Source organism: Hyperoodon ampullatus, assembly GCF_949752795.1.
Source record: "Hyperoodon ampullatus genome assembly, chromosome: 10".
Classification (NCBI taxonomy): Eukaryota; Metazoa; Chordata; class Mammalia; order Artiodactyla; family Ziphiidae; genus Hyperoodon; species Hyperoodon ampullatus.
The window spans coordinates 95,372,300-95,516,478 of record NC_136923.1 but is presented as its reverse complement, the minus strand read 5'-3'; the positions used below and the strand labels follow the sequence as shown (position 1 = coordinate 95,516,478).

Genomic DNA, 144,179 nt, shown 5'->3' with positions numbered 1-144,179 from the left:
GATGTGTATAAATTCAAGGGGGGTTATCTGAGGATATTTATCCCAAGCCCTATTCACAGTTGGCCCTGAAATGAATACCAGAACATTAGAATTCAGGGGTCATCGCTCCTGTCTGCAACATCCGGCCCCCATTTCCTTCCCTCCCAGCAGACCCGTGTGTCACACGTGTTGGTGTATGTGCAAAAGAATGAACGTGCACCCTTAGCCGCCCAATTTGCAGAACTTGATGGCCCTAGGACAAAAATTGCTGGTAGGTTTTTTCCTTCATTTGATTAATGTTTTGCATAAGAAGTATAAAAACTTTATTTTAAAAGCCACTAACGGCTGACTCAAGGATAGAGACCAGGGTTTTGGAGAATTCAAAAATTAAATTCCATTCAGGCATTCATTAAGTCAAGCAAGATGAATCAGGCTTTTGGTTATATAAAAGCTTGACTCCTTATGGAAAATCTGTCTTTGCAGTTCTCTGCTTGCTGGAGAAAAGAATGCAAGAAGCATAAGAAGAGGGGCCCTGCAGACAGCTTTATAAACACCGGAAAAGCCCCATTTAGGCTCAGCTGTGGCCTAGCATGGCCTAGACAACAAAATGGGGAGAGTGAGGCATGGGGGCCGGGAGGAAGGTGATGGCCTCGATGACTAGGACATCGTGCTTTTGGTCCAGTAAAGTCACTGACTTTACTGTCAAATTTAATGTTTGTAATTTCTGTCTGAACTTTAGTGACTTACTCTATTTCTCTTTGGAAAGTATTCTAAACTAAACTGTTTATTTAGTCGAAGTATAGTAGATTTACAATATCGTGTTAGTTTTAGGTGAACAGCAAAGTGATTCAGCTATAAATGTATATATATGTACGTATATACATATATATTAGATTATTTTCTTTATATGTCATTACAAGATATTGAATATAGTTCCCTGTGCAACAAGTTCCTTGTTGCTTATCTATTTTCTGTACAGTAGTTTGTATCTGTTAATCCCATACTCCCAATTTATCCCACCCCCGTCCCTTTCCCCTTTGGTAACCAGAAGTTTGTTTTCTATGTCTGTGAGTCTGTTTCTGTTTTGTATATAGATTCATTTGTATTACTTTTTAGATTCCACATATAAGTGACATTGTATAGTATTTGTCTTAGTCTGACTTACTTCACTTAGTGTAATATTCTCTAGGTCCATCCATGTTGCTGCAAATGGCAATATTTCATTCTTTTTTATGGTTGAGTAATAAGCATTCTGTTAAACTAAATTTTTGTTTTAAAACTTGGTCTTTTCATCCATTATAAAAGTAATAGAAATAGCCAAGGGAAAAACTCAGAATATACAAAAAAAGTAGAGAAAATAATAATTGAACCATATTTGACCCATAGTTGAATACTCACAGAGACAACCCCTGCCATTGACCTATTTCTTTCCAAGGTTCACTCTAAGCTTAGTTTTTGGCTTAAAATCTCGTGATGATGACTCTTTAAATACAAGGCTATATCTCATGTTCGAAAAGTAGAAACTATCGTTTATTGAGCATTTACTACTTGCTAGACACTCTGCTAAGCACTTTATGTATGTAATTCCACTTAATGGTTAAAACAACCTGATAAAGAAGATACTGTTGTTACTTCCCCATTTTACAGATGAGAAACTGAGTCTCTTACTAGCCACAGAGTTAGTAAGTAGCAGAACTAGGCACATCCTACTTTTTTTTTTCTTTTCGGTACGCGGGCCTCTCACTGTTGTGGCCTCTCCCGTTGTGGAGCACAGGCTCTGGATGCACAGGCTCAGCGGCCATGGCTCACGGGCCCAGCCGCTCCGCGGCATGTGGGATCCTCCCGGACCGGGGCACGAACCCACGTCCCCTGCATCGGCAGGCGGACTCTCAACCACTGTGCCACCAGGGAAGCCCGGCATATCCTACTTTTTTCACTTAACGTTGACTGTGACCTTTTCCATGTTATAACTCAACTTTAAAATTTTTTAATTGCTGTCCAGTATTATGAGTTGTTACATCATAATTTAGGAAACATTCACCTACCATTGGACATTTGGGTTACGTCCAGTCTCTTGTGGTTGTAGGTGATGTTAAACATTTTTATTCTTGACTATCGATGATGCAATGAATATTTTTGAGCAAAGCTATTTTTGGATTTAAATATTTTTAGGGATAGAGTTCCAGAAACAAAAACGGAATTACTAAAAATGTTTTTAAAGGAGTTTTACCTATAAAACAATCACATTGATATACAGATAGGCTCCTTTTTCAGTGTCTTCATCAGCAATGGAAATTATTATTGAAAAAAAAATTAGGTGATTTTTTAAGGAAAGAATTTATAGTATATTGTTTAAATTGAAGTTTGCTTTATAAGTAGTCAGGCCAAAATTTTGTTTCATTCATTTGTTGGCCAGATATAAATTTTTTATGAGTTTTCTTTTTTTTTATCCAGTTATCTATTGGGATTTTAATGTTCTCTAACCAACTGCAATGAACAATTAGATAGCAAATATTTTGTCAATGGTCATAGTTTCAGTATTGTCCTCAGGTTGCTATCTTCCTTTAAGGCTTGCATGCTTTTCTTTACAACATTTGAAAATGTATATTTAAACCTCTGGGTGTTTTCCATTGTAATGTCCTTCATGTAGAATTCAGATACTCACTTCTCTTTTCTCCAAGTAACCTGTTTTTAACACTTCTGAGAAGTTTCTCGGTAATATTTATTAAAATGAAGGTTCAAAATAACACAGAGAAAAACGACATCATCCTGTCTCAACCCCAGCCCTATGTGGACAATTGATTGCTGTAAACTACACATCTCAAACCAGCCAGAACTGATTTGTGCAAGCCTGCCCCAGGCACGCTTTGGGCTCCTGCATCCGCCTGGCAAGCCAGCCCTGTATTTAAAAGGCTCTCATTATGTGAAGTCGAAAATTCTCCATTACAGCTACTTTGAAGCTCTTCTTATGCCACACAGATCCGTTTCCTTTGTTCCATCCTCAGCAGAGACAGAACAGCGGGGCATTGTTCCCCAGGAAAGTATTCCTCGTGGGTAGTCCTGGCCCAGTGCACAGTGGGCTCAATAAATATGTCTTGATTAAAGTCGATATTTAACATCTCTAATCAGAACTATTCTCAGGCTTCCTTTCTCCAAGTTAAATGAGCTAACTACTTTTTTTTTTTTTTTTTTTTGTGGTACGTGGGCCTCTCACTGTTGTGGCCTCTCCCGTTGCGGAGCACAGGCTCCGGACGCGCAGGCTCAGCGGCCATGGCTCACGGGCCCAGCCGCTCCGCGGCATGTGGGATCTTCCCGGACCGGGGCTCGAACCCACGTCCTCTGCATCGGCAGGCGGACTCTCAACCACTGCGCCACCAGGGAAGCCCAACTACTTTTTTTTTTTTAACCCCTTGGATCATCTCTATGTGTCTCTCTAACTTACTTCCGGGAGTTCCTGGCCCTCTTGAAGCATAGTCTCCAAGCTGAGACAGAAAAGTCTGTGTCCTCTGGTCACTCCTGCCCCAGAGCTCTCAGGGGTGGGCTGAGAGCCACTAGCACCCTCACCGGCAGTTTGGCTCACCCGGAGATGTGGTGTAGACGGTCCTTAAGCATCTCTTTCTCCCTGTTATTGATGCAGGCTGAGTCAAAGATGTAAGGCCAGAAGGGACAGGGCTGGCTGGGGACAGAACTGAGTCCTCAGGTGCAGGAATGCTAGGCATGAGCAGTAACTAACTGTGGCTCACAAGCTGACATTGGATTGAATTTTAGCCAGTTTCAACAATAACAGATTGTCATTAGCAGTGAAAATACTTACCGTGGATGCAAGATGATAAAGTCAACAGAGTCCTAGTGACTATATGTAACTCTCAAAATGATTAAGGTATTTTCTGAGAATGGGATGCATTCCCCATATCTTCCTTAAAATATCCTTAGGAAAAGAAATCAGACTAATAAAAATAATAGTGCCACAAGCCTTGTTTCTGTGTCATTTTGTATCTGGGTAATCAGATGGTAGAGGTCATCACTGCTACCTTGGAATGAGAGCTACAGACTGGAAAAGGGAGGGGCCTTGAGTGCTATCTGTTGTTTACTTCAAAACTGATTGTGCGTGGTTCGAATCTTAAATGGTCCGAAGTTTCTCTTTCCAACGTTGAAAACTTTAGTTGGATTGAGAACGAGCAATGGAAGAGCCTAGAAGCTGTGCAAAAACCTTGCTCACAGGTGAAAACCATTCCCAACATAAGCCAAAAAGAGATTGGCGCCTTAACCCTGGGGTTACGGCTGCTACGGACAGAGCAGGAAGATCCTAGTTTTTAAAAAGGTGAAAAAGTAGAATCAGGGAAAAGATATGTAGTATTTCCACCAGAAGATGGTCACAGGAAAATAGGAGAAAGCATGTAATAAGAATTAATTAAACTTCTAACCTTTATTTTTAAAGTCTTAAAATCCTAAAACATCAATTAGTTACATATTTCTAAACTTACAAATGATTCCTGCCAAACTATACTCATATTTTGTGAGTTATGGGCTCTGAAGCTAGGCCAAAATTGATACTAGTAATAACTTTGTAACTACTACTATTACTATTACCACCAGCTTTCTGTGTACCAAGCACTCTGACAAGTGCTTTACGTGTCATTTAATTTTATGAAACAGGTATTATTATTCCCATTTTACAGATTAAAAAAAAACCAAGGCTCAGAGAAATTAAGTAACTTCGCCAAGACGACATAGCCAATAAGCAGGGGGGCATGATTTAAACTCAAACCTGTCTGATTCCAAAGCTTAGACTCTTAACCTTTGGTCAGAGCTGTTTGAAGCCTGGTTGGACCACTAGCTACATGGCCTCAAAAAATGGACTTCTGTAGTGCCACCTGTTGCTTTCGCCTGCCCAGCATCTGTTTCTCCTTTGTCTTCTAATAGCATCTTAATTTTCTCTTGGGTGATCATCCTATTCTGTTCTTATTTAGCACATGTGGCTCAGATGGAGCTGACCCATCTCTCTAGTCCATAGGAGGGCGTGTGACCCAAGTCTGGCCAATCACCATCTTCCAGCCTCCTGGCCCCAGTGATTCACTCATCAGGCTCCGTTTCCACCTGCTCTGGCTCAAATAATCATATACTTGCCTTCTCTAGAAATACTGCTTCATGCTGCCTTGCAAATAAACAACTCACAGCGAAGAGCTGAGAAGATACGTAGGTGCCGAGAAAACAGGATGCAAGAGTGAACAAAGAAGTTGGTTTAGGCAGAAGCTTTTTCTACTGAGACTGAAGAATGAATCCTTTTTCTTAGATTCTCTCATTAAATCACTATTGCTTAATTATAGGGATCTCTGGAAAGCCAAGGAAACTGAGTTTGAATTCCCTTCTAGAGCTTTTCTTCAGCCTCTCTGAGGAACGTAAGAAGGGGAATTGGAAGACAGGCAATCTTCTGATGCTGAAGCCCAGAGGTAGCAACTATTGATTTTGCATGGCAATGCCCGAGGATTCCTCTCAGGGCTTTTAACCTTCCCTTGCTGGAGAGTCCTACAAAAAAAGTATCATATTTTTTGCCAAATGTATTTTAACTTGACCCTACTATTAAGAAAAGAATAATAGAATATTAGCTACTGAGCGTGTTTAAGAAATGACTACTGCATTAAGCTAAAATTCTTTCTTTTATTATCAATTTTAGTGACTCGGGGTCTAAATCACCTCTTCCATTCATTCCTCAGAAGGTCATTTTTAGAACATGAGTGTGAATATGTAAAAACACAGGGAGAGACATCTCAAGTGACAGTTTTAGTTTCGGTGATCAAGACGCTGAACTGGATTGATTTAGAAGTCCTATCACAGCAAAGTAATTGACCCTTCCTTGGCTGGTACTCCCTAAGCAAGCTTTGAAACACGCCAGCTCAGCACTTAATTCATCTTTCCTTTGACTTTTAAAGTGGCCTGGGTCAAGAGTAGCCTTCTTCCGATGAATGACATAGTGTTGGATTCTTTCTCTATAAAATCATGCAATATCAGGTTTGACAGTGCCTCACTCCCTGACCTTGGGCCAGGCACTTAACCTCTACCTCCAGGTGGCTGCACTTCAAACAGAAGATGTTAACATTGACCAGAAGATTCAGGGATGAATAATTTATTAATGATTTGAGAGCACTTAGGACCTATAAAGCACTATAAAAATCCTTCCTGCAATAATATACGGATAGCATAAGTAAAGCATGATAGCCAGTTCCAGAGTGGAAATGAACCACTTAGGTGCCATTTGGTGTTCTGTGAAATTTAAGCAAAGGAGGATAGCCCTTTTCCACAGCAGAGGTTTTGCCAAAGGGCAAATACATCAAAGTAAGTGGACGCTTGTAAACTTGACTTCTACTTATTTCCCTGTGGCTGTTCTGTAATGATTTGATGTGACCCAAGTTGTCTTTGTGTGTCAAACAGTCTGGGGTCTCCTCATTGCCTTTGGTTTTTTTTTTGACCAAGAAAGTAGAATACAAAGCTTGTGTTATTGAACATGTTGGAGCAGACACTGCTAAGAGGTTTGGAGCGCGTAAGGGTCTGTCTAGAAACTGTGGTGGAGCATGTGGAAGGAGAGATGGACAGACAAGTGGATACTTTGTCAACCGTCTTAGTGTTTTGGAAAATGTGTAGTAAACATTTGTGTAGTAAATTTGGAGAATTTACTGTACTGGAATATGAAGCATTTCTAAACCAAAAGTGGCCAGTTTAAGTCAATGCTTGAAAGAGATGGTGCTTTTACTGTCACAGTGGGCGTGTCCTTCTTGTTTGACTGGTCAGCATCTGTAACCCATTCCCATGGTTGGGGAATCCTCCCACCTTAGGAGTTTTGGTGAGAGGCAGACTCCGCCTTTCACTGTAGAAGGTGAAAATGCAAGATACTCACTTTCCCAAGGCACAGCCAGAGGACGGAGGCCTGGCAGGCAGAGGTACCCACCCCGGACTCTGAAAACAGAACAGGTGACACAAAGAAAGAATCAGAGGTAACTCTGTCTGACATCGGCAAAGGAGGCAGAAGCCCAAGTTCTTGGGTAGCAGAGAGAGTGGTGCTGTGGCAGCATCCATATCCGCAATGATCAGAGTCCATGGTCCAAGTTCAGATGTGGTTCTCAATGGTGGTGGCTGCAGATGTTCTTTCTACAGCAGATCTGCAGTGCGATTTTGACCTCCTGCCTGGAGGTGCCTGTCCCAGTGATACTGTGAGATACCCAGTACCCCTTTGTTGTTATTACCTTTTTAATATGAATATTTCCAAACATATACAAATCCTCCATCTGCCCACCGTCTACTCCTCCTGGTATAATTTACTTACTAGCGTATTCAAACATCGTAGTTGAATAACTCAATGTGTGTTAGTAAATGTATAGAGCTATATAATCATCACCCCCATCTCATGACATTTTCGTTTTGTTTTAGTATACAGTTCTAGGAATTCTGACCCATGTATAGATTTGTTCAGCCACGACCACACTCAGGATACAGAATAGTTTTCATCGCCCCAAAGTACTCCCCTCTGCTATCTATGGTTATACCCTCCCTGCTTCTGACCCCTGAGACCACTGCTCTGTTCTCCATCGCTACAGTTTTGTCTTTTCTAGAATGTCATGTAAATGGAATTATATGGTAGGCAGTCTTTTATGTCTTTGCACAATGCCTCTGAGAGTCATCCAAGCTGCTGCATGTGTTAATAGTCTACTCCTTTCTATTGAGAAGTATTTTGTTGTATGGATATACCACAGCTGGTTTATCCATTCACCTCTTGATGGTCATTTGCATTGTTTCTATTTTGTTTGGTTTTGTTTGTGGGGTGTTGGCATGGGGTGGTGACAATTATGAATAGAGCTGCTACTCAATATCCTTTTTTATGTTCTAAAAAATATTTTTCATTTTGAGACAAACTTACAGAAAAGTTGGGAGTACTATACAAGTAACTTTTTTTTCTAAACCATTTGAGAGTAATTGCTAATCTGATGTCCCATGATCTCCCAATACTCTGTATTTTCTACAAACGAGAACATTCTACTATATAACCACAGCACAACAATCAAAATCAGAAAATTAACCTTAATACGGCACTACCACCTAATCCTCAGACCCATTCAAGTTTATTCAGTTGACACAATAATGAATTTTATAGTGAAAATATCCAGGTCACACTCACATGGAGCATTTAGCTGTCATGTTTCTTTAGTCCCCTTCTGTGTGGAACAGTGCCGCAGTCTTTCAGTGGCTTTCATGACCTTGACACTTTAAAAATCAACAGTCCAGTCCTTTTGTAGAATATCCTTCAGTTGGGTTTGTCTGATGTTTCCTCTTGATTAAATTAAGCTTTATCATTTTTGGAAGTGATTGTATCCTATCATTTTTTTTGTCCCATTACTGGTGAGGTTCACTTTGATCCCTTGATTTAGGTGGTATATACCAGGCTTAAAAAGTATTTTGTGGGGTGGTACTTGGAAACTATCTGGATATCCTGTTCTGCCTCAAAGTTTAGATCTAGGTCTAGATCTTGATCTAGATGTCCCACAGTATCCGTGGAAGATTGGCTCCAGGACCCCCATGGATAACAAAATCTACAGATGCTCGAGTCCCTTATAGAAAATGGTGTAGTATTTGCATATAACCAATATATAACCAATGCACATCTCCCTGTATACTTTAAGTCACCTTCAGATTACTTTGAATACCGAATACAATGTAAAGGCTATGTAAATAGTTGCCCACAAGTGGCATGAATTTGTTTTGTTTTTTGAAATGTTCTGGAATTTGGGGGGGCAGGTTTAGAATATTTTCCATCTGCTGTTGGTTGAATCTGAGAATACAGAACCTGTGGATATGGAGAGCCGACTGTTTATCTTTTCAGGTCTCTACATTCCCATGGTTTTCTGTTTTACTTAATAGTTTATAACCCTTTATTCTCACTGCATATTTTGATGCTCAAATTGTCCCAGATTTGGCCAGTTGGGAGCCCCTTCACACTGGCTCCTGTGTCTTTGGATGTCCCCATCATTCTTGGAGCATGTTCTTGCTTTCTACCCCTACAAGATGTTCCAGTATCATCTTGTTCTTTCCTTGGGCCAGGCATGTTAATTGATATCAGGATACTGCAGCTGTCAGTCTTTCAGTGGAAAATATATACGTATATACACATACACATCATTACATCTATCTCTTTTCTTCCTCCCTCCCTCCCTCCCTCCCTCCCTTCATTCCTTCCTTCCTTCCTTTCTCCCTCTCTCTCTCTCTTCCTTCCTTCCTGTGTCATCTATCATCATCTATCTATCTAATGAAAATTATTAGTTTATACCAATACCTCCAATTCCAAACCAACACTACAGAGTTTATTTTAGTTTTTTCCCCTTTCTTGTGACTCCCTTGCCTGACAGTGAGAAATATGACTTACATCATTGCTGGATCAATTGCTGGATCATAGGTCTATTTTTAATTTTTTGAGAAACCTCCATACTCTTTTCCACAGTGGCTGCACCAAATTACATTCCCACCAACAGTGCACAAGGGTCTCCTTTTTTCCACACTGGCAACAGCACTTGTTATTTCTTGTGTGTTTTTCTAAAATAATAGCCATTCTAACAGGTGTGAGGTGATATCTCATTGTGGCTTGGCTTTGCATTTCCCTGATGATTAGTGATGTTGAGCACCTTTTCATGTATCAGTTGGACATTTGTGTATCTTCTTTGGAAAAATGTCTATTCAGTTCCTCTGCCCATTTTTAAATCAGATTTTCTCTTGCTAGTGAGTTGTATGAGTTCTTTTTGTATTTTAGATATTAATCCCTTATCACAAATATGATTTATAAATATTTTCTCTCATTCCATAGATTACTTTTCATTTTGTTAATGGTTTCCTTTGTTGTACAGAAGCTGTTTAGTTTGATGTAGCCCCATTTGTTTTTGTTTTTGTTGCCTTTGATTTAGGTGTAAGCCTCAAAAATCATCACCAAGACCTATGTCAAGGAGCTTATCACCTGTGTTTTCTTCAAGGAGATTTATGGTTCCAGGTCTTCCATTCAAGTCTTTAATCTGTTTTGAGTTGATTTTCATGTACAGTGTAAGATAGGGGTCCAGTTTCATTCTTTTGTATGTGGCTGTCCAGTTTTCCGAGTGCCATTTATTGAAGAGATTATCCTTTCCCAACTGTATATTCTTGACTCCTTTGTTGTATATAATGGACCACACATGTGTGGGTTTATTTCTGGGCTCTTTATTTTGTTCCATTGATGTATGTATCTGTTTTCATGCCAATACTATAATATTTTGATTACTATAGCTTTGTAATGTAGTTTTAAATTAGAAAGTGTGATGCCCCTAGCTTTGTTCTTTCTCAAGATTGCTTTAGCTATTCGGGGTCTTTTGTGGTCCATACAAATTTTAGGATTGCTTGTTGTAGTTCTGTGAAAAATGCCATTGGAATTTGGATAGGGATTACACTCTTTCTATAGGTTGCTTTGGGTACTATGGACATTTTAACAATATTCTTCCAGCCCCTGAGCATGGAGTATCTTTCCATTTATTTGTGTCTTCCTCAATTTCTTTCATCAATGTACAGGTCTTTCACCTCCTTGGTTAAATTTATTCCTACATATTTTATTCTTTATGATGCTTTTCTGAATGTGATTTTTTAATTTCATTTTCAGATATTTTGTTTTCAGTGTATGCAGAAGCAACTGATTTCTATTTGTTGCTATAAGCATAGATACTCCAGCTTTCTTTTGGTTTCCACTTGAATGCAATATCTTTTTCCTTCCCTTCACTTTCAGTTTGTGTGTGTCCTTAAAGCTGAAGCAAGTCACTTATAGGCTGCATATAGTTAGGTTTGTTTTTTTATCCATTCAGCCATTCTATTTTTTTATTGGAGAATTTAGTCCATTTATATTTAAAGTAATTATTGAGAGGTATAGATTTATTACAATTTTGTTAAGGATTTTCTGCCTGTTCTGTCATTCCTTTTTTCCTTTCTTCCTCTCTTGCTCTCTTCCTTTGTGATGACTTTCTGTAGTGGTTTGCTTAGATTCCTTTCTCTTTATCTTTTATGTATCTACTATAGGTTTTTGCTTTGTGGTTACCATGAGGCTTACATAAAACAAATTATATTTATAACAGTCTATTTTAAATTAATAGCAACTTGTTCAAATGCATTCTAAAGCTCTACATTTTTACGCTTCCCCACTCCACATTTTATGATTTTTTTTCACAGTTGATGTACAATATTATATCAGTTTTGGGTGTACAACATAGTGATTCAAATTTTTTATAGATTATACTCCTTTTAAAGTTATTGTAAAATATTGGCTATATTCTCTGTGCTGTACAATATATCCTTGTAGTTTATTTTATACACAGTAATTTGTACCTCTTACACATTTTATGTTTTTGATGTCACAATTTATATCAAACTATCCATTAACAAATTATTGTAGTAACAGTTATTTATACAATATCTTTTTTTTTTTTTTTTTTTTTTTTTTTTTTTTTGCGGTATGCGGGCCTCTCGCTGTTGTGGCCTCTCCCGTTGCGGAGCACAGGCTCCGGACGCGCAGGCTCAGCGGCCATGGCTCACAGGCCCAGCCGCTCCGCGGCATGTGGGATCCTCCCAGACCGGGGCACGAACCCGTGTCCCCTGCATCGGCAGGCAGACTCTCAACCACTGCGCCACCAGGGAAGCCCTACAATATCTTTTTAATAAGATAAATTTTCCTATTAAACAAGCCAGAATTGGTGTCTGTTGCTTGCAATTAAGAACCAAACTACTATTCTTCTATACCTGGAATGTCCCCAGACCTCACCAGCTGAGGGTACAAAAAAGCTGAGGTCAGTTTACTAGTTAGACACTTATTTTGTTAGTCAAACAGCTAGTGTAACTACAGTATCCCAACATTGTTGTATCCCAGCCCCAATCCAGCCTTCAGATGACAGCAGTTCAGCTGACATGTTAGCTGCAACTTCATGAAAGATCCCGAGCCAGAACTACACAGCTAAGCTGTTCCCAAATTCCTGACCTACAGAAACTGTGAGATAATAAATGTTGTTTAGAGCTGCTAAGTTCTGTCATAATTTGTTACACAGCAATAGATAACTAATATAAAACTGTGTCCTCATTCTTTGCTTATAAAGTACTGAGAGCTCTTATTTTTTAAAGTCAGTTTTATTGAGTTATAATTTGTATACACTAAAACTCATCCTTCTTTCATGTACAGTCTTATGAGTTTCAACAAATATATGTAGTCATATAATCCTCACTACAGTGAAGATACAGACTACTTCTCTCCCCTAAATTTTCTCATGACCATTTGTAGTCAATCCTTTGCTCCACCCCATCACCTGGCAACTGATCTGATTTTTGTGTCTACAGATCTGCTTTTTCCAGAATGTGATATAAATAGAATCCTACAGTATGTTGCCTTTTGAGTTTGGCTGTTTTCGCTTAACATAAGGCTTTTGACATTCATCCACATTGTTGCATATGTTATTCATTTGTCCTTTTTTATTGCTGAGTAGTATCTCATTGTAAGGTTGTACCACAATATGATTATCCATTCACAGTTGATGAACATTTGGGTTGTTTCTAGGTTTTGACAATTAAGAATACAGCATCATAAGTCCCTCACCCACCCTTGGGTGTATAAAAGGAAAAATATTCTTTGGGTATAGTTGTTAAAATGTAGGTGTCTTTCCTGTACCTTCATGGGGGAACAGAGGGGAGCTTTTGCTCTCACTTCACGCCAAGGGAGGAGGGCTTCAGTAAACCCCCCCAGAGAACTTGACCTGTGTCCCCCTGGACCTGGAGGGACTCAGGGATTGATATCCAGCATGTACCTGAAAAAGCCCAAAGGTGGGATGATGCAGCTAGAGGGACCTAAGGGGCAAAGCAAAGAGAGTTAAGGTTGTGTGGGGAATGGCTTCATTTCCAGGGTTCGGCAGGGAAAGTTTTTCATGCACGTTTGTTGTAAGCTGAATGTGGCCCCGTGGAAGGGGAGTTGGCTGGTAGTTTTCATAGAAACGATCCTGTCCCGCAGGCTTTCTGCCAGGGTAGAGGTGGCCTCAGCCAGAAAAGGTTCAAACACACCAAGATGCAGAGGCTGAGGAGGCTTGGACAATGTCAAGGGAACTATGGATAAATGAACCCTCCCAAACTACAGAGGCTGCCCACAACAGGATGAATCAGAATTTGGAAGCTCCTGGGACTTTGATCCTTATCTCTGAAGTGCCCTGGAGACCAAGTAGCAAGGTGGAGAGGTCTCAGAAGAGAGATGTCCTCGAGCATGGACCTTCCCCACTTAACCCTCTCCTCCCCCTACTTAATAAGTGTGAACAGCCTTCCATTTGGTGGCAAACACTCGTTAAGTGTGGAGAACGCAGTCATCTTATTGGAGATGGATGGGGGCATGAAAGGAGAGCTATGTCTTCAGATAAAGGTGGAACGGAAGAGACCCAGTGGGGAAATTCTCTTTGGGAGGGGGTGTGGTCATTCTTCCTATATCTTTAAAAAGATAAAGGTATTGCATCCACCAAAAAAACCAACAACAAACTGGATGTTTTAAACGTGAAAAGAAAGGATAGGGCTCTCAGACATTAAGAATACAGGTATGGGCTCCTCCACACCTCACCATCCAACCCTGAAAGACTGTTTCCTTCTCATTGCTCCAGACTGTCTGATGTAGCCTTGTCCTCACAACCTTACACTCCTCATTGCAGATCCTGCAAACGCCTGCAACCCCATTTCCTGTCCACCACCACTCAGTTCACCTATTCGTGTCAATGTTACTTCTTCAGCTTGGGCTGTGTGCATAGTTGCTATAATATATGTAGCCATATCCTATGCACATGCACTGACCAGCTGCAGGGGGTAAGAGCCACAAGCCTTGGGTGCTGTGTATGTGGATCCCTCTTAGGGCAGGGTCACGCTTGGTGTTAGCCACCCCTCAGGACTCACACTGGAGCCTAAAGAACCTGAGGGGCTATGCTGAGAGGGCCTTGCTCTCTTGCCTTCCTCCATGAAAGACCCAACACACACGGGGGTGGGAGTGGCCTCATGATGTTGATGTTACTTTGGCACGATCTCATGGAAGCAGGTTGGAGCTGGGAAATATAGAATTGAGTGGGGCTGGGATTTTGCACAATTTCTGGATTGTGTTTATCTCTTGCAATTTTGTGATCTTGATGTTTATTTTCTTGTTGTTCTCCCTTAGAAAGTTTTAGCCTTCTCCTAGTGTGTCAAAATCAATCAGTGAAAGACACCAAGCCTAGGGGTTTATGTCCAAGTTTATACTTGTACCAGAGGCTGAAAGAGGACAGTCCACGCCTGAGGGGCAGCATGGTAATCAGCAAAGTGAATGGCCCCAAGAGGATGTAAAAGTCAGGGTGGGGGAAGATTGTCTTTCCAGAGGTAAAGCTTGGCATATCTGAATTTCACTAAAGGAAGGAGGCAGAACCAACTCCCAGTATATGTGCTCCTAAACTCTTACATCACCTACCTGGGTATCCCAGAAAAACCTCTGTAGGTAGGGTGAGTTATCAATAAACTGTTTTTTGCTTATTTATTTTCTAATTGTTTTGTGCTGCTAGGGACCCACAAGCAACATGGAAGAAAAAGTAATTTGCTTCATCTTCAATTGAGTAAAGATAGCCAAGCGATTATCCTCTGAGTTCTGGGCTGCTTTTCCTGCGAGGTTGTTCATTCATTCATTTAATACATATTAAATGAATTCATAAATTGAGCATCTCCTATCAGGCACTGTGAGGGACTGGAAATATCACGGTGAGAAAACGGAGACAAAAGGGTCATCTTCAGGGAAACTTACAGCCTGGTGGGGAGAGAAAATTTCATCAAATGAACAGAAATCTATTTGAAGTCTTCATTGGGCTAACTGCTATGGTGCTGTAAGAGCCTGCATCTCACCTAGTAGAGGCAGGGGGAGCTGGGGTCAGAGAAGCCTCCTTGAGGAAGTGACAACTGAGCTAGGCTGGAAGGATGAGAGGAGTTACTATGGAAGGAATGAAAAATGAACATTCCAGGAAGAGGAACCAGCCTTTGTTTTGGAAGAACAAGGCCATCAAGAAATTAAGCTGGAGTTGCTCTAAGGATGGCAAAGATGGTGGTTGATGCTTCAAGAAGAGGAAGTAGCCTGACACTGGTGGAAGAGTCAGCTTTTGTAAGCCTGGAAGAAGGGATGTGGTTGAGGGATGTGTGGTGGGTAGCTGTGGGTGGTGACCCCTGGGGCTTGATGGGATGCGATGCCTCAGAGGGGGCCTAACCTGTGGGGGGTGGCAGAGGGCTACATATTGGGCCTTTGAGCCACGGAAGGTTGCAGTGAGGGGCACTGGGCCTTCCCCACAGCCTGCCTTCCCTCCTCCCCCAATGTCTGAATGAAGGAAAGGATTAACACTTGATGGCTAACATCATAAGCACGAAAAGCAATGAAACAACAACACTTTAATGAGTAGCAGTATATGTGGTGGCACGGACCCTTGTGTCTGGAGCCAAAGCACTTACAAATCCCCGTTCTACTATTCAACAGCCTTTCCATCTTGGGCAGTTACTTGACCTCCTTGGGTCTCAGTTTCCCCACTGAGGGGAAAGTGGGGATAATCCTATATATTTTATCGAGTGGTGGGGAAGATTTCAATTGGTTAATACATGTGAAGTTCTTAGAGGCGTCTGGTGCCAAGTGCCATATACATGTTAGGAAAATACAGCAGCCAGAGGTGAGGACTTTCTCCAATTTTCTTGGACTCCATAGGGCCCTGAAGGCTGGTACAGCTTGCAGGAGCAAGAGAGGCTCCAAAGTGGGCTGGATTTCCAGCCAAACTGAGGGAAGTGGTTGAGGTCTGAGATGGGAAAACAAATGTTACCATAACATTCTATGCAACCAAGTTCTCAGACCGCTTGCCTTTAGGATTACTGGCGCACCCAGAAGCAATTCTATTCTGAGAAAATTAGTGCTGGTGGTAACCCTGAATCAAAGACAAAGAAAGAGGAGTGATTTTACGGGCAATCAGACACGTGGAGCCACGTGGGTCACAGAGTCCTCGAGGACCCGAAACTGTTCCCTTCAGACAAGGGGTCAGGATCTCAGCACCGGCACTCAGCTTTGGTGGGCTGGCCTGGGAACCCCGCTAACCATCATTGGAAACAGCGTCTCAGAGAAAGCCGACCTATAATTCCAAGTGTTCTGCCGCAAAGTTGTGCGATCAGCTGCAGGCTCAGGGAGGAAAGCAGTTCGTCATTCACAACACATCTGGAAAGCTCACAAAGACAAAGTAAGGTCCTGTCCCCTCCCCCCGGCCGGCCCCCAAAGAAAGAAATGCAAAAGAACAATCTCGTTCGACGATGAACAGGCGCAGGGAAGGGCCCCCAAGGCTCGGGAACCCGGCCAGATGTGCGTCTCCGGCAGGGCCGCGGAAGGCCGGGCACGTGGGTCAAGCCGCTCCGCCCCCGGCCTCGTCGTCCCGCCCCCCCGGCCTCGTCGTCCAGTCCCCGCGCCAGAGCCGCAGCCGCCGCCGCCGCCGCTGCCGCTCGGGCCTGCTGCAGGTGCGTCTGCGCTGGGGCCAGGCTGGCGTCTGCGCGGCCTTCCTGGGCTCCGGCCTGGGGTCCGGCAGAGCACGCGTTCCTGCGGGGCCGAGCTCAGCGGCTGGGTGTGGACCGGGGGCTCACCGGGCCGGACGCGGAGGCGGGGCCAGGCGGCCAGCGGCGCGCCTGCGCGGCTCAAACGCACCCGCCGATTCCGGGGTCCAGGAAGGTGGCGGAGGAGGAGCGCGAGGGAGAGGGGAGCGCGAGGGGGAGGGGAGTGCGCCCAACTTCTGCGGGTGGACCCGGGAGGCAGCCCCGGCCGCAGCCGCACGTGCGGAGGCCCGAGGCCCGGTGTCCTCCCGGCACAGCGCGGAGGCAGCTGCGGCCTGAGAGACGAGGGAGGGGAGGAAACGAGGTCGGAAAGGCATGTGGCCGGGGCAGGTGGGCCTGGTAGGCCGCTGTGAAGGGGGAGCCCTTGGGGGTCCCGGGCAGGACGTCCCCTTGGAGTAGAGTCACTCTGGGCACTGCAGCAGCCCAGGTGGCAGATGTGGGGTGGCCTAGGCCGGCCGGTGGGCGTGAGAAGAACGGCCAGATCCGCACGTAGTGTGAAGCCGCAGCCTTCGGGATTTGCTGAGGTGTGGGGCTGTGCGTGCGAGATGCTGAAGGAAAGGAGAAGTGGGCATCAAGGAGGATGGTGCCCTAAGGCTTTGTAGGAAGAAGTTTGGGGGAAAGTTCCGGAGTTCGGGCTTGGCTGTGTGAGGTGGGAGCGCCATCTTGAAACCCTGGGAGGTTGGGAGATCCAGCGAGGTAGGAGACAAACCAGGAGAGGATGGCGCCTGGAAGCTGGGAGGAGGAAGTGGTTTCCGGAGAGGTGTTCAAATGGGTCAGAGGCTGGCCGTGATCAAATAGGAGCCTTGGGTTTAACAAGGCTGGTGACCTTGACAAGAGCAGGTGGTAGTAGGGGAGAGGGAGTGAGTCTGCCAGTGTCGATACCTGGGGGCTAGAGCATTGCATTTATTTAGCTCATAGGTGTTCAAAACGTATTTAGGGGCCTCCCTGGTGGCGCAGTGGTTGAGAGTCCGCCTGCCGATGCAGGGGATACGGGTTCGTGCCCCGGTCTGGGAGGATCCCATATGCCGCGGAGCGGCTGGGCCCGTGAGCCATGGCTGCTGAGCCTGCGCATCCGGAGCCTGTGCTCCGCAACGGGAGAGGCCACAACAGTGAGAGGCCCGCGTACCACAAAAAAAAAAAAAAAAAAAAAAAAAACGTATTTAGTGAACAGCTGTGTAAGTTTTTGCAGTTCCTTTGCAATGTACTTATTGTGTATTTTATTTTTTAATAAATTTATTTATTTTTGGCTGCGACGGGTCTTCACTGCTTCCACGTGGGCTTTCTCTAGTTGCGGTGTACGGACTTCTCACCGCGGTGGCTTCTCTTGTTGCAGAGCACGGGCTGTAGGCGCACGGGCTTCAGTAGTTGTGTCTCGAGGGCTCTAGAGCACAGGTTCAGTAGTTGTGGTGCACGGGCTCAGTTGCTCCGCGGCATGTGGGATCTTCCCGGACCAGGGCTCGAACCCGTGTCCCCTGCATTGGCAGGCGGATTCTTATCCACTGCACCACCAGGGAAGCCCATTATCGTGTATTTTAAATGAATGTTTTGTAAATCTTTTTTTCTCTCGAATTCCTAATATAACCTTACATTTATTGTATTTTTCAGAATTGGTGGGGTGCCCCCTTTCTCAACAGGGAACCTGAAACATTTTTCTTTTTTTCTAATTGGGTAGGTGAGTTTCCAGTTTCACAAGAAAGCCTGGTTTAGTGGGTACTGCCATTCACCCAGAGTAATATCAGTGTTTGGGGACCTGTCCTGCACCCAGAAAGCTCCCAGTGACTGTGATGAATGAGTTTTTCTCTCCTGAGGTCTTTCTTCCCACCTGAAGGTAAAATCAAGGCAGGGTAATTGGTGGCTTCACCCAGGGCATTTTTCACCCCTGAGGGCTTTTGGACCAGATAACCTGAGTTCTTCCTCCTCTGACTCAGCACAGTGGGGACCTTCTACCCTACCACCGCACCACCCAGGTATTTGCTTTTGCACTTGAATCGGGTTGTGAGCTTGTGGAAGCTAGCACCACTGCCCACCCTGGTCCCTCAGAAACGCAGATAAATGTTGGCACAGAGGTTGCTTCCGATGAATACTTTGAGGTAGCGTCTTGAAAATAGACTTATGTTCTGAGCATTTACAATCATGGAGAAAAACTTCAGGTGGCACTGTTCTGAAACGTGCAAAAGTTTTGTTCTTAGTCTCTCCTTTGTTTTCACATTTACTGAGAGACTTGGAGAACATCTTGTAAGTTAATGGAAAATTTAGCAAAACATTTCCTACATTCATTGAAAAAAAACGTGATGACGAATAAAACAGGCAGTAGACCTGTTTAGTTTTTGTAACCCATTAAGACCAAAATTATCTCACTGATGTGTTACTTCAGGTAGACATGAAAAACTTAGACTCCACTAATAAATTAGTATGATAAAAGATTTGAAATAAAAAGAATATACATATTTAAAAGGAGTATTTTAATTGTATACAACTCATGAGTATGTTTATATGCATATATATGTTTATATATATATATATATATATATATATATAAGACATATGTGTATGTCAGTAGACATTATAATTCACATAAGAGGGGAACTAAAGCTGTCTTCCCCCGAAGTACTTGCTGATTGCATTTCCTAGACAAACAATCTAGATACTAGTGGTTTTTGGAAATATTGAAACATGAGCAAGGGAAACGTTTTTCCATTTTATTATTTTGAGTTCAGTATTATGGTGAAAGTAATTATTATTACTCAATAATGAGAACATTTGAATAGAAAAACTTAGATGAAAAATTAATAACATTTTACCCAGATAATACAAGTCTTAATTTTGTCAATTCTAATTTAAAAATTCCTTCTTAATATTCTCAAATTTTTGACAACTCTTTATAATTAGCAACAAATTCAGTATTTAAGTTCAGAGTAGAATGAAGATTTGGCTTCATTTCACAGCTATCCAGCAGAAGACCCACCATTTAGACGCTCATGCAGAAGAGCTGTACATATAGCAGTATAGTCAATTGCTGTATGCTGACGCCTTTGTTGATTGGCTTTTAAATCCTTTTAAATTCTTAATGACTTTAAAAATCCTACCTTCATGTCTAAGAAAAAATATGACAGTTTACTCAGGAGTTGGTCTAGAATTCTTTGAAAATAAGTGGGAATGTTTTCTAATATTTAAAAACTTACAGAGGAAGAAAATAATTTTCTGGATCAAATTGATGTCTCCAGATTTAAATATTAGAAAGCAACAGTGCAATCAAACATCTTTGAGAGAAATAACTGAACCTATTAAGCACAAAATAGCATAAGTAGGGCTTCCCTGGTGGCGCAGTGGTTGAGAGTCTGCTTGCCGATGCAGGGGACGTGGGTTCGTGCCCCGGTTAGGGAGGATCCCACGGGCCGCGTAGCGGCTGGGTCTGTGAATCATGGCCGCTGAGCCTGCGCATCCGGAGCCTGTGCTCCACAACGGGAGAGGCCACAGTGGTGAGAGGCCCGCGTACCGACAAAAAAATATAAAATAAAATAAAATAACATAAGTAACTTCATGCAACATATAAGGAGCTTTTAGTAAAGTGAAGCAGTTTTGGGAACATTAATCTTTACAGTGTTCATCAAGATGTGCAAGTTTAACCTTTATCATCTATGACCATATCTTAAAGCCTCAGCTGGATCTGAGAAAAACCCCTTTTCTTGATAATTATTGAACCTGAGTGATGGGAACATACATACGAGTTAGTAATACTATTCTATTTTTGTATATGTTTAAATTTTTCCATAGTTAAAAAATAAAGCATAAACTGTAGATAGTTACACTGTTATTGAGGTGTTCAAGTAGTTAGTTTTTCCAAATCAATTGAAGTTTGTCAGAAGCTTACGCCCATGCTGGTGGAAAATCCTGCCAAGTTGTTTTCCTCATGCTTCCTTTAAATAAAACACTGGGGGCTTTTCAGGATAGTCGGGCATCCCCACTGTTGTAGTCTGCAGGCTGCCCACCAGAGTGGCCCTCCTTGGCCACTGGGCATCTGAGCCTGCCCACCTTCTCCCCCGGCAGCCTGTCAGCCAGGGGCCTTTTTTGGCACTATCTTTGCCTCTGACCTCATGACTGCAGAGGGTTGTCCCCTGAGGTTGTTCTGGAAACCAACACTACACTATTTTTCTCTAACCTGCTCTCTTTTTCAGAATTCCAAGCTACTTGTCCAGTCTTTTTTATTAAAGCAGAGACAGGTTACAGTGAAAATATGTTGACATTTTGTTTGCTTGAAAGTTTGTTTGCTTCTTTTTTTTTTTTTTTTTTTTTTTTTTTGCGGTACGCGGGCCTCTCACCGCTGTGGCCTCTCCCGTTGCGGAGCACAGGCTCCGGACGCGCAGGCTCAGCGGCCATGGCTCACGGGCCCAGCCGCTCCGCGGTATATGGGATCTTCCTGGACCGGGGCACGAACCCGCGTCCCCTGCATCGGCAGGCGGACTCCCAACCACTGTGCCGCCAGGGAAGCCCCTGCTTCTTGTTGTTTTTAAGTGAGGTTTATTGAAATGCAACTTACATACTGTAAAATTCACCCTTTTGTTATACAGTCTATGAGTTTTGTAAAAACACCAAAAAATAAAGACATAGAATTTTCCCTGGTCCTACCTGCCTTCCCCTTCCCTCAGTCCCTGGGTACTATGGAGGTGATTTCTGTACCTATAATTTTGCCCTTTCAGAATATCATATAAATGGTCTCAAACAGTAGGCAGCCTTTTGGGTCTGGCTTCCTTCACTAAGCATAATGCTTTCCTTTTTTCAAAAGAAAGCAACTTTATTTTTGAAATAATTTTAGGTTAATAGAAATGTTGCAAACATAGTATACCGAGTTCCCATACACCATTTACCCTGTTTCCCCTAAGGTTAACAGCTTACCTTACTCAGTTTAGTACAATGATCTAAACTAGGACGTTTACATTGATATAGTACTGTTAACTAATTGGCTGACTTCATTCAGATGTTGCCACTAATGTCCCTTTCCATGTCTTGAATCCAGTCCAGGATCCCACAGTGCATTTAGTTGTCATGCCTCCTTAGTCTACAAACTGGGACATGTCCCCAGTCTTTATCCTCATAACCTTGGTAGCTTTGTTGAAGAGTACTGGCCACTTTTGCTATAGAATGCTTGCTCAATTGGCGTTTGTCTGATGTTCTCTTACAATTAAATTGAGCTAATGCATTTTGGGGAAAAATACCACCCAAGTGATGTTTTGCTCTTCTCATGGCATCATATGATAGGTGGAGATGAAGTAGTATGAAGGAGGTAGATGAAGTCAGTATGTCTTAGAACTGGTGGTGTTAACTTTGGTTACTTGGTTAAGGTAGTATCTGCCAGGCATCTCCACTGTCGTACTACTATTGTGTAATACTTTGAAAATGCATCCATGTTGCACGTATTACCAGTTTTTTCTTTTCATTGCTGAATAAGATTTCATTGTATGGATGAATCACAATTTGTTTACCCTTTTAAAAGTTGATAGACATTTGGTTTGCTTCCAGATTTAGACCTGGCACTATCTGATAGACCTGTTGAACATAAATAATTTCACAGAACACCAACATCAGACAAGGCTACCCTGTGATCACGATGAATCCGGACAAAAATAAGACAACTCCATAATTAGGTCTTAACCCAGACAGAAATAAGAACTTTGTCTAAACCACAAAAATGGCAAAACACCCTCCTATCTTGGCTAATAGGAGGGCTGCTGCCTCTTGACCAATCCCAGCTCAAGCCTCACTTCACTCCTTCCTCCTAGATCACACTCACTGAATTATCCAATTAAAGTACACTTTTTCCTGACAGCATCCAATCCAGATCAAAGCCTCCTTCCTGACCCTCCCCAGCTTTACCCAACACAAGCCCAAATCCTGTAATAAATCCTTCCCAACACATCCCCAGGACGCCTGCAGTTCCTCACCGTGAGCTGCTCCATCCCTGCACTTGCTCAGCTGCAGGTGTGTTCTAGAGTTTTGCTGGAGAGCACTGACAATGCAAACAATGTATAAACACACCTGTTGAAAATCCTCACTTCCACTCTTGTCGCCATACATCCTACTTCTCACCCCAATTCTTGTTACTAATTTCTTGGGAATTCTTCCATTTTTTTTTAAAACACAAATGCAAGTAAGTACTATGGTATAACTTGTATCCCACTTCCTTCCTCTTACAAGGCACTATTTGCACCTGACTTTTGTCCCCCATTCTGGAGATCTCTATCAGATTAGAGGGAACAACGCATTCTGTTTTTTATTTTTAACATGTGAACTCTGAACATTGGAAAGATTTATGGAATTAAATAATCTGATTTGGCACTAACAGAGTTTTGAGGCTCATCTTCCAGACATTTATATTTAACCTCTCTGAATAACCTCTGCTCTACTGATATCAACACTCACTGCTGAAGCCAGCGAGCTGTCTGCTTATAAATACTGAGTCAACCAGCAAATCACATTTAATTAGACTTTGAATTAGACTTTGTTCATTTGGGTCGTTGTTGTTGTTTAATTGTAGTAAAATGCGTATAATGTAAAATTTACCATCTTAACTGTTATTTAGGGTGCGATTCAGTTGTGTTAAGTACATTCATGTTGTTGTGCATCCTCTCTCCAGAACTCTTTTTATCTTGCAAAACTGAAACCCATTATTTTTATTTTTAAACTATTTTATAGTTTACATGCAGTAAAATTAACCCTTTTTTAGTGCAGAGTCCTATGGGTTGTGACAACACAATCATGGAACCACCACCACAATCAAGATGTAGGACAATTCTGTCACTCCCCCATCTCCCCTGTGCCCTTTTGTGTATTCACTCCTCCCTGGTCCGGCAGCCACTAATATGTCTTCTGTCCCCATAGTTTTATCTAGTCCAGAATATCGTATACGTTGAGTCATACGTGCATTCTTCTTTTATAGCAGCCATGTTGCATACTGTGAATGTGTTATTGTTTATTGGACTCATCCCCTGCAGATGGACATGTAGGTTGTTTCTAGTCTCTTGCTGTTAATCACAGTAGTCTAAAGACCAGCCCTGTAAATATGTCATTTTGGATGTGTGCAATTCTCACTGTTGTAAAGACACCCAGACTTGGGATTGCTAAGTCAAAGGGAAAATGCATTTGTTTTTGATAGGTTGTCCTCCAAAGGGATTGGGAAGTTTGGGGAAATGTGTTATTTTTCTATTTTTCCTGTATATACAGACCTTTAATCCTGAGTTCTGCCAACAGTGTGACCCACTAGATAGAAGTCAGCTATGTCAGTTACCCTTTTGATGTCATGGATCTGAATATTGCCTTTCTCTGTGTCTGTTTTTCTTTTATATAACTCCTCAGGGATAGGTAAAGATTTACTAAATGTGCTTTAAGACTCGCAAGTTTCTTTGAGACGATGTCATCTTAACCCTATTTGTTGTCATAGTGCATATCTTCCCTGCCTAGTTCAGTTCTCAGAATTTACATTCTCATAGAAGCTATATCTTGATGCAAAGTTGAGAAGCCAGTGGTTTTCATACCTTTTTGAAAGCATCAGAAGCTGTATTTCAAATGAGTTCTCCCATCTGACCCCTTCCCAAGCCTCTAAGGCTGTGCTTCTGAAACTTGAGCACTCATCAGAATCACCCGGAGACAGAGATGGACCCCACTGCCAAAGTTCCTGATTCAGTGGATCTGGGGTGGAGCCCATGACTTTGCATTTCTAACAAGATCTCAGGGGATGCTGCTGATGCTGGTCTGGGGACCATACTATTCTGGGCACCTAGGAGCGCTTGAGAACACACAATGAAAACAGCTGGTTTAGAAGATGAACACTATGAAAATTGCTACGGAAGATTTTTGTTAAGGGCATTCTTTTGCATATATGTGTATGTGTGTATGTATATATTTGCAGAAATACCAGTATTTTCTGATTGTTTCTCTTTGTTTTGTGATTTTTCTAAAGCCCATCTCAATAATTAGTGCGACACAGAGAACCTGATGCCACCTCTCCGGATTGCCCCAAGCCGTTTACTTTCCCAGCTGTATTGTGGATTGAAGCCTCCAGCCGCTATACAAACCAAGATTTGCCTAACAATGGCTCGTCCAAGTTCAAGTAGGTCTTCGCAGCCTGCCATCTCATCTCCAGTGGAATTTGGAATACCTGAAAGTTCCTGCCCTGTGAGGGGGCATGTCTGTATTGAAGGGTACGGGGCAGGATGCTGGAGAAAGTCACTCTGTCCTGTTGTCCTTAGGGGAGGCCTTTCTAGGACAGGGTCAGAATTATCTCTCAGTAGCCAAGTTAAGTCCATTTAAGACATTCTGTTGCTTCTTCAGAATGTTTGCATTTAAGCTTTTCACACATGATTTGTATTTTAAACCCCTCACCTCTCAGCAGGGCAAGAAAGCTAGTGATCGTCCTATGGGGTACTATGGGGTTAAATTTTCTACTAGACAGAAATGATTTGTATCTCTACCTGACAAAAACCTGCAAGTCAACTCTGACATAGGAATCTATTCATCAGTAGGATGACAGTTTACATTTGAGGTAGAAAAGACCTTTAGGGGAAAGTTCTATGGGTGAACTTTAGGTCCTTAAGGATGTTTGTAGGTTTTGAATCCAGGAGTCATGTAAATAGTTCCTAGAAAAGTACTGATGTATTTTCTTATTAAGCATCTTGTTCTTTCAGGAGATTAGATCAGATCACAACCTCTAACCCACTGGGACTGGGTTTCTTTTTCCAAATTCTTCCTGGTTGGACAGCTTTAGTGGGTCCTGTTTTTCACACTGGTGTGTCTCTGAAAGGGGTGTGAATTCAGGCAGAGCGCTAGTGTGGTTGGCAGGCCGCCGGGCTGGTTACACCCAGGGGCACAGTGTGCCTAGACCGTCTTCATCCCTTTGAGCTTGTGCTGCTGAAAGCATGGTCCCAGAGCTCCAGGACGAGCGGGATGGGGGGCTGGAGCCGCTGCATCTTCTGTTTCTGAGGCTCTGCTTTTATTCTTTGTTTATTCTTGCCATTTGTCAGAGAGGAAGGGAAGGGGAGGAGAGATTTTGAGCCTCTTTTGAGATTCTCTGTCCTGGGCTAGCCATAGAGGCAGCTCTGAGCTTACAAGGGGGAGGAGGTCCCCGCCCTGCCTGGAGGAGCCCTCAAGTATGAGAAACTGGTAAGATCCACGTGACCAGCTTGGGGTGCACAGTGATGCCACCTTCCCTTTAACGTTCACTTGGTTGTCTTTGAGCCCCCATCCCACTGTCTTCCTTCCCTTCCTCCATCGCCTGTTCCATGTCTCAGGGGCGCTCGATCAGTCCGAGGGTTGATTAGCCTCGGTTGCCATTCCTCCCGGGGGAGACCAGAGAGCCTGCTCCATCAGCCAAGGAACCTGCTTCCACTGCAGGTTGAGCACAGGTTGCCACTCCTGGAAGATCCCTGTGCCCGGCAGACCCTGCCCCGGTGGCCCAGGCCAGCCGCAGGCCATGCTGGTCCACACTCGCTTCTCCGGGTAGGGGCACTGGAGGAAGTCTCTTCCCCCACAGCTTGTGCTCGGCTCTGATGCACTGCTTAGGCCTGGCCATGGCGTTTCCTCACCCCAGGCACGAGGGCTGCAGAGCCGCGGCGCCTGGGAGACAGGGTGTTGCTCTCGGCCTCATCTCTGCCGCCAGGACCAACAACGGCAGTTCCGAGCCTGGCTCCTCATCCTTTGATCCTGGGATGATGACGTTCGTGTCAGGACCACAGTCCACCTTGTGCAGCGCCTGGGCACAGTGAGCCCTCACGGGAGGAGGGCTGCTGCCCCTGTTGGTCTGAGATCAGGCGGGAGGATGCCCGGAGGTGCAGGATTAAGCCTTGGATCCTGGAGCGCAAGCCATAGGCTGTGACCACGACTCCCTGCTGTCGTCTTACTCTCTGCGTTCAGTTCCCTTCCGTTACCCCGAGTCTCTGGGGACGTCTTGTAAAGACCAACTCTGACTCGAGCTGTAAAGGAGGAGGTCATGGGTCCAGATTGCGGCAGAGCATGTATTCACAGAGGAGGGCCCTCATCCTCACCCGGGTAGTGATGCCGAGCGAAGCTGGGATTAGCAGGATCCTCAAAGGGAGGTGAATTTGGAAAGGAAGGGAATGCTTTGGGGTCCAGCGGGCCTGAGGTCAGCCCTCACACGCACACTAGCTTGGTTTTACTTTTAAGAAGGAAGGTGCATCCCTGTCCATTAGCGTTTTTTAATCTTCATAGTAGCCCCCCTTTATGGAAGGCACTATTGTGCACGTCAAACAGCCAGGGAAACCCAGGATAGCAGAGGGTTAGTCATTCACATAAGATCTCGCTTGCGGGAGGTGGGGTGGGATGCAGGGCCAGTGCTGTGCACCCCAAGCCCCTATCTCTTTCTTAAGGCGTTGTACACTCACACATCAGGTGCATGGGGGCGTCTTCATGGTACGAAAATGATTTTTTTTTTTTTTTTGCGGTACGCGGGCCTCTCACTGTTGTGGCCTCTCCCGTTGCGGAGCACAGGCTCTGGACGCGCAGGCTCAGCGGCCATGGCTCACGGGCCCAGCCACTCCGCGGTATGTGGGATCCTCCCGGACCGGGGCATGAACCCGTATCCCCTGCATCGGCAGGCGGACTCTCAACCACTGCGCCACCAGGGAAGCCCCCGAAAATGATTTTCGTTTGCTTATCTTAAAGTATAGTTTCACGCAAGGTCAAGTTTCAAAATACAGGCAATTGATTTGGGATGTAAATGTCCAAATGGTACACTGAATTGACCAAGATTTTATTCTCTTTAGGTATGGCTGACTTCCGGAAGGTTTTTGCAAAAGCCAAGCACATAGTCATCATTTCAGGGGCTGGCGTCAGTGCTGAGAGTGGGGTACCGACTTTCAGAGGAGCAGGAGGTTATTGGAGAAAATGGAAAGCTCAGGTTAGTCATGTCTCCAGAGCACCGAGAGGCTCTTCTGCATGAAGCCATAGTAGTGTTTGACTTGGAACCTATACCTACTCCTGAAACCCAGAGAGGAAAGTTTTGAAATTTACCATGACCCTTTTGTCCTGTTTGTTTTGGCATTGACACACAGTCCGTGTGATTAAGATCTCAGATTTAAGCAAAGCAGCCTCTTTCCTTTCTTTCTAGGCATGCATTGATTGCACTTATTCACATAACAATTAGGTTTCTCCCAGTAACTAAAGTGGAACCAGAAAACTTTGGTTAGCATAATTCATTACTTTTCTATAGATGTTGAAATTTAGAATTACACATTTTTAAAAAGTTTCTCTGAACTTTTCATGTGAAAAACAGTGTTGAATTGTTAAAGGCTTAGGCCTTGATGCTCAGTACTTTATATGAAGGTCATTAGTGAATTGTTAAAGGCTTAGGCCTTGATGCTCAAAACTTTATATGAAGGTCATTAGGATGTAAGTTCTCTGGGGGCATGCGGTTTTTTTAATTCAGTTTTTATTGAGGTATACTATATTGGGAAAAACCCAAACAAACTTTTTGGCCAACCCAATACATGCAAGAAGATTCGCCAATATAAGTGTACAATTCAGTGAGTTTTAATAAATGTATACAGTGGTGCAGCCACCACCAGGATCACGGTGTGGAACATTTCTGTGCCCCAGAATATTCCCTCAAGGCCCCTGTAGGCAGTCTCCTCCCCTCCCCCTGGCCCAGGAAATCCCTAGTTTTGGAGGGAAGGGAAATGTGCCTGTTTTCTTCATCGCTCTATCCCCAGCTCCCAGAACTCTGGCACATGTAGATGCCTAATAGATTTCTGTTGGTCGAAAGAAGGCACTCATGAGTAATTACTTCAGTGCATGACTTCCAGATTTCATAGGTAATTTCTTATCGAGTGAAGGGTGAATGAACCTGCCCTTCCCCTGTTAAATGTCTCAGGCTGGCAGATGTTGAGGATGTCTTGTCACCTCTCTGCTGCCCTCCGGGCGAGTCTGGGGATCATCACCTTAAAGGTGAGGGAGGGGAGAAAGGAGAGCAGAGGGCCCTTAGGGTCCCACAAGAAGCAGCAGCTGCGGAGGGCAGTCCCTGGATCTGAGAAGCAGGGCGGGGTGGGGGCGGACGGGGGTGCTCAGCGGGCGTCAGGAGGGGCTTCCAGAGGGGTGCTCGGTGGTGTCAAAGCAGCTCAGGGTCTGTGGGGACCCGAAGAAGTCAGTCGACTGTTTGACTCCACCTGTGTGCCAGGGCTGCAGCTTCATGCGCTGCCTGTGACCGCTTCGGGCCACCGGAGGTCTGAGTGGGGACAGGAAGGAAGGAAGTACAGGGTTGATGTGGATGATCCACGGCACAGGTGATCCGCTCCCCCGATGCAGGCGGACTTTACCACCAGGTTGAAGGGTGACCTTTATAGTGAAACAAAATGCATCATCCCAACCCCGCCTCAATCCATTTATGGAACGTTTCAGTCATTGCCAGCGGTTCCCCTCCCCCGAGCTTCCAGCCCCAGACAGCTACCGACCGCACTGCTCTTCCACCGGCGATGAGACTTGCCTCTCCTGGAAGAGGAATCGTACTTTAAAAAAATATGTATTTTATATATATCCTGTTACTATAATGTATATACTATTTTTTATATGTGTAGTGTTGTGTGTGTGTGTGTGTGTGTGTGTGTGTGTGTGTGTGTGTACCTATCATTATAGTTATAAAAACCGAGTTTTTCAACTATGGCCATTATACCTCAGTTGGGCATTTTGCATTTTACTTTTCTTCCTGGATAAATGAGCTTGGCATCCTGTAATGTGGAGCTCCATGAAAAACTGGATTCCAGACTAAATTACCTTCCCACCTGTTACTCGACTTCACGTTCGTAACTTACTCGAGTGGAAGATGAGACAGGTTGCGGTCTCCCTGCCTCATCACTGGGGAAGTTCAACCGATTTCTCCAAGGTCCCTCGTGAGCCCCAGGCCCCGCCCTGTGGCTGCCACGCCACATGTACCGACACGGACGTGTCCCTGTGGGCACCTCCCAAAGCTGCCTCTCTGCTTAGAGCAAAGGGGGCCTGGGAGTGTCCCGCCGGCTGCAGCAGCCCTGCCGCCCAGCTTCTGGAGCATCAGAGCTTCTTTCCCTCCCTGACCCCTGCCTCCTTTCTGCCTCCCCAGGACCTGGCCACCCCTCAGGCCTTTGCCCGAAACCCGTCCCAGGTGTGGGAGTTCTACCACTACCGACGGGAGGTGCTGCAGAGCAAGAAGCCCAACGCCGGGCATCTGGCCATCGCTGAGTGCGAGGCCCGGCTGGGCAGGCAGGGCCGACGGGTCGCGGTCATCACGCAGAACATCGATGAGCTGCACCGCAAGGCCGGCACCAAGAACCTTCTGGAAATCCATGGTGAGGGACCCTCGGTCTTCCGTGGGAGGGGGGAACCAGACCTGAAAACACAGGTGCTGCCATGTACCAGCTGGGCCCACTGCATCTTAACAAGACCCCAGGTGTCTGGAATGTCGACCGCCCTGCCTGGAGAAGCCCAGTCTGCTCTGCTATGTGCTCTCCCCTCCCTGGGTGTCCTGTTGAGGGGCCTTATGTTCCCAGACAGCACCCCCCAAGCTGGGCTGAGGGAAGCGGGAGGTTTGGGCCATTGAACAGCTGTGGCTTTAGCAGGATTCAGCTCCGGAAAGGCCTGGCATCCCTGGGGAAACCATTTACTCTCCCTGTGTCCCCGATCGGCACTGTCCGCTGAGGCTGTGCTTCTGCTCAGCCCTCGAACCTTTAGGGAGCTGCCAGCTCAGTGACCTTCGCTGCAGTGAGCCCACCAGGTCTGGGACACCGCGGAGCTTGTCCTGGGTCCCTCTGGCTTCCCTTCTTTGCGCTTAATGACGCCCTCCTCTTCCCTCTTCTTAATCCTCTCCCCTTTTCGCTCTCACCGAAAATCTAATCAGTTCATTCATACAAGAGCATAAATGGGTATGCAGGAATTTCTTCCCAAGGGCATTTAATAGTCTGCAAAAGTTCAATCCCAAGACACGCATTTCAAATTGTGGAATTTCCAGAAGCAGTGACCCGGTGGGGCTCCAGGCTCCCTCTAGTTTGGCTGTCTCCTCAGAAAATAAGTCTCTGGATGGCCTTGCTTGGATCACATACCTCCCTTTTGACCGAACACTACTGCTAGAAGGATAGGCTGCTACGATTGGACCAGTGTGGAACTTGTGCCCGAGCTTGTATCTGGGGATGTGACTGACAGCTCCGTCAGCTTGGCGTGGGATAGAGGAGAAGTGGCTCCCCAAAGAAGGAATCCTGGACAGAATGGAACAGTGTGTGTCCACCGCAGTGTGACGTGCTCAACACTGGGCTTGGGGTGATCGTTTAGTGAATTGAGATCACCTTTTATTGGTTAAGCTCAATAAGTCATTGCTAGTTTTAACGGTTATTTTCTTCATTTGTTAGTTGATTATTTATTGAGCTGCTTTTGTAGAAAAGATTGAAGTCTTATTAAGTCAAAATTAAGATTCTGTAAAACACATCCCAAGCTATTGAGCCTTTATCAGTCATATACTGAGTAAATCCTGCCCTTAGGTTTAGATTGGCTTCTTCTACCCAACTGACCACTTCAGTTCCACCCGAACATCAGGGTGCTCAGAGAGCTCCTTAGTCACGCAGCAAGTTATTTCATCCGCCTCTCTCTCCTACAGATCATGCAGTCCAGGAGGGCAGATGTTCTGGCTTGTTCAGTAGTACTGCATGCCTTTATGTTCCCTGTGATACCTGGGGTAGGCCCATTCGTTAAAACGATGTATAAAAACTAAATTATTTCGTACCCTTTCAGACATGGAGACAGTTGCTCCTGAGTATACTAAATTCCAGTCTTGTTTAACTTTTGTTTTTCAGGTAGCTTATTTAAAACTCGATGCACCTCTTGTGGAGTTGTGGCTGAGAATTACAAGAGTCCGATTTGTCCAGCTTTATCAGGAAAAGGGTAATTATACTGCACTACAGAATAGACGTATGTCATTTTGTCTAAGTTGAATATAAATGCGAAGAAATTGAACATTCATCTAAGATGCCCATGGATATTTATGAGAAATAAAACTGGGTACAGTACAGCTATATGATAAAAGAAGTATTTTGCTCACAATTTACAATGTTAAGTGAAAGCAATGGAATCTAACTCTGTACAGTATGATCCCAACTTTGTATTTAAAGGCACACACACACACACACACGCACACACACACACACAAACACAAACACAAACACACCATGTTGATGTATCTTTATATAGATAAAAGTCCAGAAGAAAATACAACAAAATATTAACAGGAGTGGTAGGATTATGGGCAATTTTGATTTCTTCTTTATATCTTCCTGAATTTTCCAACATTTCTATGATGAACATTTACTATTATTATAATTAGGGCAAAAAATTAAATGTAGACTCAGAGTATTGAGAAAAATTCTACTTGGCCATTTTAAATCAGTATAAATTATCCATGTAACTTATTAACATAATGTCATTGCAGATGCTTCCAACTAGGATGACATATACCATGCAAATCATGAAACTCTCCTTAGCACAACAGGTACTCCGCCTGCTTCCCACATACAAGTTCCCTCTCCTGAGGTAGAACCAGTGGTAATTGTTTGGTGTCCATCCTCCTAGTACCCTTCTAAGTCAGTGTGTATTCATTAGGAGTTTTGTACCGTATACTGCCTGGCAAAGAGACAGTCTTACTGGGTTATCTTATTTCATTGTTCTTCGATTACACCAGTGACGTTCTTTCTTTTCTGATATTATTTACTTCAGGGCTCCAGAACCTGAAACTCAAGATGCCAGAATCCCAGTGGAGAAACTTCCCCGGTGGGTAAAAATCTTTGATCTGTATTTGGTGTTCCAGATTGCAAAAAAAAAGAAAATTAGGAGTCAAAATCCAAGTTCATTTGGTGAGATGCCTCTTAAATGTGCAAATGCCGAAACCAGCCCTGATCTATGAGGCCAAGGGCGAAAGGACAAAAGGTGAACCAAGCCAGGCTTAAGAGAAGTGCTTCTGCCCTGTCCCTTTCTCCTCTGTGTTATGGCGGGATCCTTTCAGGTCTGAAAGTTTCAGCAGCTGTTATGTCGTAGACACTTAGCAGTGTATGTGAAGCATAGAGGCTGGCATCCCGGAACTAACTGGTCCATAAGCCTCAGCTGCTATCCTCTCCATCCTCCTCTCCATCATCAGAGTTATTAATCCAGGGTTATGGAGGCAGAAGGAGGTCTTGCAAAGGTGAAGTTGTGGGACCAAATAGAATTTTTTAGAGTAACAACAACAAAAAACTTTTATGTCAGTTTTTCAAAACTAGACATTAAAATAGCGCTTCCAGAAGTGTTTCTTAGCGCACTAGATCCATGTGAAGTTATAGACATTACTTGAAAAAAAGATGTCATGTGCTCAAATACATATGGAAGCACTAGATTGAACGAAGTTAAAGTATGTTTCCTTTACCGCAGGACTAATCAGAGCACTGAATATGTGAAAGTACATTGTTACTCTCTAAAAAGCGATTATGTTAGTACTTCCTTGGCTGACTTAACCTTTTTTATTTTTCTTAATAAGGGTTTCCATTACTAAATTCAAAGTTTTGCTCTAAAAGAATGTTTTCATTACTAAATTCTGAAGTTTTGATCTAAAAGAATCTTGAGTAGGAGATTAATATGATGAAAATGGTGTTTGGGGGAGATTATTTTAGAAGGTAATTATAAGATGACCTGGGGTAGTAGCGAGTGAAAGATGAGAGATTTTTGGGAATTGACGCTGGAGAACTTGGCTAGAGACAGGGCAAGAGAGAGGTGAATCTGAGAGAAGAAAGGAACAGGTCACTGATGAAATTAACAAGCAGTTGACGTGTTAGAGGCAAACCTCAGCCCAGTACATTCCTCCTGGGCCTGGCTGACCGTGAGCACGCCCGTGCCCATGACCGTGGGGAAGCAGCTGGGGAAGAGACAGCTGTTTAGAAGGAGAACAGCGAGGCTGGCTGAAACGCCTCCACAAGCACGTCAGCCCAGTGCGTCCAGACAAAATAGAAACTTCATAAGGGCAGGTAAAACTACACCTTCAGGACAAGCTCACATGCGCTGGAGGGAAGGGATGGGGGATAGGAAGGCTCAGAGTGACCTACCTGGACAGACTGGGCCTGGTGCAGCTCCTGGCTGTCCCCGATCCACTTGGGCAGACCTTCCTGAGAGCAGGTCTTGGGGTTGGCGTAAGGATGGCGCTCTTCCAGGTGTGAAGAGGCAGCGTGCGGGGGCCTGCTGCGACCTCACGTGGTGTGGTTTGGAGAAAACCTGGACCCTGCCATCCTGGAGGAGGTTGACAGGGAGCTGGCCCTCTGTGACTTGTGTCTAGTGGTAGGTCATGCCCGTCCCTGATGCTCGGGATGCTCTGAAACACCAGGCGGGGGGGGTGGGGCTGGGGGTTGCTTCCTCCCTCCCTCCCCCTGTTTTCCTTCCTCCCTCCCTTCCTTCCTTTTCTTAAGGATGTGTTGAGAGTCTGGGGGTGCCCTACAGAAAAACTAAGAAACGGTGAATAAGATATGATCTCAAAATATGAAACTATGGAAGACCATGTCTGGGGCTTCTCAAAGCCTTTCCCCCGTGGAAGAGAAATAATGAAAAGACCATGTTATTGGTTCCGATTTTGAAAGTAACACATGCTCGTTATTAAATTTGAGAAAATACAAAAAAGTATAAAATTACAAAGAAGAAATTAGAGATCTCCAATAATTCCACCATCCACAAATAGTCACTGTTAGCATTTTGGTGTGATCTCTTCTAGACCAGAGGGGAGCAAACTATGATAATGTACATTGTCTTGTGAACAAAGTTGTATTGGAGCATAGCCATACCCTTCTATGTATTGCCTATGGCTGCTGTCACACTATAATAGCAGAGTTGAGTATTTGTGACAGACTGCATGGCCTGCAAAGCCTAAAAAATTTACGATCTGGCCCTTTACACAAAGTTTACCCACCCTGGTCTAGACCTTTTCTTACGCAGATGTAGACATATTCAAATTCAAAAGTGGATTCATACTGTATGTTCTGCTTGGAAGCTGCTTTATTCACATAGCAGTTCACTTAGCCTATTTCCTGTCCGTACGTCCAAATCCACATCATCTTTTCACTGGCTGCGTGGTGTTCCATTGTATGGATATAAAAGGACATAGTTAACCAGTCCTCCACTGTTGGACACTTAGGCTGTTTCAGATTTTGATATTTTAAACAGTGCTATGATGAACGTCCTTAGATGTAACTCTTAGCACGCTCTTCAAGTTATTTCCTGAGGGCAGATTTCCTGGAAGTGGAATTAATGGGCCAAAGGGTGTGCACGTTTCAAATTCTCCTAACACATCTCTAAGAGCAGAATTGGCCTTTCGTGGGTGCGTGTTCATTCAGCTGGTATTTCTTGAGTGCGTCCCACTGTTGAATCTAGCATCAATGTGCTTGATAGACGGTTAAGCAAGGAAAGCTGGCTTGTAAAACTTGGTGTGGTCTCCCTGCTCTTGTAAAGAATGTTTATAAATATATATTCATAGAGAAAAACCCGAAAGAATATACATCAAAATGTGAACAGTGATAATCTTGGTAGAAGTAGGATTATGAATGACACGTATGTGTTTTCTCTTTGTATTTTCTAACTTAAAAGGAACATGGATTATTTGCATCTCTTCAAAGAGCAGAAGCAAAACTAAAACGAACCCCCTTTGGGTGACGATCGAGTCATTTCTTTGCCATTCTCTCCGTGTGTGCAGCTCTTCTCTTCGTATCGCATGTCCTTCCCGAATTCTAGGGATCAGCCTGAGGGGTGCCTCCTGGTCCCTGTTTGTCCCTCAGACACTCTCCATTTATCCCATCCAGCTTAGCTGTCCTCACACCCACCACCACAAACTGGCCCAGGTTTCTGATAGGTTTTCTGAAAAGCTGTTTCTTCTCCATGGTGTGGTCATTTGTCCGTTTCCGTTTGTTTGCTCTGTAGGTGGGAACTTCCTCCGTGGTCTACCCCGCCGCCATGTTTGCCCCCCAGGTGTCTGCCCGGGGGGTACCGGTGGCCGAATTTAACATGGAAGCCACCCCTGCAACGAACACATTCAGGTACCGGGGTCACCAAAGTGGGAATGCACGCTATTGAGCAGGTTTGGACGAGGTCATCCAAGCAGATTTTACCTACTGTTCTAATTTAAAAACACGGAGTTTGTGTTTTCTTATTTCGCCTATAGTTGCTTTGATGGAAGAAAACAAAGTATTAAACCTAGATGAAGGTAGCTGTGTCTTTTTACGGGACGTTTGCCATAGGGTTTTTGTTTTTCACATTTTGAAAGTTCTTCCTTGATTCTTCAGACTTTACTTTTTTTTTTTTTTTTTTTTTTCTTTTTTCCCTGGTACGCGGGCCTCTCACTGTTGTGGCCTCTCCCGTTGCGGAGCACAGGCTCCAGGCACACAGGCTTCAGCAGCTGTGGCACGCAGGCTCAGCAGTTGTGGCTCACGGGCTCCAGAGCGCAGGCTCAGCAGCTGTGGCACATGGTCTAGCCGCTCTGCGGCATGTGGGATCCTCCCGGACCGGGGCTCGAACCCGTGTCCCCTACACTGGCAGGCGGACTCCCAACCACTGCACCACCAGGGAAGCCCCAGGAAGGCACCTTTTAAAACATTGCCTTCTATGTGAAACTTATACTCTGAAAATGACAGAATGCTGCTGGAAGAAATACAGAAGACCTAAGTATATGGAAGGACACAGCTGAAGAGAGTCCAGAAAATAAACCTCATGTTTATAGTCAACTGATTTTTGAAAAGGGTATAAAAACAAATCAGAAAGGGAAAGAATAATCTTTTTAACAAATGGTGCTGGAACAGCTGGATAGCCACCTGCAAAAGAATGAAATTGGACCCCTTAATTACACCATAAACAAAAGGGGATCACAGACCTAAATGTAAGAGCTAAAACTATAAATTTCTTAAAAGAAAATATAGGAGTAAATCTTTGTGACCTTAAGTTAGTCATAGCCTCCTCGATATGACATCAAAAGCACAAGTAGCATAAGAAAAATGGATAAATTGAACTTCATCAAAGTTAAAGCTTCTGTGCTTCAATGGGCACCACCACTAAAATGAAAAAGACAATCCACAGAATGGGAGAAAATATTGGCAAGTCTAATATTTTAAAGGAACTGGTATCCAGAATATATAAAGAGCTCTCACAACTCAATAATGAAAAGACAAATAACCCAATTAAAAAGTGGGCCAAAGATTTGAATAGACACTTCTCCAAATATATATATACATGGTCAGTAGGCACATTGAAAAGATGCTGAGCATCATTAATCATTAGGGAAATGCAAATTAAAACCACAACCAGATACCACTTAACCACTAGCATGGCTGTAATTTTAAAAATGGAGAATCACAAGTGTTGGTGAAGAAACTGGACTCCTCGTACATCACTGGTGGGAATGTAAAATGATTCAGCTGCTTTGGAAAACAGTATGGTGGTTCCTCAAAAGATTACATACACAGTTGACATATAACCCAGCAATTCTACTCCTAGGTATGGAGTCAAGAGAAATGAAAATATATGTCTACACAAAAATGTGTACATGAATGTTTATAGTAGCATTGATCATAATAAAAAATGGAAACAACCCACATGTCCTTTAACTGATGAATGGATAAACAAAACTTGTTATCTATACAATGGAACGTTATTCAGCCATTAAAAGAATGAAGTGCTGATACATGCTACAATATGGATGATGCTTGAAAACATTATATTTAGTGAAAGAAGCCAGGCACACAAGATCAAATATTGTATGATTCTGTTTTGTACGAAATATCCGGAATAAGCAAATCAACAGAGATGGAAGGTAGATCAGTGGTTGTCTAGGGTTGGGGTGGGGAGGAATGGGGAATAACTAACTGCTAATGGTATGGGTTCACTTTGGGATGATGAAGACGTTCTAAAGTTGCTTGTGGTGATGGTTGTACAGTTCTGTGAATATACTCAAAAACCTGTTAACTTATACCTTTTAAATGAGTGGATCGTATGTGAATTATATCTCAATAAAGTTGTTCTATTAAAAAAGCTATTGTCTTCTAACTTATCCACTAAAATATTGGTACATTGTGGCACTTAGTGTAGCACCTGGGCTACTTAGCATCATCAAAAGTAACATCGCAGCCAGGTAACCCAAGCCTCTTGTCTGCTTGAAGGAGCATCAGAACGCTCCCAGGTGGAGACAGGGTAAATTTTCTGAAGCAGGAAATGCGGTTCATCCCCAAATTCTATTTTTCTTCTAATGTGGCTTATTTTCAGTCAGTTGATCTCCAGCTCATCTCTAATAAGTGTACAGAAAAGTACACATCATTGTAGAAAAGTAAAATGCAGATAGGGAAAAAGAAGAAAATAAAACTCGAGTGTTTCCACAACCCAAGATAAGAGTTGGCCTCTGCCTTTCATGCTCAGGACTGACCAGCAAGGACTGGGCATCCGTCGTGTTAGTCTTCACGTGAAAGGAAATGGAACTTGGTGGTTTTCCATGCACGTTAAGAAGAGATTCTAGGCATGTACTAATGATATCACTTCATAAGTAGGACCTCCTAAAGCCGCAGACCTGCTTCAGCTGCTACTCTTCAACCAGAATTCTTGAGCTTCACGTCCTGAAAACCTGCCGTGTCTCTGTTTAGACAAACAGGCTACTTGCTAGCCAGAGACTTTGATCGGATTTGGACAGCACCAACCGCAAGAACCACGAGAACAGATGCCTGTGGGCTTCTTTGGGAGCCGAGACTCTCTGTACCACTGAGTCTGGGAATTTTCCCAGATGAGTGTAACTGACCAGTGAAGCCAGCAATGCTTTTATGTAGGCGTCATCAAAGCTGACATTTAGAGGAGACGTGGGTGATCATCTTCTCATCCTATTCAGTTTTTCAAATGGGGAACCAAGCCCGGAGTGATTAAGAGGCTTGTTTAAACACGCAGCTCAACAAAAGCAGAAATTTCTCACATTTTATGTGTAACAGATGTTGGCTGAACTTTAGTTAGGTCAAGGGGTCAGCAAACTGCTGCCTGTAGTCCAGATGCACCCACCATGTTTTTTGTAAATAAAGTTTTATTGGAACCTAGCCACCGCCACATGTTCCCGTATTGTCTGTGGCTGCTATTGTCCTTAAACAGCAGAAGTGAGGAGTTGCAGCAGAGACTGTCTGGCCTGCAAAGATGAAAATATTTACTCTCTGGCTCTTTACAGAAAGCAAATTGCCAACCCCTGCTCTAGGTTATAATAAGAAAAATGAAAATTGGAATGATATCTCCTTTTAACCTGATTTTCTTCATTACCTAAATAGGTAGTGGGAATGGCTGCCTCTGTTTTAAACTTGGATCTCACAAGACTCCTTCGACCTTGTACAAGTTGTTTGGATTCTTTGCCCCAATTCTAATTTAGAGACTAAGTCCTGTAGAATTTACCTCCCACTGAAATGTATTAATATTTTCAAGGTGTTAATTTAATTAGTTCCGTTTTTTTTTTTTTTTTCCCTGTCCCAGATGGTTGTCTTAGATGATTTCTGAAAAACCATTACACGAGGCTTTTTCAGATTTTAGGCTTCAAGGTTTTGGCTGTTACTCATTCCCAGAGGTCCTTGGCAAGTAAGGGTCTGCGTGCATTTGTTGAGGCAGAAATGGGATTTGTGCTCCCGAGACACTGGTGTGCAGGGCTTTCCGAGCACCCTGGGCCCTCCACGCCCTGCGATCACCTGTTGTTCATCTTTGCATTTCTCTAAACTTTGGAATTTAGTCAAAACCCATCATTGTTTATTTAGTACCTACTATGTACCAGGCACCGCTCTGTATGCTTAGGATAGGATATATTAGTAAACAATACACAAACCCTACCATGGGAAGGTGGCATTCTAGCGGTGGAGGCAAATAGTACACAATAAGGATAATAAATGTGCACATTCTGTGGCCTATGAGAAGTGGGGATTAGGCCGTGGGAAAAGCAAAGTTCGAGCTGGGGGGGGGCAGGTGGGTCGCAGGGTTCAGTGGGTAGGTGGGGGGCCTCACTGAGAAGAGGCCTGAGCAGACTTGCAGGAGGGGAAGGAGTTGGCTAAAGAGGTATCTGGGCTAAGAGCTTTCCAGATGCCGGGACCAGCTGGAGCAAAGGCCCCAAGGGGAAAGCAAGCCTGGGCGGTTTGAGGGCAGCAGGGAGGCCAGCATGGTTGGAGAGGAAGGAGCGGGGAGGCGCTCCAGGAGAGGTAGAGGGGTCAGTACGGTGACGAAGTGCCCTGTGTGCTGGGCAAGTGCCCCCAGAGGAAACTCACTGCAGGTGGGGTTGAGAAGTCTCAGGAATTCTTAGCTAGAGGATGGTTTTATCGCTTGTCTTATTTATGTATTTACTCCTCAAGAGTGTAAAGAGGTTAGTTCTTTTAATTTACAGTTGATCACATTTAATAGGGAAGGCCAGTGCTCCCCCAGGCTGCATTATCAGGGTAGGGGGTAGGTGCTCTGTTAGTCCATGCAGAGGGGCCCTGTGGTCTGTTAACCAAAAAAAGTCATTTAAAGCAAGAATATAATAAAAAAGGACACATAAGTATTTCATTTTCATTTAAAGCATAAATGTGCATTCATTTGCCTTTTTTTTTTTTTTCTGATAGAGCCAAAGGCCTTTTCTTTGAGTAGGAATCTACTGATTGGAGCTCACCTTTCTTGCATAAATCATAAATCCTCCTGCACTTAGTGTAGCACCTGGGCTACACTACACCTGGGCTCTTGCATAAATCCTCCTGGTGTTCCTCAAATTTCCCTGAAGAGAAAAATCACCTGAGCCTTTATTTTATAAAACAAAACAGATAACCAAGAAAATCAGATCCCAAGGCCCCAGTCTGGACTTCCTGAGTCAGAATATCCAGGGCAAGAGGGCTGTTTATTTGTATATTTAACAAGTGACCTAGGTGATTCTTATCATCAGGAAATCTTGGAAAACACTGGAATACAACTCCTGGTTTAGATATTTTTCTGTTTGTTTGTGTTTTTGGGGGGCCATGCTGCGAGGCTTGCAGGAACTTAGTTCCCCACCCAGGGGTTGAACCCACGCCCTCGGGAGTGAAAGCACAGAGTCCTAACCACTGGATCACCAGGGAATTCCCTGTTTTTTCTTTTTCTAAGTAGAGAAAGAACATACAAAAAAAGACTTGTGAAGCAATCCCCCTCATCTTCTCCACCTACATCTAATTTGACAGAATTATTTTTAATAACTTGTTATGTCTTTCCAAAACATTCAGCTAATTTTCCTAGAAATAACCCTCTTTTAATAGCTATATTTTTGCATTAATTAAATTTTTAATTAAATGGGATCATTACATTAACCAGTAAAAGTGGCGTGAACATATTCTGGGCAAAACACGGTGGTCTTGGTAATGCTACAGTGGGCGGGGTGAGGGGACAGGCACTGGGCTGCTGGAACAGGCATCTTCAGACACCTTTGTTCTTGTTCCCCGTTTACTTTTTTTGTTTGTTTTTTTTTTTGCCGTACGCGGGCCTCTCACCGCTGTGGCCTCTCCCGTTGCGGAGCACAGGCTCCGGACGCGCAGGCTCAGCGGCCATGGCTCACGGGCCCAGCCACTCCATGGCATGTGGGATCTTCCCGGACCGGGGCATGAACCCGTGTCCCCTGCATCGACAGGCGGACTCTGAACCACTGCCCCACCAGGGAAGCCCCCCGTTTACATGTTTAAACTTGACATCTAAAATTTATCAAAATCATTGAAAAAGATGTGATTCCGAATTACTGGAAATAAAATACCAACATTTAAAAATAAAACTGCCATTATCCTAAACTGCCATTTAAATGTATCCAGTCAAATCTAAATGTCACAACTACTTGATACCCACGTCATCCATTTACAGAATAAATATACAAGCCCTTTTTAACAATGAGAACCTTCACATTTTTTCTTTTTCTCTTTGAACTTGTATTCCCATCCTACTTCTACCGTAGAAATTTATATTAATGTATTTTTATGCTTGAAAATCTTTTGTTGACTATCCTGTTATATTCTGCTGTAAAATATATGAGTTACTTAACTATTTTCAAGTTCTTTAAAACTTAAACATTGTTCCATTGAAAAATTCTTGTAGATGGAATTACCACTGCAGTAATTTATAGTACTAAGTTGTTGAAAACAACAAATGATACATTTTGATGAATAATTCCATAAAAGTGAAACTATGGGAAATGCATCTCTTAATAGATGCATGGGGCATGAGTTTTTTGAATTAGTTCGGGTATCCATGGCCGAGTATTATGTATTATTAGAAGGAGACAGAGTTCATGTTGTTGTAGCCCATTCGGCCTGTGGTCACAGGAAACAAACCTGTATTCTGAGATCAGGTTTCCTGACCCACTGCAGTGAGCGAGACCCCAGAGGAGCCATGCGGCATGTCCCCAAACAAAGGAAAAGATGGAGTTATTATAGGATTTGGAAGGAGGGTTGAGTTTAGGTGAAGTTTAAATGAAGCAGTTTTTGATAGACTCAGCAACTAGCAGGGCTGTGGGTGTGGAGAGGGGTCAGATCTGCTCTGGCTGCAAAGTGGCCACAAGGTCCTGTTTCCTTGAAGGTAGATGTGGAACCCTGGTCCCAGACCCCTTACCTGGAGCTCTGCACCTGGGTTGGAAGTAAGGCTGCTTCTCGGAGGCAAAGTGGCTTAGGTCCTCCAGACACAGAGGATATTTCATTCTTTACTGCCGTCATACTGGTAGTGTATGATTTTAGAGGACAATTCCCACTCAGTGAGTGACAAAGCAGCAGTCGCTCAGAGAAGGGAGTTGTTAGGATATTGTGCAGCTTGTCTTGGGGGGAAAAATTGGGTTTCTTACTAGCTTTGCAGCTGGCTGTATCTGTGTCTCTAATTCCGGTCTGAGGGATGGCAGGGCAGATTTTTACTGGCCGAGCTAAACTTTACCTTTTCAGTGTCCAATGTCAATTGTAATTCTTTGTTTTTGCTTTTTTAAAAAAATATTTATTTATTTGGTTGCACTGGGCCTTAGTTGCAGCAGGCGGGCTCCTTAGTTGTGGCACATGGGCTCCTTAGTTGTGGCAGGCGGGCTCCTTAGTTGCAGCTTGTGGGCTCCTTAGTTGCAGCATGCATGTGGGATTTAGTTCCCTGATGAGGGATCGAACCCAGGCCCCATGAATTGGGAGTGCAGAGTCTTATCCACTGCGCCACCAGGGAAGTCCCAGTTTTTGCTTTTTATAGATGAAAGTACTGAGAAACCTGGGCCACATAAACCCTGGGTGTGAAAGGAATTTCATTATGGCATCGCCACTCAGATTTTGGACCTCCTTCCAAGTTATATGCTGAAATACCCATGGTAATCTTGAATCACATTTAGTGATCTGTTTATTGACAATTTTATAAGACCCTCTTTCAATTTTACTGACAGCAAGGATGAAACGGCCCTGCTTGCATGTGTTACCCGGTCTTTAGAAACCGTTTGTTTTCTCAGATCCACACCGATATTTCAGACATCCCTTTCTTTTCACGTTCTGGGATAAGGCGCCATTGTAAGCTTTGGGATGAGTGAGGTGAGGTGCAGCTTGCTTTGGTAAATAGGGAGGAGGTTGAATGTGGAAAGGGACACAAGGGAGAACATGTGGAAGTTGAGGCTCTCGGTGTCCGGCTGTGCATCTCGGAAAGTCCTCAAGGGACTTTGCTGGGGCGGAGCTTTCCGGTGGCCAGTGTTCCACACGCTGCCAGTGGTAAAGGATCAGAGAGGCCATTTGGTCAGGGATGTCTGTTCGTGGCACAGAGAACAGAGTATTCAAGGACTAAGGCAGTCATGATTTCTGTTGTATCAAGAATAAGGAATATGACCAAATGCTTTTTTCATTTTTAACTGTGCTCAGTTGATTTTCTTATTAACAATACACTAGAGTTAGTTGGGTACTTTTTCCCCCCTGTCCTAAATGTTTTCCCTTGAAAAGGAAGCAGAAGTCGTTGGTTTTTCTTCTGTTCTCTCCCTCCTCTTTCCTTGATCTTTCTCATTTTCCTGCTTTCTGACTGCGAGTCAGGGCTAGTTGCGAATTCCAGTGGCCGGCTTGAGAGGCCTGTGGACTCAGGTGAAGTCCTTACAGTCCACGTGGTGCAGGAGGTTCTTTTTTTCTTGTCCTTATTACCTGTGAGTAAGATTTTGTAAAACTTACACTATGTCAGTTATGAGCTTGGCAAAGCAATCACAAACTACAGCCATGTCTCCCCTTCTTCCGTAAAAGAAAATCCTTTATAGCACCTAAAGTCTAGGCAATTGCTTTCCCAAATTCCCTTGGTGACGGGGGCCCACCCATAGTGAAGTGTCTGCATTTGGAGTTTTCAGAAACCGCATTTGTGAGAATGTGAATTTTACTCTGGTTGTAACTAAGAAAGTTGACTTGCTGAAGCAGAATGTTCATCTTGCTCATAACTCTGCTGTGTTCATCCTTCTATTTCAGGTTTCATTTCCAGGGGCCATGTGGGACGATGCTTCCTGAAGCCCTTGCACCTCATGAAACTGAAACTGTTTCTTAATTGCCCTGAGGAAGGAAGAAATCACAGCGTATCTACCAGGCCACCAACAGGAGAAACAGTCTTGTGGATGGTGAGCTGAATACTGAAAGGTCTGAATATATCTTCTGGAATCCAAACTGCTGATAAGTGATGGGACTTAGAAGAAATAGTAGTAAACGTGTTTAGAAGGAGAAGTCACAGAACTTCTCAAGTCAATTCATGTTACTTGGTTTGAACCTAAACATAAGATACCTCTGATGTGTTTGGTTGGTTACCAGGAGGGAAACAACTTTGTAATTAGATTGTCTAAAAAAAGTAATTTTTTTTTTTGCTATTTGGGTAGAGGGGTAAAACCCTGGTATTTCTGATTTTTGTGCAAGGTTTGGTGGAAAATAAAATCCCTTTCTACAGCAGGTAATTGCCTGTATGAAGATGTTACCCCAAGAGAGATCTTTGTTGGGGACTTTTTCTTGTCAATGTTTATCTTGTTTGGCTGCCTAACCTCAGTTCCAGGGGGATAGCTTACAACAAGAATTCAGGCAAGGAAGGAAGAGAAAATTAGCAATAAGGTAGAAAATCAGGGTGAGAAAAAAGAATAATGCAAATATATGGACTCCAAGGATAAACACAGCTGCCTAAAATTTAGCACTGGCCTTCCGAGCAGCCATGGAGGAAAGGGAGAGGTGATGGTTGGTTGTTCCTCAGTATTATAAACACAGAAGGACATTTCTCACTATCATCAACACACGCTTCCCCCGACGCTGAATTTTGAAGGGAGTTTTTCCCGTGGGACTTGAACGTTTTATGCTCATACTACCTCTGCGTAAAGTAGGAAGAATACAGCCCTCTCCTCAAGTCCACCATCTAATGCAGCACCCAGGGATGCCTGCTGCCGGCAAGGCGAGCATCAGAGGCCTGACGGAGGAGCGGCCTTCAGTAAACAGCGCATGAAGCTCGTGCATAACTAGCTCCCTTGGATCAGTTGGGCTCCCTGGGTGATTATGCAGCTGGGCCACATCATCCCCACCCCTTACAAAATTGCATTTAATATTACACCCTTGGCGTTTGTAGAAGTAGATGACAAAACACTGTGACATAAAACTTTGTACTGCATTTGCAAGTCATGCCTTTTAATAAATCCCAGGTATTCTTTGCATGGGTAAGAGGGGTGCCCATAACCCACGGGGGGTCTGAAAGATCAGCCAGGCACCCTGAGGGCTCCTGTCATACACTTCTACATGGGTGGGTCAAAGCATGCACACTGAGGGGACTTGTAATACTTACAGTGCAGTTTTTGTACATAAAATACCATCAGTCACTTCTAGTAGGTTTGTTGTAGGGCCTCTCAAAAGTGCACTCTATACAATTCCCTAGTGTCAGCAGTGATGGAAGTCAGAACACTGTTTCAGGGAGTCAGACCATACTTTTAATTTGTAATTTCTATCTGACCAAGATCCAGATATTTCAGAACTGTTCTTTGCAGCTCCCTTCCTACTAGGTTGTTGGTACCAGTAGCTGTTTTTGTTTCTGCTTTGTCATTTTTGTTCATGTTTTGGTCTTGTTTTTAACCTAGGAATTGCTTCCAGATCAGAGCAGAGGAAAAGCGAATTGAAAATACTCCAAAATTTATGTGAGGTAGGATTATTCAATTCAATTTAATATTTACTGAACATCTGCCATATGATAGACATTAGAAATACAGTGCTTAGAGAGAGATGGACCGTCCCTCTGGAGTTCACAAAGACTGGGTTGGGACAATTGTCACATAAACTGGTCAACAGCGTGGAAAGCTATAGTTACAGAAATCTGTTCAAGATTCAGAGAATGCAATTAGAGATGAGCAGAGTGGGGATGGGGTCGATCTTAAGGTGCTTGAAAGTCTTTAAGAGGAAGTCAGCCTGGGTGGGAGTTTTTGAAGTATAAATAGGAGTTCCAAGGGCAGAGTGTGTATCCCTAGAGCATGTCCAAATACAAGGCAAATATGAAATAGCTTGGTTTGTTCAGAGAAAGATGGATCATTTGCTATCGTATAATGGGTGAGAGAAGATAAACACAAAGGTCATGAAGGGCCACGTAATGCTAGATGAAATAAGTATACTTGGGGCGGGGGCAGGGGCATAAATACACACAGTACGGGGGTTGCGTCACCAAGTGACGGTAGGATGGGCAGACACCGTGCAAGGTCCTGGGGTTACAGCAGGGAACCGGGGAGGGGGGTCCCCGCTCTCAGTGAGCTCCCGTTCTACCGGGAGAGTCAGACAACAAGCTGTTAGGGCGAGGAGTCAGTGATGGACACAGAACAGGCAGTGGCCGAGGGCTGGAGGTCAGGGATGCCCGTGAGAGGGCGGCCGAGGTCGCCACGCACACGTTTGGTGCTGAGCATCGATTTAAATCGGAGTCTGTCGACCTTGTTTCTCGTCGGCGACAACAGGGCTGAAAGGCATGGGGTCCTGCCGCTATAGCGCACTTCTTCCTTTTGAAACTGCACTTCCGTGGGGAGTGCGGAAAGCCGAATGTGTTGTACAAATACTGATGAACGGGATCGACCAAGCGGATCTCGGAGCTAAAAAGGCGGCGATAGGGCGACTGGGGCTTGTGGTCACCGGATGGCGGGACCTGCGAGCCCGCCTCAAGGAGCGCGAGGACCCAGCCAACCCTGCTCTCGGCATCCCCGCCAAGGAGGCAGCAGGATGTATCTTTCCTGCCTAGAAACAAGCACCACGGCCACCTGCTCTCGCAGCCGTGAGCGAGGAGGGAGCCGCGAGGCCTCCTGCGCGCAGCCTCGGAGCCGGGCGGAAGGGAGGGCCCCCCAACCCCGGCTTTCCTCAGGCCACGCCCTTCCCCGCTCTGCGCATGCGCCTCTGCATAGCTCAGTGGGGCCTCGGAACCTGCGGAGGGCGACAGAACCGGCGGCGCGTGCCTTTTACGTCACGCTCCGCCTGCGTGCTGATTCCGGGTCAGAGGTCGGGCGCAGCTTGGGTCATGGTGCAGCTCAGGCCGCGCGCGTCTCGCGCTCCGGTGTCGGCGTCGGCGATGGTGGACGAGGGCCAGCCCGCTTCGGAGGAGGAGGCGGAGCACGGCCTGTTGCTCGGGCAGCCGAGCAGCGGCGCGGCTGCCGAGCCGCTGGAGGAAGACGAGGAAGGGGACGACGAGCTTGACGACGAGGCCCCGGAGGAGCTGACTTTCGCCAGCGCTCAGGCGGAAGCGAAAGAAGAGGAGCGGCGAGTTCGCGAGACCGTGCGCAGGTTCGGAGCCCGCGGCCGGGCGGGGAGAAGCGCCCCTTCCCATCCCGCTCGTCCCTGCCCGCACTGACTTGTCGCCTTTTCTCCCAGGGATAAAACGCTTCTGAAGGAGAAGAGGAAGCGACGCGAGGAGTTGTTCATCGAACAGAAGGTTAGAGGGGAGGGCGGCGTTTCACAGCGCGGCTCGGGGTAGAATTCAAAGTTGCTAGGATGTGGGGCAGAGGAAAGTCGCTAATACTTTCTCCTGACTACAGTGACGAGGTGCTCGTGCTCTTTGCTGTCCACCGACTGAAAGTGGGAGTGGGAAGAGGTGTGAACCTGAAATCGTAGGGTCAGTCCCACCTCTGACGCTCGGCGGAGGTAGTTTATTTGGAACTGGGTCGCCGTGAGAATTAAGTGCTTTGTAAACTAAGGGCCGTTCCAACATAGAGGATGATTGATGTGCTCTCTGCTGTTTAGCGGATTGGCCACAGAACTGACTCCATATGGACGCGATATTAACTGCTTCCAGTGTATGATAGTGACCTGAGGGTTCCAGTCTTCACATCTTCCAAAGAATGTGGAATAGTTTCTGAGATGCTTGGTCCCAGTCTTCCCACAGCTTAGAGATAGTGGAGGGCAGTGTTCAGCGCAATTCATTTATTTGCCTAGAGGTAGGGCTGTCCTTAAAATGGTAACTTTTAAAAGCAGTGCAGGACATACTGTCATGTACCTCGCTTTTAATTGATTTTTTAAATGTCTTTAAGAAAAGGAAACTTCTTCCAGATACTATTCTAGAGAAGTTAACTACAGCTTCACAAACTAGGTAAGTAATGGATCTCGTTTTATTACTTGCCTTACATACAGTCTTTGAATTACATATTGGTACATGTATTTGAACTCAAAATAACTGAAGAAATTGTAAAGTCTAAATTAAAAAGCTACACAGTATTTGCATTTGGGGGGACAGGTGGAGGGAAATACTCCACGTCTTTTCAGTCTTCTGTTTTTTATTATGTTTCTTGTTGTCCCCATAGGTAACTCTAGTTTCTGAGTTGCTGATCCCAGTGTGTTCATTCAATAAGTGGTGGGCCACTGTCATCGTACTAGGGGCAGGATAGATGGTGTGAATAAAACAGTGTTTTGAAATTTATCCTTTAGTGGAGCAGCAGGCAATTAGCCACACAGGCTCCTAGAACTCAGGCTTGTCCCACACTTGCCCTGTCTGCCACCAACCTGTCCTCCCTCCTCGTTCCCCATTTCACTTGGCAGCTTTGCCATCCACCGGAGGTGTAAAGCTCCTTTTCCTCATCTATGCCAGGGAATCGATCAAACCGTACTTAATTTAGATTTCTGAATATTTGCGCTTTTTTTTCCTCCCTATTCCCCCTTGTCTCCTCTTACTGCTTTCAGTTCAGAAGTTTAGCCCCGCATCTTTTTTTTTTTTTTTTTTTTTTTTTTTTTGCGGTACGCGGGCCTCTCACTGCTGTGGCCTCTCCCGTTGCGGAGCACAGGCTCCAGACGCGCAGGCTCAGCGGCCATGGCTCACGGGCCCAGCCGCTCCAGGCATGTGGGATCTTCCCGGACCGGGGCACGAACCCGTGTCCCCTGCATCGGCAGGCGGACTCTCAACCACTGCGCCACCAGGGAAGCCCCCAGCCCTGCATCTTTGACTTAGGACAGTGGTTCTCAAATTTTCAGTAGAAGAACTTTTTCCAGAGAGTTAACTCGGTTTCTGAATCCATCACGGTGACATAGTCCTTTTCAAAACCTCTCAAAACCAAGTCCAAATGTCACCTGTCTTCTCTCACTCCCTCCACCCCATCGCTCGCCCCACCGTCGAGCTTTTCCAGTGTGCAAGTGCTTCTGTATAGATACATCATCGTATTTTGCCATTTACCTTTCTCTCCGTTAGACCGCACTTCTTGAGGCTAAATTCTTGTCTCTATCCTCGCTTGTGTCTAAATTGTTCAATTAATCCTTCGAGATCTCTCCAAATAAAGTAAAATAAAAGGCAGGCCTACCACCTTTCACTTTGTATTGCAAATACTGTATTATATAATTCTTCAATCTTTCACTTTAACTCTGTTAACCACAACAGTCTGCTTCTTTGGAAGCCTGCTAATATATTTTCAGATTTTAAATTCTGAGAAGATACTCCCAACCTAGTATAGTTCGTTGATTGGGAGTTGTCAGCAGTTCACTGAGGAGTGACTTTCTTTCTAAAGATCCTGAGTAAAAACTGAGAATGGTGGTAGTAAAAGGGGGGGAGGGGTATCTTATTTCTAAAACTAGATGAAATTTTGTAACAAGTTGAGTCATCTTTGCTCTCTGCCATCCCAATTAGTGTTCTTCTTGTTCTTCCTCAGTGTGAAGAAATCACCGGCAAAGTTGAAAGAAGGTATGAACTACTCTAATTTAAATAACTTCTCATTAAGTGTCAACTGCATTTGCAGATATTTGCAGTCAAATGTTACTGACCCTTAGAAAGAGCATGGGAACAGGCCTGGCCAGTTTTAGCTTATTTCTTACAAATAAAAACCACACACTGGTGTGTAGTGGGTATTTAAAGTGAACTCCAGTATGTGTTCCTGATTTATTTTTACACCAATGCTAATTAGAAATATAACTCAATTTTTTAGTTAATTTGCAAAAGAAAAATGAAGATTGTGAGAAAGGAGGTGACTCAAAGAAAGCTAAAGAAAAAGTGCAAAAAGTACAGACTGTTGGGTAAGAAGAGTCTTCTTTTTTTGTGTGTAGGATGTAAAGGTGACCTTTGGAGGAGAGTATTGGCTTAATTAGTAGCAGTTTCAGATTGGATCCTCTGTGGAAAGTTTTTGGTATTTATATTAAAAAAATACTTATTCGCTCTACTAAGATGTAAACATTACTTGTAAAATAGTCCTGTAATTTAGTTTTATTATCTTACCCGTGCATATACAAAATTAGGACTTGGGATATTTTTTTCCACTATTTGAGTCAACTAACAAAAATACTTTATTTTGAAAATAAGCACTGCCTCATTTTGACCTTTTGTATTGATTACCAGCCAGAATAAAAGCTACTTGGCTGTAAGGCTAAAAGACCAAGACTTGAGAGATTCAAGGCAAGAAGCAGCCAAAGCCTTCATACAAAATTGTTTATATGGTCCTGGAACCAACAGAACTACTGGTAATTTCTTTATGGACTATTTTTCTCCCTTTTAACTGCAAGTTAAACAAAGCAATGATAAATAATTCTCTTTCCTAGTAAACAAGTTCCTGTCTCTTGACAACAAGAGGTTACCAGTGAAAAAGGCCGCAGCCCAGTTTTTGAATAATGCTTGGGGTAAGATTCAGCTTTATTCCCTGAATCTGATAGTGTTATATATTGAATAATGTTCTTTTAAAAAAAAATTTATTTGACTGTGCTGGGTCTTAGTTGCGTGTGGCATGTGGGATCTTCACCGCCACATGTGGATCTTCAGTTGCACATGCGGGATCTAGTTCCCTGACCAGGGATCGAACCCGGGCCCCCTGCGTTGGGAGCACAGAGTCTTAACCACTGGACCACCAGGGACGTCCCTGAAAGATGTTCTTTTTTAAGGAGATAGTAAATACTCATGAAGTATCGATTTTTTTCTTACAATGGCTTCTATTACTATTTTAAAGTTGCTTCTGAAGAATAGGTCAGTGTAGTATGTATGCACATATACCTAATTTTAATATTTACACTCATGTGTTATCTAGAAAATTTGGAATTGTTTCTTGGGAATTTTCTCTCTTTATTCTTAACTGCACAAAACCTTCTATTCTAGGATCCCAGAAAAAACAAAATGCCAAGAGGTTTAAAAGACGTTGGATGGTCAGAAAGATGAAAACGTCTAAGAAGTAAATCAAAGCTAAATGAAGAATGAGTACTTTGTATGTATACAACTTACATAAATATTTAGTTTAGAGCATTTAATTTTTCTGAAAAAATTAATAAAAGACTGACAAGTATCATTTTAAAGGGTCATTATAAAAATTGTAAGTCTATTTGGGGTAGTACCCAGTCACATTTCATCCATGGAGTGTGTGATTAATTGTGCCTTATAGTCTTTGAGCATCCTGGAAGAAAAAGCAGTTTAAAAGACTTGTTTTCCTTTCTTTTTATAATTGTTTAACCATTTTGTTGAACAAAAGCAGTGCCCACACCAGTAGGGCTCCTCTGCTACCCCTCCCCCCTACCCTGCAGGGTGTGTGGCAGGAAAAGTCTTCCACTACAGCTCTCAGATGCTTTAGTCTCTTGGATATTTTTGTGCTATTGATGAGAATTTCACAGAATACGAGGAAGAGTGCAGTATCTAAGTGTAGATAGATAATCTGTTCTTTTTTAAAAGAAGGTTTAAGCCTTGGTGTACAAAATACAGCCAACAATCACCATTGCCAAACCAAAGGATATGGTGGTTTGTTATCCTGTTGAAGAGCTTGTTTTATGTTTTACTTTTAACCAGTTTGGGGGTTTGCTTTAAAGGTGGCAAGTCACATGCCATATTATGATTATGAAAACAAGAAGATTCATTTCCTGCTTGCTTTCTGTATCACCCGTAGTATCAGGTTTGACCCTAATCCACGGAGGCCAGTAAACTCAAGGCAGTCTGAGGTTGCAGAACTCAGATGTATAGTAGCAACCATTCATTTTAGTTGTTCTAACTTTATATTAATCATGAGAAATTTGTAAGTACCTAATACATAAATTCAATTGACACTCTAGTATCTGTAGAAGTAAATTTTTAATGGCTGGTTAATTATATCACTACATTTTTATTGCAATATAGTACTCATTTAAGCACTTAAAAATGGAAGGTATACAAAGATTAAATTAAGACACGGTAAATTGACTAAATATTTGGTTTTTATATAAATAAAGGTCATGACCACACTGTTGACATGTAATACTGTTATAATACAACAGTTAAACTTGTGAGTCTACAACAGAAGTCATCTGTAGTTAAACAGGAAACAAAGTTGAAAAAGACCATGTTAAAACAAAACTACTGGGACTTACAGGTCGGGATTGTAAGTAGCAACAAACATATTCACTCAGCTCCTGAGTATTTCAAGTTTTACAGTACACATTAAAAATGATCTCTTCCATCAACACTATAAATTCAAACTGTCAGATGTTTATGCATTTTGCAAGTTACACTGATTGAATTGCTTACATGGGAGCGGGGGTCAGAGCACCTCCCAATTTGGAGTTTACATCACCCACGTGCTAACACAAACACGACTTGTTCCGTGCCCTTCACCCCTCTCTCCCCCCAACAAAGAAGGCAGGATTGTTTGGTTTCTTTTAGGTAATTGTTTTAAAGGATTTGTGATGATCAATTTGAACGTCTGAAATTCAGTAATATTCAACTCTTAGACAACTAAGAGGTTAAAGATGGAAAATAATTTCTCCTAACACTAAGTTAGAAAATCATTTGCATCATGCTGTAAACTAGGAAGCAATGTAAAGCAACAAAAACCTGTCCCCAGTACATAATTTAAAAAATCTAAATTTCAAATCAGCAGAACTGGTCTACTTCCATGATGACTATATGCCACAATATAAGTGTGAGCTCCGTGAATGCATAGCTAATGTAGGTAGTCTTCCACTGTGGCAAAAGCACAGGATCCAATTCCTGATCGAGCCATCAGTCCTAGACACTGTGTGGCCTGTCCCATGGCTAGGGCAAGTGGAGGTTGCTTTGGCAGATTGTGGGTTTCTGAGGAAAAATGATTAAAAATGGAAACAGCAATTAGCAATACATTTTAAACAACGTCTCTCAATCAGGAGAATACCGCCTTACTTAAAAATTACCAATGTCTATACTGCTCTTAACTACCTAACTAGCAAAGGTGGTTTTTAAGCAAACAGCGAATGCCTTGGACATCTACTCTGACAAGGTAATATGGTTACTGGGTATTCAAGTAATAAGAAAAAATTCTTGCAAAATTAGACTTTCAAGGTGTTAGACACTCCAAAACTTCCACATTTACTATGATGGAAACGATGTAATGATCTAACGTTTGCAGTGGGGAGTAAGGAATATTTAGTATTTCCCTTCTATTTTTCCAAGGTCAATTGACATTACCAAAGAAAACGGCACCAGGTTTTCGGTACAAGTTTCACTGATGGATTCTTCCCCTTCTGGGAACAGGACCCAACAGAGGCTGCCGGATCCTTTTTCCACGGCATGTTGGTGAATGTCATTTGGGCTGGTAAGGGAGCAGGTGGTGATGGTGACCACGAGAGACAACTGAGCCAAACGACCCTATAATCTGAGGAGTTAATTTACAATCGATAGGATAAACATCTGTAAAAATCACCATTAAATCAAAGTTTTCAGGGTCCTACCTACCAGACATTTGTCAGACAGCTGTAGTACAAATGTAACCATCAGCAAAATTCATTCTTTGCCAGAAATGAAAAACTGAACTAATGATAAAAGTGACCAAAGCCATAGAAGCTGATAACTTCTCCTTGTGTGGAGGTGTCCAAATTTTAATTTTAGGCAGATTCCCAGTTAGTAAAATTACTAATCAGTCCTTGTAGGCACAGCTGACAGCAGGGCAAGAACAGTGATCCAGGGCTGGTTAAGGCTCCATGTGGTTGGTTCTGAGGCTGCACATGGCGGTGGGAGAAAGAGAAGTTCCGGAAGGGATGAGGCAGAAATAAAGGGAGCAGGTTCCGGACTTAAAGGTGTAAGGAGTAACACAGGGTGAAGAATATTAGAATCCAGATACGCAAGAAAAGATGCACACGCTGGTGAAAAGTGGTCTGTGGGTTAAGATTATTCAAGTACTAGCTGTTCTCTGGCAAGACGCTCTTCAGCTAAATTCTGATGGTGATACATTTTTTGGTCAACTCTAAGCAGGAATGACTTTATAAACTAACTCTGCCTCAACTAGAATCAGGAACAATTTAATTTTTACACAAAATCAACATAACAGAATAAACAATGAAAAGGAAACCATCCTTTCAAAGATATCTCTTGAAGGTTCACAGGGAAGTAACCTTGCTCAGAGGTAAGCAGTTCATTAACAGTTTTATTTTGGCCAAGGGAGGCACATCTGTAAGCATCTTTAAATTTTTTTAGCATATGAAACTCACAGGAATTACATACGATATAACTTTAAGCACTATTTAGAGATGAAGCTATATAATATAGCACAGTATTTATAAATATGCACACATACACCCACAGCAATTTGTCTCATTACTTTTGCAGGAATTATATACATTTAATGTAAGTTTAAGCACTATTTACAGCTGAACTACATAATACATGGCACAATATGTAAGAATACACATATCCTGGATAATGGTCCTAAGCAATTTACTACTGAAAATTTTAATTCCCCTGGAGAACCCAAGATTTTTAACTGTCATAAGAAAACTGTTCACTTTTCAAAAATTCTTTCCAAGTCTGAGTGTTTACCTAGATAGAAAGCAATTAGGGCTTCACGATTACCTGTAACGTAGTCATTTCAAAAAGACAATTACAGTAAACCATCATTTGCCCTACAATCCCAGCACTGCTACTAAGTACACTTATTTTTACCAATAAAGCTAAATGAATTTTGTGTAACCAAAGAAAATACACATTACCCAAATAAAATTCACATTGAATTTGTATAAGAAAAGTAAAACAAAAAACACTACTACTATTCCAGAACTTCAGTGTTAGACCACAACACCATGAATTAATAATGAATTTCAGGACAAAGAAGCAGATTAAGGCCCAAACGTGCATACTTTTAAATTGCTTCCTTTACATTCCAGCCACATGAGCCCTGGCCTTCACTACAAGTCTCTCTGTGTGACACTGATCCCATCTATCTAAGATAGCTTCAGACATAACAGGGCCAAACAGCACAGAACAGACTTCTAAACTGGTAGTCCCCATTTTTCTTGAGGAATTACATTCTAAAAAGGTGAAAAATCGCTCTCATCTGAACTACCTCTGAGAAAAATTGCCCAGATATGAAAAGTTTTATGTAAACAATAAACCCTATAGTTTAAATATAAATGCACAAAATGTGCAGTTACCGAATTCATATAAAAAGTATTTGTTCAGGGGACTTCCCTGGTGGCTCAGTGGTTAAGAATCCACCTGCCAATGCAGGGGACACGGGTTCGATCCCTGGTCCGGGAAGATCCCACATGCCACGGAGCAACTAAGCCCGTGCGCCACAACTACTGAGCCTGCGCTGTAGAGCCCAAGAGCCACAACTACTGAAGTCTGCGCGCCTAGAGCCCGTGCTCCGCAACAAAAGAAGCCACCGCAATGAGAAGCCCGCGCACCGCAACAAAGAGTAGCCCCTGCTCGCCGCAACTAGAGAAAGCCCGCATGCAGAAACGAAGACCCAACGCAGCCAAGAATAAAGAAAGATTAAAAAAAAATTGTCCTCTGTTTAAAAAGAAAAAGTATTTGTTCAGTACATAAATACCACACTCCTGCTCTGCAGTGAGTTGCTCACAGGAATGGCAGCCCACCAGAGGACAGCAAATCCCAGCTTCCCACTTCGTGCTCCCCCTGCCTAAGCCTGCTGTTGTCCCCTTCCCTCCCTTTCTTACTCGGTAAGGGCACGTAGTTAAACATGCTGAACTTCAATGAGAATGTCATGTGTCTCCAAGGGTTGATGCTGACAGCACTCGAGCCCCGTGGGAGCTGCGACACGGGTGGCTCAGGCCAGAAATGCTTATGTACACGTTCACACACAAACTTCTGTCTTCCAGAATCACAAGATGCACCCCAATATACTGTTTTTACTCCATTTGAATCTATTTAATCTGGGATTGAGATACCAGAGGAAGTTTTCTATACTTTAAGGTAATTTTAATTTAGATGTAGAAAACATTTCCCTTATGATTTTACCAAAATATAAATGCCAGCACGAATACCATCTCAAATACCCCAGAGACTAGCTGAAGTGCTTTCTGGCTTCACTTACCTAATATTGCACTGTTAAGAGCTGAGCACACAGGTTCTCTCTGAATTGGGTCAAGTTGATTTCCAACTGGGCTGTTCCAAGGATCTGAATAGGCTAGTAAACTGAATGCATCCTGTTGAAAACATAGCAATTTGGTTTTTAATTCAAACAGTTCAGCGACTGTGCTCACCATGGTTACACGTTGAGAGAAAGGTAAAATATGGCTTTAAGGCACTAGACTAACACAAGCCCATTTACCCCTATGACTAGGAGGCTATATATTTTTTAACAACTAGATTATGCAGCAAAGCCTAATTTGTTTTCATTTTTCTTGTAAACAGCCATTTTCATCATCTACCCCTTATCCCTACAACACATGCAGAACAGAAATAAAAAATGGAAAAAACTTAATTCCTGTGGAAGGGGCTATATTACTGGTTAAAGTAAAGAGAAAGAGAAAACATTCGGATGCTTTACAATTTATGACCACTGATACGAATTTGACATTAAAAGGTTAGGACCAGCCCATGTATTTTTTTAAACACGTGGGAACCGGGCACATCTCCCTGGACGTCATCTTCTCAAGCTCAGTAATCAACAAAATCCAACTGGCTCCGCTTCAGGAACATTCAGTAGTTCCAGCCATCCTCAAGCCGCCCCTCCTGAAGTAACTGACACACAGTCTTCTTTTCAGACGGTGGCTCTGTCCTCCTGTCATCTTTCTGTGGGCAGCACATAACTACAGTGGTTTCAGACGTTGGCTTCAAGTTAGGCTGCATCACCAGAGTGGCCTTTGGCAAGAACAACCTTCCTAAGTATCCGTATCATCATCTGTATAATGGGGGTTATAAGAGGTCCTATTTCACAGAGTTTATGAGGAAGGACTAACTGAGCTAAACAAAATTAGAAATGCCAGCTCACTCTAATCTTTCAGTAAAGGATAAATTATTGTTTTGCCAAAAGTCAATGCCCTAATCCAGAGTAACATTATGATACAGATATAGATACAGTTAGACACAAGACACCTTCCCAGTTCAGATGGCATACGTGGAGAGGTGCTGAGGAAACCAAATCAGTGAATTCAGTAGCGTAACACTCAAACTGTTGGTCACTGAAACGTGGAAGACTGAAATTCCTAAACAGTACCATCTCCCACGTGAAGCTGCTCCGGCAGCCCTCTAGTAATCTTATTAGTGGGGGTAAGGCTTCCTGGTCAAGCCTGGTCTTGCCCTTTCTCATCTGAATTGGCCTCTACGTTGTGACGATTGGAGAAGAACTGCCCATAAAGCAGAGCTGGGCGGCCTGAGGCTACAGACAGGGATACCTGTGGCACCTCCACTGTCCTACACTGCTGAGTATCTCATTCACATTAGACTTCTTGCCAGTTATTAATGAAAGTTCTTTGAAGAACTTATACTATTTTGAATCCCCTGCAGCTACTCACAGGTGCTAGTAGATACAAGGAGGGAAAAAAAAAAGCTTCATATACCTGCTGATTGCAAGATCTGCTTCTTAACAGTATTTTAAGGTATTTTATGCATCTCACAAAGCTACTAGATTCTATTTCTGGTTCCCCCCCAGTCCAGATTTATTGATGGAGAAAGATTAATATCTGATATCCTGTGAAGCTAACTCTAATCAATCACATTATTTCTAAAGACTGAGCTTTGCTCAAGACTTAATTCACCCCACAACCATCTAATGAGGTACCATCCCTGTAGTGCAGATAAATTTTAAAAGACAGACTAAAGAACCTGTCCAAGGAATAACTGCTACATCTTATTTTAAGCACAGAACTATCCTCTTGCGTCTACATCCTGACATGCTACCAAAAAGGTGAAATGTTGCAGTCCCAAAAGTCAAATCAAGACCATTCTGTCAAATACACCTTCTAGCATTTAAAACAAAATTCACAGAAAAAGATAATGATGGTAGTAATTTACTGTGCACTAATATTGTGTGAGGCAATGTTTCAAGCACTAATGTGTATCATCTCATTTAATCCTCACAACAACCTTAGGAGGTGGTTACTACTATGCCCATCTTAGACGCAAACTGAGGCAGTGAGAGATTACCACCACACAGCTGGTACTGTACTTCTTTTAGTAAGATACAGTTTCTTTTTTTAATTACCAATCTAAATATTAAGAGGAAAAAAGTCTAAAATTTTGCCCCCATATTTTCAGTATAGCTGAACAAATATTTATTGGACACAGACGGGGACCACCAGCACCTCACCACTGTTTTGAGGACTCACACAGGCCTATGGGGAGGGCAGACATGTAAACGACGTACCGTGTATTGCTTCTTAACAGAGTGTATTGTGTCACAAGAAGCAATCACAGAAATAGGCTCAAGCTACAAGGAAACTCAGGCTGGAAAGGAGAAAAGGCATGGTTGGGACCATGGGTAAGGGCGCTTAGATCCTAAAACACCCTAAAAATCGCACTAAAAAGCTTCCATTTTTTCCAATAAGGCAAGAGTTTTACATAACGGAGTGATATGGATTAGACTTGATTTTAGATGGATCACACAACACCACTATGAAGCACAGCTTGCAAGTAGAGTGAAGCTTTAAGCAAGAAAAGTAAAAAAAAACCGGTTTACACCATCAAAGTTCCCAGGAGTAAATATCTAGAACTTTATCTTTCTTTACAAGGGGAATGAAATCAGCAAAGCAACCTTAATGTTTTAAATTCTGCTGTAAGACTAATTGGTGAGAGTACCCAAAGAAATGCAAATAAGCAATTTTGAGATACATGTTAAACCCACTAAAGTAGAATTAAGGTACTAGTGCCACAGGCACTAGTATCCCTTTATTACTGCTGATAAATTGGTAGACGTTTCTGGAAAGCAACACAGCAACACGTAGCAAGAGCCACAATAATTGTATCCTTTGACTCAATAATTCTATTTCTGGGACTTTATTCCAGTGGAATAATTTTAAGGAAGAAACAAAGATACATGTATAAAGGTGTTCACTAAAGCATTTTTTAAAAGGCAAATAGAAAATCTAAAAATAGAGCAATGCTTAGATAAACTGATATAGCAACACACTAGAATATCATGTAGCCATTTAAAAATAATTGTCAATAACTCATAGAAACTGGAAATACGTTTTTTACGATAATAAGAACAATACAAATAGGATAACTACAATTACCAACCAGATAAAATACATGCCCATGCAATTTAAGGCACAAAACTGAAAATACCTGTTAAATATCGTGGCATTATGGGTTACTTTTTATTTTAGAAAAAACATTACCTCAGTGGGAAAATTTCTGAGGAAGTGTGACATTTAGGTAGGATTCTCAAACTGTACTTACACTTGGCTTAAGCTCCGTAGCAGTTTCTAAAGAGGGTGCGTCTAAAGTTACTAGATTGAGAGCTACCTGCAGTTGGGGCTGCTCGTTCTAACCTGACCCTCCCGGCCCTCCAGCAGGTGCCCTGCTGCTCTGCGCAAGCGCAGTAAACAGCTGTTGAACAATTCAGGTGGCTCCTCAGAGAGCCACTGGCAGACTCAGGCAGGTAAGCAACAAAAACAAAGACAACAGGAAAACAGGAAAGGAAGACCGAGAAAGTCAGAAAAGGTCAAGAGCACCACCATGGCTGCAGCGGGCCGCCCAGCCCGTGTTTAGCACAGGCTAAACCGCAAGGTCCGCGGTGTGCCTGCTACTCCGCGACTGGGGGGAAGCAAAAACCGCGTGTACCTTACGGCAACTTCGGTAAGTCTCAAGCCACCCTTAACCAAACCCTGTCTCTCTACACATGCAGGCATGCTTCAGAAGTCTATGCAAATTCAAACAAAACTAAAGATTAAAAAACCCATCTCAACCACCCATGACCTGAAGTGAAGAATAAAAGAAAACAGTAATTTCTAAACCTTCTCAACCAGGGCCAAAAAAAAAAGTTCTCTTTGTGTTACCCTCAAATCCTCCAGCATTGTTCTTTAGGTACTTAGAAGCTGGATCAGCCACCCATCTTATCTCTTACCTGGATCAAGATAAGTTTGGGGAATGGGAGAGAAGCAGCTCAGAATGTTAAGACAATCTCTTGAAGTAGTTGGCATTTGCTTAGAAGTCAGAGGTACAAAATCAAAGCCATCCACATTCTTTAGATGATGAATTACATATTCACTTAATTCAATATATAATCAAGGAATATCTTTGAGGATAGGCCATGTAATGCCATTTCCGGTGCTTCATGAAAATTAGAATCAAAGAATAAGCAATGGAGTGAAATGTTAAATTTTCAAAGGGACTACATAAAATCATACTCCATTAGCATAAAGTATTAACAAAAAAACAGAGTCAGATGACCTAGTGTAAAAAAGTCTATGATTTCTTTTTTAAAAACATTTCACATCCCCAAATATCTCCTAAAACATCAGTTCTCAAAGCATGATCCAGGGACAACTGGGTTGAAGATGCTTTCAGGGTCTCTTGTGAGGGCAAAACTATTTTCATAGTAATACTAAGATATTACTTGCTCTTTTCTCACTCTCATTCTTCCAAAACTATACAGTGGGGTTTTCCAGAGACTACATGTGTGTTATATCACAACAGACTGAATACAGAAGTAGGTATGAGAATCCAGCTTATCATTTATTAAACCTAGCATTAAAGAGATTTACAAAAATGTAAAGCAGGGCCACTCCTCATTATTTTTGTTTGTTTATTTTAGGAAGATAAGATAACACTTATGAAAAATAACAATGACTTACTATTTTTAAATGAATTAATAATTTTAGTATTAATTTCTAGTAGAGTAAAATCAATAAATGTAACTTACACAAACAAGAGCCCTTTGGGAATCTTTAATAGTTTTTAAAGTGTTCAGATACCAAAAAGGTTGAGAACCACTGCCCTAAAACAACCCCAGGACCTAGCAAAGAAGTTTCCCAAATGGATAGCTTTGGATACGTGAAATAATAATAAAGCCTGAGAAGCTTCTTAGCACTGTTGATATCAGAAAAGATTCTCAAAAGTTGTATAATGATGAAAATTCCCAGTCTGGAAAGATCAAGTTATGCATGCCTTTTTATTTGGAGGTGTATATAGGTGGCTTCTTAACCCATCCTAGACTAGACAGGTGCTCTACTGAGGCTACAGTGCATGTAGCTGGGATGGGTTTTTTTTTTTTTTTTTTTTGGACTGATTTTATGCCATATTTAGCACTACTACGTGTTGCTCGCTGGCGCCCTCTCAGTTTAGGTCAGGAAGGGATGGCAGGAGTCTTGAGTCTCGCCCTCTCCTATATACCCAAGCATCAGTGTCAAGGCCACTACGGCATCTCCCCTTTGTTTTTTGGGCTTATTTCAAAACATTCAGGAAAAAATATTTGTAACAAACCAACTTTGAGCCCAACCTCATGCAGGACAAACAAAACAGAACAAAAAACTACAATGGCTAGGTTCATGTTTCACAGGTGTACAGGGCTGGTGGGACGTCTATGAACATGAAAAAAACCTCATCTCTACCAATAACTGCAATGCTGACTTAAGGTAGGCAAAACTCCATCTTTAACTGCTACACAGAACTGTGGCTAACTTAATGAACTGTTTCCATTTTCTCCATCTCACTATATCCAGTGCAGGCATCAATCCAGAAGAGACTTGAAGACGTGTTTTATCTCTTCTGTGAAGGATGACCCAACCCTTCACCAATCTCAAAATAAAAGCCACACATTATACATTCAATTTGCTGCAACCCTGAACAATCTCTACTAAAGTAAAAATATCTCAAATTTATAGTTTTATCAGCACACTCACATTTCTCCTAATAACTCTGCCAATTTTATAGCCAAGAAAACTAAGAAAGCAAGTTGACAAGGGGCACACGACACTGGTAAGTGGCAGAACTGAGATTTAATCTGCACGTTGTACAGAAGTCCAGCGCTCTTTCCAGTAGGGCAGGGCTGCCGAACCCTGCCACGTGTTTTCACTCTCAACCGGGCAGGAAGCCCAGGAGGAGTGCATGTCCAAGTTTCCCAACAAGAATTCCAGTGTTGCTCAATGTTTTACAAAACTACATTTTAGTTCCTTTGACACATTTATAAGTTTTCAAGGGAAAACAAATTTACCTTCAACATTTTTTTATTTGCTGTGTTCTTGCCACACTCTCTCCTCAGCTGCTCACTCATTGCTTGTAGCTCTCTTCCGAAGTGGATCATTCTTTCTATGGCGGCTTGACTTCCTCCACACAGCTGGCGTCTTAACTGGCTTGAATCAACTTCTGTGAGCAAAACAAACAGGTATTTTACTACCTTACATCTGGAGTACAATGGAGAAATGAACATAAACTGCTTATAACATTTTGGACGTTTCATTTAGTAATTACTTCCTAATATTTTACCTAAATATGCAGATTTTTAATTTAATATGGAACTTTGTAGCTAAAAGGTATACTTTATCTAGGCCTCAAGAGTCTAGGATCCCACACCCAGCTTGCAGTTGAAAGTCAGGTGACAATCTTTCAGTGTTAGGATGTACATATGTCTCAGGGAAAATTTTATGAAAGGTTAATAAGCACGATTTTCTAAAACTACAGCAACATGAAAAAAGAAAGAAAGAAAAAAGTAATGCTTCTCAGGCTACTTTAACTGACAAAGAACAGAGATAGAAGGTAAGAAAGACTAAATGACTCCAATAAAAACACAGAAGACACCACATACTAATCAAAAGGGTTAATCATACAACTTTTAGAAAAATACTACTTTTAGGAAAAAATTTTAGTGTATATCTTGACTGACAATAATCACTGATCAATAACAAACAGTATAAGTCACTAATAACAACATTCTAAATCACTAATGATGATGATAATAGTTAATGTTTACGAAGCACTTACTTTGTGCTATTAGCTTTTTACAGATCAGCTATGAGGCAGTTATTATTATACCCATTTTACAGATGAATAAACTGAGGCAAAGAGCTCCTAAGTAATTTGTCCAAGGTTACACAGCTAGAAAGTGGCAGTTGCAGAATTCAAATCCAGGTGATCCGGCTCTAGAACTCCTGCTCTTAATCACTACGCTCAAATTACTCTTGGGATGTTGAGGTTGCTTGCTGATATCTGATAGAGTGAAGCTAGGCTGCCTTTTCAATCATACTCCTTGCTTGAAAGAGTGAATTATGCATTGGAACACACAATCCTCAACAAAAAGGTGGTTGTGTAATATAAGTTTGCATTTATAAAGTAGTTTCTAACAATTTGAATAAATACCTTTTAATCTCAAAGTAATAAGAAATCTAATGTTCTGACAAATAAGAATTTATAAGCTTCAATAATTTTAACTCTCCAATTGATGGGAAAGTTTGCTGATGGTTTAACTTTTCGGTACAATTTACTACACAAGTTGTCAACAAAGTAAACTTATGCATGCTAATGTATGTGTCAGCCACATGTTCTGAGTGGGCAGGAGCCCAGGGGGTGTCAAATGTGGCGCCTACTACCTGCCAGGCGCTGAGCTGCGCACAGTCACATACATTCACATTGAATGAATTTAAGAAAGTTCGATTAGAACTTATAAAATCATCTCTACCCATTTGGCCTTTATTGGCTCTACTGAAATAGGTATAAAAACTTTTCATATCTCCAACCTTAGCTGTCCTAAAGGATATTTAACACTAATAATAAGTTAGTACGCCTACATTAATGAAAGCACTACAGTTGCGCAGAAACGGTTCAGCAAAGAAGATACTAAAAAATTAAACTCTACTCTCTCTAGCAACCCACTCTCACAAGAAATTTTGAGAAGTAATACGCATCACTATAAAATCCAATGGCACATAATCTTTAAATTTGATTTATGCTCATCAGCTGTGAATCAGTACAAGTAAAAACATAACCTTGTAGTCATCATTTTTATTAAAAATGTAAGAAATATCACTGCAGACCCATTTCGGTGTCACAATCTTCCATTTCGTGGTCATGTTTAGAGCTACCATTTAGGAAACCATTGGATGAAGTTTCTCCAACTCCATTGGAGTAGTGATCTGTTTCCATGTCTACATCATTACTGAAAATGAAAAAACAAACCTAATTTTAGAAATAGCATACTTGCAGCTTAGTTTAAAATAAATTACTACTCAACTAGAGCCTACTTATAAACTGACTTCATAAGGCAATAGCGATCTGGAAAAAAGGTATTTAGTTACATCTTGAATGTATTCAAAGCCAAATCTGTAGCTGACCTTTAACAAATCTGTACTCCTGGAGATAAGGGAGGAAAAAAAGTACATGTACTAAAATGTAGTGGTTTTATGACTTCCGATCAACATGGAGAAATCATTTCTCAGCACATATTTCCCACTGTTTTTCAAACTCAGATCTGCTCTCCATTCTCTGTGAATCAACTCCTGCCCCAGCACCCCTGACCCTCACCCCGGCATTCACTTGCAGCGTGTAAGGGAAACGCTCCCTCTCAAACTACTCCTGGAACCCACCTCTCTTCACCTCTTTCCCCACCCTCATACTCGACTCGCTTCTAGACTATTTTTTTCACTAACAGCCTTGATGTTTTGGCATTTGTCCTCACTACTCAAAAATATACTCTTTCTCAATGGCAAATAATAACCTGAAAAACTACTCAGTCTCTTCCCTTCATACCTTCCCAGCGCCCAACACTATTTTTCTCTCACAGGCTTTCTTATTGGCTGAAGATTCTAAAATATTGCTGAATCTTAATTTTTAAAATGCTGTTCTGGAGATACTTAGGGCATTGCCAATTCTCACCTACGTCACGTTGACTGAACGAATAGCATGTGCCGACAGTTCTACGGGGCCATGCTGAACTCGTCAATATTTGCCCTTCAGATCCTTCCACACCCCAAACAACAATATCTAACCATCCAAATTTCTCCTATGAAGATCTAGGTTATGATTATACAGCTCAGAAGGAAACACTTGATGAAAATTAAGAGAATATTTAAATAAAAATCTTTTCTCATTAAAAAGGCAATGTTTGTAGGAAAAAAAAAAAAAACATCGAATGCAGATAAGCAAAAAGCACCTTATGCATAATGCCAGCAAAGGTAACCAATGGTTAACAGCTTGGGTGCGTGGGCACGCGTGGGTGCATACATACTTCTATCCGTAAGACCTATCAGGGTAAAAAGGCACATAGAGATCTAGGAAGAAGAGGGAAATGGCCCCGGGACATTTTTGTCAGTGAGAAAAGCTTGTTTAGTATCTTGATGAAATTTGAGAATTGATAAGAAAAATCAAACTTTGAAAATAATGTTTAAGGGAAATCCTTAAGATCGTAGCTTTTAGTGATCTTATTAATATATAAAGTGCATTTTTCATAATCCAATATAATATTTGAGAGGGATACTTTCATTCAACACACATTTAAGAGCCTCTGGGCCATGCTCTGTGTTAGGTGCTAAGGATATAATGAAACAGCCCCTGCCCTCCAGGAGTCAACAGCCTAGAAAAAGCTAATGAAGTGATTACAGTACAGAGACTCAGTACTGTGATGAAAGCTCATCCCAAGGAGTGACACAACATTTGGCGGGGATATAAATCAAGGAAAACATCCTGGAAGAGGTGACGTCTGAAGCTGAGTTTTACAGCTGGAACAGAAGTCAGGATGGAGGGGAAGAGGAGGGCAGGGAGAAGAGCATTTCTGATGGAGGATAACGGAGAAGGCACAGGCCCAGAAGTCAGACATCCCGGAAGTAGTCACAGCTCTGCAACGTACTAGTCACTAATTACTGACCTTAAAAACAAAGTCATTCACGTCTCTGGGACTCGGCTCTACATCTGTAAAATGGTTTTCACAGCTAATACCGTCTTTGCCTATTCACCATACCGTTGGTAAGGAAAGCCATTAGCAACCAGAAAATAACTGTTGCTGCTTAACAGTTTACGGGGGTTTAAACGCTTACTTTCTTCTACACTGCACACAAAAGAGGGTGCTGTGTCGTCAACCCCTTCCGTTAAGCTTGCTTCCCTCAGCTCGGGTAATAACAGGTCTCTTTAGCAACTTCCTGCCGTGAGGATAGTATTTAAGAGAAAAACTCACGAAGAAACTGCAATCCTACCCTCAAACTATGGTAGAACCCTCTAACACTGATAAAGTACTAATACACTATAAAGTACAATGATGTACTAAAGGCTTCATCTTTTAAATTTCCATACAAAGTTTTCACTACAATATTCTAATCTTGTATTTTCTAGTTATGTCATCTCTACTGACTACCCTGACCTCCTCAGCAAGACAGTCCGTTTTCCTACTGTTCTTCTCATACCACTTTTGTGGACTTCATTATCACCTGTACCACACAATACCATTACTTCAGTACATTTTTGTCATTTGTGACAGATAACCTGGAACTTCTGATTAATCTCCAAATTTGTGAAAACAGATTTTTATACATACTTCTTTCTCCAGAGTCATATTTCCATTAAGAGTCATGGTAAACATTAGGTTCTCTCTCCTTCAATGGGAGAATTTTGCACTGATAAACATTCCCCCAAAACGCAGTGTGACCCATCAATTCATGTTCTAAGACCAAACCAACATCAAATTGATAAAATCCGTAAGAACTTGCTGTCACACACTAGCATTCAATTCAAATGAAACCTTCAGGTTTCATGAATAGTAAAACTGAGTATGTCATAGTATGCTGAGAGAGACATCTCTTCTCTCAAAGCTCTTCGAGTGGAGACCATGCCTAGCAGTGTCTGACATCCAGCAGGTTCTCAATACTCTCCTCGCACTGTATGTTTTTACTAAATGACTTAACCATCTGTTATACAAGCTACTTAAAGATAGGTTCTCATCAACAAATATTTTTTGTAAAGTTAGTTATTTGGAACTCAGGAAACACTTCACACACACCAAAAAACCCACACGCAGAGAAAAAAAATAGCTGTAACTGTATCATATGTTAACTTCAGAGGTTAAATATACTATTGCGACTTCACTTGGAAACATAACAAGTGGCATGTACATAACCACCTGGACGGGTCTGTGGTGGCAGGAAGATGAAATGCAGAAGAACCCTGGATGTGTCCCTGTCACCCGACTAGAGGGAAGAGTGACGTAGAGGAAGGGGAAGGAACCGAAGGACAAGCCTCCATGAACACTAGGAGAACAGAAAGCTTTGGGGAACTTACTCCCCACCCTTTTAACCTCTGGGAGCTTGGGAACTCTCAGACCCCCACTATGGACCATCTAACTCAATTTCTCCAAATTATTAAACATGATGACACCTATAATTAAGGTTGCTTATAGTAACACAAAAGCTAGGGATATCATTACCTGGTGAAGTTATTAACTTGCTGTGACCTTGACATGTTTATACTGTTCAGTTCTGGTACATTCAAACTGGACGACTGGTGTTTACTATGGCAATATGACTGATGTGCTTTATTTGATATTACACCATTACTACAACTTTCAAAACCTGGGAAAAAAGAAAAAGAAACTTTATAAAAATAGAAACAAACACATAAGGTTGTAACAGATGTACCATATTCTGTTCATGTATTTCAGACTTTTATAATGCAGGAAAGTCAATGGACTACTTAAATAGAAAACTAATGGATAACTTCTTTGAAAGAACATAAGCATACTTAATTGTGAGCTGTCATCTCCTCCTGTATTTACTGAAGGCTTTATTATGGGTCTCATTTAATCCTCACAACCCCCCAGCCCCTGCCCATGAAGCCCAGAGTTATCATAAACCCATTTTACATATGAATACACCGAGGCTAAGAATCTGTCCAAGCCTGACGTGACACATGGTGTCAGAGGGGTGGTGACTAAGGACACAAACATGAGAATCACGCACACTGTGCAGGATGGTCATGTAAACAGGCTGAGAGGCAGCAACGTAGAAAGGTATATGCTGAGTGAGAAAAAGCAAAGGTGTCGCTCTACTCTTTGAAAGGACAGGAAACAGTATTTGACTTCTGCTTTAGAACATTAAACGTACAGAGGAAAGATAATACCTTGGGAAAAACAGAATTAAAGAGACAAGCAAAGAAAAAAGACTGAGAAGGATCAGAAATAAACCTGCAGAAGTGATGTCATAAAAGCCAAGAAAGGAGAGAATTTTAATTAAGAGAACACCAAAGGCCTTGGCGAGTCCAGAAAAGGATAGGAGGAAATGAACAGGCAGAGCTGACTCTTGCCGGCGGCTTGGCTGGGAAAGAGTGAGCGGGAGGCAGCCCGGCTAGGCAGCTGGGTATGGTGATTGGTGGCTTCAGACACCACAGCCATGTCACCGCCTTTACAGTTATCCTTTCCTAAAACACACAATTACCTTCTCATTACCAAACATCTCCGATATAATTTCTAGAGACAACTTGAATGTTGCCCTTCATTTATGGAGATCTGTTAATAACCTGTTTTTAGAAACAGCTCATCTTTAAGTCACTTCCTGGTACTAAAAACACGTGAATCCGACCCACCCACAATTTTTCCTCCAGAACATCTTGAGAGCAAGTGTACAAATGTGGAGATCTTCGTTTATGGAGATCTGTTAATAGCCTGTTCTTAGAAACAGCTCATCTTTAAGTCACTTCCTGGTACTAAAACCACATGAATCTGACCCACCCACAATCTTTCCTCCAGAACATCTTGAGATCAAGTATACAAATGTGCCAAATGCCTAGCAGAAACGTCTAGATTTTTAAAAAAATTTTATTTTGGTGCAAAACCACGAAGAAGGGTAAAAATTTTAAGATAATGTCGTAAGACTGAACCTCACCAGAAAAATGTGCAGCACTTCCTTTGCCTGATGCTAAACTGTGGACACTCATTCCGTGGCTGGGGCTCATACTTGGACTACTAAAAGGTCGAGGACTCACAGGGTAACTGTCTTGAGATTTTGGACTTCGGCCTCCCAAACATCGTACTTCACTATCTGTACCATTCACCATTTCTATAAACTGACGCACTCTAAAAAGAGAAAAGAAAAATTTACTTACATGATCTTCAAATTACTGTTTGTTTATTTAATAGCAACAGATTTCTGAAAGGAAATGTTTTAAGAACTTGTATTTATCAGTAAATGTGGCCTTTAGATAGTACGCTAAAAATACTAAACATGGTTCCATATACTGTACTGCTTAGAATCAATTTAAAATTTTCCAGAAAAATGAGAGCATAATGCCGAAGACATTGTCAAGATTTACTAAGAAAATGAAAATCTATCTGTAGCTATAATAAACAAACCAAAATGGACCTCATTTTTTTTAGCTAAAATAATCAAAATAATATTTGCACTTGGAAGCAAACCAAATAGTACATAAGAACATCATGTACTTTTTTTTTAAACATCTTTATTGGAGTATAATTGCTTTACAAACATGTACTTTTATATACATACCTACCTACATACAAAATAAGAGCCTAAGTCCCCAAGTTTCCTCATCCCTCTTAACCAAAGCAGGCCACATTTTAACTCTGATTCTAAAGCAAGACAATTTTGACACTGGGCTTAGAATTTCTGGTGCTTGAAGAGTTTAAATCTTAAACTTAATAACATCTGAATTTTAAAATAACGAAGATTCATACGACCAATTAAAAAATGCCAAGTTAAGATGGCTATTATTTATGAAAAAAACAAAAACAAAAGAAACAGAAAATAACAAGTGTTGGTGAGGATGTGGAGAAACTGTAACTCTTGTACACTGTTGGTGGGAATGTAAAATAGTGCAGGGCTATGGAACTGTGAGGACTAATTTTCAAAAAATTAAACACAAAATTATCACATGGTCAACAATTCCCCTTCTGAGTGTATACGCAAAAGAACTGAAAGCAGGGACTCTAACATATATTTGTACACCCGTTATGCTAAGTGAGACAAAGCAGTTACCAAGGACAAATATTTTATGATTCCATTTATATGAGGTATTTAGAGCAGTCAAATTCAAATTTAGAGAGACAGAAAGTAGAACGATGGTTGCCAGGAGCTGGGGGGAGAGAGAGAAATGGGGAGTCAGTGTTTAATGGGTACCAAGTTTCAGTCTCGGATAATGAAAAAAGTTCTAGAAAGGGATGGTTGGTTATGGTTGAAAAACAATGTGAATGTACCAGAAACAATGTGAATACCAGAAAACTGTACATGCAAAAATGGCAAATTTTATGTATATTTTTACCACAGTTTTTAAAAATGCCCCAAACTTACTATAAGGCACTTTACGGGAGGAAAAATAGACACCCATCTTCTAAGTCAGACTTTCACATTCTCAGACACAGGGACAGAATGACAGAGCGCAAACACAAAGCAACAGCTGCCTTCTGCCCACAGTCCTCGACACAGAAGCACATTCTATAACCTGTCACTTACAGGGACTACATTACAAAATTATATCCAAATATCTGAAACAAGGTAAAACAAAAATTAAAACTATTAAAGTATGAAAATAATTTTGATTATATAATACACACATGTATAATTAATATAACATTTTATTAAACTCACTTTAATGTGAAAAGGAGATTGGGATTTCTTTCAAGTAAACTTGGGTATAACTGTTGTGTTGTTTCAATGGCTTCTCCCATTCTTCCTGCTAACACCAATTTCTGAATTCCTATTTAGAAAAAGAAAACAAAAGATAAATTTTTTAAAAAAAGAATAGAAACAGAAACTTAGTGGACCCTCAAAAAAATTTAGTAAAAAATGTTTAAATAAATTATGATTACTTTGCACCTCTTTTTATAACTCAGTTTCTACTTCAACGAAAATTTTCAGACAAATTAAAAAATTAGAAAAACAAGTACTTTAATAAACTACTAAAAAACCCCACAAACTCACATACAAGTAGCATAGGAAAAACACCTGTTAAGCAATACTGATGTACTTAACACTAAAATGAAAAAGATGGGTACGTTATGGCATACACTGTGGTGATGATTTCATGGATATATACTTATCTCCAATCTCAGCGAGGTGTATATGCTAAGTATGTACAGTTTTTAACATGTCAACCATACCTCAATAAAAGTGGGTTTTTTTTTAAAAAAGACAATAGGAAACATTAAAGAAATAATATTCCAAGTGTCTTATCAAATACTATAACCTTTTGAACCCAGTACTAAACAAATGCTAGCCTTTGAGTAAGACCTGAATCCAATAGCTACTCAGTGAGCAGTCCCTGTGGGTTAGATGATGGGGATGCGAAGAGTAAGCGGTCACCTCCTGCTCGCCAGAGCTTGCAACGCCGTGAGAAAGACAGGCAAGCATACGATTAGCTACAACGCAGTGTCATCAGTGCTATCACAGCAGTCTGACCTATAAAAAATTTGTTTTCATCCATCATGATCTCACCCGTAATGTCTTGTTTTTATCCCTATACTTTCATCAAGCCATGCCCTCCCTGATGGCCTAACAGCACCAATCTTAGGATGGCTACTGTGGACCAGCTGTTATGCTGACCTGCCCTGGTCAGAACAGACTCCACGGCTCTGGCCACAAGCACCAGGACCTAAGCAATAAATACTTAAGATCAATACTATCTTAAATTTAGACAGCAATTTAAATGCAAAGATACTTAAATTTATTTTACATGTTATCTCCACTAACATCTAATCATGGACTACTTTACCAATTTAAAAAAACACTGTTTAGTATATGTTTACTTCCTGAAAGCTCAAGAAAACATATTTTATTTTAAGAAAAAATGGCAAACATTTTTACAAAAATTTCTCCAAAACTGTATCTTTCTACATCCAGAATGCTAATAAGTGAATTTTTTAATGTAATCTACAAAAATGTCAATAAAAATAAATTTCAGAGGCATAATTTCAAGTTAATATATTTGAAAAAATTTTAATTAAAAAAATAAAATTTCTAAAAATCAATGTAACCAAACCTATAATCTGAAAACAAGTGTTAGCCATGCACCACAGGGTCCTTACTTTGTCTATTCTTAATGGAAGCTAATTCTTCTAGAACGGTCTGGTCTGTAGATCTGGCAAAGGCCTCTGCTGTGGCACAGTACCCATGGTGGACTAAATAAGATGAAACCATTCTTAAAATAAAAAGAAGAAACACACATCTTTTAGTCAAGAGAATACATGCTTCATACTACAATTTATATAAACAAGGTCTACTCTGATATTATAAGACCAACCTATGCCCTTGGAACAATTAAGGCTTTAAGTACCTCAACTTTAAAATAAGTTAAAAAAAATCATTTTGTCTTATTCATGTAGTATTTCCAAAAAGATAACTGCAAATGCTGAGGTGAGACTACTCTCCCTAGAAATAAGTACTACCAGAGAATCAAGGACATTAAATGACTTTGATTCTTGGTACTCCATTATCCCCAGGTCCTTTCCTATTATTTCCCATCCTTATTCAATCGTACTAACCATAATTTCTATTTTATCTTTATCATATGACTTATCCTAGTAAAGTGTTGGCATTCTGTAAAATAAAACAATTTAAAAACAACAGATTAACTCTTTGTGTTCTGTAGTTGAACCATTTTCTTTATCCATCAGTTACATAAGATGGGATCACAAGGTGTGAACACAAAAAATACTAAGGTGAACCCAGGGAGAGAATCTTCCAGAACAAAATCTATGAGGGTGATAATATTAATCAATGAGGAGTCAGCCTTCTAATCTAAATCAGTTAGTATGGTCGTGCACAGGACATTAATGATTTACATGTGACACTGCCAAAGAGAAAGTTTCTTTTTTAAAAAAGCTACCAAGGGCTTCCCTGGTGGCGCAGTGGTTGAGAGTCCGCCTGCCAATGCAGGGAACATGGGTTCGTGCCCCGGTCCGGGAAGATCCCACATGCCGCGGAGCAGCTGGGTCCGTGAGCCATGGCCGCTGGGCCTGCGCTCCGCAAAGGGAGAGGCCACAACAGTGAGAGGCCCGCGTACCGCAAAAAAAAAAAAAAAAAAAAAAAAAAAAGCTACCAAGTGGTGTTGGCATTTACATCTAACCACAAAACGTTAGAAAAACTATCGCCGACTACACGATATTAAATCGAATACCCAATATCTCTCTAAACATCCAGCTTTTAAACCTGTCTCCATCCAGCACAACTAAGGGGTCCATGAGAAAACGGTGCAAAGCAGTGGTTCAGGAAAAGGGGACTGAGGTGGCAGAGGGGAGGATCTCTAAGAACCAGATTTTTTTCATTTTATTTTATCTAATTATTCAAATTAATTTAAGAGGGTAGGGGAGAACCTCTTAAAATGGATTTCCCAGGAGGTCACGGTGAGTATCAATCTTGTGAAGCATGGGGTAGGGGAGGGTGCCCTCACTGAACCCTGGCTATAGGATTAAGATAAACAATGCCTCCTCTACAACTATCCTGCCATGATGCTCAGTGGTAACCATTTTCAAAGCATTAAGAGATGTGACCCCCAGAGAGCAGTCTATCCTAGCTCCAACTCTAACTCATGGCAACTATGGGATTCTGAGTCAGTTTCACTATTCTTTCAACTGTGCAAGACAAAATACTAGTGTTGAGGCTCTGATAACAGCTCTAGGGAAAAAGCTTGTTTTCAGAATCATCATCATGTCCAAAATTATCTCCTCCAAAAAACATGCATAGCTTTATTAGATTTGTAAATTTAAGACTGTTCAAAGCAATTATACAGACATTTAAGATGAACTGTGTCAAGCTGATGGTATCTTTAATGTTCTCAGGTTAGATTACAGTAGGGAGAATGACAATTTCAACTTACTGGTATTTATTTTAAAGTCTACACTATTTCAAGTTCTAAGAGCTACTATTCAGTACTACTGACATTCATGTGTCATGGCCAGCCTTTCAAGCAAAGGCATAGTCTAAAAAGTTGACTGTCACAGGAGTTACATTTTCCTGCTGACTTCCATATTGGAATTCTACCTTTTCATAAAAAGCTGCCTAAAAAAACAAGTGGAAAATTTTGGGTAAAAAATGAGCTGAGATAAGCAGCACTTTGACTGACACCCACTGTTCGCTCCGCTGCTGCCCACCCTCCGCCGTTACTACTGACTCCTAAGTACCTAACCCGCACTGAGGCATCTTAACTCCATACTCACTGTCCGTTGGTCTTTATTCCCTTTAGCTCCTCTTAAATGGCTAATTATAGAATACACAATAAGTAAATGGAGTTTTAAAAATTCCTTAAGCTGGAGGCTTTTAGTCAGAAAAAAAAAAAAGGGATCCTAGTAAACAAAAATAGCTGATATCATTCTTACACAGCAACCCATTCACTGGAAAAATTTAGCCAAATCCTGAAACGTGAAATGTACACATCAAGTCTGTATTCCAGTATGTAAATTACACCATAATTTTGATGCTTATTCTTACTGAGCAATAATTTTTTCTTCATAAATATTTACATTACTGCTGAACAACATAGCCAAGTTCATGTCTAAATACCACAATGCTGAATTATACAATCTAAATTATCTTTCTGAATTTATCTTTTGCATTGGCACTATTAATAGTTGAATCATGTAACCTATGGAAACCGTTAAATCCTGTTACTAAGGATAGCAAATGAATTAACCTAAGAGATCTAGTGTCACTTTATTTCTTCCAGCAAATTAATAAATCAGACTAAAATACAATTTGGTATGTGTGTCACCAAATCAAACATTATTAATACATTAAAATCATTAGAATATATATTAAGAGATTAAAAAGCTTCAATAAATAGTCTTTCATACCAAAAGGATGAGATGTTTTATAAAAAATGTACTTTTGAATATGTCAATTCACATTTCTTCACTTACTTTTGTATCATGGTCTGCCACTCTCCTTCTCGATCTCCAACTGGAAACCGGTCTATCTGTGCCTGTATTTTGGTTCTCCACTCTCGCATGTAATCTTCTATATCAAACACGAAAGGATGTTGCCCAAAATTAGCATCGACGACTTCTCCTGGTGTCTGGAGCCCCACAGTAGGATATAAATTGGGCTGTAAGACAAACACATTTTGCTAAACATCTATCCCTTTTACGTTAAAAACATATTCATTCTTTCAAATGCTACAGAACTACAAATTTACTTCATGAATATTTTAAAATCTCAATCAAAAACTAGTAGAGGAAGACTAAAGCAAATCATCTAAAATACATTATATGCTGGATGAGAACTATCACTTCCTGTGATCTAATCATCAAAAAAATTATGCAGCAACCTAAGCTACTTATTTATTCAGAGACCATGTGGCATTATACTTCTAATAAATGAAGACACCATTCTTGCTCTTAAGAATATGTCATATAATAGTTGTAGAGATTCAAGTATAACGCAGGTTTATCCTTCTATGTATGATATAAGTGATGCATTTCTAGAAACTGCACGTGAAAGCTAGTTACTATGAACGTACATCCTAACTGGGCACGTACTATTTTATAATTTCACTTATCTGTACATCTGGGATGCCTTTATTAAGGGATCGTGATAAGAACTTAATTATAAGCAAAACAGTGTCATTAAGAATAGAGATTCTTTACATAAAAATAAAACGCGCACATTTCAAGAAAAGGAAAGGATGGATTTAAATATTCAGATTCATGAAGAAATGCATTTACTCCAAGATATACTCCAAGATTTCGAGGTAAAACAATCAAGTTTAATAGCTTCAAAAATTTTGTACAAAAAATACAGGAGTCCTTCTTTTGGCTCTATCCCTAGTTGTTACATCTAAAGGGAGAATAAGTTACTGAATGTCTACTAAACGGCCAGGTTTAATCATTATAATTATCCTGTTAAATCATTATTATTATTATTTGCATTACAAAGATACAGAAACTGAGGATTAGGGGTAAATTAACTTGCTCACAGTTGCTCTACACTATGGCAGAGGTGCGATTAGAACACAGGTTTATTTAACACCAAATCTAAGTTCAATTTTTCTTTCTGTAACTCCAAACCCTACTTCATCGTCAGTCTCTGTATTTATGCCTTATCTCTTTGCTTTAATGGTTATCACAAGTATTTTCAGTACAAAATTAGGTAAAGATTGAGTATAATTCGTGTGTACATATAAGGTGCTTAGACAGATTTCACTGCAAAAAGCTAAGAGGGTGTTTTTAAAATCAGCTGACCAACCAAGCAACCAAAATCAGAAACAGAAGGTGTACTGTGTCAAAATATTGAGAAATATACTCACACCGGATTAGGGAAATAAATGGTAACGCAATGCACACAAAGGAACTGAACAAATGTACTGATTCTTAACAATCAACAAAACCTGCAAGTTAATAGAATTTTAAGCCGAAGACAAGTGAGATACTTATTACAACCTTCTCATTTCACCAATGAGAAAACTGAGACCTAAAGAGCTTAAGGGGTGTCTCCAAAAGCACACAGCTTGTTAATGGCACACATAAAGGAAAAAACTCATGGCTCTCTACTCGTAGCACAGTATTCTTTTCATGAAACCCCATTACAAAATTGTGACATACTTTGAAACAAAAATATATAAAGCCAAAGACTCTTATGTCAAGAAAACTAGACTTTATAGAAAACAATCTGCCACACATATAAGCATCAATGTTCCAAAAAATATTCTCACAATACAGGAGGACAAAGATTACTAGTTCAAAAAAATTTAATTGGCAATAGATAGGCAATTTGAAGAAATATAAGATGATAAAAATATGAAGAGACATAGTGAACTTTTTAAAATGCAAATTAAAATAAACAGGTATTTTTGCACGGCAGATTAAGATTTTAAAGACTGAGAATACCCAGTGCTGATGAACGTTGGGAAAATAAGCCCTCTCATCCACTGTACGCACCAATGTGAACCCATAGAACCTTTTAAAAAAAGAAATTCAGCAAAATCTATTAAAACTGACAAGGCAATTTCACTTGTAAGAAATTAATCCCACAGAAAAACAAACATGTGCAAAGATATATGTCCCACAGCATGATCTGTAATAGCAAATAAAAAATTAAAAAGAATGTCTAGGGCTTCCCTGGTGGCGCAGTGGTTGAGAGTCCGCCTGCCGATGCAGGGGATATGGGTTTGTGCCCCGGTCCGGGAAGATCCCATATGCCGTGGAGCGGCTGGGCCCGTGAGCCATGGCCGCTGAGCCTGCGCGTCCGGAGCCTGTGCTCCGCAATGGGAGAAGCCACAACAGTGAGAGGCGCACATATCGCAAAAAAAAAAAAAAAAAAAAAAGAATGTCTATTCACAGGTGGTATTATATACCACAATCATTGAAGCTCAGACCCCAGTAACTATAAGATTTACCATTATTTTATGTCTAAGCAAAAACACTGCCCATTAAACTGACAGGCCATGGATTCTAAGATGCACCCCATATCATAAATGTTAATATATGCAAAAATGTACATCTTCAAATTGTGGTAGTACATCATACAATAAGTTATTATAAAAACAAGCAAAAAGAAGAGTTAAAAATGTGTATACTGACACAGAAAGAGGCCCAAGATACATTACTAAATGAAGAAAGCAAGCTATAGAACAGTGCTTCAACTATGACCCCGTCTTCTTCCATCCTACATTTAATTATGGAGATACTGGCTAACGTAAGTTTAAAACAGATCTAGAAGGGTATACACTCAACACAATCATTGAATCTACAGAAGCTGGGATTATAAGGAACTTCTCTTTTATACATTCCTGTATTTATAAATATTTACCATTTGACTATTTAACACTCTATATTACCTTCTGTAATCAGAAAGTGATAAAAAACTAAAACTGACCAAGTCAGTTTAAGCTCAATGAAAAGTAACTAACTGTACCTTTTATACCACTTACTCAACCTTAAAACTTGAGGGAGAGATTAAGGACACAGCCCTTAACGGACTAAACTACAAATTTAAAAAAATATAATAGACTTTTAAATTGCTAAATTATAGATTTCTAAAAGCAGAATACAACAATGCAATGGGTCTTAGTATAGTCACAGAGTTGTGCAGCCATCACCATCTAATTTTACAACATTTGCGTCACTCCGGAAAAACCTCCATACCGATTAGCAGTCACTCTCTGTAACCTCCCAGTTCCTAGCCGCTGACAACCACTAATCTACTTTCTGACTTCAAAGATTTGCCTATTCTGGATATTTCATATCAACATAATTATACAATAGGTGGTCTTTTCTGTCTGGCTTCTTTCACTTCGCATAATGTTTTCAAGGTGTATCCATGCTGTAGCATCTATCTAGATTATGGATATATGTAAAACAATGTTTTCAGGGAAACTGATTTTAAATTAAAAAAAAAAGCACTCCTGCCTATGTAGAATTAGAAGTGAGAATAATTTAAGTCTCTATGAAGAGAATAGAAAAATACATAGGTCTCATTTCTATTAACCCATGAGAGATGAAGACAGCTACTAAAAATGCTATTCAAAAGCTAAGTATACACAATAAAATCATATCCTCAATATCATAGTTTTGTTCTTTCATATATAAAAGATTTTTTTCTAAAGAAAATTGAAGCATATAATGCTTTCTATAAAAGGTAGATTTCAAATCAGGCCCAGGAACTGGAAAGCAGCATCATTTTAAACGTGAATAGCTTCTATAACAAAAGAATTTATCTAATCCCAACTGAATTAGTCAGCTTATACATGGACATTTCTCAAACTGGTGAGGTGGGCTGGGGAAGAAAGATCATTTTGAAAAACATCTAAGGTTTTCCGAGATGTAAAGCACCCTATTTTCCATAATAGGTACACTTTTTTTCTGTGAACATACTCTCCATTGGGATTGAATGCTACAACTGGCTAGAAAAGGATCACAGGTACACAACATAGAAACACTTGTTTGGTGGTGCCTTTAAGAGAAAGACTAACTTCTTTCCTTTTTAAGTAGAAGAATGATATGTTACATGTGGAAGTCCCAGATCTCACAGTCATTAAAAAAAAAAAAAAAAAGAGCTCTCAGAGCCACTGTATGTTAAAAGAAAACTTACAACTACCACCATAACCACCACTTTACCCACTGCTACAGAGCTGAGTATCACCCTTGGTTAATCACAGACGAGGCAAAAAATAGAACTGGTGATTCTAAAGCAGGACAAAAAATAATCAGAAGGCAACACAAAAATAGTCAACATGTCGGGCTTCCCTGGTGGCGCAGTGGTTGAGAGTCCGCCTGCCGATGCAGGGGACACGGGTTCGTGCCCCGGTCTGGGAAGATCCCACATGCCGCCGAGCGGCTGGGCCGGTGAGCCGTGGTCGCTGAGCCTGCGCTTCCGGAGCCTGTGCTCCGCAACGGGAGAGGCCACAATAGTGAGAGGCCCGCGTACCACACACACACACAAAAAATAGTCAACATGTCTACAACTAGCTAAGCCTTTTTCAAATGATCCCCACTAGCTATCAGTGAGGAACAAAATCTGCTGACAAGTTGGTTTTACTTGCTCAGTGCCACAAGAAGAGGGGGAAGAAAGGAAAAGCAAACCAGCTACGTAGGCCCTTTAAGGCAGCGGTCCCCAACCTTTCTGGCACCAGGGACTGGTTTTGTGGAAGACAATTTTTTCACAGACTGAGTGGGGGGGAATCAGGCGGTAATGCAAGCGATGGGGAGAGGTGGGGAGCGACATGTGGAAGTCCCAGATCTCACAATCATTAAAAAAAAGGGAAGCGACAGGGAGTGGTGGGGAGTGACGGCGAGTGACAGGGAGCGGTGGGGAGCGACAGGGAGTGAGGGGGAGAGGTGGGGAGTGGTGGGGAGAGATGGGGAGCAACGGGGAGCAGTGGGGAGTGAGGGGGAGCGGTGGGGAGAGATGGGGAGCAACGGGGAACAGTGGGGAGAGATGCGGAGCGACCGGGAGCGGTGCGGAGTGAGGGGGAGCGGTGGGGAGCGACGGGGAGCAGCAGATGGAAGCTTCATCGACCGCCTGCCGCTCACCTCCTGCTGTGCGGCCCGGTTCCCAACAGGCCACGGCCCGCCACCAGTCCGCAGCCCAGGGTTTGGGGACCCCTGCTTTAACCAACTCCAACCGAAACGGAGCCTTAGCAAAACCCCTGCAACAATACTGAGCCACGTGAACCTGCCTACCTGCGCCCGCACCTACACCCCACCCCACCCCCACCCCAGCCGCTCTTCTCTAAAGCCTCCCCTTTCCACTGAACACACTGGACCACTTCCCTCGACACCCAGTCGAGGGTATGATCATTGCTACTTTTCCTCTCTGTATACAACATCAACTGTGTTTCTTGCTACTGAATCGTTTTCATCAGCAAACACCCTGCTGAATCTAACAAAAAACCTCCTACTGTTCCCCATTCTACCACCAGCTACCACATCCCACTTCTTTACTCCTCACTGTGGTCAAAATCCTCCAAAGCTGTCCATACTCTATAATAGCTTCTCTCTTCCGATTCTCTCTTAAACCCGTCCCAGTCAGGATTTCTCCGTCACTCTGCTGAAACTCTCTCGACAAGGTCACCAGTGACCTCCACTCTGCTAAACCCACTGATCGACAGCCATGTCTTATGTGGTATGTTGCAGTGGCATGTGGCACAGTTAATTTCCCCTTCCTTCTGGATATATTTTCTTCAGTCGGCTGTGAGGACACCCAGCTCTTAGTCTTCCTCCTACCTCTCTGATCGCTGCTCCTCACTTTCCTGTTGCGGGTTCCTTCTCTTCTCCCCAGTACGGCACGCCCCAGAACTCAGCCCTTGCTCCATTTCTCTGCCTGCACATACTCCCTTGTTGACTTCCAACAGTCTCATGACTTGAAATTTAAACAGTGAAATGCCAGTGACTCCCAAATTTTCATCTCCAGCCCAGATCACTCTCTTGAATTCCAGGCTTGTACAGCCAACTGCATGCTTGACCAGTCCACTTAACTTATCCAAAATGAACTCCAGATTCCCCCCCTCAAAAAAGTGCTCCACCTAAAATACAGCCTTCTCCATATCAGTAAGTGGCATCTCCGTTATTTCAATTCTTCAGGCCAAAAATCTTGAAGTCAAATCCTCTTTCTTACATTTTCACATCCAATCCATCAGAAAATTCTCTTGGCTCTCAGATTTCTAAAAAATCTTATTTATCAATCATTTAACTCTTTAATCCATTTGGAACCTACTGTAGTATACAGACAAAATCCTAACACTATATATTTTTTCAAAAAGATAAACACTTCTTCCATTACTGCTTATCAAATAACACCTCTTGATGAGCAATTCTGATCTGTAAGACTCCAAATTTTCCCTGGCTTGTTTTCTATTATAACTTGGATTTCTTCTGGTTTTTCTAGGATTTTTCTTCAGAAAGATTAATAACCTATAGATAGGGTGTCTATTCTCTGCCTTTGAGTCTCCTGTCATCTCTCTCAAAACATTTCTAGAGCTGGAGTGTATCTTATAATCACGGGCACCTTACGTCTGTTCGGGCAGCTGTCATGAGGCAGCACTGGTCACCACCTACATAGGTGTGAATTTGCTGAAGGATGAGCTCACCAAAAACTCTTGAGTCTTGATTGTTTTTCCTGGTCAAACAGCTGGATAAATGCAATTCCTAAGACATTTTAGTCAACAAGCCACTATGGACCAACTGAGAAAGGAATGTCAGAGTCCTTGTTGTGTCAGAAAACCTTTAGTTAATACCTTCTGGTCATATGAAGAAAGTGAGCATATGAAACCCTGCACAATGCAGTCAGGAGCTTGGAAGAAAGTGCCAGAGACATAATGGAGGACTCTTAAGAAATGTTCTTAATGGCAGAGAAGACAATATCACGTAGAAAAGCACAGACATTAACTCTGAACAAGTGTTTTAAAAGGTTGGACTCTGAACATGAAGAAGTTTGGGGAAAACCTTAATCAATTTATATTGTTTACTGTAACATTTTTAGGTATGTAATGTGATACTGATTAAAAATTTAAATACCTGAAGAGATCATTCAGTGAATATAAAATATAAATTCTAAATGATAAGAAAGCACTTCATCGTAGTTTATTAGTTTGTTCGTTTCCACCACCCCCGCTGCCCTTAGGGCTACATATGATGCATATTACAATTGATAGAGCCTTAGATTTGGGGAATAAGGTATGTAGAATCAAACTACTTCTTATATCTCTAGTGATGCTGAGTCACCATCATCTCCTGCCTGAACTTCTGCAATAGCCCTTCACATGTCGGCTTGCTTCTACCCTTACTCCCCCTGCAGTCTATTTTTCATCCCAGTACATCATAATAACTAACACTCTGCAGTGTCTTTGTATTTCATCCAGAGTAAATGCCCAAGTCCTTACAATGTCCCTCAAGGTCTAGATGATCTCCTCATCCTCCCTGTCATCATATCTGACTCACCTCCTACTGCTTTCATGTCTCTCTACCTCCCTTCATGCTATTCTTCAAACACGCCAGATATGCTACTGCCTTAGTACCATTCCCCTAACTAACTATTCCCTCTTCCTGGAACATTCTTGTTCTCTGTATCCATTTAGTTAACTCCCTCACTTCCTCAAAAGTCTCTGCTCAAGAATTACCTTGAGCAAAGGTGAGCAAATTATATCACGTGTGTTCTGTCTTTGGTACTCCCAAGCTCTACTGTTTCTCTTTCTTTAAAAAGTATTTAAATCCTTTGAAAATATTTTTAACGCATTATTTATTCTCTAAGTTCCTCAGCTTGAATACTCCAAGAGGACAGAGCCCTTTATCTGTTTTGTTGAATAATGTATCCCAGGCACAGAACCTGCAGCACAGTGGCACTCAATATACACTGAATTAGTAAATGACTAGAATTGTTGTACAGCCACTTACCACAAAGTCCAACAATACCAAAGAGACATATTTCGAATGAATCCACAGTGATACTAAAAAGTGTATTTTAAATAATCATTTCCCATTTCGTTTTTAGCTACAGCTAAGTTCCCTTGGGCAATGGTGTCCAGTGCAACTTGGAGGTTAATTTCTGATGGTCCAGACCAATGGTAGCTTGAGAAAGGAGCTCTAGCCTATGCATGGCATGGCATATAAACTTAATTACCAATAAGACTGCATTTTAAACGTGATTAGTACTAGTCCTTATATACTTTTAATTAAAAATACAAAACTACTTTTACAAGAAATTATGTCTTACCGGTAAGTCAGTGAAAGCAATACCTAAAAAGGAAAAAAAAAAGTGGCATTAGAAGCTGTTTTTCAAAGGCAGAGTATGGTGACAAGCTGAATTTCTAACTAAAAAGCAGGGAAAAAATAGCAAAGGAAGAAAAAAATTAAAAAGCTAAATATAAAATAATAAGACTAATTTTTTTCTCACTAACACCTAAGCTGCTTTATCCAACCTTACTATTTAATCTTCCTTACCTATATTTATCTTTTAAATAACGTTGAGGGGAAAGGAAAGATTTTCTGTTAAAAATGGGGGGTGGGTGAATAGAAAATATAGTACTTTTGTTTCCTTTTTAAAAAATCTTATAAAAGTACATTCTCAGAGCTTTGACTACTCTGGACAGAAAATTTTAATTCCTCCTTCAAAGGACAAAGATTTATACAGTTCAGAATTTCTCTTAAATGTCCACTGACAGTAATTTCAACAGTCATGTACCAAATACACTTGAACAATGGCAATATCACTGGAATACATCTACTGACACCCCAAAGTGATGGTGTAACCTCCCTCCAAATATTCAAATATATTACTTAGCTGAAAATAAGGTAATAAGCAAACCAAATATTTCTGTAGGACCTCATTCATACGTTTACAAAGACTGAGCTCTAGAAGAACGGGAGGGGCGGTGTTGGTGAGCCAGTTAAGCAAAGCTCTTCCAGTATAAACACACATTGACACAAAATACAGCCACGCCAGCACCACTGCCGCTGCGGTGCCGATCGCCTTCTAAAAAAGGAGGGCCCTCCTGTTATATTATCTTTAAGGTCTCTCTCTTCCCACTTGAGAGTCTATGGCTCTATAATTGTGCTGTATCACCAGAAAACACAACTATCTGACTCTATTTATTAAAGTAATAAAGTTAAAAGGCAAAGTGACTATAAATCTCTATTGTACATGTTTTTAAATAAATGGTAAAAACAGTGCTTTGTAATTAAAGTACTGTTTTTATGACTTTTAAAAACCAGTGAACTCATGCTAGCTTGTCAAAAGGAAAAGTGAAGCTGGAGATCCCCCCACCCTCCGTAAAACATTCGATTACCTTCAGCTTCATTAATAAATAGAAAGCAAACTGACTGTGGGCCAAACGAATATGAGAATTTATTCTAAAAATTTCGGAAAACTAAAAAGAACACGGAAAGCAGCAAGAATAAATATGACCATACATATTTCTACCATTTTTCATAAAACAGCAGTCTAATCAATTATCTTCCTCAAAAATGTCTATTGATAAAGATTGTCTAAATTCATATTGTTTTAGCAAAAATTCCCTTCGGTCAGTAATTACTGAAATCCTTACTTTACCAACACCTCTAATGAAAAACCCAACTTAATTCTATAGATTAATACTTTTGAACATTGCCAAATACAGCATCCACAACCTACACATATTCAGACCACAAAGATGGCACTTTAACAAGCTGTGTAATTATTTAAATTTTACACAGAAAATAATTTTTCCCCTATTTCCTAATCTGATTATCAAGAGGCTTTTTGAAAAGTTATCTTCAGTTGATGAATGATAATCAATAAAACAAAATTTTTAAATTTCAAATAAATTAACTTGCATACTGAAATGTTTCTCCTTTAATTATTTTCTCAAAAACCTTTCCATTTCTCTTTATATGGTAAGTAAATATATATTTTGAAAACCTTCATGAGACAGAAACTAAAGATGTATCAGCCTTGGGGCAGAAATTATCCACTTTGGGAAATACAAGGGAAGCATAACTGAATAATTTCTTATCTTCTAGATGCTAGAATCTGGACCAGAGATAAGCACACTACTCTATAAAGGGCCAGCAAGTAAATATTTTCTGCTCTCTAGGCCATGTGGTCTCTGTTTCAACTACTCAATTCTGCTACAGTAGCAGGAAAGCAGCCATATACAGTACATAAGTGAATGGGTGTAGCTGTGTTCCAATGAAACTTTACTTAGGAAACAGACAGGAGACCGATTTGGCCCATGGGCCACCACAGCTTGCTGGCCTCTGTTCCAGTGGAACACTTTCTGCTCACCAATGTTTTACCACTGCACCCCCAGCACCTGGCCAACAATAATAAATAACCTTTAGTGAATACTCACTATGTGTCGGACAATCACTTGAGAACTTCACATGCATCACTTTGGTTTGCTCTAATAATAAGGTAGGTAGTGATCTGATAGTGATCTGATTTTATGATCTGAGGCACAGAAATGTTAAGTAACTTGCATAAGGTCACACAGCCAAGCCAGGAGATAAACCCAGGCAACTAAAGAACCCATATTGACCACTGTTATACTGCCTCTGTATGTGCTTAATAAATATTTACTAAATTTATGAATGAATAATGCCAAATGTTTCAAAGTGACTTAATTCTAGAATGTGATCCTATCATTAGGTACCCTTTTCTTAAACAGCATCTCACATTTTAAAAACAGCTTCCTTACTCAGAAGAAAATTTCAGTGTAAATACTTGTGAAAATCTAATAGAAAAAAATAATATCACATCACCTATGGTCTTCTCAACTCCTAAAATAAAATTTCTTCTCTGGAATAAAGTTTGAAAACTGTAAAAAGATTAATTTTGGTTTTAAAGATGTCGTCTTGGGCTTCCCTGGTGGCGCAGTGGTTGAGAGTCCGCCTGCCGATGCAGGGGACACGGGTTCGTGCCCCGGTCCGGGAAGATCCCACATGCTGCGGAGTGGCTGGGCCCGTGAGCCATGGCCGATGGGCCTGCGCGTCCAGAGCCTGTGCTCCGCAATGGGAGAGGCCACAACAGTGAGAGGCCCACGTACCACAAAAAAATAAATTAATAAATAAAAATGTCGTCTTTTGCATTTTTGAACCAAAGGTCATACCTAAAAGCAGATTTCTCCTGGTTTACTTTAAGATCGCAAATATCTTAAGCAGCCAAGCCAACGAAGACTATGCCAGTGAACTGCTTTGGTAAGTCAGAGCTGAGCACTAACAACAAATACACTAAAATGCCTGTATCCTGCTGGAAACCAGTTTGCCACAGCAATCAAATCACAAATACATATAATCTGCATGGCGACCTTTATCAACATTCTTGTACCGAAAAGAATGTAAGAATCTTTGTGGACTTGTGACAGTCTTTAAGTTAGACAGCACAGGACTTCAGAATCAATATTAATAATCAGAAGGAAAAGTTTTAAGCCGAATGTAAATATGAAGAAGACAGTAACTTTATATAAGGAGTATGCTGAGACACTAAAAAAAAAAAGACTATTACCAATGTAGCCCAAAATTTAGAATTTTCTACTATGAAATTACAGAATAGTTTTTGTATTATATTAAAGAACATTTACTATATGTCTAAGCATACCATCTGCAGCTTAATTTTTAAATACTATTAATAAGCAAACGGAATTTTCTGCCTTCTGGAGTTACTTAGTTTTTGCCTTTTTTCACTTTACCTCATCAGAAATAATTTGCCATGAATCAAGGATGTTTCAAACAGTAAAATAATGTGAAACTTTTTTACTTTTAAAGCATCAGTTTTGCTATCCTTTATACTTTCTTTAATACAAAACAAAAACGAACAACTTGTAAGAAAAGGGAGCGTAACAATTATACACAATTTAAAATCTGAAGTATTATGCATATTCAACTAAAACCCCTGATTTCCTATTAGCTTTACAATGGATAGATTTCCTCATGTTTTCATTAATCTATTTATTTGCCACCTGTCTTTTAATAGTTTTGCTGTTATTTGCTCACTTTAATTCTGCTCCCTTTTGCAGAACTAACTTGTAGTCACCATCCTTTATCAACCTTTGTTAGCAGGCCTGATTTTTCAGTATGTCAACGCCCTTCATTTGGTTGGGGGCATCAAGCTTCTTCTCGCTTTGTCATTACCCCCATACTATACTAAAAACTGACAGCTCTTTTTTCTAAGCACCTGTTACCTAGAGAACTGGATCATACTGTGACAGGCCTTACTCAAAGCAAAGCAGAAAACACTTAGCATTTCTACTACTAGAATAAATATCTGAGTACGAGGTTATTTCTAGTTAGTCCTATATATGTGATACAATGTGGCCTTCACTGTAAAAAATTAGGGGTTTTAGTTGAATATGTGTCCATTATACTTCAGATTTAAATTGTCACCATTTCCTCAGCTTCCACCTAGAAGGAACAAAGAAATAATTTCCAGAGGCATCTACTCATAAAGGAGAATTACACAAAAATATTACTACCATGATGTAAGTACAATAATCATAACATCTGGTTATTTAACATGCAATTCATTATCTTAGTACCTAAACTATGTCCATTCTTGGTGTAGAAGCAGGTATTGTTGATAAGGTTAACACAACAGCCAATGACATCACCAGTCGTAAAAGTTGGTCCATAAGGTTGTCCCGTTCCAGAAGAACAAAATGAATGTCCATCATCACCATGATAACCATATGAATGTTTATCCCAGCCTAAAGAGAAAGTTCCAGTATATTTACAGTGAAAAGTAAGGTTCCTCTATACTAGAGCTATTCACTAAGATTATAACAAGCTAAGCAAGAATAGTACAACAGATAGTACAAAGATAAAATTCCCAAAAGTACATTTAAATTCTCAACAATTACAGTACATAATTTCTATATAAAACACTGCTTACCACATTAAGGAAAATAAATCCACCACACAGAATGCTAAAATATATCTTAAACAGAGAGGACTCCTACCAGAAAATGCAAACAAACATACCAAGACACATTTTCCATGCATATTTCCTTTGCTAATAGACCAAAGGAATTTTGCTTTGATTTGGTTTAAGCACACACACACACAGATACACAGACACAGACACACACACACACACACACACACACACACTTTAATATAACAAAAGACGTTTCTTTCAATTATCAAAAAATTTCCTCCAAGGTTAATTTTTAACATTAGTAAATAGAATACCAGAAAATATAATTGAAGAATCACTTCCATATGATTAATGGTTTTAGGAAACAGTTCTCCTATCTCAATTCACACCTTTCTTAGTTTACTTTTACTATCAGCCTACATTCCCAGAATATTAAAACAACTAAAAATGGTTTAAAAGCTAGGAATGTGTTGGGTAGGAAACAGAACCAACCACATTAAAACATTTAAAGTAGTTGATATGACTACGTACTGGAAGTTAAAAATACCAACAAACAAAACAAAAACAAGCAAAACAAAACAAAACAAAACAATGCATGGTATACTTGTTATGTTTTGCTAAATAGCATAAAATTTATTAAAACCATTCAGCTCGACTTTGAACTCATAAGTGATTAAAAATATAGAAGATTAATGTACTTAACTATCTCCAAATTATTACTTGACATTTTTAGCCAGAGTTAGCCATAAGACTGTACTGTAATTCAATTACAAGTGTACCTGGTAGTCTATTCATGTTCACACCTTGAGCAGAAAGACCAATTCCCATGTAACTGTTTAAAAAAAAAAAAAGGAAGGAAGAAAAACTGGTTATTATAGTCATATATGTATAAATTACCAAACACTCTCAAACATTATCGAACCAAGCCCAAGATGAAACTCACAGGGTAGCTACAAAAAAGTTACTAGAATTCATGAAATAGCAAAAAGGGCAATATTAAGCAACAACAAAACCCAGATTCACAGTAAATTCCTATAGAAATCATTCATAAATGTACCCAAAGTATTATTAATGCTTAAATACTCTAAAAACTATAAAAATCCTTCCAACGTATCTACACAAATATTTAGAATTAAGACTTCTAACAAAAAGTATAGAGGGACTTGTGGAAGAAAAATGAAATACTAAATAAGAAACAAATATGTTTTCAAAAGGATACAGTAAAAATCTAGTTCCACACACATACACACACAAAGACATGGAGACATATTGAAAAAATATCCAATTCATATAAAAACATCTGAAATACTTAACAGAATTATACTAAAAAGTATGTGCTATGGGATATCTATATATTCGTTTCCAAAAGTGTTTTGGCAAACTGACAATACAGACTTAAATATGAGACTCAATTATTAATTTATGAAACACTAGAACAAATTTATCTCCACAAAAGAAATACAAGAGGAAAAGGTAATTATTAAGGTATGCAATTTATTTTAAAAGCTTATAAGATATTAATAAAAACTGACAAAGACAGTTCAAAAGGGGGAAAGCATAAAGAAATATATTTATAAGTATCGATGCAAAAAAAGAAAAACTAAATAAAAAAGCAAACTGAATCCAATTTGTTAAAAGGCTAATTGTCGGTGATTGTATCATGATTTAAAATGGTATTTGACAAATTTCAGCTACCACTCCTAATAAAATCTCAAATAAAAATAAAAGGAAACTACCTAAATATGACACACTTTTTTCCAAATCTAATACAGCAAGCAAGGCATTCAACAGTGAAACACTGAAGTCATTACCATTAAAATCAGGAACATAGAGATGCCTACAACTGTTAAACATTGTTTTGAAGGTTTTAGTTTAATAAAATAAGAAAATAGGAAGCTTAATAAGAGAACTAGATAACCAGTATAAATATTACAAGACATAAAATTATCTTAATTGTAGTTGCTCTGATTATATACATAGGAGACTATGGAACATACTAAAAGCTTTTAGAATTAACTAGTTATTTTGGAAAAAATGGCTGAATTTAAGAAAAACATTTTAACTTCTTTTCTAGTAATAACCAGCTAGAGAAAGGAAGTGGAATATATAGACATATCAGTCATAATAACTACAGAAATTATAAAACAAGAGTAAAGAGCTCAAGTAAAGCTCCAGAATGATATCTTAAAAGTGGTAAATAAATGAGTATTTTAGGTATCTGGATAACTTGACAGCATAAAAATAGCAATCTTTCTAAAATTAATATATACATGTAATGAGGTTCACAATATACTCCAAATGAATATTTAAAACTAGAAAAAGTGATTTTAAAGTTCATATGTAAAAACAGAATTTTGATCAAGACAAAATTAAAAAAAAATAACTCAGTGTTTGTCCTACTAGATATTAAAACTCAGACAATGGAATTCACAAGTGCAATATTACTAATAAGAGTAAGAGTCAAGTGACACAAGAATAACAAAACATTAAGAAACAGCATTTTGGATGTCTAGTCAAGACTCATGTAAGTTGGTATTCTGACTCAGCCCCTTTGTTCCAAATACAGTATACAATGTAATTACTTATTTTTTAAAAAAGTAGTAAGTCACAAGATAATCTTTGAGAAGAGACACAAAACTGAGCAGGGGTACAGCTCTGGCCCTGCAAAGCTCTGGGTCCTTGAGCACCCATTAATGGGTAGGAGTTTCTCCTGAGGAAACAAAGACTAGAAAGGCTCCACAAGGGGATCATTAGCTATGCTCACTGCTTAAAGCCAACAACTGGAATGGGCTTCCCCTCCTGAAGGGGAAGAAAACACTGATACCACCTGCGGCCTTGGCTAAAATTCATTTGCCATTGTTGCCTAGTTGAAGGGAAGGGGGAAGGAATAGCCTCTTAACTAAGATCTGAACAAAGTTACTGAATGGATTTGTTATTGAATCTGCAATACTCCCAATACCACTTTGAACAAAGAACCTGGAAACTCTAATGTAGACCTGGTTTTAGATTGGGGACCCAGGAGTTAGGAAGCAACTATAAAGTATAATAAAGGGAAAATAAGTATAGAACTAGATAGATAAACAAAATGGAGGAAAATGTTAAACTTTCTAATTAAAATGAGGCCACAAAAACAAAATTCTAAAATATACCAAATATATATATAAGACCAACGAAATACACAACTGGAACATGAATTCATTCTAGATGACATCAATCAATGGAGAGTATGACAAAAAAAAATTTTTAATACATTTAGGATTATGTGAAAGAAAAAAAGGAGTCACCATCACTAAACAATACAGTAGAGCACCAATATTTACTCCGATAATTTAGCCAGTGATTTTGCACAACTCAACTGAAAAATACGTTGGTAAGCTGAAAGTGCACACCACAAACAGAGGAAGATAAAAACACATCACAGACTATCAATGCAAACAAAATCCTAAACGCTTCCAAAAAGAAAGGCAGATTACCTCAGAAGGTATGACGATTAAAATGACAGCTGACTCCTCCCCAGCAACAGGTGATGACTGTAAACAATGGCACGAAGTATTGAAAGTAAAGAACTATCAACCTAGAACTTAATTCCCAGGTAAACCATCATCCAAGAATGAGGGCAAAATAAGATATTTTATGGCATAATAAAGCTAACACTTTACTATCCACAAGTGTTCACAAAAGAACTATTTGAGAATAGACTTTAGGAGGAAGACAAGTGAAAACAGAAGGAATGCATGGGACAAAGAAATAACAACTAGAAAAGAAAATGATGAAATGTAATTAAAATTAATTACTGAAAAAAATGCTATTAAAGAATTTTAAAAATCTATAATCCAGTTATAATGTGCTAGAATACAATTCAAAATTACTTGACATATAAAGACATAGTAAAACATGACCCATATTCAAGAGAAAAGACAAACAAGAGAATGACCCGGAGAGCCTCAAGTCATTGGAATTAAAGCTAAAGTATTCAAGGCAGCTGCTGTTACTATGCTGAAGGATGTAAAGGGAAATATGCTTGTAAAGAATGAAATAGGAAATTTCAACAAAGAAAAAGAAGCAATAAAAAAATGAAATTCTGGGGCTTCCCTGGTGGCGCAGCGGTTGAGAGTCCGCCTGCCGATGCAGGGGACACAGGTTCGTGCCCCGGTCCGGGAAGATCCCACATGCCGCGGAGCAGGTGGGCCCGTGAGCCATGGCCGCTGAGCCTGCGCATCTGGAGCCTGTGCTCTGCAACGGGAGAGGCCACAACAGCGAGAGGCCCGCGTATCACAAAAAAAAAAAAAAAAAGAAAGAAATTCTGGAGCTGAAATATATTTGAAATAAATATTTACTAATGTACCTAATGGCACGCTGAAAATGGCAAAATGAGTAAGTAAACAATGACAGAACTGATATGAAGAACAGAGAAAAAATACTGATGGAATAAAGAGAGAGTCCCTTGGGCAGTAGCAAAAGGTCTAACATAAATGTAACCGAAGTCCCACAAGGAGAAAGAGAATGGAACAAAAAAATTGAGAAAAATTCCCCAAATTGGGTAAAAGAAAAAAATTTACACATTTAAAAAGCACAGAAACCTCAGCAGGTTAAGTACAAAGAAAAGCACACATAGGCACAAATCACAGTCAAACAGCTAAAAACTAAGAATGAAGAGAAAATACTGAAAGCAGCCAGAAAAAAATGATGTATTACTTTCAACAGGAACACTAAGCTGAATATCTACTGACTTCTCAGAAGAAAATATGAAGGCCAAAAGATGGCTGAACAAAATATTTACAAGAGCAGAAAAGGGGAAGAGGAACCCATGCCAACACAGGGTGTTATATTAAGGAAATATCCTTCAAGAATGAAAGTGAAATAAAAATATTTCTCAGATAAGAGAAAAAGAATGTGTTGCCAGCAGACCTGCACTAAGAAAAATAATAAAGAAAATCTGCCAAACTGAAAGGAATCAGACAGATATATCATATGTGTGTGTGTATATACATATATATATATATATATATATATATATATATATATAAAAATAAAGGTATACCAGATATAACATATACAGGTACATTTTCAGGAAGGAAAGAAGAGCATTGCAAATGGCACACACATGGGTACATAATAAAAGACTGTTTTCACTCTTAATTTCCTTAAAACCATGTATGACTCCTTAAAGCAAAAATAACATGTATTGCCCAGTTCATAAGATAAGTAGATGTAATACATATGGGTAACTACAGCAAAAAGTACAGGAAGAGGCAGTAAATGGACCTATATGGTTGCAAGTTTCTGTATTTTATGTGAAATAGTTAAACATTAATTCTTAGTAAGTTATGAAAACAGGGATATATACTAAAATCTTTAGAGTAGCCACTAAAAAACTACAGAGATATTAGTTAAAAAGTCAACAGGTAGGGCTTCCCTGGTGGCGCAGTGGTTAAGAGTCCGCCTGCCAATGCAGAGGACGCGGGTTCGTGCCCCGGTCCGGGAAGATCCCACATGCCGTGGAGCGGCTAGGCCCGTGCGCCATGGCCGCTGAGCCTGCGCGTCCGGAGCCTGTGCTCCGCAACGGGAGAGGCCACAACGGTGAGAGGCCCGCATACCGCAAAAAAAAAAAAAAAAAAAAAAAGAAAAGCCAACAGGTAAATTAAGACAGAATTCTAGCAATATATCAAAATGATAATATATCAAGACCAGGTGGTGTTAATCCAGGAACACAACACTGGTTTAACATTCAAAACACCAATCAATATATTTTATCAGATTAGGAGAAAACTCTTATGATCATTTAAATAGTTGTAGAAAAACATTTGACAAAATTCAACACCTATTCACAATAAAAACTCTCAGCAAACCAGAAATACGAGGGAACTTCACCAACCTATATTTACAAAAAACCTACAGCTAGCATTCGTAATAGTGAAATATTGAAAGCTATCCCCGTGAGATCAAGAACAAGCTAAGAATGCCAGCTCTCACCATTTCTATTCAACACTGTACTGAAAACCCTAAGCATTTCAATAAGGCAATAAAGAGAAATAAAAGGCATAAATAAAAAAGGAAGAAATAACTTGCCCAATGTCACACAGCTAATAAGTGGCAGAACGTATTGGGCAAGTTACTCATCTGAACAATGTGCTGATACCAACGAAAACTACCTCACTGGTTTGTTGTGCGGGCTAAGTATATTTGCAAATGCAAGGAACTTAGAGGTGTGCCAAATTTATAACAAGAACTGTGTTACTGTGACTGTTAGCATTTTATTCTCTGTACCCAGTGGAGGCCTGGCACATAGAAGATGCTCAATGCACAGTTTTGAAGGAATGAATAAATGAATGAATGATTAGTTTGATTAAAAAAAATCTCATAAAGTAATGGTATGACATATTTTTAGTTTAACATAGCTTGCTTATTTATTTATTTATTGGGCTGCGTTGGGTCTTCGTTGCTGCGCGCGGGCTTTCTCTAACCACGGCAAGTGGGGGCTACTCTTCCTTGCGGTGCGCAGGCTTCTCATTGCGGTGACTTCTCTTATTGCATAGCACGGGCCCTAGAGCACGTGGGTGTCAGTAGTTGCAGTGTGCGGGCTCAGTAGTTGTGGCTCACAAGCTCTAGAGCGCAGGCTCAGTTGTTGTGGCGCACGGGCTTAGTTGCTCCAAGGCACGTGGGATCTTCCTGGGCCAGGGATCAAACCCGTGTCCCCTGAATTGGCAGGCGGATTCTCAACCACCATGCCACCAGAGAAGTCCCAACATAGCTTATTGTTAAAATTGAATACAGACATATAAATATATTCATCTAATAAAAACATCCTATTTGGGGAAGAAAAGAAATCAATCTGACTTTACTTGTAGATAACCTAATTTAACAAGAGATAACCTTTTTTTTTTTTTTTTTTTTTTCCCCCGGTACGCGGGCCTCTCACTGTTGTGGCCTCGACCGCTGCGGAGCACAGGCTCCGGACACACAGGCTCAGCGGCCATGGCTCACGGGCCCAGCCGCTCCGCGGCATGTGGGATCTTCCCGGACCGGGGCACAAACCCGTGTCCCTTGCATCGGCAGGCGGACTCTCAACCACTGTGCCACCAGGGAAGCCCAACAAGAGATAATCTTAAAAAACATAAAATAATCAGAATAAGTGAATTTAACATGGCTGCAGGATACAAAGTTATTGTATAAAAAAATCTATTGTATTTGTATATACTGGCGGTAAACACTAAGAAGATAAAATTTAAAAAACAATTACGTCTACAATAGCACTAGAAAGCATAAAACATTTAAGAACTGAACAAAAGGCGTGTAGAATTTCTCTGCTGAAAATTACCAAACATTGTCGGTGGGAATTAAAGAAGATGTAAATAAATGGAGAGATTTATCACATTTATGGACTAGAAGACTCAATACTATTAAGGCTGCAATTCTCTCCAAATTGATCTCTAGAGTCAATGCAATCCATATTATACTCACACGAGGAGGTTTTTGTAAAAACTGACAGGCTGATTCTAACGTTTATACAGAAATAAACAGGATCTAAAATATCCAAAGAAAGTTTGAAAAAGAATACAGATGTAGGACTTACTCCATCTGACCTCAAGATTTACCATAAACCTGATTAAGCAAGACAGTATGGTACCAGAATTAAGGATCAACAAATAAATCAATGGAATGGATTCAGAAAGAGCTCAGAAAGAGATCCACACTTATACAATCCTTTAATATTTTACAAGGGTGCCAAAACAATCCAAAAGAGTAAGGAAAGTTTTTCTAACAAACAGTGATAGAACTGATACCCATTTGGAGAAGTAAACATTAATCTCTACCTCACATGATATATAAAACTCAACTGAAGACGGATCATACTCCTAAATATGAAAGTTAAAACTATAAAGCTTCTAAAAGAAAACATGTAAAAATATCTTAATGACTTTGGAATAAAGCAAATACCTATCAGGACACAGAAAGCAAGAACCATAAAATAACAAACTCATAAACCAGACATCAGCAAAATTAAAATCTTCTGCTCAAAAGACATAAGACTATTCAATTTTTATAAATGGACAAAAGATCTGAATAGACACTTCACAAAATAATACTGCAAATAACCAAGAAGCACGTGAAACTGCTACACAGCATTAGTCAGTCACTAGAGAAACACAAATTAGAACCACACTGAGATACCACCATGCACCCAGCAGAACGGTTAAAATATAAGACTGGCCACACCAGTACTGCCACAGATTTGGCACAGTGAGAGCTTTCATACACTGTTGGTGGGAACGTAAAACGGGACAACTCCTTTGGAACCATGGCTGGCAGTGTCTCAAAAGACTGAACATGTACTTACCCCAAGACCCAGCAATTCCACTCAAAAGATAAATGAAGGCACTATGTGCACCTAGAGACTTGTACAAATACGTTCATAAGAGCTCTTCACAATGGAGGAAAAACTGAAACAGCCTGGGTATCTATCAACAAATGAATGTATACACAAACTGTGGTATGTTCTACTCAGAAATAAAATGGAAAATGAATTACCGATATACACAACATGGATGATCTAAAAAATGTTACCGTGAGTCAAAGAAACCTTACTAAGATTTCTTATGATTCTTTTTACAGACATACCTCATTTTATTGAGCTTCCCAGATGCTGTGTTTGTTTACAAAGTGAAGGTCTGTGGCAGCCCTGCATCCAGCAAGTCTATCGGCACCAATTTTCCAACAGCACTTGCTCACTGCGTGCCTCTGTCACATTTTAGTAATTCTTACAATATTTCAAACTTTTTCATCATTAGCAGTTTTTAGCAGTAAAGTATATAATGTAAATACTTTTTCTGACATAATGCTATTGCACAATTAACAGACCACAGTATAATGTAAACATAATTTATATGCACCGGGAAACCAAAAAATTCATGTGACTCGCTTTCTTGTTGTATTTGCTTTATTGTGGCAGTCTGAAACTGAACCTGCAATTTCTCTGAGGTATGCCTGTATATGAAGTTCCGAACAGACAAAATGAAAATAACAGTCACCTCTGAGAGGGTGAGGACAGGGCCTAACTGGGAAAGAGTACGAGGGAACACTTCTAAGGATGATGGTACAGTTCTATGTTTTGATGGGAGCTTGCATTTCACAGGTGTATATGCATCTGCAAAACTCATCAAACGGTACACTTCAGACTTCACTGTATGTAACTTTTAGGATGATTAAAAAAAGAACAATAAGCAAGTATCAAATTCTACTTAGTGATATGCATGGTGTAGTAATTAGAAGTTAAGTCTACTTACTTTGAAATGCATCAAAAAATAAGATGGATCACTGGGTGGACAAAGTAATGGGCAGATACGGGATACAGCAGTTACAGTCAGTTCTACCACAGCATGACATCTGAGTTCCTTAAAATCACTGCACTATACAACACCATGCAATAAAAACCACAGAGTTTATGGGGGAAGTGGGGTTAAGAGCAAAACAGTCAAAAACTTCATTAGTAACATATTTTTAAAAATATAAGAATCCAAAAAAAACCCACCAAAATTCAATAAAAATGGTTTTACATATGTTGAATTGTCAAGAAATACATAAATACTACAATAAATATGGTACCTTACACTGAAAAGACCTGAAGTTTGCTTGGGGAAGTAGGTGAAGCAGGGCTGCAGCTTGTGAGTTATTGTGAAGTGGTGGAAGGAGCTCACAGGGGAAATACGCAACAGCAGATGTGGACGGGTGTGGCTCCCAACAAACAGCGAACCAAGGAAGCTGGAAGATGCCTAAGGTGTTGCATGACATATAAAAACACGCTCAAATTCAGTAGCAGTGAGGGAGTGGAAAGATTTGACGGACAAGAAACTTACTGTGGTATTATGTGCAGTAAGTCCCCTACATATGAACCTCCAAGTTGCGAACTTTCAAAGATGCCAACGTGCGTTCGCATGTCCAGTCACATAAGTTAGTTCATGTGTCTGGTGTACATTGTCATGTGAGTGCATCCTCTATGAGTGGTAGTGCTTTTGGTACTTTACTGTACAGTACTGTACAGAGTACAGTATCTTCATTTCAAGCCCAGGATGTCCGGAAGCAAGCGTAAGAGCAGCGGTGATGTAGCTGGTACTGCTAAGTGCCAAGTGAGAACAATGGACACAAAAGTGAAAACAATTGAGAGAGTGGAAAGAGGCGAAAAGATGGGAGACATCACTCGTTCTTATAACATGAATCGTCCAACCATCTGCACGATTCTGAAGAATAAGGACAAGATCATGGAACATGTGAAGTCTGCTGTGCCGATGATGTCAACAATAATATCGAAGAAGTGTGAGAAAGTGATGGAGGAGATGGAGAAACTTGTGCGGATGCAGGACCAGCATCAGTGTCGAGCTGCTCAGCTTAATGCTGATTCAAGAGAAAGCCAGAAGCCTTTATGAAGACTTGAAGAAGAAACACGGCAAAGAATCACAGGGCACATCTTTTAATGCCAGCCATTGCTGGTTTCACTGGTTCAAGGCTAGAGCCAACCTTCACAATGTAAAAGTAAGTGGTGAGGCAGCAAGGGCCGCCCAGGAATTTCCTGAAATGCTTCAAGAAATTATTGATGAAGGCTCGTATTTACCCGAGCAGGTTTTTAATGTGGATGAGACAGGACTGTACTGGAAGAGGATGCCAGACCGAAGTTACATCAGTAAGGAGGAAGGAAGAGTAGATGCCAGGTTATATATAAAGCAGCAAAGGTTAGGCTAACTCAGCTGTTTGGTGGCAGTGCTTCCGGTGATATGAAGCTGAAGCCTCTCTTAGTTTATCATTCAGAGAACCGAAGAGCCCTTAAAAACATAGCCAAGGGCTCTCTCTTCCTGGTGTGTGGAAGCATAACCCCAAAGCCTGTGTTACAAAGGCCATTTTCCAGGACTGGTTTTTCCACCACTTTAGCCCAGAGGTAGAGAAATACTGCTTGGAGAAGGACGTCTCATTAAACATTCTTTTGCTGCTCCACGGTGCTCCAGGCCACCCTCCCATTCATGGGACAACTTTCATCCTAACGTCAAAGTAGTGCATCTGCCACTGAATACTGTGTCGCTCATCCAACCTATGGCCCAGGGAGTTATAGCGACTTTCAGGAAATATTATTTACGTCACACTTTTCGTCAGACAGTAAAGGCGAGTGATGAATCAGGAACAACCCTGTGACAATTTTGGAAGGACTAGAACATCTACAAGGCCATAAAAAACACTGACTTTGCTTGGCGTGAGGTTATGGCCATCACCCTGAATGGGGTTTGGAAGAACCTTTGCCAGCAGTGTGTTCACAATTTTCGTGGATTTGAGAAGGTGGATGAGGAGTCCAAACAGGTCTCCAGCAAGAAGACCAAGTGACACTCAGCAAGAAGTCGGAGCTAGATCTGCAAGAGGACGACTTCACCGAACTCCTTGCTGTGCAACACGAGGAGCTTACTAATGAAGACCTGATGGAACTGGAGGCCCAGAGAAAGGACGAAGAGAGACAAGAGGAAGAAAAAGTAACTGAAAACCCGAAGAGATTCACAATGCAGGAAATGGCAAGGGGGTTTTCTTTATTTGAGGAGGAACTGTTAGTTTTTGAGGCACAGGACCCAAACACAGAACAGTACACGAAGGTACCGTTCACGAAGCAGCCGTTCAGAATGTAATCAAGTGCTACCGTGTCATCTATGATGAGAAAAAAAGAGCTACTACCCAGACATCACTGGATCGTTTTTTCAAAAGGGTAGATAAAATTGATTCCAGCAAGGAACCAGAACCTGTGCCATCAACGTCAGGCCATGAGTGAAACTGCAGCTTGTCCTCCGTCTCCTGCTGCTGACGATCCTTCAGCTCTACCATCTCCCACCTCCTCTCCCTCCTCCAGTCAGTAACTCTTCTTGCCTGTTCACTCAATGCCAGCCCCTGTGTGCCAGCTGTTGTATTATACTACTGTACTTTTCAAGTTACTGTAAGATTAAAAATGTTTTATTTTTTGTTTTTCATGTATTATTTGTGTGAAAAGTACTATAAACCTATTACAGTATGGTACTACATAGCCGACTGTGCTAGTTGGGTACCTAGGTTAACTTTGTTGGACTTATGAACAAACTGGACTTACAAATGCTCTCTTGGAATGGAACTCATTCATATGTAGGGGACTTATTGTGTTTAGAAAGGGAAATGGACATGAAGTTTTTTTAGATCAATATATCAATACAAATAATTTCAAATTATACATTATTAGCATTGTTAATAATAGTGTGCCAAATATCAAAGAACAGAGACTAGAGGACTAGTTTAGTTTAATTCCTATTATAGATAGATTTAAGTTTACTAACTTATTATTCATCCTACCTGTTCTTTCCATTTGTCCTTTTCTGTGTTCTTTGTATTTTTGTATTTTATGACCTTTGTTAGCTTTTTGCTATATATTTTGGCATTGCATTAATGAGTACCACATAAGTTTAAAAAACTGCACCTTTAATATGTCATATTCTTGACTGAATTAGTATATTTATCAAATGCTGGCAATGCAACACACAACTTTTAAAAACCTTTTTACCTCTTCCCACATGTTCTGATACTGTGGTCATGTTTTGCTTCATTGTATGTCAAAAACTCCACAAGAGCAAGTTACTATTATTGCTTTATATAACTAATGCTATGTAACCCAGATAGACCAACAACAGACTTCTCGTGAGAAACCATGGAAGCCTGAAAGCAGTGGGATAATATATTGCAACTGCTGAAAGAAAAAAAACTATAAACCAAGAATTCTACATCCACTAAAACTATATTTCAAAAGAGAAATTAAGACGTTCCTAAATAACAAAAACAGAGAATCTGTCACTAGCAGACCTGCGCTATAAGAAATAAGGTGGAAAAGAAACTAGTCAGTTACACAAATGTATACAAAAGAAATAAAGAACATCAGTAAAGATAACTGCATAGGTAAGCATAAAAGGCAGTGTAAGTGTATTTTTCTTTGTAACTCTTTTCTTCTCCTATCTAACTTAAAAGACATAAAGCAATAATTATAACTCTCTGGGCCTAAACTGTATAAAGGTATAATTTATGACAATAATAGCAAAAAGGAGAGGGGAGACAATGAAAATACTATGAAGCTAGGTTTAACACACTGTTGGAATTAAGTTGATATTAATCCAATTTATATTGTTTTGAGTTAGGATATTATATGAGTAATCCGCCAGAGCAACCACTAACAAAATAACTCAAAAACTACAGAAAAGAAACCACAATAAAATTATTAAAAGGTACACTAGAAAGTTTACTTCAAACAAAAGAAAGCAACAGAAGAACAGAAAAACAAAAAGACATGACACCAAAATAGCAGACATAAGTCCTCCCTTATCAGTAATTGCAATAACTGCAAATGGATAAAATCATTCAAAGGCAGAGACTCACAGAACACATTTTTCTTTTTTTAAAGATCCAAAGAGATGTTGTCTACAGAGACATTTCAGATTTGAACACACAAATAGGTTGAAATTAAAAGGAAAGAAAAAGAAATACTATGCAAACAGTAATCAAATGAGAGCTGAAAGTTATACTTGCATCAGACAAAATAGACTTTAAGACAAAATGTGTTACTAGAAACAAAACAATATATTTATCATTTATTATGATAAAAAGGGTCAATACATCAAGAAGACATAAAAATTATATACAAATATGAACCTAACAACAGAGCCCTGAAATATTTAAAGCAAATACCCACAGAATTAGGGAGAAATACACAATTCATGATAATGGTTGGAGACTTCAATAACCTACTTTCAATAATGGATGCAACAACTGACAGGAAATCAACAAGAAATGTAAAACTTGAACATAACTATAAATCAACCAGAACTAACAGTCGTTTACAGAACACTCCACCAACCATGGTAGAATACACATGCTCCTCAAGTGCACACAGATTTTCCAAGACATATTAGGCCATAAAACAAGCCTCAATAAATTAAAAAAAAAATGAAATCATACATGGTATACTCTCCAACTACAAGAAAATTAAGTTAGAAATCACAAACAGAAGGAAATGTGGAATGTACACAAATATATGGATACTAAACATGATCCTAAAAAACCAATACAAAAAAAGGAATAATAGGGGAAATTTAAAAACACTTAGAAACGAATGAGAATGAAAACACAATACACCAAAACTCGTAAGATGCAGCTAAAGTAGTTCTTAGAGGGAAGTTTTGTAGTTGCCATTGCCTAAAATAAAAAAAGAAAGATCTCTAATGAATAATCCAACTCTCAACCTCAAGAAACTAGAAAAAGAACAACAAACTATTAAACCCGAAGCAAGCAACAGGAAGGAAATAATAAAGATTAGAGCAGAAATAAAAAAGACCAGAAAAACAACAGAATCAATCAGCCAAAAAATTGGTTCCACTAACCAAGAAAAAAAGACTCCAATTATCAGAAATCAGAAATGAAAGAAAAAATATTAATACCAAACTAAAAAAGATTAAAAAATTAAAAGGATTATAAGAAAATACTGTGAACTATATAGCAACAAATTATATAACCTACTTAAAAATGAACAAATTCCTAGAAAGTCATACACTACCAAAACTGATAAGCAATCTTAAAACTTCCCGCAAAGAAAGAAAAGCTCATGCTCAGATGGCTTCCCTGATGAATTCTACCAAACATATAGAGAAAAATGACCACCAATCCTTCTCAGACTCTTCTTCCCCACAAAGTAAGAAACACTTCCTAACTAATGCTACAAGACCAGTGTTACCCTGCTGCCAAAATCAGATAAAGATATCACAAGGAAACAACAGAAAAATATCCTTTATGAACACGGACACACAAATCCTCAACAAATTACTAGTAAATGAAGCCCAGTAACACACAAAAAGGATTATACATCATGACCAAGGGGAACTTATGCCAGGAATAAAAGGCTGGTTTAGAAACAAAATCAATGTAATATTAATATAACATTAATATAATAAAGGATAAAAGCCACAAGATCATCTCAACAGACACAGAAAAAGAATTAGGCAAAATTCATCACCTTTCTTGATAAAGACACTCAACTAATTAGAAATAAAAGGGAAACTCCCAACCTGATAAAGGGCACCTATGAAAAAAAAATCTGTAGCTAACATCAGACTTAATGGTTAAGAGACTGCTTTTCCCTTAAAATCATGAACAAGAAAAAGATACCCTCTTTTACCACTTCTATTCAACATGGTACTGGAGGTTCTAGCTTGGGCAGTAAGGCATGAAAAATAAAAGACACCAGCTTGTTAAGGAAGGAGTAAACATCCTCTATTCACATACAACATAATTTTGTATATAAAAAATCCAAAAGAATCCTTACCAAAATACTATTAAAAACTAATAAACAGGGCTTCCCTGGTGGCGCAGTGGTTGGGAGTCCGCCTGCCGATGCAGGGGACACGGGTTCGTGCCCCGGTCTGGGAGGATCCCACGTGCCGCGGGGCGGCTGGGCCCGTGAGCCATGGCCGCTGAGCGGGCGTGTCCGGAGCCTGTGCTCCGCGGCGGGAGGGGCCATAACAGTGAGAGGCCCGTGTACAGCAAAAAAAAAAAAAAAAAAAAAAAAAAAAAACTAATAAACAAAATCAGCATGACTGCAGGATACAAGTTCAATATGAAAATCTAATTTTATTTCTACACATGAGCAATGAACAATTTAAAAATAAATTTAAGAAAACAATTCCATTTACAACACAATCAAAAAGAATAAAATATCTACAAATAAACTTAACAAGACAGTACAAGACTTGAACATGAAAAACTACAAAACACTGTTGAAAGAAATTAAAGAAAACCTAAATAAGTGGAAAGGCTACCACGTTTATGGATTGGAAGAATTAATACTGTTAAGATAGCAATATAAAAAAAAAAAGATAGCAATATTCCCCTAATCAATCTAGAGATTCAAGGCAATCTCTATCAAAAGTCTAACTTGCTTTTCTGCAGGAAGTGACAAACTGATCCTGAAACTTGTACGGAAATGTAATAGGGCCCAGGAGAGCCAAAGCAATCTTGAAAAGGAACAAAATTGGAGGACTCACAGTTCCCAATTTTAAAACTCATTGTAAAGTTACAGTAATCAAGAGAGTACATTACTGGCTTAAGAATAGACATAATTTTTTTTTTTTTTTTTTTGCGGTATGCGGGCCTCTCACCGCCGTGGCCTCTCCCGTTGCGAAGCACAGGCTCCGGACGCGCAGGCCCAGCGGCCATGGCTCACGGGCCTAGCCGCTCCGTGGCATAGGGGATCCTCCCGGACTGGGGCACGAACCCGCGTCCCTGGTATCGGGCGGTGGACTCGCAACCACTGCGCCACCAAGGAAGCCCTAGACATAAATATTAATGCAATAAAATTTAGAATCTAGAAATGAACCCTTACATTTATGATCAATTGATTTTGACAAGCTGGACAAGACAATTCAAAGGAGGAAAAAATAGTTTTTACAACAAACTGTGCTGGGGCAATTGGATATATCTATGCAAACCAAGGAAAGTGAATCAATACCTCACACCATATACAAAAATTAATTTAAAAATGGAATCAAAAACTAAGAGGGAGGGCTTCCCTGGTGGCGCAGTGGTTGAGAGTCCGCCTGCCGATGCAGGGGACACGGGTTCGTGCCCCGGTCCGGGAAGATCCCACATGCCGCAGAGCAGCTGGGCCCCGTGAGCCATGGCCGCTGAGCCTGCGTGTCCGGAGCCTGTGCTCCGCAACGGGAGAGGCCACAACAGTGAGAGGCCTGCGTACCGCAAAAAAAAAAAAAAAAAAAAAACAACTAAGAGGGAGTGCTAAAACCACATACTCTTAGATAAAAACACTGGAGTAAACCTTCATGACCCTGGATCAGGCAATGGTTTCTTAGATATGACAGCAAAAGCACAAGCAATGAAAGAAAAATAAACTAGACTTCATAAAAATTTAAAACTTTTGTGCTTCAAAGGATACTGTCAAGGAAATTAAAAGACAAACCACAGAATAGGAGAAAATATATACAAATCTACATAGCTGATATGTGATTTCTATCCGGAACATATATACAATTCTTAGAACTGAACAATAAAAAGAAAACCCAACTAAAAAAATGGGCAAAGGATCTGAATAGACATTTCTCCAAAAAAGATATACAAATGACCAATAAGCACATGAAAAGATGCTCAATATCATTAGTCATTAGAAAATGCAAATCAAAACCACTATCACTTCACACACATTAGGATGGCTAAAATCAAGAAGATGTGTTGGCAAGGATGTGGAGAACTGAGAACTTTCATAGTTGGTGGCAATGTAAAATAGTGCGCTCACTTTGGAAAAGAGTTTAGCAGTTCCTTGAAATGGTAATCACGGTTTCCTTATGAACCATTAATTCAACTCCTAGGTGTCTATTCAGGAGAAATGAAAACATATCCACTCAAAAAAATGTTACACAAATGTTCCTAACAGCATTCTTCCTAATAGCCAAAAAAGTGTTTCTACCTACTAATGAACGGATAAACAAATGTAATATCTTTACAAGGGAATATTATTTGACCTCAAAAAGAAATGTGAGTACTGATCAATGCTACAGCATGAGGAACCTTGAAAACACTATACTAAGACAAACCAGAAACAAAAGATCACATGTTATATGATTCCATTTATATAAAATGTGCAGTATAGGCAAATCCACAAAAACAAAATAGTTAAGTGGTTGCCTAGGACTGGGAAGAGTGGCTGCTAATAGATACAACAGGATTTCTTTTTCAGGTGATACAAATGTTCTGAAGTTAGACAGTGGTAAGGGTTGCACAATTCTGTAAATATACTAGAAACTACCAAACCATGCTTTTAAGGGTAAATTTTTATGGGTATATGAATTATGTCTCCATAAAATTCTCATTAAAACATAAACAAGAGGACTTCTGGCTTCAGCTCTGCTGTGTAAAGAGACTGAAATTTGTCACTCCCTCACAACAGGAAAAAAAAAAAGGTGATCAAATTGAAAAGCAACCACTCCTCTTAGATTCGTCAGAAAACTGAATTCACAGGGCAAAATGCCTCCAGGAAAATTGAAGAGACAAGTGAACACAGAGAATGAGAGCTTACCAGGAGTAGGAGTCTCTGGAGACTTTAACTGGTAGAAATACTTTAAAGGTGAATGAATTGCTGGAGGCTGAGTGTGAACTAACTTGAGCTTTAAACCTCTTAGGGTTCCGCTCTTAGAGAAGCTTCCATATACTCATGAGTTTTACCTTCAGGAGCTCCACCATGTTATCATTAAACAAACAAACAAGCAAACAAACAAAACCCTTCCAGTTTTGTGCTGGGGAGAGGAAAAGTAACCATTTTGAGATATGCCCAGAGCAATCTGGTCTCTTTAACAAAGACCTGCCTTCAAGGGTAACTACTTTCCAGGGCCTTTTTGACCTAGAGGGAGGGTAATCAGACAACTCCAGTACCAGTTAGCCTTCCCAATTGAAGTAAGGGGAGAAGGAAAAAAGGGTAAAACTCTTCCAAAGATCACAGCCCAGGAACTCTGGTCAACTACAACAACTACAAGTGGTATTTAATCATAAGTTACAGAACACTTCCCTTCCCGGTACCTATCACCACATCAACAAGGCTCCAGTATAAAAACAAATTACAAGTGAGACAGCTGAGAGACACAGACTCTATTTAAGGAGTTTCTAGGGAAACCCAAACAGCAGGGAAAACAAAAGCAAGGAAACTAGAGGTAAATTAAGCTTCTGACACCTACAAATAATACAAACAAATTGGCAAACAGTAAACACAGCCTAACTCTTAGCCAGATAATCATAAAACCTCACACTAAAGACCTATTTACCTGAGTTCCTGCTATCCAATAAATCATGTAGTTTTCAACAACAAAAAAATTCACTACTTGCTAAAAAGAAAAATAACATTCTGAAGAGACAGAGCAAGCATCACAACTAAATCAGACATGGCAGAACTCTGGAGTTATCAAACTAAAAGTTCAAGGTAACTGTGATTAACATGCCATGGACTACAAAAAAGAACCAAAACAAATGCTAGAAATCAAAAACACTAACACAAATGAAGAATGCTTTCAACAGGCTCATCATTAGACTAAACACAACTGAGGAAACAATCTGTGAGCTTGAAGGTATGTCAACAGACACTTCCCAAACTTAAATGGCAAGAGAAAAAAGGAATGAAAAAACCAGAAAAGAATATACAAGACCTGTGGGACAACAATAAAAGGTGTAACACATAATGAGGATATGGCAAGGAGAGGTGAGAAACTTAAGTATTTGAGGTAATACTGGCCGAGAATTTTTTCCAACCCCAAATTCCAGAAAGCTCATAGAACACTAATAGGACAAATACCCAAACATCAACACCTAATTTATCATATTCAAATTGCAGAAAGTCAAAGAGAAAATATTAAAATAAGCTAAAGAACAACAACAAAAAAAACCCAAAACCAAACACCTTACCTATATGAAAGAAAAATAAGAATTACATCAGACTGCAGAAACCATACAAGCAAGAGACTGGAGTGAAATATTTGAGTGCTGAAAGAAAAAAAAAATCTACCAACTATAATTTGATATCCAGTGAAATTTATCCTTCAAAAAAGTTAAGGACAAATAGACTTCATCAGACAAAAACTGAGACTATTTATTGCCATAGACCTGTCTTGCAAGAAGTTCTTCAGAAAGAAGGAAAAGACATAGGTAAGAAACTCAGATTTACATAAAGAAAGAAAGAGTCGGAGAAGGAATAAATAAAGATAAAATATTTTATTTTTCTGATTTTGAATTGATCTTGGATAACTGTTTGAATTGATTTTGGATAACTTGGATAATTGATCTTGGATAACTTGGATAACTGTTCAATTGATCTTGGAAAACTGTTCAAAATAATAACAGCAACAATGAATTATGTAACTACATTTTATAGATAAGTGAAAGGAGTGACAGAAATATTATAAGGGACAGGAGGGAGGAATTGGTTATAATCTGTTACAAAGCACCTGCATTACCTGTAAAGTGGTAAAGTGTTACTTGAAAATGCACTTTTATTAGCTGAAAATGTCTACTGCAAACTCTACCAATAAAATTTTTAAAAGAAGTGTAATTGATATCTGAAGATAGATCAGAAAATGCAATCATAAAAAAATGCTCAATTAAAACCAAATGGGGGGGGCTTCCCTGGCGCAGTGGTTGAGAGTCCGCCTGTCGATGCAGGGGACACGGGTTCGTGCCCCGGTTCGGGAAGATCCCACATGCCGCGGAGCGGCTGGGCCCGTGAGCCATGGCTGCTGAGCCTGCGCGTCCGGAGCCTGTGCTCCACAACGGGAGAGGCCACAGCAGTGAGAGGCCCGCGTACCGCAAAAAAAAAAAAAAAAAAAAAAAAAAAAACCAAATGGGGGAAAAGATTTTTAAGAAAGCAACAAGGAACAAACTCAATGAATAGAAAAGTTATAATCAAGGTTGATACCACCCCAACTTTAACAGTACTCACTTTCAATGTGAAAGGTCTAAATACACCAATTAAAAGAAACTGACAGATTGAATAAGAAAACAAGGCCCATGTATATGTTGTCTACAAGAAATCCACTTTAAATATAAAGACACAGATAGATTAAAAGGAAGGGATGGAGAAAGGTATACCATGCTAATACTAATCAAAAGAAAGCTGGACTAGCTATATTAGTTCCAAACAAAGCAGATTTCAGAACAAGGAAAATTATCAGGGATAAAGAGTAGCACTATGTAAAGTGTCAACTCTTGAAGAAGGCATAATAATTCTTAATGTTTATGCACCTAATAACAAAGTATCAAAAGATATGAGGCAAAAACTGACAGAATTGCAAAGAAAAACAGTTAAATCCACTAGTATAACTGAAGACATCTACAAACCTGCATCAGTAACTGGCAGACACAGCAGGCAGAAAACCAGTAAGGATACAGTCAAAGTCAACAGCATCATCAATCAACTGGATTTCACCGACATTTACATCCAATAACATAAGAATACATGTTCTTCTCAAGTTCACAAAAACATTCACCAAGAAAGGCCAGATTCTGTGTTAAGACATACCTTAACACATTTTAAAAACTGAAATAATACAAAGTACACTCTCAGACCACAATAAAATTAAACTAGAAATCAATAAAAGCTGAAAAATCCCAAATATTTAGAGATTAAGCATTACAATTCTAAATAACAAATGGGTCACAGAAGAAGATTCTCAGGAGAAATTTTACAATTATTTTAGATTAAATGAAAATGAAAACATAACTTATCAAAATTTGTGGAATGCAGCTTTAAAAAAAGGTGCTTAGAGGAAAATTTATAGCACTGAATATTATAATAATCTAAAATCAATCATTTAAGCTTCTACCTTAGGAAACCAGTAATTAAGAAAAATATTAATTTTTCTTAATATTTTAGATTTTAGGAAGAAAAGAAATAATAAAAATCAGAGCAGAAATCAATGAAATTGCAAATAGGAAAACCGAGAAAATCAACAAAACTAAAAGCTTGTTCTTTATATTGCTAGTCATCAGGGAAATGCAAATCAAAACCACAATGAGATATCACCTCACACCTGTCAGAATGGCTATCACCAAAAAGACGACAAATAACAAATGCTGGCAAAGATGTGGACAACAGGGAACCTTTATACACTGTTCATGGGAATGTAACTTGGGGTAGCCAATTAAAAAACAGTTCTAAAAATAGAACTACCCTATGATCCAGCAATTCCACTCCTGAAGAAAATGAAAACACTAATTTGAAAAGATACATGCACCCCAATGTTCATAGTCACATTATTTCCAAGAGTCAACATATGGAGGCAACTTAAGTGTCCATCAACAGATAAATGGATAAAGAAGATGTGATACACACACACACACACACACACACTCACACACACTGGAGTGCTATGCAGCCATAAAAAAACTTCTGCCATTTGCAACAACATGGATGGACCTGAAGGGTATTAAGCTTAGTGAAATAAGTCAGACAGAGAAAGACAAATACTGCATGTTATCACTTATATGAGGAATCTAAAAACTGAAATGAATGAATATAACAGAACAGACACAGACTCACAGATACAGAGAACAAACTAGTGTTTACCAGTGGGGAGGGAGATGGGGGAGGGGCAAGGTAGGGGTAGGGGACTGAGGTATAACCCACCATGTATAAACTACACAGTTTGTACACATACTATGTATAAGATAAAGAAGCTAGGTGGGTATATTGTACGGCACAGGAAATAGAGCCAGTAGTTTATATTAACTTTAAATGGAGTATAATCCATAGAATATTCAATCGCTATGTTGTACTCCTGAAACTAGCATAATATTGTGAAGCAACTATACTTCAAGCAACCAATAAAAGGAGGACGGAATGATTCTCCCCACCAAAAGAAACCTAAAAGCTGGTTCTCTGAAAAGCTCAATAAAATTAATAAACCTCTGGCCAAACTAACAAATTATTAATAACAGAACTGAAAGAAATCAGCAATTACTGTTGTCAGTAATAATATCACTAGTGATCTCATGGACATTAAAAGGAAAAAAATTTAATAATAACTTAATAATACAGATAAAATGGACCAATTCATAATTAATAATTTAGATAATAATTTAATAATTTTGATTAAATGGACCAATTCCTTAAAAGACATAATCTACCAAGACTAACAACAGGAGAAACAGATAATCTGAATATGCTTCTATATATTAAAGAAATTCAATCAATTATTAACAACCTTCCAAAAAGGAAAACACTACACGCAGGTAGTTTAATTGTTCAATCCTACAAAACATTTAAGGAAGAAATGATACAACTGTCTACAAATCCCTTCCAGAAAATACAAGCAGAGGGAACACTTCCTAAGTCATTTTTTGAGGCCAGCATTACCCTAATATGAAAACCAGATAAAGAGATTACAAGAAAGGAAAAGCACAGACCTATTTCTCAGGAACCATAGATGTAAAAAATCCACAACAAAATATCAGCATATCAATCCAACAACGTATACAAAAGAATTAAACACTACAACCAAATGCAGTTTATTCCAGGTATGCAAAGCTGGTTCAGCCTTTGAAAATTAATATAATCCTTCATCAATAATTTAGAAGAAAAATCATATGATCATAATAGAAAAGCACTTGACAAAACGTAACACACTCATTCATGATTAAAACTCTCAGTAAACCAAGAATATAGGTAAACTACACAAAAACCTGTTTGCAAATACTTATTACACCTATACTCATAACTGACATAACCTGGAAACAACCCAAAGTCCTTCAACTGGTGAAGGGATGATGAAACGTGGTACCTCTTGACAATGGACGACTACCCAGTAATTAAAAGCACTGAACTATTGGTTCAAGCACCAGCATGGTTTTAATCTTGAATGTACTATGTGGTCACTATAAATGCTGTTATAAAAATAGTATTTAATAAAATGTAAAGACTTTAAACAATAATGGGGGAAGTATGTTATAAACAGCTTGTACTGTGTGTAAAGAAACAATGCTTTCCAAAAGGGTAAATATGGGGTAGATATGGCCCTTTCGAGTGAAGTAATTCAACGTCAAAAAGACTGGTGAAAAGACGTTTCTGTCCTATAGGATTGGAATTAGCTTTTAATTTACAAAGTAATTTATTGAATCAGTGTGTTATTTGAAACTCAAAAGCAATTTTACGAACATAATTTCTTAACACAAGTGTTTAGGAATTTCAGAAATAAAGAAAATTTCAAATTATATGTATTTGAATAACTTAGCTGCTCAGTAAGCATTCCTCTAATGGGCCTAACAGTCATCTATCAAATTTCTTGCATGATGTTTAATTTTTAAATTTCAAATTCTGAATAGTATCTTCACGTTACTCAAGGTACAAGAGGGATCTTTTTGTCTTACAGGATTTTAAAATTACTTAATACCTTTTGAAATAAAATGTTTTATTTCTGTCAAATGGCATCATAAATATAATGAAATAAGATTCCAAATAAGAGCACCAAAAGATAAGTATTGCTGCAAGATTCACTGCTGTATGTATATCTAGGTAATATTTCTACATAGAAACTCAGGGACACTTACCTGCAACTCACAAGCTACCAATCTTAAACATTTAAAAAAGATGAACATACACCTATCTCTTCTTTACGAAGAAGAAGAAACATATGTCTACTCTCAACCATTAAAAGTGAACTGCTGACATATATCCAACTGGTGATTCATACAGTAGTGCTATAAAATTAAATCAAAATTATCTCATCAAAAGTTGTAGATGCTCCTGTGAAAATACATTAATCAAGTTTTTAAAAGATGCATATTTCAGGGGTAAAAGAAAAAAAAGCAATCACGAACCAAAAGGTTTAAAAAGTAGGAAAAAGCAAACAAACAAAAAGAAAGCAATTGTCTAGAAAGCTAAGATTATGAATATATCAGATATTGTATGACAGAGTAAACAGATAAACTTCACTGGGCTGCTGCACTAGTCATGTTTTTTATCTCCCGTAACTTATATGAAGTTTTGACATCTTAAAGAGCTTGCTGGTCAGAGACTGCTCCTTCCCCATCTCTGACCAGCCCCTTCCAAGGCAAGCCTTTTCTTAAGAGATAACAAATGGCCTGGCCAGGAATATGCCTCTCATATACAAACCAACTGATTCTGAGTCTATAGCCCCCATCATCTCATTTTACTCTCACACACAAGCCAATTTTTCCTGCCCTAAATCATCTCAGGTCAAGTCCCAAACAACTAGAGACCACCCCTATAGCGCAAGGCCCGCCAATATTATTCAAACCAGCCAATCCTAAACTGTTTACCCTGTCTCGGCCTTGCCTTCCCCCACTATCTTCTGCCACCTGACTGAAACCTGGTGCTTCTCCTGTGACCCTGCGTGGCATGCGTAACTCCCCTCTGGGTCCTGTGAGTATAATAAACTTCCTGCCAAGCCTCTGCTGTCCCAACAACTTTACCGTACCACATCCAACATGCACATTCTTAGATATGCACTATTAATATACAAAAAAATTCAGGAATATGCATATCTAAAATACTACAAATTAAGTAGCAATCTCTAAATGATATCTGAGCCAACAGAATTGAGGTAAAAATTTTACAACTGAAATTAGAAAAAAATAGAAATTCTTTTTCTCAGTATTACTATTCAAACCTAGAGCATTTTGATTTATCTGTGGTAAAACAATTTTTATTCTAGTTCTACACGGACAGTAAAGCAGCTACTTCTTTCTATATATACCATTCCTACCCCTCCCCCATTTCTCCCAAAGCAAAAGGATCACAGAAAACAAAAATTAACAGGCTCTACTTCTTGCCTTTGCAAAGTCCACAATAATATACATCAACCCCTGAGTTGCATATTTCTTCCACTACTTCTTAAATAGCTATATAAATACAAAATACCTTAAATTAAGGCCTGGCTATGTTTCCAAAGATGGACTTCAAGTACCTATTCATTTATCCAGCCTTTTAAGTAATAATTAAGAAAATAAACTCTAGGACCAACAAAAGCAGAACACTATATTTTGAGAGTTTCTCTAATAACTCTCTATCAAAGAATCTGATCTGTAGTTAATTACAAGAGCAACAAATCAATTTTTTAAAGTAGCCTGTTATAGTGTTAAATGTAGGGTAATGAAAATAATTCATCACATAACAGGTATAAAACACATCCTACTTTCACCTCATAGGCACTAAATTATTTACAACTCCAATAAAGTGAAGTTTTTGGTTAATAAAATTAATTCTTTATATTATAACCCATATTTAAAATCTTCTTACTTCTCATCATCTCCCTAAAAAATTGAAGAATGAAAAGCAGTAATTCCAAATCACACAAAGAAGTTAGTAAGAAACTGCCTCACTTCAATTTTATAAACTTTACAGATACTATCCATCATACCAAGTGAGGTGTACCTATAACTCTGGAGATTGGGGTGTACTTTACTGTTTTTCAGCAATAGCGTTTCTCTCCACCAGTGTTCTAACTTTTTCATAGGAAGTCTCCATTTTTTAATATAAATAAGTAGGAAAATGGTGTTTTTATTAGCATTATATGCGAATTAGGAAAAAAGAAAAATTAAATCAGAAATGAAGAAAAACTAAATGGAACACAAGAGTGAGTAGACACCAGAAGAAAAGATGGAACAGAATGCAGGAAATTTTTAGAATAACAAAGAAGGAAAGAAAAAAATTTTGTGAGTAAATGATACAGAAGTTAGGCAAAGAAGATCCAACATACTCAAAATTGGAGTCCCCCAAAATGAAACCTGTGTAATTGAAAAGAGCAAATATTGAAAATTATCACAGAAGAAAATATTTCTGAAATAAAAGAAGACTTGAACCTATTATTTAAGGTCATACATGAAGGTTAACACCAAGACATATTCAATACTGGTTCCTTAAAGAAAACTCTTTTGGGCATCCAAGCAAAAGACCAAATCTCTTGCAAGGAAAAAAAATGGCATAAGACTTTGACAGTGACACTTCATATCCAAGTCCACAAAGCTCAAGAAAATGTAAACCAGGGATTTTATATCCAATCAAACCTTCAAATATAATGGGTGTAATGGTCACAAAGAAGTTATGAACCAGAAAGGACTTAAATAATATTGTTCCAGTGAGCTCTTCCTGAGCTCTCTAGTAAAGAATGAGCTTCAGACAACCAAAAAACCCTAAGAGAAGCTTTGAAATAAGATCTGGTGGTAAGTATTAAATACACTGAATTTAGAACTAACACTAATGATGAGGTAACAGAGTTGCATATGCAAATGTTATGTACTTTTAATGTATGTATATATATTACAATTAATTAACAAAATGGAGAAGGGGAGAGTTTACCAAAAAGGGAATGTTCTACTGATACACTAGACTACCTAGATAAATCTCAAATGCATCATGCTAAGTGGGAAAAAAGCCATATTATAAAGGTTACATTTATATGACATTTCCATTTATATGACAAAATACACTCTGGTTTCAAAAGGAAAAACTACAGGAATAGAAAACAGATCAGCAGTTGCCAGGAGTTAGGGTGTGGGGGAGGATTTGATTACAAAGAGATATCAAGAGGGAATTTGGGGAGGTGAATTGTTCTAGATCTTATTATGGTGGTTGTTACATGATTCTATGCATTTGTCAAATCTCACAGACCTACACCACCACCCTCAAACAAGTGAATTTTACTGCATGTGAATCAGTAACAATTTTTTAAATACCAAAAAAAAAAAAAAAAAAAAAAAGGATTCTAGGGAAGAGGGAAGGGAAGGTCAAGAAGAGGCTAGTAGCTAATTCCATCACTGCTCACAACAGAGGATATCTTTAAAAAAGGAGACTACAGGTGTTAGTATAATTTTCTAAATGTAAAAATATACTAACCGCCCCCCCAAAAAAGCAATTAGACCACATCATTAAAAAAAAAAAAATTCAAAAGTGACAAAAATGTTTAAAGTTTCCTTTCACTCCTATCTCCAGCTAACCATTTCCCCTGTCTAGAAGCAACTAGTGTCTGTCACCAGTTACTTGTGAGATCTGTTCACACTTTTCTATGGCATATTTGTTTATATTTTCAAAAGGAAATAATACAAAGAAAAAACAAGAACTAGTAAAAATGGTTACCTATGGGGGGAAGACCAGGATGAAGTGAGCCTTCTGTGAAGTGCCTTCTTGCACAGTTTTAATTGGGGAACAATGTAAATGTTCAAATGTTTTATTTAATTAAAACAAAAATCAAAAAGAAAAAAGCAATCCCTATAAACAGAAGATAAATTTGAATAAGTGGGGCTTCCCTGGTGGCGCAGTGGTTGAGAGTCTGCCTGCCGATGCGGGGGACGTGGGTTCGTGCCCCGGTCCGGGATGATCCCACATGCCGTGGAGCGGCTGGGCCCGTGAGCCATGGCTGCTGAGCCTGCACGTCCAGAGCCTGTGCTCCACAACGCGGGAGGCCACAACAGTGAGAGGCCCGCGTACCACAAAAAAAAAAAAAAAAAAATTTAAATTAAGTGAAACTAATAATATGTCAAGTTGGTGTAAAACTGTGAAAAAAAAAAAAAAAAAACCCATACGGTATTCAATATTCTTTTAGTATGGTATGTTTAGTATTGTATGTTTAGTATTGGTATGTTAATTTAGAAATGTATAGTTATGTTCTAGGACAAAGCAAATAAAAAATTATGTCAAAAGCATTAGAAACAAAGATTTTCAGAGTAAGAAAAAAGAGATACAAGTGTAAAATTAGAGAATTTAAATAAAACTGATTTGGAAACTCTGACTTTGAAATGCATTAAAAAATAAGATGTGTTCATGGATGGACAGATCTGTGATAAAGCAAATAGAGCGAAATCCTAACTCTAAAATCAAGGTGGTATATGGCTGTTCACTGTATTAACTCTTCTTTATGCTTGAAAACGTTGGGGAGGAAAACTGCTGAGATTCCACACCACCTAAATCACAGAGAAAGCAGCACTGGGATGAAGCACAACCCCTCACCAGCCTGTGTTTCTGTTCCAAAACAGTTACTACTCTGTAAGCATTTTAAACATCTCAGCCACTCCTCCTGAAAAACCTACCCAACTGCCAAATCATCCACAGAAAATCAAAAGGTCCAAGACTAACAGACCATGTCTCCTTATTTTAGAACATTTACTTTCATATAAGTTATTCCAGAAGAAGGCAAACAGCAAGCACTCAATGTATCTGAGATAAAAATAAATAGATTGATTAAAAACTTCTTCTGGTTCTGCAAAACTGAAATATGATTTCAAGTAATATATTCATTATGACAAAGCTATACAACCTTAACATTATATTGAAAGATTATGGGTATCTTCATGACATCATTACAATGGGATTTTTCTCTCTGAATTTTTAACTGAACTCATATTAAGTATAGGGAGTGGTACACATGAGCATAATATATTTTTTAAATCTCTTTTACGTGATTCACATACATCTTAAACCAATTTTTCTTTCTCGGACTAATGTTAAAATTTGTTTGAATAGAGGAAAAAAAAGGCAGGGAGAATATACCCCAAAATGTCAACTGTACTTTAGTATGGGTGGTAGGACTGCACATGCTTTTAAAAATAGTTATGCTTTTTTTTCTATTTCACAGGATCTGTTTGATTTTCCCTGTTGCATTAAGAATACATTACCTTCCAGCTGGAGAAAAGGTTCTCAAAAAAATCTACATGCATTTACTGGGTATAAAATAAGTGATGGAGTAAGGGGTAAAGGTGATTTGGGCTTTCAGCTACAATGAAGATGGATAACCAACTCGAGAATAATTTAAGAAACGTGATGGTTATATATCTCTAGGGCACTTTTCCCACATTCACTGGGTACTTTGTTAAACAACACTTTCCTCACCAACAGAAATGCAGCTCCCAACCATCTTTGCTGGTTTCAAAATGTCGGTAAAGAAGTATCCAAAATCCAAGGCTCACTTTGTTCACTCCATAAACACCAATACCTATACTCTGTACGAGGCACAGAGCTGGGGGTACGCGGAGGCAAAGCTGTTACCCCACCGCCTCCACTCAGGCACCTGTTTTGTGCCTGGCATTGTTCTATGCACTGAGGAGACAGTAGCGAACAAAGTCAACCCAAAATCCCTCCTGCTTCTCTTCACATGAGCTGTCTTTCACTGGTATATCCTACCTGGCATCTCCAGAAACCCCACCTCAGAAATCCCACCACACCTCTTCTTAAACCTCACTAGAAACAGCAATATACAAATTTCTCCATTTTGTCTGCTTTTACCCGCTCTTTACTGATTTCATTTCCTCCTTATCCAGGCTGAACTAAAAAACTGTCCATTTAAACATTCCCTTCACCAGTAACCTCAACTACTACAACTGTCCTTCTAACTTACCTAAACTATGATTTCCCATCCTGCATCAATCATACAATTCAACTTTCCTCCCCAACCAGCTGAGTACATACAGAAAAATTATTTTACATATGTAAACTGCTGTCACTACAAATTCATGGTTTAAAATCTCACAGTTCCTCAATACTTTTACTTCTCTGATCAATAAATATTTACTAAGTAGCTATGTGTGGGCCAACATAGACTAAACTGTGAAAAAGACAGAAGTCTGTGCTCTCGTGGAGCTGACACTCTAACAAGGAAGATAGATCTTACATAAATAATTATGAATATGATGAAATCCTATAAAGGGGGAGTAAAAGTGCTATGAAAGCAGATAACAGAGGAGTCTAACCTAGTTTGGAGGTGGAAAGGTTGTCAAGACAGGCTTCCCAAAGTAGAGATGTTTCTGTTCTAATCAATTCCATATTCCAGCCCACATTCCGAACTTATATTTAACCCCTCAACCCCACTCCCTCAGCAAAGGAACTAGCCTCCTCAACTTGCCTTGGATTCCCTAGTGATTTCCTCTCCTCAATTTACACATATGACCAAGTTTCTCCCGCCCACATGGAAGTTGGACTCATCTTTCTAGAGAGTAATTTGGCCAGTGCCTCATGCACCTTAAAAGTGTACATACTTTTTTTTTTTTTTTTTTTTTTTTTTTTTGCGGTACGCGGGCCTCTCACTGTTGTAGCCTCTCCCGTTGTGGGGCACAGGCTCCGGACGCGCAAGCTCAGCGGCCGTGGCTCACGGGCCCAGCCGCTCCGCGGCATGTGGGATCTTCCCGCACAGGGGCACGAACCCGTGTCCCCTGCATCGGCAGGCGAACTCTCAACCACTGCGCCACCAGGGAAGCCCCATACTTTTTCTTTTGATCCAAAATTCTACTTCAAGAAATCTTTCCTAAAGAAATACAGACACCATGCATAAAAATTATTTATAATAGTGAAAAGAGTCAGAACAAATTAAATAACAACAGGAGAATAGCTATGGATGTGCCTTAATACACTTACAACAGACTATGTTGCAGCAAAAAAATAAAACAAAAAGAAAAAAGATGGTCAGAGCTTTTAATCTCATAGTAAAGCGCTTATACATGTAACTAGGTTAAAAAATACATAGTAATAAATATGTCTTGGTAAATCAATAATAAAAACAGGATGTAAAAATGTGTAAGAAGGGCTTCCCTGGTGGCGCAGTGGTTGAGAATCTGCCTGCCAATTCAGGGGACACGGGTTGGAGCCCTGGTCTGGGAAGATGCCACATGCCGCGGAGCAACTAGGCTCGTGAGCCACAACTACTGAGCCTGCATATCTGGAGCCTGTGCTCTGCAACAAGAGAGGCCGCGATAGTGAGAGGCCGCCACACCGCGATGAAGAGTGGCCCCCACTCGCCACAACTAGAGAAAGCCCTCGCACAGAAACAAAGACCGGACACAGCCAAAAATAAATAAATAAAAATTAAAAAAATGTGTAAGAAGAGTACAGCTGTGTAAAAAAAGTGTATATATAAAAACTGGAAGGAAACAAGTTGAATTATTAATAGAATTTATACAAGATATAATTTTCTTCATCCGATTTTTCTGAATGGATGGAGAAATACTGTTTCCCACAAGTGCAGCACAGCTAGGCAGTCCTCTTGGCTCCACCAACTCCATCCCTTACCTCTAACTCTCTGATGCACTGCACTCACTCCCACCCCAACTTTAAGGAAATTGCCAAAACAAGGATTAACAACCTCCTAAGTGACAAACCAGCGGACACTTCAGTTCTCCTTTTAATTGACTTCCTTGGCTTCTAACACACAGTACTCTCTAGAATCTTCCTTCTAACTCGGACCATTCCTTCTCAGAATCCTTAGCTAGATTCTTCCCTCCTACATTTCTAGTAAATATGGTGTTTCAGATGTCCATTCTCAGACCTCTTCTTTTTTTACACCACATACTTGGGTGATCATATCAATCCTCATGGCTTCAACAAGTTACATTCTGATGACTCCAAAATCCACCTACAACTTTTCTCTCTCCTAAATCCCATTTATTTTCAGTCAAAGCCCCTACTACTAATTCATCATCTGGATGTCTCACAGCAGTTCAAACAATGTCCCCACCATCTGCAATTTCAAAGTTCTACTTCTCTCCAGTATTTTTTATTATGTTCAGTCACAGCACCATCTATCTAATCGACTGTCCCAGCCAGAACAGTGGAAGTCACCCTTCATTCTTTCCCTTTCAACAGCTACCCTTAACATTCCCACCTCCTAATCAAGTTTTTTCTTTAAAGTCCTAAATAGCTAATAAATCTGTCTACTTTCCTCACTAACTCCACTACACAGATTAAGCCAATTCAAAATCATAATGACCCAACTGGTCCTCTTGCGTGTCTCAGACCTCTCTTTTCTGTATCAGCGTAACCTCCCCAAAATGCAAATCCAATCGTTATCATTCCCTTTTAAAGCTAGCACCTAGAAGGTAAAGATTATCCATTAGAAGTCCCTTCATGATCACCTCCAGACACATTCATGCCACAACCCTTTGTGTTGCTCTTTCTCCATCAGCAACAGAAGCATCAAGGCTGTGCACCAGGCACTCTAATGGGTGCTTTAAGTGAACTATTTAATCTCATCCTATGAGGCTGGCACTACTGTTTCCATTTTACAGAAAAGGAAACAAAGAGTTTGTCGAAAAGTACAAGGCCACAGAACTAGTAAGTGGCAAAGCCAATATTCAAATCTCCATCTTTCTTGTCTCAAAGTACTTCACTGTATTTCTTAGCAAAAGTAACTAAATCAGCTTCTAAAACAACTATTCATCTTTGAAAACTCTGCTCATAGAGTATCTCTGGATGAATTCCTAGGAAATCAGTCTAAGGAGGGTAAATAGGTAGCTGAAGGACAGGGGAGTGAGAGAGACTTATGTTTAACTTTCTTCCTCTTCCATAACTGTATGCAAGCTTTCTAGAGGCTTCCTTGATTGCCACCCCATCTTCCAACAGAGTTGGTCACTTCCTCCACCATGCTGCTTCTCTGCTTTGTTCATACAGCTATTACTATACATTTTTTACGCTATATTTAATTATTTATTGACATGTTCATTTCTATTCTTACCTACAAACTTCTGGAGGGCAGAGACACTGTCCTGGCCAATCCCTCCTTGTAAACCCTGGGTTCCCTGCATCCCTGTATCTGCTACATAATAGGTACCACCCAACAAGTTAAACTACCTCCTCCTCCTCTATTTTTTTAAGCTCTATCACAATTCATCCCTAGGCAGTAGCCTCGTAGCCTAACTCCTATCTCTAGCCATCTTTCACACTGCCATCACACACTGCATCCCCTCCCCACCCAGTACTGTTTTCCTACAACAGATACCATATCACTGCCCTACTCAAAAAGACTGAAGGCTCCCTACTACCTATAGAGCATTTGCCCTTAGAACTATCATCAAGGCTCTCTTAATATGATTCCAATTCCACTCTTACTTCTGTAAACTCTTCACTATAAGCCCTCAAGTCTCTAGCAATATTGTCATCTACCTCAGCCAAAGACACCATACAGTTCCATTCCTCCCATGAGACAAGTCCAGCCATTTGTCAGAGTCTGAAATATTTTTCCCCAACGAAGTGTCTCAAATTTTTACTCATTTCCTAAGGCCTATCAAACACTACTTCCTTTATAAATCTATTTCCTTGAGCTAGAATCATCATCTCCTCAGTTCTCCCATACACTCTCTCATTCTAAGTACTCAGTATATTATGTCTTAACCTAGAGTTATTTGCATATGTCTGCTCCCTGCTCTGCCCCACTGCACCCTCCAAATACTGAATTCAATATTCCCTGAGAACAAGAACGCACATTCAGTTCACCCAATGCATTTATTTGAGTTTCTGCTAAGTGTCAGGTCCTCTACTAGAAACTATGGATAAGACAGAGATAAATAAAATAATTTCTTATACTCGCTCAGCTGCTGACAATGCCAGATACACCATACCCGTTCAATATATATTCATTAAGTTAATAAATATATAGTTTATTTGATATCTTTGTTCACATTTTCCATCTGTGTTTCCACTTACTGCTTATCACCAATAGAAACCAGAAGGAAAGACCTTTTAAAGCCTTTTAAAGCTAGATGGGAAGAAAGGCCTTTATTTCTCTTCCACTCCCCCAAGAAATAATCCAGAAAGTCAGGAAGCATAGAAGGAATGTTCTATGCTTTTATTATCAGCAGTATTTAGGAAGAGAACAGAGACTGGATTACTTGCTGACTTCTTCTGAATCACACTGGCAGAATGGCATCAATATTTTGTTTGAAGAGCTAAAAGTATCACACTCATAATAAATTATAATTCTAAAAATTTCCAAATAAAATTTTTATTATCTCTCACATTTATAATTAACTGTATCTCCATTGCCTCTATCAGCATACATAATTTAAAACCTGAATAAAAATCCTGAACTGAAAGTACATTCAAAAGACACAGACTACTTTTAGAAATTCATCTTGACAGTCAACAAGAATTAACAAGAACATAAGGTAAATATATACCCTTTAAATATGTCTCCTAAAGAAAATGATTTCATGCAGATAAGGTGATTTAATTTTTGGGGGTGCAAAATGTGTTAGGAATTCATTTTTAAATTAATCAAAAAATTGAGACAGGCTATTCTGTCCTAATAAAGTAAGCTTATTTTGCTGAACATACACAAAAATTATGTTTAGTTTAAATGAAAATCCAAGGCAGAAAACAGAACATATTATTTGTTTCGTTCAATAAAAGGAACTTCCTTCAAGCCTCACTTCTTAGGCAATGAAGAAAACAAGTACCAATCATCACAGCCACATTCCTAGTTTTCCAAGGCAGACCTAGAAATCATGCATTTTACAAATAAACTGAGAAGCAATTCATACCCAACCCTTGCCACTTCATGAGAAAACTTGCTACAATGACAATTTCTCGTAAGAAAACTGACATCTTGGATCCAAATATTTATTTACCTGTCCTAATCTTGGATAAACACACTGTTTAAAAGAAAATTCAATTTTAAATTAAGTACAATAAACTCTCAGATGAGCATGTATCACTGCAAATGAAAGGTAACTAACAGCTGCTCTTTCTGGTCAAGCCTTTACAACGACATTAGGATTCTAGGAAGGAATTTTTATATCTCTTGATACAGTTCAATATATCTCCAGAAAGACAATACTTGGCCAAAATAAGCTACATGACTTGCTTTTCTTCCATAAATGAACTGTTTGTTCTTTCCTTCCAAAAGCATTGGGTTGGACCTAAAACTGTGTTCAAAAAGATTACCAGAAATAAACAAAATCAGATCAAAGAAACACAACAGTTTTCTCCAAGAATATACAGGAGGTGGGTACTGTTTCTCATCCATCCATTTGTTCACTGATATGAGTGCTAGCTAAAAAGTAAGCACTGGAATTACAGAAATATAAAATAGTCCCTCACCCTTGAATCTGTACCGTTTTACATCACCAATAAGCAGACAATTAGCTGTATAAATATTATAATTACAGTCTGCCCAAAAAGCAAAGGAAGCATAATAAAGGCACAATATTTTGGGGAGGAGAAAGTGCCACCAAAAAAAAGTAACTGTAAACTATGACTTGAAGAGTAATTAGTTAAGCTTGGCAAATGGGGAAAGAGACAAGAGAAGGTGAATATAAGGAGGAAGGAAAGAACCTGCACACAACTAGAAACATAAGCCAGCAAGTACCATCAGCGAACTAACTACAGAGAGTACCTTACGGCACTACATACCTGCCATCTACTTTCCACAGATGCCAACTCTGATTAGAAAAAGATCTTTGGGGGTATTTTTGAAACCAAGTCCCCCTGCCAGGTTTATGGTTAACCTCTCTATCCAAAACTTTATTCCCTTTCTTGTCCCACCCTTGTTCCCCTCAGGATTGAGGAGTATCAAAGAAAAAGGGACACTGAAACCCAGCAGGCCCCTGCGAGACCTTCCAGGGTACAAAAGCCCCTCCGTGTTTCTTGTTTGTAGGAAAGAGGCTTTAGTCTCCTAGGCCCTTCCTGATTTCCAAAGAGCAGACTCAAGCAGTTACTAATTAGGGAAGTGAGGGAATGCAGAAACAAAGGAAAAGCAGTCAAGCAAGAAAAGTACTGATAGCTTTAAACAACAGTGCAGCCACAAAACAGAGTCCTAGTTCCTCCTCAAAGCATATACATAACAATCTGACAAATATCTTTGAGTAGTTCTGCAGAAACTAAGACTCCCTCCCAAGAGGTGGATGGTGACTTCGTGCTGATCACAAGCATGTACACCCTGGATAGGATGGAACCACGAGGCTGATGATTAAAATTCCCAAAACAACACCCTGTTACCTCACCACCAACCAACCAGAAGAAAGTCCACGAGCTGATCACACACCCTACAGCCCTCACCCCTAATGCTGCCTTTAAAAACCCTTCCCAGAAAGCCACTGGGGAGTTCGGGTCTTTTTAGCATGGGCTGCCCATCCTCCTTGCTTGGTGCCTGCAGTAAACACTGTACTTCACCACAACCCAGTGGCGCAGTGGTTGAGAGTCCGCCTGCCGATGCAGGGGACGCGGGATCGTGCCCCGGTCCGGGAAGATCCCGCATGCCGCGGAGCGGCTGGGCCCGTGAGCCATGGCCGCTGAGCCTGCGTGTCCGGAGCCTGTGCTCCGCAACGGGAGAGGCCACAACAGTGAGAGGCCCGCGTACCGCAAAAACAAACAAACAAACAAACAAAAAAACAGGACAGATAAGAATTAATGAAGACATTAATGACGTCTTCAACATCATTAGTCATTAGGGAAAAGTAAATTAAAACCACAACAAGAAACCACTAGATACCTATTAGAATGGCTACAAATTTAAAACAACACAAACCAAAACCCCTGACAACAGCAAGTGCTACTGAGGCGGCAGGGCCACAGGAACCCTCACACGCTGCTCGTGGGATCGTACTCTAGTACAGCCACGCTGCAAAACGGTTTGGCAGGTTCTCATGAAGTTAAAAATACACTGAACAAAGGACCCAGCAATCCCACTCCTTTGTATTTACCCAAGTTAAATGAAAACTCATGTTTACGAAAAAGACCTATACATAAATGTTCAGAGTGCTATATTCCTAATTGCCAAAAACTGGAAATAATCTGAGGTCCTTCAACTGAAGAGTGAGTAAGCAAACTGTGGTTGGTTCATCCACATAATCAGCAATAACAAGGAATGAACTATCAATACATACAAAAAAAGAGATGAACCTCAAATGCATTATACTCAGTGAAAGATGCCAGACTTAAAAGGCTGCTCTACTCATCATACTCTATGATTCCATTTATATACCATCCTAGAAACAGCAAAACTATAATGGAAGAAAACCAATCAGTGGCTACCAGGGGCTGGAGATGGGGAAAGGTTGCCTAAAAAGGGATATGGAGGAGTTCTGCAGGGTGATGGAACTGTTCTATATATTGACTGTGGTGATGGTTACAAGACTGTACACATCTGTCAAAACTCACAGGCCTGCACACTAAAAATGGTAAGTTTTACTACATGTAAAATATACCTAATTAAAAAAAAATAATGAGGGATTCTGGCAACAAAAAGATGAGACTGAAAAATTACAAAGGTCACATCATGAAGGACCCTGCTAAGAAGCTTTAGATTTTAATCTCTAAGCAACAGGTGTACCAAATAATCTCAGGAAAGGGACAGACACAATTGAGTTCTGTATGAGGAAGAAGATGAACAATAGTTATAGACTGGAGGGAGAGCAAAACAGGGAGCAACTGGGAGACCTCAGTAATGTAGGGGACAAATTACCAAGACGTGACTCAGGCAGAAACTGTAGAAATGGACAGAGAAAGTTTAAGGCAAGAAATTCTCAAGTTTCTAGCAATAGTGAAACCATTAACCAAGCAAGGGCTGAGAAAAAGATTTTAAACAAGCTAAATTTAAATGCTTGTGGGACATTCAAATACAAACATCTGGGCAGATGTATTGGTCTAGAGCTCAAGGGAATGACCTGAAATGTAGCTTTAGATTTGAGACTCGTCAGGGAATGTGCAGCCATGAAAATATAAGGCCAAGCTCATGCAAAGATACAATACGTAGAGTGAAAGGTAAAGAGAATCCTGGGAATTATCCTGAGCAACACCAGCATTATGGAGTTGATGCTATAACTTGAAGTATAAAAGAACTGGCTTACTGAGTATGCAGCAGCAGAGTTAGAAATGGTTACAATCATGTGCCTATTTCAATTTGGGGTCTCTCACCCACTTTATCGTTGGCTTCTCTGATTCTACCTTTGGCTTGATCACCCTGGGAAAACTAAGGTAGTTAAAAAGTTATCGTTGAACCCAGGGTTTCACTTTGTACTTTCCATATCGTTGACATTGAGAATATTCAGCAAATAAAGAGGAATGATCTACTGAACACACTTATTTTGTCAATTAAACACAGAAGAAGCACCAAGAGGGGTTAAATGACTCACTTCAAGTACAGGTAAACTTACACAGCCCCATAAATTTACCTTGGTAGCTGAACAAATGACTCTATAGATGCTTTAAAGAATCTCTGATACCACAATGAAGTTATCAGGAAATACCACAGGATAGATCCAATGATTCTACGTAATTAGCTCTCAGAGGGATGCACCGAAATTCCCTGTGGAGCTTTCTCAAAATGCCTATCTTCCAAACTCTACATCTGAAAATACTGATTAAGGAACTTTTGGGGTAAGACCCAAACTACTATATTTTTAATAGTCCCCTAAGTAACTCTGATGTGTACACACACACACACACACACACACACACACACACACACACAAAGTGATCTCAAGTTGAAAAGCAATGATATAAAAGTTCTAGCATCTACATGAAGTTCTCATTTGGAAGCTTCCAAACTATGTCCTAATACTTGGGAATCGCCTCCAACTGAGAGCGTACAAACATACATTTCCCTGATCTAAACCTAAAATTCTGAGGCCCCATCCCTGTAAAATATCTATGAATCACCTTTTGGTTTGGGTTAACTACCTTTGAGAAGATTTAATTTCTCAGCAGAATTCAGAAAATGGCAGTGTAAGAAAGGCATGGAAAATGAGTCATTATCTCTCTATTGTTTTATTCCAATTCTCCACTTTAACGACAAACCTACCAGAAAAACCTGGATATTTCACCAACTCAAGTGTTAACTTCAACTAGTATTTAAGCAGAGCCAGGTACAACATGCTATACTAGAATATTCATATTCCACTTTTCCAATTACCAAAATTTCCAAAAAATTCCAATTTTCCAATTACATGATAAACGGTTATGAATCAAAGCAAAAATAATTACCCATAAGCAAATGATTTTTCCCATCAAAATGTACACTTACCCATCTCTTCCCTTACTGACGATTTTTACTTCAAAATAATAAATCCCACAGGCTGCTGGTATTGGATGCGTGGCACGAACTGAAGCTGCATCTTTTGGGGTTTTGCCATGACCTGCATAAGGAACAGGAAGGAATAAAAAAAATCAAGAGAGACAATCAAATGAAAATCTTAACAAACAATTCAGGAACCAATATGGTTTTTGAATGAGATATACATTTCTGCTTTCATCAGTACAAATAATCAAAGACTTAATAACACATTTATCATCACAATTAATCCAATATGCAAAATAGCCCAAGTTAAACATGGAACTCTTCACACTATTACTAGTTTTGATAAAATTTCAGAATCTAAGCCCATTGAACCTAGCAGTCCTTTATGCAAATTAAATAAAGTATTTTAAGGTAGTCAGTATTTTTAAGAGACAAAAGGATACACTTGAAGAACAAGATGAGAATATGATTAATTTTCTTAGATCTAAATTTGCATATAATTTATCAAATTCCTAAACAACACTTTTTTGCCAAATGGCCTAACTTTTTAAACCAGAAGCATCTGTATCATACACTATTTTTTTAAATTTAGTTATTTTGTTTTTGGCTGCACTGGGTCTTCATTGCTGTGCGCAGGCTTTCTCTAGCTGCAGTGAGCAGGGCTTCAATAGTTGCGGCACGCAGGCTCAGGAGTTGTAGCACACGGGCTTAGTTGCTCTGCGCCATGTGGGATCTTCCCAGACCAGGGCTTGAACCCGTGTCCACTGCATTGGCAGATGGATTCTTTACCACCACACCACCAGGGAAGCCCTCATACACTATTTTTTTAAGTGAAATTTTTATAATTAGATTGAATTGGCAAAACAGCTTTCTTACTTTAACAATTTACAATTTTGTTGGTTAGATCCAAACTTTGGATAGATTTTGATGGTTTCACTCATTTCATCATCCACATTTCAACTGCCTGAACTTAACAGTTAGATGGGGAACACCACAAAAGGAAAGCATTTGGCAATATTTATTGTAATATAATTCAATATAAAAATATTTAAGGGCTCCCCTGGTGGCGCAGTGGTTGAGAGTCTGCCTGCCAATGCAGGGGACACAGGTTCGAGCCCTGGTCTGGGAAGATCCCACATGCCGCAGAGCACTAGGCCCGTGAGCCACAACTACTGAGCCTGCACGTCTGGAGCCTATGCTCTGCAACAAGAGAGGCCGCGATAGCGAGAGGCCCGCACACCGCGATGAAGAGTGGCCCCCGCTTGCCGCAACTGGAGAAAGCCCTCGCACGGAAACGAAGACCCAACACAGCCAAAAATTTTAAAAATAAAAAAAATAAAGAATTATTTTAAAAAATATATTCAATTTCCTCTGGAAAATCAAACCTCCCAGATATCAAACCTGAGGAAGGCAAAAGAGAGCTTGGGAGACAAGGGCAGAGAGAGGTTACTATAGTCAGCATTCAAGGAGCCAAGGGCCTCACCCAGGACTCTCCTGGGCTCTATACTCCAGAAGACCTTTAGAAAGTCTTCTCTACCCACCTTTACCCCACCCCAAATCCTGGGAGAAATGCACACAGCCCTGAGATGGTAGAGACCCAGATACACTTGACAGAAAGCCTGGGAGTGGTCTTGAGGCCAGTCAATTTTCCAAAATTGTAACTTTAGCAAAATTGCATTGTTGGTGTTCAGAAAAATTAAAAATTTTAATATGTAAAAAAAAAATCATTAATCTTTGATCATTAATTCTATCCAAAGGCTGATCCATAAAATTTCTTTGGTCAATTACAGCCTTCTGAGAAACATATGTAACCTCTCCTTGTCTTTTCTTTCTTTTTTAAGAAAGCAATATAATAACCATACTAATGCTGACCTCTTTAGGGAATCTGTTAGATAAAGGCTTTTAAACTTTTAAAATTAGCTATTCCTCAATCTAACCCAGAGTTTTATTTACTAAGATCACCTCCCCTGTCCATCACCCAAGACACAAATTACCTTGAAAGCTAGCATGTGAACAAAACCACGTGAGCAAGAGAAAATATGCCCATAAAACCACCAGAAGAATAAAGCTGAAGTAGCATGTCAGAAAGTATTCAGAGAGAGTGAGTGAGACAGACTCCACAATCCCGAAAAGGGCCATATGAGAAACAATGCTCCAATCATTACTCAGGTGTTCTAGTTAGATATGCTTCACCCAATACAAACTTATGTCATTAATCTTTCAGTCAGACTATACCATTACCTTCATGGGTAGCAGAACTCCCCTTCTCAAATTTACCATGACTGTTTCAAAACTAAACACCTCTTATAGGTCAAAAATTATATCTTGTCTATACAAGAACCATCACACACCAATGAGATCACATCTTCCCTTACCATACACTCTGTCAAATTATCAATGCATATCCTACCATTAAACAGTTAAGTTTACACTTGCAATGCAAATTAGCACATGTTCACGTGGCCTAAAAGGAACTAAATGAACTCAGCCACTCTACCATTCATAGATGTCTTAAGTATATGTATTATGGGTAGAAGTTCTCAGCAGGATGACCACTGAGAGGTGATAAACTTGGCTGGGAAGATAAAAATGGAAGCAGCAATGTATAGACGCTGATAAAACTGCTTTAATATATGTAGGTAGTATTTACATGGAGCTAAGCAGAAGAAAGTAACAGCATAAATCTGCAGAATGATACACTAATCACTTTTTAAAAACAGACATTTAATAAATTATGATTTCAGCAAAATATATTTTTTGGTAACATTATGTTCAAATAATTGAGCTGCCTGGGAAAAGGTCATGTAAACTAAAAGCATTTTTAAAATTTAGACAGTTAAAAATAAATGTAAAGAAAACCCCAATTAACCCAGGAATCCTAAATCAAATAGCTCTTATTTTTGGTTTTGGTTTTTCTGAAGAGAAGTGACCAAAACTTTTAGGGGTAAGGGAATTCTCAAAGTATACTTAATAATAGTAAGTGATAACAGTTGACATACATTTAATACTGTGTGAAAGGCACCATTCTAAAAGCACAGTACTGACAGAGAAAACAAACTTATGGTTACCAAAGGGTGATGGGGAGTAGGGTGGACAAATTAGGAGTTTGGGATTAACATATACACACTACTAGACATACAGCAGAGAAATAACAAGGACCGACTATACAGCACAGGGAACTATATTCAATGTCTTGTAATAACCTACAAAGGAAAAGAATCTGAAACAATGTATATGTATGTATGTATAACTGAATCACTATGCTGTACATCTGACACTAACACAACATTGTAAATTAACTGTACTTCAATTTTTTAAATGATAAATAAATAAATAAATAAAAGCACTGTATTTATTAACTCATTTCACCTTCAAAACAACCTATGAAGTAGGTACTATTTATTATCATTTCACAGTTGAGGAAGCCAAGGGCAGATAAAGAAACTCAGGTCGTACTGCTGGGTGAGAATCCCAAACCAGGATTTGTGCTGGGATTTAAATTCAAGAAGCCTGATCCAGTGCGAGCTCTGAACCCACAGGAAGGATTTAGTTACAGTGAACGTTCTGGGATCACTTCACATGTATCCCCATCTCCTATTCTAGCTACTTTTGTGGGAAAAGAGAAAGAAAACTAATATTTGAGGGTAAACAATCTCTCAAAGTATTAGGTGCTTCTGTATAGATTTTTCTCATTTGACATCTGTGAAATAGGTATAATTTAACCTCATTTCTAAAAATGGAGAAATTCTTACAGAGATTATCCAACTTGCCCAAAATTGGTAGAATCGTGCATTAAATCCATGTCTGATTTAAAATCCCCTACATCTTACCATGACGCAAAAATAACTGTAAAGAACTACAGAGTCATAAATCTTCAAGGTTTTAGTATATTCATTATGTTCTAACAAGACACTATAGAAAAATTCTGTAAATGTTAAAAGGATTTGTTCCATTTTAAAATTAACCTTAAGATGTAAAGACTCAAGAAAAAGTTGAGATATAAGATATTAATATCAGAGTGAAGAGCCTATTTCTAATAATGTTCATCAGCAGGAAGTTTATTACCTTCAATTCTGTGGTGACCAAAGTACAACCCTCACACTACCAAAGTGTACATTTTTAAAACCACACTCTTCAATGTTAAGTGTTTTCTAGATGGTTCAAGAAGAAAATACATGTACTGCTTCAGGACTCTAAGGCTAGCAAGGTCACCTCCTCCTAGTCAAACAATCTGTTGACTGCATTTAACTGAAACAGAAAGGGTTTGAATAAAGCCTTCCCCCAGACCCCTCCACTCTCCAACCTGCAGCCAAGTGCCTTTCTGAAAATATACATCAGCCTTCCTTGTACCACTAGCCCTCAAGACAACTAACACTCCTTCCCATTCAGCCTAGAAAAGGATAAATTTCCAGAAAACCTTGTTCGATCTTGCCCTCCCTCTGCATTTTCCACCTCCTCCTTTCTGCTCCAGCCACACTGGCCAGGCCAGGCTGTGCCCAAGCTACTCCCTCTAACTGGAAAGCTGTGTACCCTTCCTTCTCAGACTGGCCGGGTCCTCCTCAGCCCTTCTATCTTGGTTCAAGTTTCACTTCCTCAATTATTCTTGCTCTAGTCTCTCTGACTCGGTCTAACCTTTTTTATATGCCCTCCACACAACATTAACACACGTTAACACTTAATTTTGATTATTTTATTGTTTCTGCATTTTAATTCCCGGACCTCTTTATTCCCACTGACTTCCATTCTAATTTCAATCATTCTTCCTGGAGCCACACTCTGGATGCTGACATCACCTGAAACTACTCCACCTCAGAAATATTAAATTCCAGTAAAGTCTGTTTTGCTACAAAGCACATTTCTTGAATACAAATTAGGCCACATGCACTTGATAAACATGGCAATGATATCAGCATAATAAAGAAGTCATTCAGCTCATAACACAGCTTTTCCCAGTACATTAATGAATTAAAGAGAAAATTTTAGCAATATACAGAGGCCCTAAGTCAAAAAAGCTGGGATTCCTTCAGAAGTGCATTCCTATTGTGCCCAGTGTTTGGTGGCTTCAGGAACTGCTCTACCTGCCACTGTATTAACCCATCTGGGGAAAATTCAAGTGCAGTACAGACCAAAAAAAACTAAGATACTTCCTCTTTGTTTATATCAGTATGGACTCATGCATCTCATGCATATTTATTTTATACTTTGGGTTATAATTCAAGACTAGTTCATTTCTTTTGTTGCTCAAACTGTTCCCCGTTTAGCCACTGGGAGCTTTTTCAGTTGGCTGCTCTGGCACTCTGACATACCTCCATTATGTGTTTTTTGTTTTTGTTACTTTCTGGCACTATAAGATGCTGGGAGCTCATCTTGTGCATTTCCTGCCCTAGTCCTAGAATCAGCCATTTCTCCAAGGGGCCATGGCTCCTTTTATGGGCAAATGGCATTAGAATCCAAGATCTAGGTACTAGGTATGCTCACAGTTACTGGGGTGTCATTGCTTTTAGGCCCTCTCATTGACAAGAGCGAAGAAATATATTTGCGTATACTAAACCCCTGTATATACACACATCTGTACTTTTTATTTAATCATCTGTGTACATATTAAACTGAACATGAGTTCATACTACTGTCTCCAACTCTAATCCATTATCACGTGGATCATTCTAACCACTCCAGTGGTGAGAAACCTAGCTCCCACTGTGCACCATCCACTGATTTAACTGTTAAATTCCAGTATACAGGGACAGCAGTATCAGAATTGTTAACTCATATCCCCCTGGGATGCAACTTATCAACAAGAATTCAGTGCTTATATAGTTTCTTTTACCTTTAGTTTTACAGACTCCAGTGATTTCCAGTTACTTATTTAGGTCAGTGCCTTTTCCCTCCTCTTCTGAGATTGTTTCATACATTTGTAATATAGTTACACTGTTTTGTCACATTCTACATTCTACACTGGGATCCACCCCCCCACCAAGTGACTTTCTAAAAAATATGTACCTATTAAGGTTCACTCTTTATGTCCTAAAATTCTGCAGGTTTGATAAGCACACAGTGTCATGTAGCCAGAATTACAGCATCATACAGAATACTTTCATTGACCTAAAACATCCCGTTCTTTGCCTCACTCGCCCTCTCTCCGTCCCCTCAAGCCCCTGACAACCACTCATCTTTTTCCTAGCTCTATAGTTTTGCTTTTCCAGAACGTCATATCACTGAGATCATACAGTATGTTATCTTTTCAGACTGAAGTCTTTCACTCAGCAATATGCATTTAAGATCCATATGTGTCTCTGTGTGGATAGATAGCTCATTTCTTTTTTATCACTGAATAATATTCTACTGTATGGATGTACTGCAGTTTATCCATTCACGTACTGAGAGACATCTTGGTTGTTTCTTGGTTTTGGTGATTATGAGAAAAGCCGTTATGAACATTTACATGCAAGTTTTTGTATGGGCGTAAGTTTTCAAACCAGTTGGGTAAATACCTAGGAGCTCAACTGCTGGATCATATGGTAAACTATGTTTAGCTTTGGTAGAGACTGCCAAGCCATCTTCCAAAGTGGCTGTATCATTTTGCACTCCCACCAGCAGAGTACGAGAGTTCCTGTTGCTCTCTGCACCCTCACCAGCAGTTGTCATGGCCAGGTTTTCTTTGGATTTTAGCCATTCTAATAGCTAAAGCTAAGCATTTCCAATTGGCTTAAAAAAAAAAAAAAAAGGTGAAAAGAGCTAAACCCTGAATCAGATTTTTATTTTTGATTAAACAGCTGTCAAGAACTTACATCTCTAACAAGGCAGACCAACCCCCAGGGTTGAAGGCTGTGAAGGGTCAGCAGCCTGTGATGCTGGGCACACGGGAGTGGAAATCTAACCGGGCTTGTATTTTGTTAGGGCTGTTATTTCTGTAGCGCTCTGGTTACAAAGTTCCATAAGTTTTAAGTGGTCTGCCCCAGCCTTATTTTTCCCATAAGCCCTGTTACTTTTAGTGAGCAATCCTGTGAAAAACATTAAGTTTTTCCAGCAACACAATTTTGGCATCACAGTGGCAATACAGACATCTTCCCCTAGGACACACCCTCCTATCCTCTCCCCCGTCTAAAGAATTCACTCTGCACTTCAAAATTCAAGGAACTCCAGGGCTTCCCTGGTGGCGCAGTGGTTGAGGGTCTGCCTGCCGACGCAGAGGACACAGGTTCGAGCCCTGGTCCGGGAAGATCCCACATGCCGCAGAGCGGCTGGGCCCGTGAGCCAGGGCCGCTGAGCCTGCGCATCCAGAGCCTGTGCTCTGCAATGGAAGAGGCCACAACAGTGAGAGGCCCGCATACCGCAAAAAAAAAAAAATTCAAGGAACTCCAATGCACTGAACCCTTTCTTGTTTGTTTGTTCTTCTCCTTCCTCTTCCAGGATGGTATACACGGTAATTATTTAAAAGCTCCCAAAGATCTTGATTTCCCTAATATGCCTATCCTTCCATCATACCCAGCCAGCAAAACCACAAGTCTTAAATCAACATTATAATCCACCTTCCCTACTCCTGCACTGGGCAGCTGGCCTTTGCGGAATAAAGTCCAACCGTCCTGCAAACAGTCACCACTGTGAACTAATGATGTCGGCTGGGATCCCCCACTGTTATCAATACCACACAGCAATCTTTAGAAAGATGAAGATGGTCCGCATCTTCATCATTCACTTTAGGCTTTAGGTCCTCTACGTGAATTCAGTGAGCAAACTACCTCGCCTCCTTTATCACACAACGAGACTGAAATGGGACTCCACCATTATACATGGTTTTGTTCTACTCTTTCGCGCATTACTAACTCGTCAGTCTACACCAGTCCACCTCTTCCACTGTTATCGAAGGAACAGTACGTATTCCTCTCCTCTTCAAGGGCAAGCATCTTAAGCTTCTGAACCACGTTCCTCCCTCCATGCCCTTACTCTGTCAGCCTCCCAAGCTTGTATTCTCATCCCTTCCCTCTTTACTCTCCTTCCCTTCAATCTATAAGGGCACAGTGTCCCAAAAATGTATATCCTTTTCATAAAATTATGTCTCTGTGTTATAAATCATTGTCAATAATGCACTGGGGTTGGTGGTTAGTATAATGAACTTTTTTTTTTTTTTAACTTTAAGGTAATAAAACCAAGTATTGGTACTATTTATCTTAGTTGTTAAAACACGTTAAATTCTGTAGACATTTATTGAGACTCCATACCTTGCACTAACATCATACTGTCATCTAACTTACATCACTTCAGTTTTACCCACGCAGCCAAACTAAAACTAGGCCTACTTAGAAATGATACTATAGTTTCTAACACAGTACCTTCCAAAGGGTTTTCTAGGGATAATTTTAAGTATGTGGATTTTCATCTTCCATGCTGATGCTATAAGCTAATCTCCAGATACAACATAAGTCCAAAATCAACCATTAAAAAAAAAAAAAAAAGGGCTTCCCTGGTGGCGCAGTGGTTGAGAGTCTGCCTGCCGATGCAGGGGACACGGGTTCGTGCCCCGGTCTGGGAGGATCCCACATGCCGTGGAGCGGCTGGGCCCGTGAGCCATGGCCGCTGAGCCTGCGCGTCCGGAGCCTGTGCTCCGCAACGGGAGAGGCCACAGCGGTGAGAGGCCCGCGTACCGCAAAAAAAAAAAAAAAAAAACAAACCACATGCCCTAACCTCCATTCTCCTCCAGGTATTGACTAATCTCTTTCCTCATCTATATTTCTCAAGAATAACCTATATTCACTATACTTTCTGCTTGGTCCCTTCTACTGACCCTGATTTCTGCCCCCATCACTCAATTCACACTGCTCTACCTAAGGTCACAGCGATCTACTTTCCAAATCCAGTGGAAATCTTTCTGTGCCTATGTCACTAAACCTATATGTTGCATTTGACACTAAAGTTCACTTCCTCATTTCTGACACTCCTCTGCTCAGCTTCTGTGACACCACCCTCCCCGCTGTCCAGGTGCCTCTTAACTACTCCTTCTTGGGCTCCCTGCAGTCTTTTAATGTTGGTCTTGCTCAGGGTTCCATCTTTGGCCCACTGCTCTTCTCACTTTACTCACTCTCTCTCACACTCTGAGTTTCAACTACCAGCTACAGGCGACTCCCAGGTCAGTCATGACCTCAGCCTCTCCTCCAGGTTCAGGTCAATGATGGTACGTGCCAGCCCCTCCTAGGAGAAACTGACCCCCACACTGTCGCTACTGAGAGGAGTGGGGCCCACACTATCCTTCCACCAGGAGGGCATTTTGTATTTCATAACAACCCTCACACCCCGACAGCTGATTCAACACAGGTCAGCATCTACGAGAAGGCCACCAATTCACTCCACAGCACAGAATGAAAAGCTCTGCCCAACTAAGAAAGATGGCAACTAGCTGGGCCAATCTGCTGAGTCTCTTGGGAGTTTAAAATAGGAAAAAGCATAAACCAGTTAGTAGGGAAAAGAACAGAAAACCACCAGAAACTAGCACTGTAGCTGAGTCATCTGAACATTAGAATAAAGTGAAAAATCAGGAGCTCCAGCTGTGGTGATCACACAGAGCCACCTTAACTCCAGAACACCTCTTTCTCTTCTTTCTCCAATGCTATTTCTTTGGCTTCTTCAGGTTTACATGAAGTCAGATCACATGGCTAAGATTCCCATTTTTACTTACCTCTAAGTGTACTGTAATACTTCCTTGAGATCATTACTTGCTTCACGGTTCACTGCAAAAACCTAACAGGGCTGGAAACCCAGCATCAGCCTTGATTTCTCCATCATTCCATCATATCCAGTCAGATTTACTTCAGCACAGATCACAGATATGTCTGCTCTTCTCTGCCCCCACCACTGACCAGTTCAGGTCCTTGTTTCTTATGTGGTCTGCAACAGCCTTCTAAGTGAGTCTGCTATTTCCAGGCTTGTGTCCCTGAGTCCACCTCCCAATTAGTTGTATAATCTGACAAAGATGAAAATGAGCCAGTCACTTCCTACTTAAAATCCTTAGATGATTCTTTGTCTCCTACAGAATAAGATCCAAGCTCGATAAAATATTCTATAAGGCCTCGCACGATCTTTTCCCAGCTGTACCTTGTCACACACTTAAATTCCAACAACCCCATACTGCTTGCAGATCCAAACATATAGAATAATTCTCTCCTCTATGCTTTTGTTTATGCTTTTTCCCTTGTAATGCCCAGCCCCTCCTCCCCTATATCATACTCATCTTTCAAGACTGACCGCTGGCCTCATCCCCTTCAAGAAGCTTTCCCTGACCCACCAACTTCACCCCTGCCAAAGGCAGCCTGCAGCAGATGCTCCCCCATCTTCCACAATACTCTATGACACTTCCCTACTACACACACTGCTTGATGTCTTTTGAGCTCTTCGAATTCAAAGACAGTGTCTTATTCACCTTTGAGTATCCAGAACCTGGCACAAAGTAAACACTCACTAAAAGCTTGCTGAATAAACAAAATGAATAAATAGAGAGTAAGGTATATATACAAATTGTCTAGAAGAATATCTGCCCTACAGCAATTGCTCAATAAATCATTACCAAAAAAAAAAAAAAATCATTACTATTGTCTACTTCTGTTAAGTATGATTATTAGAATCACTTAATCCTTGCAGTTATCAACTACCATTCTTAAAGCTCAACTTTGGCAAAGGGATCCCTGGGAAAAGCTTGGTTTTTAAATTCCTTGATTTTGAAGCACATTTTTATATCACCTCCCATAAATCTCTAAAGACATTTGTATCGGTAAGCAAGCAAATATGTGTTGAGATACTTGTTCTGCATAAAGAAGTGCAAGAAATTAGATAAGCAATTAAATTGAGGACACGTTAAAGGCCTAGTGACTGGTGATACAGAGGGGGAGGGGAGCTGGGCATACCAAAAGTTCAACCGATTTGGTCACTGTTAATAATACTTCAATTAGAAGGTGCAGTTCACTATTCATTTCTTCCTACCATTCCCAACGTTCACTTATCTTACATTTCTTCTAAGCTGCCCTAAATCAGTATAATCAAAGCGTCTGGACTTTTCCATGGCATTAGTGTGCTCCAGGTCGCACTTTCCCCAGAGGAAGTACTTTCAACATCAACTATTCTTCAAAGTCAACTATTCTTCAAAAAGTTATAAATGTGATCACTGGATTTTAACTACTTGAGATAATTAAGTCTCATACAAATTGAAATAGGCAATACGGTGTGGTGGAAAGAACACTAAATTTAATAGCAATGAAAATTAGTTTCCAATCCTGGCTTACCTGTGACTGGGAAGCTCTAACTTCCAGGTGCTCCCACTTTTTCTCGTCTTAAATGAGAATTCCACCATCTTATGCAAATTCACTAACATGCTCCTGAGTGTATGTATCAAAACGCTTGGCAAAGTAAACAAATCGTGGTAACTTCACAAATATAAAAATGCAACCTGTAACTGAAACATTTAGACTAATCAAACCCATTGTCATATTCATTAAAATGCTTTAAATTGGGGGGCTTCCCTAGTGGCGCAGTGGTTGAGGGTCTGCGGCAGGGGACACAGGTTCGTGCCCCAGTCCGGAAAGATCCCACGTGCCGCGGAGCGGCTGGGCCCGTGAGCCATGGCCGCTGAGCCTGCGCGTCCGGAGCCTGTGCTCCGCAACGGGAGAGGCCACAACAGTGAGAGGCCCGTGTACCGAAAAAAAAAAAAAAAAAAAAAGCTTTAAATTGGAATAAAGTGATCATTATAACTAGGTCTAAACTTGTCACATTTATACTTATTCAAAGCTGACAAGAATTTCAAAAATAAAAGGGGCCATGCTTGAGGATTTCAACAGTTGGTGTGTGACTGCTAAGCAAAAAGTCTTCTAAACATTTTTAACAGGTAGTAAACACACCCAATTCCTCTGCAATCCAATCAACTTGGTCTGTATGGCTGACACTGTTTAACATTAATCCCTTCAAATCATTTAAGGAACCCCACTGTTTCCAAAAGAGTAACTCTAATTTAGAAGAATAACATCTTCAAAACAGAATACGTTCAGAGCAAAAGAAATTTATATTTCAAAGGTAAGAAAAATCCTCATCATATGGAAAATAATTATCGTCAATCTTTTGAAATTCTGTAATATGCAAAAATACTTTATGAACAATAGTTTTTAATGTTATTTTGTGACTTCAAATTTGCTTACCACTACCTAAGACACTTCCCCCTTGCTTAGATGCCCAGTAACTTCTGGTGTGGTCCACTCTGAAGGCACACAGAAAAACAACAGGAAAAACACACAGGCACATATTAAAATAACAAGACGAGGAAGAGGCAGTAGAAGGGGGAAAAGGGCCCGTGTTTGTGACAAGGGGGAAGGGAGAGACAAAGGGGAGATAGAAGAAAGGGAGAGGAAAGAAAAAGAATGACAAACAGCGAAATCTGTTCTTCCAGAAATAATGGTTTATGTTTACAAAAGAGTGAAGTTTCCAGAAAGTGAATCTTAGTATTACACAACAGAAAGTAATAAAGAGGCCAAGAGGAAAAATAACTGAGACAGCAGTGTCATAAATATTCCAAACTCCAACCAATTTCACATAAGCTGCACTTTTGCGTGACCCGAATCATCAATTTTATGTAAAAGTAGTTAGTAAAACTAGTCAAGGCATGTTACAGTGCTAAATAGACTATAATCACAAATTTTAGATATGGAAATTCAGAGCTGGAAATCTCCTTACCAACACCCAACTCAACTCCCTCATCACTCAGAGGAAGAAACTGAGACCCTGTCTGGTAACATGCCTAAAATCACAAATGATGGCAGGACTCGGAAAGCTAGAATTCTTTGTTCAATAATCTCTTATATCTTCTCCCTCTGATTTTATAAGCTAACTATCAACCATCAACCATCAAATTTAAAGTAAAGTTTTGGGGAGTCTAACAGAAAGCATTCTGGTAGCCAGATCAGAAGTAAACACTTCATACATAGCACTGTTCACACAAATTAAAACACAAAATTAAACAACAGCCTTCACAGGGTATTAACAAAATGTCCAAACTTAAGAAAAACCAAAGGTCCAATATTTTGAAAATTTCAGCCATTTAGATTAAGAACCATAACATTTAAAATTGAAAGTACTTCTCTGGATCTATGGATAAAAGGAAGGAATATTCCACAAGGCCTATTTTTGTGCGTTACTCTTTGCAGCCAAATCATTTGGAAGACTTCTGTGGCCATTCTCCTTCCTGATTAAATAGTAACTTATTTATCAAGGTTCTTCTCAAATTTCAGTCCAGTAAACTTTAAGAATTTCACCACAATGGTTGTTTACACCCGCTATATCCATGTCACTAGGATCTGATAAAGACCCTCCCTTTGAAGCCAATCAAAATGAGGCTGCTCTGAATGTAAAAGCAGCAGGTTCGGGGCCTAAGAAACTGGATTTGTTTCCAGATAGACTGACACATTGGATTGATTTTTTTTCCCCCAGACAAGTAAACTTGATGCGTGTTATTAATGTGGGCTACATTTCAAAAACTCCCATAGCAATTTATAATTTTATATACAACTGATCTGCTTACAGCTTTGTTTTAACATAGGAGAGGTAGGTGACAAGCACTAGCCTAAGGCTTTTTTTTTTTTTAACTGCAGGTGGAAAATAGGAGCCAATTTTCTTTAAAATACTAAATAACGTTTTTAACAAATCCCTGTTTTCAACGAGACTTTCATAATGCCAACACATAAATATAGGGCATATCCAATCAGTCGTGGTAGGTTTCTGCTTCCCTAAGAAAACACGTACTCCTGAGGTTTCACCTCTCGTACCCTCCAGTTGCTTTTAGCAAGATACACTGACGGCAAACTTGGGGCCCCGGCCCTTGTGCTCCCCTAGACAATCTCTAGCTTAATTTGGGGCAAAATCCTCCACTGATTACTCCTCCCCCTATACATCCCTGCTCTCCCTTAATTAGAAATTATCCCTCAGAATCGTGCCTCTCTTCCCCCCACGTAAGAGGAGAGCGCCTGACCCAACACCACCTGGAGAACAATGTAACCCAACTCCGAGCCCATAGATTCCTCCATCCCAGCCCTACGATTTATCTCAAAGGGAAATCAGAAAGCGAGTTATGTCCTGTCATCCTGGATTCCCCCGAGGTGTCCTGCTCCTGGCCTGGGATTACCAGCTCCATTCTACCCAGGACCATTATATTCACCTTCTCCTTCCCAGAATCGCCTGCTGTCCCTCGCACCTCTCCCCGCGACCCCAATCCCACCCTGGGAGCAGCAGAGCCGGCGGCGAGTCCCCTCCGAGGACACCCGGCCCCGGGAGGGCGGAGGCGGCCCGAGGGTCTGCGGCCCCACTCCCACCGCAGGACACACGCCCAGTACCTTTGTAGTGCACCCGCAGGTTGTTCTGAGACAGGCCAATGTAGCTGAACTTGTCCTTCGGACTCCAGGACCGAGGCAGCGGCGTCTCCTGCTCGTCCACGGCCGGGTAGAGGCGCTTCAGCCGCCGCTGCAGCTCCTTCTCCTGCTCGTTCAGGGCCGAGTCCCCGTGCGGGAAGGGGGCCGCAGCACTGCTGCCCGCCGCCACGGCCGGGGCCGGGGCGCCTCCGGCCGGGCCGGGGCCCGCGGAAAGGCCCGGGGGCGCGGGGGGCGCGCTGGCGGGGGCGGCCGCTGAGGCGGGCTGCGGGGGCGGCGGCGGCGGCGGCGGCGGGGCCGCGGTGGCCGGGGGCGGCGGCGGCGGCGGCGGCGGGTGGAGGAGCAGGGCGGCCGCCGCGGCCCCTAAGCCGCCACCGCCGCCCGCGCCGCCGGGCGAGCCGGCCGGAGAGGAGCCGGCGCTGACGGCCGGGGGCGCCGGCAGGACGACTCCGGACACCGGGGCCACGGCCGCCGGCGGTGGCGGCGGCAGCTGCTGCTGCTGTTGTTGCTGCTGCGGCGGCGGCTGCCCGGACATCCCGGCCGCGACTCAGCCTGCGGCCACCTCCACCTCTTCTCTCCTTCCTCCTCCGCTTCCCGGGGGCGCTGTCGCTGCGGCCGCCGGCACCAGGCGCCCAGTCCGCCCGCCCCGGAAGCAGGCGGCGGGCCGCGCGCCGAGAGGGAGAAAGCACGACGGTTGTGGGGCTCGGAGCCGGGGGAGTGGGCGCCGGGCCCGGGGAGGCCCCGAGAGAACGCTGGCCGGAGCGCGGGCGCTGGCCCGGGACGAGGCGCCGAGGGCGGGGGCGAGGCGGGGGCGAGGCGGGGGCGCGTGAGGAGAAAGCGCGGTGGCAGCAGCCGCGGCCGCTGCTCTCGCGGATGTTTCCCGGCGGGCGGGCCGAGCCGGCGCGAGACGCTGCGCGCGGGCGGTGCTGGGCGAAGGGGCGGGGCCGGAGAGGCGAGCTCGGCGCGAGGGGCGGGGCCGAGCGGGGGGCGGGGCCGCGCGGGCGGCGGAGGGCGGGCCCGCGGAGGTCCCGGCGCCGGTAGACCGCACTAAGGAGGCGGATGGCCCGGCGCGCACTCCGCCTTTGCCCGGGTCCGCCGGCCGCTCGCGGACCGGGCGCTGGGGTCCCCGCCTCTGCCGGCAGCCCGCCGCCTCGCCCCGCTCGCCCGTTCCCTCCCCGGGAGAATCTCCTCCTACTTTACTTCTTTTTGTTGTCGTCGCCCCACCTCCCCGACCGTAGGGTTCCCGCTAGCGCGGCGGGGCCCGCTTCTCGCCCAGGCGAAAGTAATCGAGCCCCGTTGGGGCCGCCCAGAGTCCGGTCTGCGGGCCCCAGGGACGAGCGGGGCGGCTCCGGCTCCCAGATCCCAAATCGGGTCCCCGGGGCGAGCCGTCCGGGCGGCGCCCACGGGCTGCTCGGGCTCCAGCTCCTGCACCAGTACAGGTCCCTGTTTGCCGCCTCCCTCTTAAGGAAGCAACTGCTCTGCATTACTTCATAACCATTTCTGAAGGGAAAGTCTCCCACTTAAAACGGAGCATTTTGTTAAGTAATTTTATGAGGACTTAAAGTGAACCCAGGGTGGCAGAAGGTGTCACTAATTTATTAGGAATGCTAATAAAGACTGGCATCTCATCAAAGAGCAGGAACACGAACCGTACGATACACGGTGTATTTACGCAAGGCTTCTGGAGGCGTCAAAACATTTTAGAGACTCCTTAGTTTTCGTAACAGGCCTCTTTGTTAAGTAGCAAAGAATTATGACCATTTTTAAAACAAGGAAATATTCACTGAGGTCAGCAGAGTCAAAAATAGGACTTCCTACTTTGCAATTCCCAACAGTGCTTTGCTTGGTCGACTAATTGGGCACAACTCGCCAAGTGTTGCTCTCTGACCCGTCCTAACATTACTATTTTGTTTTCATCACATCTCTTTGTTTAGGTTATCGTTTCCTTAGCTGGCAAAATCGAGCTTTACACGTGTAATCTACGCCATATAAATTCTGGTATTTTATTTGCTTCCAAAGATATTATGGTGTTAATTGTTTGGCCAAATAAGCAAGGAGTGTTCTTTGCTGAATAGAGAATTATTTTGTCTTGAAGAGGGTAGGTAAATGGTGATTTAATTGAAGGCCCTCAACGGCTGGCCAGAGCTAATAGTCATTTAGTCTAATTTCTCCCTCAATTACCCAGCAACTAGATGCCCTGTTGTTCTTTAATAAAAATATCCGATAATTCTAACCTGCTGTTTGATGACTTTTTTCAAGCCACTGCACTTTAAATTACATGATGTCATTGTATTTAAATTGTTCTAAGACTGTCATTTATATTACGGTAACGAGTTAAATGTAAACCAAGCTCTATTTAAATGTTGGCTAGCCAAGGTAGAATAAATGGGCTCCAAGTCTCAAACTTTCTTGAAATAGTCACCAAGGTTTTATTTATGATGGTGTACTTTCTTCTGTCAGAACACTGAAAAACCATTTAGAACTTTACATACCCTAGGAAAGGCAGAGAGAATAAAAGTGTCTTGATATTGGGCTTCCCTGGTGGCGCAGTGGTTTAGAAT

General features: G+C 40.5%; 3 protein-coding genes across 6 annotated transcripts; 2 read left to right on the top strand and 1 right to left on the bottom strand.

The window, feature by feature from the left end:
- Nucleotides 1–24,612: 24,612 nt before the first annotated feature.
- Nucleotides 24,613–44,572, top strand: SIRT5 (sirtuin 5; the record flags this gene model as incomplete). Of its 3 annotated transcripts, XM_079712257.1 has the most annotated exons (8): nucleotides 24,613–24,727; nucleotides 27,396–27,529; nucleotides 29,720–29,945; nucleotides 31,440–31,527; nucleotides 32,356–32,409; nucleotides 33,816–33,939; nucleotides 35,566–35,681; nucleotides 44,070–44,572. In XM_079712257.1, the coding sequence occupies 8 exons, from the start codon at nucleotides 24,613–24,615 to the stop codon at nucleotides 44,143–44,145; spliced, it is 933 nt and encodes a 310-aa protein (XP_079568383.1). In that variant the 3' UTR covers nucleotides 44,146–44,572. The 3 variants fall into 3 exon arrangements, with proteins under 3 accessions (XP_079568383.1, XP_079568385.1, XP_079568384.1); XM_079712259.1 differs by lacking the exon at nucleotides 32,356–32,409; XM_079712258.1 differs by lacking the exon at nucleotides 33,816–33,939.
- A 2,488-nt stretch (nucleotides 44,573–47,060) lies between these two features.
- On the top strand, nucleotides 47,061–53,706 carry NOL7 (nucleolar protein 7). Of its 2 annotated transcripts, XM_079712845.1 has the most exons (9): nucleotides 47,061–47,369; nucleotides 47,457–47,517; nucleotides 48,113–48,171; nucleotides 49,715–49,746; nucleotides 49,988–50,075; nucleotides 50,395–50,516; nucleotides 50,595–50,672; nucleotides 51,142–51,247; nucleotides 53,431–53,706. In XM_079712845.1, the coding sequence occupies exons 1-8, from the start codon at nucleotides 47,107–47,109 to the stop codon at nucleotides 51,216–51,218; spliced, it is 780 nt and encodes a 259-aa protein (XP_079568971.1). In that variant the 5' UTR covers nucleotides 47,061–47,106; the 3' UTR covers nucleotides 51,219–51,247; nucleotides 53,431–53,706. The 2 variants fall into 2 exon arrangements, with proteins under 2 accessions (XP_079568971.1, XP_079568970.1); XM_079712844.1 differs by lacking the exon at nucleotides 53,431–53,706 and having other exon boundaries at nucleotides 47,063–47,369; nucleotides 51,142–51,328.
- RANBP9 (RAN binding protein 9) lies at nucleotides 52,946–142,153 on the bottom strand (the record flags this gene model as incomplete). Its single annotated transcript, XM_079712843.1, has 14 exons — nucleotides 52,946–53,076; nucleotides 56,309–56,420; nucleotides 62,372–62,523; nucleotides 64,188–64,309; nucleotides 67,562–67,706; nucleotides 69,015–69,205; nucleotides 70,734–70,842; nucleotides 72,170–72,282; nucleotides 74,999–75,183; nucleotides 83,286–83,308; nucleotides 87,583–87,750; nucleotides 88,700–88,752; nucleotides 127,235–127,346; nucleotides 141,586–142,153. The coding sequence occupies 14 exons, from the start codon at nucleotides 142,151–142,153 to the stop codon at nucleotides 52,946–52,948; spliced, it is 2,184 nt and encodes a 727-aa protein (XP_079568969.1).
- Between the last annotated feature and the right edge of the window lie 2,026 nt (nucleotides 142,154–144,179).

What these genes read in the sequence shown, in the direction of transcription:
- NOL7 (XM_079712845.1), top strand. Translation starts at nt 47,107, where the DNA reads ATGGTGCAGCTCAGGCCGCGCGCGTCTCGCGCTCCGGTGTCGGCGTCG. An exon ending in GTTCGCGAGACCGTGCGCAG is followed by an intron (nt 47,370 to 47,456) that starts GTTCGGAGCCCG and finishes CTTTTCTCCCAG; the next exon opens with GGATAAAACGCTTCTGAAGG. An exon ending in ACTACAGCTTCACAAACTAG is followed by an intron (nt 48,172 to 49,714) that starts GTAAGTAATGGA and finishes GTTCTTCCTCAG; the next exon opens with TGTGAAGAAATCACCGGCAA.